The sequence below is a fragment of the Oryzias latipes genome, chromosome 3, assembly GCF_053564925.1.
Source record: "Oryzias latipes strain Hd-rR chromosome 3, Olatipes_Hd-rR_3.1".
In the NCBI taxonomy this organism is placed as follows: domain Eukaryota; kingdom Metazoa; phylum Chordata; class Actinopteri; order Beloniformes; family Adrianichthyidae; genus Oryzias; species Oryzias latipes.
In genome coordinates this window covers 36,006,989-36,127,013 of record NC_136239.1, presented here as the reverse complement: position 1 = coordinate 36,127,013, position 120,025 = coordinate 36,006,989, and the positions used below count along the sequence as shown (strand labels likewise).

The following is a 120,025-nucleotide window of genomic DNA, read 5'->3' as shown; positions in this document are numbered from 1 at the left end:
ACAAGTTTTAATTTTTTGATAAAAATGGCTTAATGATACTTAAAAGACCACTGGAAACACTTTCAAAATGGATCTAGAGATAATTTGAGTGGGTTCTTGGAATGGTTTTATTTTGAAAAGGCCAACAGGATGTTTATACACCTTGTTAGCTTACTTTGGGAAAAACTTCCAGCCTGTATCGAAAAGTAATTTTAAAAATAATCTTTTATACATCAGAATTTTTTTTTTCTTGTTCTTTTTTTCTCCTTAATTTTTTTTAAATGTAAGGGATCACAGATGGGTTGCAGTACCACAGTTTGAACGTTAGTTGTCACTGTTCCGCTCTGTTTCGTTGAAAGTGAACGAAAATCCCAGGAGTCCTAGCGGAGACTCCTCCCACTGAGTTGTCCTGGGAAACACTAACAACTAAGAAAGTCTTGCGCGAGCGCCGCGGCTCCTCAGCGACAAGGACGGAAAAGCCCAGCGCCGGTCGTCTGTTTAACTTCTCCAAAACAAAGTTTTCTTTGAGAGAACAGGGCAGCTCGGCGTAGCTCCAAGCACAGCAGGCTGACTCTGGGAAGGATTATTATGTGTCTTAAAGGCGCTGCGCCTTCACGCTGAGCTTCTTCAGCTGCTTTAGGTAAGAAAGAGGACTCGTTTCTCTCGCTTCGCCAGTTTTTGGAGTAAAACGCACGCGGGACGTGTCGCAGTTCTGGCGTGGTTCTGCGTGTTTTTCGTGGAGAGAAAGTTGTGTTTTATAACTTGTTGCTCGGTAGCCATGACATCCTCGGTCGGAGCCTGTCCTGCAGGGCCCGTGTGGGAACTTCTCACGTTTCTGTGAGCTGAAAGGGGCGAGCAGCTACTCATCCGTCCTTAAAAGTATAAAGTGACCCCCCCACACAAAAGACTCTAAGAAACATTTTGAAGCTTATCTCAACATTTTTACATTTTGAGGTCGTTCACAACTTTTTTTTCTGCCATAATGAGATGTATAGACTTATAATTATAGGCCGTACAGTTGTGAAGATAATGACCATGCCAGTAGGGATATAATGGTTTTTGACTGGTCATACTTGAATTTATTGTTATTTTTCTAATGCATCTTGAATTAAACCACGATATATTTGCAAATATATATTTTTATTTAAAAATAAAAAAAACTTGTTATTTTTTTTCCTTTAGAGGTAAAAATCTGTGCCTAAGAGTAAATATTTAGTCTGAAAAAAATACTTGAGTATACTCAACAGACAGTGTCTTCAATCAGAGGCTTCTTCAGCCACACTACAACAACAGGCTGGAGTTTTTCCTGCCAACACTTTTCTCTCTAATAACTTCAGGCTGTGCCTCTCCTGCTATTATGTCTTTATGTTTTTAATACTGCATCACTTAAAAATTCCCTCAGGGGCTGCGGTCTCTCCATACATAGTTTACATGATGTACTCTTGCCTGGAATTAAGCCAACATTTTTGCTGCGTTGTCACTTTTTGGTTTCTGTCTCTATAAATGCCGTTCTGACATAGCAAAGCTCCTAGCAAACCAGTGCTACTGTAGATGAGAGTATATGGGCAAAGCTGTAACAATGCTTTCAAAGAGAGTTGACGAGAGGATAGGACTGAGTCTTTACTCCCCATGCAGGCAGCTATCAGAGTCACAGTGAAGATAGTGACACTGATTAAAATTGTGTTTGTTTTGTATCCATGTGACAGCTGGATCCAAAGTATGTCACATGACACTGCAGTGTCTGAGGAAATGATGTCAACTTCTAACGAAAAGGGAAAGGCCACAGTGCGTGTTTTTTAAAGTTCCACTCCACTAGGACATGGTTTTTGCAGAGTGGCTGTAGTTCATTAGAAATTTGTCTCTGAGTTGTGGACTGGACTGTTGGCAAATAGCAACCCCCCCTCCTCGCTAGCTTACAACCCCTCATGCCCCCAACCTAATATTATCGGTGCAGCAAAAATGGCGAGCAATATTGGAGATATCCAGTCATACAGACAGATACATGGTCAGACGAGGAAAACAAAGACGTACATGGGTCGAATGCAATCTTTTTCAAACTGCATTTTTTTTGTCTGCTTCTGATTCACAGTGATTTGAACAGAGAAAAACTCAGAAAAGCGATTTAAAGCTTTATCTTCTTGATATAAGTCTGACATCATTAGAAAAACCGCCACAAGAACACGCTAAAACACAATTTTAATCAGAGGGGGTCTTTAAGGAAGTTCATCTGGACGAGTTTTATAACCCGTCCTTCCTATTAGAGCTCCTGGACACACGTCAGGAAAAACAGGGGCCTGCTAATTCATTTACACCAGTTTGAGTCATCCCTTTGCAGACACTCAAAAGACCAGACACATGACACGGCGGGTTTCTGCCTTCTCATGACAGACCTCTTCCTCCTTGGCCAGTGGGCCTGTTTGGTGTGAGCCTCGTGTCAACTGTGGACTGCTCACACTGAGTCAGTCAGTCCAGGAAAAGAAGGGTCTTACATGTTTCTTGTGTCTGTGTCCCATCACTCAAATATTTATCAAAAGATTCTGTTTTTTTATTAGATCATTTTTGCCCCCAAAAGAGCGGAAGAAGGGCTAAATCTGACTGTTAGGCCAGCAGAACTGATTCTTGTGGGTTTTGTATTCATCCTTTAACAGACTCTAAAAAGCCGATGAAGTGAAAGCAGAAACTGGTCCGTTCTGACTACATCCTGAAACTTTTATTTTGCACCACGGGTGTGTTGTATTTGCAGTACCACTTCATCATCTGGGCTAAAATTGAACTTTTATGTGTCAAAGGGAAGTTTGCCTCAGTGACCTGTGATTCAATCTGGGGGCTTTACAGCCGACTCACAGGAAACGTGCGAGCTTTTAGCGGTTTGGTCGTTAGTATTTGTCAGTTAGCAGTGCGGCACTGTTTTACCTACACCCTTCCTTTTTGCAGATGGCCTGATTTATTTAAGAGAATTTGTGGGCTGCAAAACATTTCAACTGTTACCGGTCTAAACTTGTAGGATTGGTAATATCTAAACTTTCAAATTCAATTCATCCAGTTCATTTTAGTACTGAGAAATGCTACGAAGTTGAATAATTTCTCCTCTCAGATCATTTTCTCTTGTTACTTCAGCTGATTCCATTAATCAAGTGTCAGAGAGTGAGTGCAAGGCTGAGCCCCTGATCCAACTGAGGCGCAGCTCCTGGCACTGAAGCCTTTCAAAACTACAGCAGAGGTTTGGCGTTTTTATTCTCCAAACTAAAGCATCAGAAGACAAAGCTCCATCACCAGCATTTTTCACCAAAACATCAGGTCACCAGTGAGGCCGTCAAGGCAGAAATATGTATTTAGCTCCCGTCTGAGAGGCGAATGGAAAAGGACCTGGCCTCCCATTTTGAGTCCTGTAAATTTTCAAGAGGATTCTTCCGGCTCCAAGCTCAACCCCGTCCATTTCTCATCGTCCCAAACCCCCTAATTTAATGATGATGGTGGATACACTGAGTGTCGGCCTTGTAATTATGCTGTATTTACTATAGAATGGGAGCATTACAGCGAGTCTTCCAGGTACTAGTTCATCAGGTAGCGCTGTCTAATGGGTAGGTTTTGGTTTGCATTGGAGGTTAACTGCTAGATCATTTTCTGTCTACTATAAATCAAGAACTTGGTTTAGTTTGAGCTGGAATCGTTTCAATCCTTTCAACCCGCCAAGAAGCAACCGTTACCAGAACTTCGTCCAACTTTCCTATCAGAAGGAATTTTTCTTTTTATGCTGGATATGATTGATTTTATGCTGTTAATTTCCTTGTGGTGAAAAACCAACAACCAACAAGCAGCTACTGCCTGGATTTTGCTAAATGGCATCATTCTTTTAACTCTTTGCAGATGTAAAGAGAAGAGCTGATGACGCAGCGTGTTCATGATAGAAATTGTGTAAGCCGTCTTATTATGAACCAGTACAAGTGTTTACTTTAGAATTCAAAGGCATCTGGTGGCAGCCTTCTTTCAGATGTGTGTTGTTCTTGTCTGTGAATTTTGAGCAGCTGTATGCAATATGGATGCAAGCATAAGCAGTATGAAGAGGGGAAGTGAGACAGAGGCGGGACTGGAGCCTTATCTTTTTGGAGGCCAGATCACTGAGAGCTCTGTTGTGTGCGTCTCTCACCGTTGTGTTGCGTTCGTGGTCTTTCTTGTTGAATTCCACATCTGTGCGTCTGCTCAGTGTTGAGAACACTCATGTCCGTTTGGATTTCAGACTTTCTCTAGTTCACGGTGACATAAGAACTTTTCTTTTTTTAACATCAAACTCGTCTGTGGTTCTTGCGTTTCTTTAAGTGGACAAAAGACAGTAATGGAGGTGAACAATGGTTCCTTTTCTGCTGTAATTCCCTCTAGAGATGCTGCTTTTCTTAACCACCATTTTAGCCTGAAACAGGCAGAGAAGTCTCAGTGGAACATCCTTAACAAAACATGATTCCTGTTATCTACTTAAAGCTCCAATGTTTCCATTAAATGAACCCGATACTCCCATTCCCAGTTGGATGGAACAATATTAGGAAAAACTGCAACAAACAGCACCAGTGCTAAATACTGTGCTGACAAGAAATACTTACTTAGATATGATGTAAATATCCTTGTGTTGTGGATTTGGTGCTGATGTGGATCTCAGATGGTAAACTGAAGTAAAATTGGATCATTTATTTCCCAAAAAAAGGTTTTATATAAGCAAATTGAAAAGGGTAAAACAAACTTAATGGTTCTGGTTGCTGTTTTCAGTAAACTAACATGCAAGAGAAAGATTCATTTGAGTCAAAAACCAGTAAACCTTAAGGAAATCATCACAAGTAACTGAAAATCAAAATGGGAAGTTGAATTTGGCCCCTACTTTCACCATAGTTACTGCTTCATAAAAAGGGAAGTCCTCCATTGTTTCCTCTTGATTCTCCTGAAAATGTCCTATTCATGCAAAAAAGCAGATTTTTGTCTTTGCACAAGTAAAATTTATAACCTATTAGTCAAATTTTAGTCAACGTCTACTAAATTTGGACTTAAACTGATAAATAAAAGTTTTAATTGATTATTTTCACTTTAAAATTGGGGAACTTACTCTTTAAGTCATAAATCGGCTTTCTTTCATCTGGTTTTGATTTTTCTTTTTACTTTAAAAAGTCTAAAAAAAACATTAGAGCCTCTGTTCTGAGCATCATCATCATCTGTTGCATGAAACAAAGCAGGCTTCTTTTTCACAAAGTGCTTCATGATTGTGAAGTTCAAACAGTCTTGACATTAAAGTCCCACTCTGATCATCTTTTCATTTATTGCCAGAGCGTTCCCTGTTGTCTTTTAATTGTGATTGTGCCGTTTTTAGGCAAAATAAAAAAAAACCTGTCAATTTCTTGGCCATAGTTTCTGCAGAGCTGCAGGAGTTCACTAGAAATTGACCTCTAAGTTGTGGGCGGGACCGTTGGTGTGGGGCAACCCCACCCTCCTTCCCCTTTCCTGTTGCTGAGCGCTCAGACCAGGAAGCTTGTGCATATTTTCTACATAAAATACTTTTTTTTCCTAAAACGGCTTGTTTTGTCTGCTCCTGATTCACAACAATTTAAATAAATAAAACTCAGAAATCCAATGTTGTGTTTGATGTTCTTAATGTATGTCCTCCATCGTCAGAAAAATGCCACAAGATGATGTTAAACAACAAAAATACAATTTTACTGGAGTGTGTCTTTCATAAGACTTTTTATCAGCAACTTTTTCTAACTAAAAGAAAAGCTTAGACAAAAATAAAAAATAGTGGTCGAATATTTTAACGGCTGAGCTTCACTTTGGGTACTTCAAAGCTCATCCTTACAGAAATATTGCATGAGGAGGCAAAAGCTTGATATGTGTGGGGACACAGCACAGTGTGCGGCGCTGCTAAGGCCTGTAAGCTCCGCCTCTGCGCTCTGACATCAGGGCTTTAACTGTGTGTGTTAGCACAAAGCCATATTTAGATCAGTGTAATCAGGGGCGGTAAGAGCTCACATGCCTTCTTATGAGGATACCATAAACACACCTGTTCTCTGATGGACCTGGAGCAGCCTTAACGTTCACCTGAAGGAGACTGCACACACACTGTGGGTAAGGTCTGCTTTGATGCTGTCATGCGAGGCTCAGTTAAAGGCGCTCTGTCGCTGGTGTTTTCAGGATAAAAGGCCCTTAAACAAGTGGAATCCTCTGTGAGACAACATGCTGGTGTTTAAGGAGTTTATCAGTATTAACTTTTGCAAGCACACTTCTTTATATTTATTCAAAATTCATAAAACTATTAACATTCTGTAGAGTAAACAAAAAAAGGCACACTCGTCTTTTTGAGCCTTCCTTCTTGCCGTGCGTTCACTAATTAGGACAATCAGGCTAAATCATAAGATGATTAAAATCAAATCAAAGCAGTGGTTCCTCTCTTGTCTTTGTTTACAACGAAATGACAAAACAAAAGTGTATTCCTTCTCACAAAATTGTCAGAAAACGGTAACCATTAGTGCAAATATAGTTCACGACAAAAGCTATTTATTGCCGTTTCTCTGAGTCGTTTTTTTAAGCTGCTGTGGAAAGGTGGAGGCTAGTGGAACATGTGAGTGTCACTTGGTTTTGGTGAAACTCGTCTTGACCCGTGTGGGAGGTCAGGAGTTTATCACAGAGTAAACACTCACACATTACACAGAGTTTCTGACGGATTCAACACGTCGCTCCAAGCCCGCCGGCAGTACGTGGCGGCCGTCACAGAGCTTGGTTGCACCATTGCTTACTTAGGTTTGTTATCAAAACAAACACCTAGTCCAGCGTTTACCCAAGAATCCACATCAGTCAGGGCAGTAATAATCTGATCAGGCCTGCCGTCTGTGAGGCTCAGGTTGGCCTTCTTTCATCAAACCTCTTACGACCAAATGGAAGCCAAAGACACTTCCGTTCCCTAAAATTCCAGCACTTTTTAAAAAAAATTTAGCCAAACACCATGTCTGAGGGAGCAGGTGAAGAAGTTGGATTTTTATTAGGAGAATTTGGCCACATTTTGAACTCTTTGCCTTGTCTCATATATTTCTCATAGAGACGGGTTCACCAGCATTGAAAAATTGTTACACCACAGATAACTTCCCTTTTATGCAGCTTTTGTTCAGGATTTTTTCATTTTGAGCTGTTAGAACTAAGGCTTTCAGTATAGATTATTTTGGTTGTTGACTGTTCTATTGTTTTTTTTGTTTAGTTTTTTGCTTTGATTAGTCCCAGTTACTTTAAAAGCATCTGTTTCTCCTCATTTCATGACATCAGTTTCAGTGTTGCAGCAGAACAGACCTCTATGAAACTGTTTTCTTAACCAAAAATCTCTTCTACAAAGTGGAAAGACTGGATAAAAGTAGGAAAATTAAGGACCAGAGGGCATCATCCCAGCACTAATTTGCTTTTTTTATCTTTCTTCCATTGAAATGTGTGTACTCGTTATGCTCCTGCATCGTCTTCTCTATTAAAATGAACTTATTTGTGTTTTTTACATTTAAATAGACTCACAGAGTTATCATTCAGACTCTAAGAGCCTTGCCATATTGTGCTAAAATGTAAGCAAAGCTTTTATGATTACCACCTTTGTTTATGAACTTATGCTGAGCTGCCATCTCTATTAACGGTTCTGCAGAGATGTGTTGCAGGCAAAGAAAACAAGCATTTTAAGGAAAGCAAAAATCAAGTTCAGCTCTAGACTCTCGTCTATTTTTCTGCCTTTCATTGTCGACAGTAGAGACGTAGCGATTCATTTTAACGATTTGATTCATATCACAAGTTATGGTTGTTGAACCATTTGTTGAACCAGTTGCTCTTGGTTTATTTTAAACGATCAGATTTACTCACCTAAAATGGATCCAGGACATCTTTAGCCAAATCTTCAACCAGTGTGACTCGGAGAGTGTACAAACAAATGAGGAAACCCGAATTCATGTCAAATCCAGTCACATTCCCCCCCCCAAAGTTTTGCCCACCGTTGTTTTCCGCATCAAAATAATCCAAAGGGAACATTATTGGAACATTCTAGCACACAGTATGGTCTCATATCTTTGATAAATTCAAAGTCTTTCCACATATTTGACTGGAATGATGGACTGATCAGTTTTTGCTGACATCACGTGTGCAAGCACACATGTGTCGTTTTTATGTTGGAGTAAAATAAACCTTCCCTTCCTCAATCCAACTGGTATTTCTCAATATTGATATCAATTTATTTTATTTTGAAAAAAATTCACAACGGTATAGGACTTGCCTCAGACTGATTGATTAAGTTGGATTGGAGGAATTCAACGATTAAGTTGATTAATCACTACATCCATAGTCGACGTGTAACACATTTAATCCTATAACAATGACATCTAACTCTTCAACCGTTGATACGATCAACTTAAATGCGAAAATTGTGACGCAGCACAAACACTTCACTACTGTGAGGTGGTGCATATCAGCACAAATCTGCTTTTCTCAGCTAAAGCTCCAGTGTTAAAGGGTTAAAAGATAATCTGTATCACTGATGGTAATAGTGTGTGAATAGATAGATAGATAGATATACCAGATCTTGCAGTTCCCTCAAAGACCACTAGAGGCAGAAGGGCTTAAATTGATTTCTGTGTTTATAAAGTAGAATTTTACACAAAATAATGCCCATATATACTGTGGTTTCAGAATCTTTATTGATTCATTTCCTGGTGTTGACAGCTCTGGGTAGGCTTGGGATGAATTTAGGTTAAAATCTGTCGTCTCCAGGTTTCAGTTTTACTCCGCAGACTCAAATAGATAGCATCAGAGATGATGTGTTTAAGGATTAATGTCTTCGCTTCTTGTCTGTTTTTTTTTTTTAAATTTTATATTTATAGCCAGACACAAGAGTTTAAACGAAGCAATCGAAATGTTAAGTACGTTTGAATATGAAAATGATCACTATTAATTTAAAATTGTTTTGAAAACAGATGATCTGTGAGAGCACAATAGTGTTTGCTGGATTTTTATTGAGTACATTTAAAATTTTAATAAGGTTCAAAGTGTCTCAAATATTTGTTCATTTATTGTTATGTTTATATTTACCTTTTTTTTTTAAATAAAAGGTTTTTTTGTGTACTACCCAGCACAGTTGAGAAAATGAGCATTTTTTTTCTGTAATACGACCTTAGTAAGATGGTCTCGTGTGAAACTTTATGTATTAAATGACATCAATTTAGGAACAATTTAACACTCAGAGTTTGTAGTTTTTGCAACATTTCCATTTTGATGACTGTGAATAGGTGGAGTTTGTCAATGCCGCCGTTAGTTTTAGGTCTGTCAGTACTACTGTAAATCCTTTCCCTTTGTTGTGTAAACCCATCACCAGAGGGAAAACTCTTTTGTGTTTTCAGATAAAACATTTCCTTTTAAAGGTTTTTTTTTCTCTGCTAATCAGTTTTATTTTACCTCCGTCTTGAACAGCAGCAAAGGAACAGCAGACGAGTTAAACGGTAAAACAAAGATAAAACTGCGGCGTGACTTTCTCCGTCCCCAGTCGAGCGCCTGAGCTGCGCCGTTGGTTGCTGTGTTGCAGGATTCCAGGAATAGATGTTCCCTCATTTTTATCAAATTGACTTTTAAGCAACCGTGACAGCTCTCAAACATTCTTTTAAACATTTATCGTCTTCCCAGAGTTTGGAAGTAGCCTTTGAAGGCTTTGTGGTGTGAAAACAGAGGAGGAGGGCTCGGCGTCAAATCTGGGGCAGAGCTGATCAAGGCCCAGGCCGTGATTACAGGCTGGGCCCCCAGCGTGCCTCAGAATAAGATAATGCTATCTAGGCGCACAGGTATTTGGTTTCATTGGAGAGGGTAATAACTGTCACCAAACACTAAGGAGACCTTTCATCCGCGGGCCTGCTGTTGTCAGCCAGCGTTTGTGTGCAGTCCAGGCACAGAGGCAGCTTTTGTGTGTCAAGGTAGGGTCACGTCACCGCTGCAGCCTCCTATCGGTGCACACGGACAATAGGCAGGTTTGATGAAATCAAACATCCGTGACTATCTTAATGGTAGTCAACATGGTGCGTTTGAGTTACGGTAGTGGTGGTGGTGTCGTTGAGGAGGTGATGTAGCTCTGGCTAGTTCAGCTGCTCCCCCCGAGGAGAAGAGGTGATGGTGGAGCGTGAAAAGATTCAGACAAGACTTCAACACAAAGCAAACACACCTTCCGCTCCTTCTGCTCCTTTGGTTTTGTCTTGTTGTGCAGAGTCTGAACAGAATGAACCGGTTTCAAGCCAGTTTCAAACCAGAGTGCGAGATGTGAAACAAATGGTTGAGTTTAACATCAAACTTTTCTTAAACTTTGGTGTCTCAGTCCTCTTGATGTGTGGCTCTATGTGTCCAATGTTTAACAGTCAGCTAAAAATATACCTCGTCCTTTTTCTGGCTTTTAGATAAATAAATGGAAAAAACCAAAAGCATGTGATCATTTCTTTAAAAATTGAAAATCAGATAGTTAGTTGAAATTATAGAAATTGAAGCACAGATTTAGCATTTTTGTAAGACGGAAGAAAATAGCTGATTGTCTCTGCCGAACAAAAAGATTTTCATTCATAAATTTACAGTTGGATTAATATCCGATTTCACTAGATTTCTAAAGTCTATTAGTTCTTAAATACCATTTATTCTCTGCATTGGACCCATCCTTGGGGGGCGTTGAGGTGGAGACACAGTCGTGCTCGGAAACCATTTGGTGGTTAAACCCGCCAATCCAACCCCCTTCATGCCGAGTGTCAAGCAGGGGGATATTGGCATTTCTGGTCTTCGGTGTGACTCAACTGTGGATTTAAACTCACGACCTTTCAGTCTCAGGGGCGGACACTCTACCACAAAGCTACTTGTGGTATTGAGTGTTTATCGAGGAAGTGATTTAAACTGAACAATGATTAAACTTTAGGAAAAAGGTTATGAATTTTTGTATTTAAAACTTTTTTTGCGTTACTTGAATTTTTGAATTATTTAGATTGATTTTGCTTAGTTAAATTTCTTAAACTCCTAATTCAGAGAGGAAGAAATATAAAATAATAAACATAATTGTGTTAAAATGTTAGACCAGTGTTTTTCAACCTTTTTTGAGCCACGGCACACTTTAACCTTGACAAAAATCCCGCGGCACACCAGCATCCAAAAAAATAGATAAATAAAAAAAAAAGAAAAAGCTCAGTCTGTATTGATTTCCAGCCGCTCTGCAATCTCACATGCATTTTTGTGATAAATGTTGCAGAAAACGCTGGAAGCTGCAGCTGTTTTTTCTAAAAGATGTATTAAAAATTAAGTCAAAAGATTCAAAAACTGTTTGATGTGTGTTCGTTGTTTTAAGACGTTAAGAGGAGAGACTCATTGTGCGCTAAAACAGTCACTTTACTGCATCATGGGAGATGTAGTGCCCGTAATCCGCCGACCGCGGAAAGACCAGCGTCTTTGAGCTTCATTGTTTTGTTCACTTGTTCCAGTCTGATACCGGACTCTGTGGAAAGCTACACCGCTAAAGACGAGCTTTAGCTGGTATTTTTGTTAGAACAGAGAGACTTTTTTGCGCTAAATCGAAACAAGGAAGTGAATACTTTAACCACTTCTGATTGGTCAGACTGATGACATGTGATTAAGCCTTCAAGAATGATTGGTGGAGACAGTTAAAGGAGCGGGACTTTTCCCTACACAGTTATAGCTGCAGCTAAATCGCGGTATCCCGTTATTGTTATCAAAATGTCTTTATTAGAATCATATAAACACAAAGAAAAAATAATTTTATTATATTTCATATTCTTAACTTCTCAGTGTTTTATCAGGGCCTGTTTGGATGAACAAAGAGCTGATTTCCTGGAGATGGTAATTGCTTTTAGATCAGTTAATGAGGGCAATTTCTTACGGCACACTTGACCATCTCCCACACTGGTTGAAAAACACTGTGTTAGACTATATTGTATCAGGCCTTTTCTTCCAGCAATACCTCCACTGTTGGTTTTAGATGTAACTGTTTATATATATATATATTAACACTAGGGCTGCACGATATGAGGAAAACTTGCGATATGCGATATTAGAGATTAATATTGCGATAACGATATAATTTGCGGTATATAAAAAAATAGAAAAATGCCAAAAACATCATTCCCATTTCATTGCAACAGTTTAAAATTATACTCCAAATGACCCTCATCGACATAAGTGACAAACATCTAACATAATAGGCCTCCATCTGATTGGTAAACAATGGGAAGGCGTCCATCTGATTGGTCAAAGCATAAAGGGATTTATTTGATTCGTTAAAAGCATCAAGCTGCCATAAGATTGTTTTAACACATTTTGGGTTTACAATTTATTGCGATATTCGCAGTCTTTTGCGATATGCCTATTGCAGAGCTGGATATTGCGATAACGATAAATTTGCGGTATATTGTGCAGGCCTAATTAACACCATTTCACTGCAACATTTTAATTTAAATAAGAGTCAACATAACTTAAATTATACTCCAAATGACCCTAGACTGTGTAGGAGGCGAGCATCTAACATAAAAGGGCTCCATCCGATTGGTCAACAACATGAAGGGATCTATCTAATTGGTCATATGCTGAATGAATTTATTTGATTCAATAAATACTTCAAGCTGCCATAAGATTTTTTTAGCACATTTAAGGAACCATTTATTGCAATTTTCGCCATCTTTTGTGAAATGCGTATTGCACAGCTTGATATTGCTATAACGATAAATTTTCTTTTTATTGTGCAGGCATAGAGACGAGTGCTTTTATACTGGGGTGAAACATTTAGTGCAGTAGTAATCCTTCTCAATAGTTTGCAACTCTACAGCTTCTGACTGGTAAAGTGAAATGGTGCATGACTTGGAGTAACATGTCAGGACGTTCAGTCCTCAGGTTACCGTTCAAAAATCAAAGTTGAAGACATTAGATCACCTGGCTTTGAGCCGAGTTCTTGCAGAAAGACTGTTCGGCTCACGCGACTGTGTATGTCAACAAACCACAAGGCTGTTGAAACACTTCTCCTTGGATAAACAGTGGAGCTCTAATGCTCTAACTGCACTCAGCATGTCAGCATCAGAGATGAAAAATATCTCTCAGGCACTATAGCAAGTGGATGATTTGACCGTTTTGTTGCCACCAAACCTGTTTCGCGTGCAATCACTGAGTCATCAATGAACAATTTTGTCTTGAAGTCGAGTCAGGGCATCTTGAAACATTTCACTGCTCATCCATGTGGCTTCATCAGTCTGATGAGGGAGAACCTTCATCATTGATGGAAAGGTTTGCTCGTGTGAAATGTGAGACCATCTGCCCGACTATTAAAGTTTCTTGTACAACAGAACAATAATGTGATGTACAGCATCAGAACGAACAGAAGAACATGGTGCTGCAGGGGCCAGCCTAAAGTTCAGGCCTCCTCCGAATGAAATGGGACATGCGGCTAAAGAAAGAGACATGAAAAAAAAAATGAGAGGAGACCTTGATGAACTGAAGCATTTGTATAGAGAAGAGTGGGCTGCAAGTTCTCTACAATGATCTGAGTGACTCAGCCATTCCAGAGCCGATGACTTCAAGGTGATTCATGCCAAAAATACTAAAAACAGAGAATACTTTACTCACTGCTTCTGCAAGTTTTTTTCTTCATTTTTTTATCATTATCGATGATGACCCTCTAATGTGTCATTCATCTTCGTTTAGCAGAACTTCTCTTAAGAAGTCTAAAAGGTCTGGTATGGACCAGAAAGCTTCTTTCTATTTTAAGGCCGTGTCACACAGCTACTACGTACATTTGGCACATTTTCCTCGTATGAAATTTTGGGCTTTCATGATACATGCGTGATATATTTTTTTAATTTATTTTATGTTTTAAATGTTAACATTTTTATTGTAAATGTAATGTATTGTTTCCTCCTAGCCAGGACTCCCTTGAAAAAGAGATGCAAATTGCATACACGAATTTGTGGCTTTCTACGTCCGTTCCACCGCCTTCAGTGACCCAGAAGGAACCAGTACAGAGGTGTCCAAGCCTAATCCTTGAAGATCCATGTCAGTCTTTTCCGTCTACCTCTGTCTTTGACTGTTCCTAATAGTGACTCACCTGATTCAGGTAATCAGGCTTTAGTGAGGCAGGAATACCTGAAAGTACCGCCCCTTAAAGACTGGCATTGGAAACCCCTGGTATAGCAAAATACTGGTTCACTGTTATGGAGCTTAATGTTGGACTTTCAAACCTTAAATAAATTATTTACAAAATGATTTCTTATATAAAACAAGAAAAACTTGAATTGAAACAGAGAATGAAACCCTGTAGCTTTCGTAATACTCTTATTTAGGAACTCAAATAAAAGTTGTATATAATTACACTATACAAATAGAAATTTCACAACGTTTTAAATTGTTTTGGAGGCTAATGTTTTCAGAAGTTAACATCTCAACAGCAGTCAAAAGGTTCCAACTTACCAAATTTCTTTTACTTTTCAATAACTCTAAGACTGCCACAACAAATTGAGCCTTCTGTGTATCTAGTAGAGTTTCTCGATTTTAAAGCCAGAAAGACTTTTGCTGGGGGAAAAGCTGTTTCTTTAGTTTTTATGTACTCTAAATGAGCGTAACATATCAAGGGCAAGTACTGGGACATTCTGAGGCAATAACACTTTGGCATTACCAAGTCTTTATCAAATTTCACTGCGGCTACGGCAGATCGTTCACTACAAACGGAGGAACAATAGGTTATGTTTGCTATGAAATGTTTGTGCTGGTGTTTTAAAGCAAGTTTGTCTTGTTCATTAAAGTTTGACCAAATCATTTAGGTGAAACAGGTTATAGTTCAGCTTGTTGAACCGTCTTATACCTTGAACGATGCCCGTATGATGCATTGTTAAAATTGAGGGATTTTCGTCCTGATCTATGCATGTGCTTGCAATGCATGTGTCTTTAGGATGTGTTTGATTCTGCAGGAATGGTCAGCCAATACACACTTTCTTTACAAGGTTGTCCTTGCTTGGTTAATATTAGAGAGAATCCACAGATACACAAGTGAGACAAAGTCAGTGTTGATCTTCTCGGAGTCTGGCTTGTTTTGTTATCATTGAGCACAGGGGTGAAATGGCAGCTCTGGTCCATTTGTGGCTTCTTTCACTATTTATATGTCTTCTGAGCCCTTAAGGTTTATTGGATGCAGGGGCTAAATTCAAAACGCTTCAGCATGAAGTAGCCCCAGGTGACTGTTGTCCCTATAACACTTTGACATTCCTAAAGTTAATTAGTGGCCAGTTTTGACCTAGAAAGACCGCAGTAATAAGGCTTTGGGGTTATTGAACTGTTTTGTCAAATTTTTGCCATACCTTTTTTAAATATTAACCATAAATTATGCAAAAAATGGAAAAATCCATCAACAAAGAAAAAAACAATTGTTTTTATTTAATATTCTTGTACGTTAATCTACTTTCCAAAGGCAGAAAGAGGAAATCAGACTTAAGTTGATCTATAGAATGATTTGATATATCCGGGTGAATAAAAATGGAATTTTTGTTTTTTCATATTTTCTTAAACTCCCAGAGTTTTGTAAAGCTCAGGCCTTCTTGGCAGGTATGAGGAAAGTTAATCACTCCTTATTTAAATAAAGCCTTTTTTTTTTTTGCTTTAACCTCTTAAGACATGGCGTCCACATGCCTGGACATCACATTTTGTGTTCTATTACCACAGTAGTTAATTCTGCTTAACTGGGGACCTGTGACTACCTGTGTTGAGGGTTAGATTAAATATTAGCTCAGGTCTAAAGGGGTTAATGAAGGATTATACGTTTTGAGAAAGAATAGTCTGAAATACGAGTTTAATTTAAATAAATTTAGAACAGTTTTGAACATGCCAGACTTTTAGAAAAATATTTAAAAGAATATTCATTCGTTCAATTTATTTCACATTTAAAAAAAAAATGCAGTTTTTATGTAAAGGAGCGAAAGCTACAAGAAGTCAAAATGGGTTGTGTGTAACACTTTCCAGCCATCTTTTATGGATAGTGGCACCAGTTTGTTGCTCATACAAATTTTTGTATCAGGCAACACTTTAAAATAGTTAAACTATGTACATCTTTCTTTTGCATTAGCTCTTATTACCTTACAGCTTCAAAGTGTCCAATCATAAATTACATAATCATATATTTTTATGTTAATTCAAATATATACTTCCTGTCAACAACACAAGGACTTTTGGATGATTGTCCCAACTAAACGCAGGCTGGGCCTCCTCCGATTGTCAACACAACCACTACCTAAATGTTTAGATTTGCTTTTAAGCATTCTTTTAGAAAAGTAACACTAAATTGATGTTCTTTGAAGCCAAGTTGGTGTTTTCATGTAAACTATCTCCTCCTTGACAAAGTTATTGTGTTGTTGAGGTGGTAGAATAACTTGTTCTCAGATGTCTTACTACCTGCAACAAACTTTGAAATAATTTAACATTTGTGTGACCAGCTGTTGGTGCCGTGTGGCTGTATTTGGGAATCCTTAGCCAATATTGTTAAGGGTGTCAGTGACAGGGTGATAATCGCTCTCGTGACTTTTATGGTTCTTTTTTTGATAATCAAGAGGCTTGTGGAAGCCATTACAGGTCCATTCCCAGGCCTGACTCAGCACATCACACTGGTCCATTTGTGCCAGCTGAATGTGGCTGCCGCCCTGTGCCTTTGCAGCCTTCCTGCATCAGAGGGCAGAAATTCTAGCAGCAGTTCAAAGACACTCTCTGCCATTATCAAGCCTCTGAAGAAGTTTTAGATGGTGTTAATGGATCGTGTAATCTCTGTAAGCAGGTGTTGGGTGGCCGTAGGGTAAGCGTTAAGGAATTTATTTCTTAAAGTTCCTTAGCAAAATAAAACATTTGACATTTTTTATAATACACCTAATGGATGGATTTGTTGTCAGCTGCGTATTCCCTTTAGTTCACTTATTTAACCAGGCGGCTCCTAAATAAACCACAAGTTTATAGCATATGGGGAAATTATGGAAATGATGAAGGTTACAAATTTATTAAAACTGTTTCAATTATAAAAAAATATTATCTGACACGCAAGTTACTAATTACCTCCCGATATTATGCTGCAGTATATTTTGGCATAAAATTACCTCCAACTATTTCCCCTCTTGGTGGTTTTACATTCTAAAGAAATGCTTTCAGCACAAATTTTTTAGCAGTTTCCTACTACCAGAGCTCAGAAAATACACAGCAAAGTGTTGTTATTTTAAAATGCCCCTGTGTAATCTCTGGATGATTGTTGCTGCTCAACAGGAACTGTTTGACCGAACCGACCGTCACACCTACTGAACTGCATGACCATGGGGTCAGAGGACAAAGAGATATCAAAGAAGCTGTTGAGAATATTTTTACATCCCATTAACATGTAATTGAGCTGAAGGGAGTCTGCTGCGTTCAAGGATCCACTGAGGTTTCCATTTCTCAGCATTTTCTTCTGTGGTCAGTGTCTGAATTTGCTTGTAGCTTACCAACGCACGAAGGAAACGCACTATAAACCTTTTTGTAGAGAATCCTCTGACACCCCAACACGTGCTGAGGTGAAGCAGAGGACAGCAAAACATGAGCCAGAGTGGACTGATAGTCGGGGAGGGAAAAAGTAAAACGTTTTTGTTTGTCTTTGAACCAAACAGCTGAAATCTGAAATGTGTCCCTTTCAAATTACAGGTCACTGGACTCGACTGTTTTGAAGCTGTTTTGCTGTTTAATTAGCCAGATTAGCTTTGTTAGCCGGTGTGTACTTTCATCAGCTCACTCTGGAGTCTTTCTGGCTCTTTCTTAAGACAATAATCCCTTTTTCAACAGGTATAATTGCTGCACATAATCGACTTTTTTTTTCTCTTTAAAAAAAAAAAAAATCAAGCAAACAGATTAATAATCAGTTCAAAGAGTAGTACTTTTGTCTGTGTTGCACAAGGCCATTTAGTGACGTTCTTCCTCTGTTGCTTTGCAGGAAGAGAATCTGAAGTTGCAGTGAGTCGTTTTAGAATTTACCCTGACAGAGAACTTATCCATAAACTGCTGGGCTGTTGTAAAAATCCCTATAAATACTGTTGTAACATGTTTTTCTGTGAAGTCTTTTCCTGTTGGATTTGTAGAATATTGGGATTATGTTCTGTCCCACACACTCCCAGTTATACAAACATAGTTAAGCTAGTTGTTGGTAATTGAAAAGTATGTATTGCACTCAGCTTTACTGTTCTTTCCCTGAGTAACACCTTGTCACACTCTGCATTTTGAAAAGAAAAAAAGTCTATTGTTGAACACATGCTAGATGATGGTGATCAGTTCAGATGGCGGTACACATTTGTTACTTGGGAGCTTGGCTTGATGGTAACACCACTGGGAGGAAGTTGAGAAATTATTTTGCAATACAAGTCCTCGCATTCTGATGTCCAAAATAGCTAGTAGTGGAGGACTTGTGTCCTGACTTGATGCCATAAAAATTAGTCCGCTTCCTCTTAATGCTATCAGCAGCTTCAGAAGCAGCATTGAAACACAGCCGGGTGGTCACATGACCCTCAGTGATTGATATGGAAAGGGAAGTATTGAAAGGCCTTCAGTAAAAACTTTTATAACTTTAGTGTGTTGAATTTATGACAAGACACTCATACCTGAACACCTCTATTTATGTCCTCTATCATGTCCATATTTCTCAGCTGCACTCAGTTACTAAAGCACCCAGTTCTTCTGTCTAAATGAACTATCGTGCTGCTTATTCTTTATTAGTGACCAAATAATACAGTTTCTTGTAGAGAGTACATCAAAAAAACATTGTTTACGCTTTTGCTGGTTGGCAAATTAGAATGTTGCAGGTTTTTTTTTTTTAACTGGGCCTCACCGTTATGGAGTGACTACAACAGTTCATGCTGTAAACAGGGTTATATTCTGCAAGAATAACCAAGACATGTTCTTGCTCTCACAGCTAAGGCTGGTAGTGGTCTTTACTGATCTTAACATCCTAGAACCTCCTGACAGCGCATCATCTGAACCAAACTGCGCCGGAAATGAAACGGGGTTGATTGCTTGTCGCCTCTGGTTGGACTCCAATGCCAGTACATGGGCATGGACTTTTCTATGTCACCAAAATGTGTCTATTTATGGCAACCACCTATTTTCAAAGTCAGAATAGTCTTTGCTTATAAATTTCACTAAAAGGCTGCAGGTCATAATTCATAATGTATTGTTGCACAATTGGCATTATTGTATCATTCGTCACCTTTTATGCTTACAGTACTTTTTTTTAAATTGTCTTTGAATCTAGGTAAGTACATCTCTGCAAGCAGAACAAGCATTTTGTTCTTGAAAATGGAACACAAGCAATCACGGCAACCAAACGAACCGCTCTATGGGGTCAAATGTCCTCTAGCATAGAGTAAATAGTGTGAGGGGTCATTAAGAAGCTCAGAACAAATGTCTTAAAATGCACAACATAAGTGTCACAGTCTACACACTTCCTTATGAAATGTTTGTCTGACATTCGTTCTCTTGATCGGTAGACTTAAGTAGTAGTCACATGCACCTGTATGGGGGACGTCATTAATATGGATTGTACAATTGTATTTGTAACGCTATGTTGATACCATCCTCTGCAATGGGTGTTCAAGCAGTCACATCCAATGAAAAGTCCATGAAAACGCGCGTAAATGCGTGTTTTTAGGCATCCACGTCCAAAACTCGCGTTAACAGCCTGTTTACAGGCTCTATGCACAAAACGCGTGGCCATTGAATGCGCGTTCAAAGTTAAACCAGTTGAACTTTAACAAATCAGAGACTTGGATTTGGTAGGTGTGTATGGGTAGCGTCCTTTTCGAAACATGGAAGTACCAGCCGTTTCAAAATTGATCATGGTGGAGATATTAATAATTGCAGTTATATAACACTAAGTCTTTTATATATTGAATTAGAGCTGTGAAAGAAAAAGCCTGGACCAAGAGTCGCAAGATTTGTACCGTTTTAACATTTGCACTGACCTCTTCCAACTGAGAATACATCTGCTACGATTGGGTAGCGACAGTCCAGTGTGAACACAGCATGCTAAAACTGCATTGACATTGTAAAAGAATAACCAGCATTGGCCAAAACATGGAAGTACACATGAATCTACAGAAACCTGTGAGAGTCACATAAGTCAAAGTTGTGTGTGTGTGTGTGTGTGTGTGTGTGTTAGGAAGCTGGTCCTCGGCCCAGAGCACTTAAGGCAAGAGGATTAAACTCCAGAGTATTATTAGAGCTACTGATTATCCCCTTACCTGATCCGACTAATTCTAACTCTAGACTATTTATTTAACGAAAAAAGTGGAAAAATGTTTCGATTGGGTTGCAGAGAGGGAATTGGCTGTGCTGTGCTTCAGCGCTCTGTCGAGTCCAGCATTGACTCTCCAGGAGCATTCTGCTGAACTCATTAGGTCCCGGCCTTTTGTCGTTGCCTCCCCCGCTGTGGGGTTTATGTGATTAATGCACTGCTGACCACTGAGGCTAGAAGCAAGGACTTGTTTTAGTGCCAGGGAACAGCAAACAAAAGAAAATTGTCTCCGCGAATAGCAGAGGAGAGCACAGCCCCTGAAGCCGACTTGTCCCTTGACTCATTGATGAATGAGAGCAGGACCATGTCTCCTTAAGAAAGTTCAGCAGCACGGTTTTTTAATCCATTTGTCCCCAAGTACCTGGCTGTAATGTATTTGTTTGGAGGCAATTAGACCCATTACCTTTGACCCAATGTCCAGAAAATGGATTTTAGGCCTGCGACCCAGAATGGGAGTGTTGAATCAAATGTGAGCCTTTAAATCTTTTAAATCTCCCCAGTTGATCCTACAGGCATTTAAACCTTTAAGGAGGTGCTACGGAGCAGTTTGTGAGGGATTGCTCTCCTAATTATTTCAGTGATAGTTATTTCAAAAGCAGTTATGCATGCAGGAATCCAAATTTTTTTACGCTGTGTACATCAGCTGTCTGAACAAACATAAGTCAAGATTTGGTTGGGTTGGATGGGTGTCCCCCCTCCCCCATTTACTCAATGATTGAATGGGGGAGGGGGACTTGCAACAGCGAGTTCAAATGCCACCAAAGCTAGGGCATGTCCACATATTTTTTCTCCCCAACGTCTTTGCCATTGGTGTCCTTAACCAATCTAGCTGATCATTTGTGCTAATAAATAACAAAAATAGGAGCTAATGCTTGATTGTCAGGGGGATTTTGCAGCTAAAAAGACTGAGCACTTCCTGGATGGATCCGAATAAGCAGCCATGACCGACACAAGTGTCCTGGCACCCAGGCAGGGAGTTAATATGCTTAAAAGATATGGGGCAGAAAGTTAGAGGTGACGATTAGTTTGTGGGTCAGACAACGTTTGTGAGATTAGCATCTCTCTCATGAACAACTTTTGTGTTTTGTATTTGTGTACCATTTTTAAAAAATCTCACAAAGCATTCTGGAAAGGATAATCGAGTAAAAGTAAGACAATAAGGTTAATGTTATTTATGCAAACAATTTCAAATAGACTTTTTTTTTCAATGTGGAGGTTGGCCTTCTTCAGATGTTTCCTTTGCAGGAGAATCTGTTGTTTTGGTGTCAACTGAAGGCTGTACACAGCTGTTTTATACCCAAATATGCAGCTCTTTGTAAATAAATACCACATGCAGGATTTTGCCTTAACATAAGTTAACTATTATGTTTGTTGTTTAAATATTTTGTTATAAATTAAAATTAAGTAGTCATTTACAATATAAAAACTTTGGTGTTCCTAAAAGTTGATTCACCTGAAAGTGTTTGCTTATTTTATCTGGAACAATTATGACAGTGAGCATGTTTACATAGTTATAACAATTTGATAACTGGTAATATTGAGATTACTAGAATAATCCGATTTAAGGCGTTCACATGAACCATACAGCTGTAAAAATCCAAATACCGATATTGTCCAATATTAACTGTCCAATCTGCCAGTTAGATTCTAGTCTTCTTCATATAAATCACATTGAGAGAAAACAATGTTTGGGTCTTATACATCTGCCTTTGATTTTTGTTTATTTTTTTACTACACAGTGTCACAGTGTCACTGCCTTTTTATGAATATTTCTCGAAACAGTAAAAAAAATTCACATAAAATGGGTTTACTGAAGAAGGGTTTTAAATAGTCTTTAAGTTTTTCTATTCCTGCCATTGACTCATAAGGAATTCCAGCTTACGGTGTTTACACAAGTACTCAGTCTGGTTCCATTTTTGGTGTGCATGAAAACAAGACTAATATTTTCATCGATTTAAACAAAAAAAAAAGAAGAAGCTGAAATTAAAAAAAACTTTTCTTTGCAGCAGAATATTGTAATCATAATAACACACACCACAGACCATAACCTATTTGTTCTTGTCTTTCAGCATCCAGGGACATGAAACTCAATCCACAGCAGGCTCCATTGTATGTAAGTGTTGCTAATCACACACTCTCACACAGCAGTTCTCTGTTGCAAAGGTGTGGAGTTTGGATGGTGACGGCTGTAGAACCTGTTGGGGCACTTGACAGTCTTAACCTTTATTGGTAATTCCAGTAAATGCAAAGACGTGAACTCATAAAATTCCTGGAATAGCTGCACGTTTATCTAAACCTTATGATTAAAAACAAGACTTCTCTCTGGGATGGTTGCAAGGGCAGGACTCTCGGGATGTAAGACGTCCGGTAAATCATCTTAGTTTGTAATTCCTCCTGACTGTAAATGTTTATTGTGGTTTGCTGTGTTCTTGTGTTGCATGATGACATTTCAAATCTGAGTTTATGACTGAAGGTTGTGCAGAGCTGCATGTATCTGTACTTCAAACATCTATGTAAATCTTGCGTTCATGTATCATATGGCAAGTTTTTAGAGCATGGGTTTTTTATGTAGAGCCCTAAAACAGTTTATCGGAGATCCACTGGAAGTTTTACCAGTTGAACTTTGACCTATCAGGGACTCCGATTTGGCAGTGATGCATTGGTAGCATCCATTTTAAATCATCGAAGTGCCAACAGTTTTAAAATTGATCGCAAAGGACAAATTAATAACTGCGGCTTGTGCCTTGCCAGAATTATATGACACTAAGTCTTACATATATAAGAAATAAAAGACATATAAGAAAGCTGTGAAAGAAAAAGTCAGAGTAAGATTCAGTAGATTGGCACGCCTTCAATATTTTGCACCACGCCTCTTCCAACTGCAGGTACATGTGCTAGTATCCGGCAGCGTACAGTTCAGTGCCAACACCACATGCTAAAAGCATGTTCAAGGAGGCTGTTTAGTGTTCTTGAATGCGCATCACATGCCCACTGAGTACGTAGCATAACATTTAGTGAAGCTGTGAACATATAGAATTTCTAATCAGATTTCTGTTTAGTTGGATTTTGTTTTAAACTGTATCTCTTTTAAATTTGAGACTTTTTCTGCCTTCCCTCAGAATTTACAATGGCCATTTCATCCTTGGTAGAAATTTGAGAGATTGAGAGCACATTTTTTGTTTTTCTCTTTGTATCCACAAATCTTCAGAAAAACTTTTAAGCACAACATAAGCAATTTATTTAAAAAAACTCTAAAGGTAAGGTTTCAGTTTCCAAAAACTGCATAACAAGTTGGTTCTTCAGCTCCATTGACTTCAATATTATTTGAGATGAAAACAGTTTTTGATGAAATCAAATCCAAACAGATTTTTTACTGTTGTGTAAATGTTATTCAAAGAACAACATAAAAGCTTACATACAGTAAGTTTGTGTTTAATAAAAGTCTTTATTTATCAGCTCTATTAAAACTCAGCTCATTATGGAAGAGTCAAGGAAAAACAAAGAGGCAGAATGATTCTGCTAAAGCTGCTTTAGTCACACAACTCTACAGGGTTTATCTCGATTTTAGCTGTCAACTAGAATTTTATCAGAGTTGGGAAGGGAAAGGCTTTTTAAAACATAATTTCAACTTTTTCTCATCTGTCTTACACGATCTATGCCACTTTATTTGAGTTCTTTACCACTCTATGCTGGCCATCACCCCTTTGAACGGCTAATTTGGTTCAAAGCCGTGTTTCATCAGCAGGAATGTCTTGCAGCAACATTTCCTTTATGTTCCAATCAAACAGCAGTTGCATGCTGGTATGGTGATCTGGGAAAACAAGGTTGAGGGTGAGAAAGCCGTCCCCCTCAGTGCTGGGGAATCCCCAGGCTCTCTGGTGTCAAACGCAGGGAGGCTCGCCTTTCACGAAGACTCGGATCATTTTTCAAGATGCCGTGCCACTCAGCTGTAGTGGGAGGGCCTTTGTGTGAAAGCACAAAAAGATCCATGTCTCAAAGCAGTTTCACTAGTTTAATACTCTGGACTGAAAAACAGCACCTGCAGGGGCACATTTTTGAATTTTCAGTCATGAAATAAACTTTCTCATAAGTCCTATTATGCAAGTCGCGCCTTAAGATTTTCCATTTAGGTTTAGGTCAAATCTCAAGTCCTAACATTCCTGGGGATAAAAATTAGGAATAGATAAATAAACATGTTCACAGGTCCCAAACACCCAATCAAACCTCAAGGCTCTGCTTTAAGACTGAAGTGTGACTTAAAAACCTACTCTGGAACGTTTTTAACACAAATCACTGTGAATTAGAAACAGGAAAAAATGCAGTTGGAAGAAGAGCCACAAGCTCCCGGCTCCAATCTCCCTCCTGACCCGCTCATGCTCTGGGGTCTGGGGGAGATGTTGGAGAATCAGGACCCATGAGCTGTGGAGGGTTGCATTTTTAAGAAGAGACATAAAGATGCTGGCATCTGGCTCAAAACTGGATGGCTCCAATATCGCTCACCATTGTTGCTGTATCGGTAATGTTACGCTGGGGATGTGAGAGGCTGTAAGCTAGCAGGAGAGCACGTAAACAGAAAGCTCTCAACAGGGATTAGAATGAGGGATGGGGTTGCTCCACTCCAAAGGTCCTGCCCAAAACCTAGAGGAGAATTTCTAATGAACTATTACTTCTCTGCAGAAACCGTGACCTAGAAAAACGACACAGGTTTTTGGACTTGGGCTATAAACGGTTATTTCCTAGTTAAAAGACCACTGGGAACGCTTTGAAAATTGATCAAAAGATGAACAGAGAGGGTCTTAAAGTCCCTAGTCACAAGTCCATCTCAGGTGTGAGTTGGTAAACTGGAATGTTGGAATGAATGCTGGTTCTTTAATTTTTAAACTACCTGAAAGGTGGCACTCACCTGATTTTTCTATGATAAATAAATAAGTCCAGGTTGTCAATTAGAATGTGCGAACAGAGTTATATAACCAGCATCCATAGCTTCTTTTTAGCTCCTAATTGCTGTTAAACTACAGCTGAGTGCCTTTGCTAACCCTAAAAGAAAAGGAAGATTTATTTTTGTCTTGCAGGGTTTCTTGAAATAATTTTATAACATACTCAGGTGATCTCCCAGCTGCTGAATCGTTTGATTTATATTTAATGATGCATGTATACCGGGGATCTTCCTAGGCGAGCGCCTCTGTGAATTCCAACAGTCCCATTTCGCCAGCAGGTGTGGAAGGCACACAGCACAGAAGATAAGCCGTGGAAGTGTGTGTGTGCGAGTCTAAACGCAAGACTGGCTCACACATTAACCACCCAGATAACCTTATCAGTGATTTACAGTCAGACTCATCAATTGAAGCATGCAGGCCCCATTAGACACCAGTTTTTAAAAGACTTATCACTGCAGTCCCGTTTAGCTGGGGTCTTGTAGTCGTTCTGTAATTATAATTGAAAGAAATAAATAATCTTTAAAAAAACAAAACACAGTTAGTCCATTCTCCAGAGGGGGATTAAATGTGGGAGCTCCAGTGGTGTTTCTAGATCAATAGTAGGAGAAATGGCCAGTTACAAGGCAAGCAGAGGTCATGGCCTACATGCTCTTCCAATAGTACTTACCAAGGCTGAAAAGACGCTTTGAAAGGGCAAGTTTTGGTGAAAATAAGTGGAGGAAGGAAAGAGTTTTTATGGGATTTGTTGGGCTGAAGATGACTTATGGGGTTACTTTAAAAACAGCAGAAGATGCCATTATTCTGCAAGGAGTAAACATGCTATTTACATTCTTGGCATTTAGAAGGCAATGCTTTCCAGAGAGCTTACCATAAAATGAGCAGGTAGGGGTTCAGCCTTTTGCACAGGATGCAGGACCGACCGCAGGCATGCTAGCATTTATTAGGAATCAACCTGTGAAGTCTCTGCAAGACAATTGTGGACCAGCCTCACTTGTACCAGGAAGAAAGATAGGATTTCTAAAGGTTTGCAATGTTTTGTATTTTCATTAATGCATTCATTAGCCAAACAGTTACCCAAACCATACATTGCAACTTTAATACATTTCATTGTTCTTTAAGACAGGGAGGTCACCTCTGAATTATTATCCTAATTTTTCATACTTTCTAGATGAGATTTCTCTTAATTTCCTGTCTTACAACTGTAGCTTTTATTAATCAGTCATTACGAGGTTATATGTGTCACTGTTTTACCATCTTTATTAAGAATACCTTAACAAACACCAGGCCACCTAAGTAAAAAAAAAAAAAAAAGAAGAAAACTTTCAAAATGAAGCTTCCTACAATATCAACTGGGTCAGCGTCTTATGCTACATTAACACCGGACATTTGACGTTTTTGGTGTTTACACTGGACGGTTGATTTCTGATACCAACACATGTCCGCCACCTCCAGTTGGAAGAGGCTTGGTGCGAAATGTTGAAGTGGAATCTTTTTCTTTCTCAGCTATATTCTGCTATATTAAAGACTTGCTGTCATATAATTCTGGCCGTGCAAAAACCAGAACTATTACTTTCTTCTCCATTAACAATTTTGCAAAGGGCTGACACTTTCATGAATCCAAAGGGACGCCATCCGCGTATAAAATTTAGGCTTTCATGATACATGCATCATAATTCACAAGTGTTTTTTGCGTTTGTCATTCATCGATGTGCGCACATCTCAGTTGAGGGTTTTGGCCGCGGGGCGGGGTCTTTATGTGACTTTTGTGATGCTCAAAGTTTTTGGCCGCTTGAGAATTGCGCAGTCTATGCGTATTGTACATACTTTATACGCAATTAATACGTAAATCTTACGCAATTATACGTGATTTTTGGGATACGCATAAGCAAATTTGTGACTGTCCTCAACCGTTCCACGCATGTCCACGTATGTCTAACGCATGAACCACGGAGGTATTACTTTTACTTGCGTCTACGGTGCGCATATCACGTTACGATTATGAAATTGGCGCACAGATTGCTTACATATAAATAGTATAATGCACGGTTAATGCACAATTTGTGTGTTGTGTGGCTTATACATTGATTTACGTGTTTTTGCGTGGTATTTTCGTACTTCCTCTGTTGTTTTAAAGTGGGTTATTTGTGATATTTTTGTAAAAAATTCATCTAAAGATCACAACTTTTCTCACCTTTTTCATGCATATTCATGGATGACAGGTTTTTATCTGAACAATATGCGCAAAATTTACATAGTGGCTGTCTGACACATGATGTAAACTTATAGAAAATATTAAAAATTTCACAAATTAAATTGTAGGAGGGATTATACAGCGGTGCAAACAACAGACACGGTTTTGGAGCGGAAATGACATCACCATAACCTCTTTCACCCAATGTCAATCATATCCTGGTAGCCAATGGGCTCAAGCCCCACCCCCACGTAAAATTAAGATGAACTCCAAAAAGGAAAAGTCTTAAATGAAACTGCAAATTGGGGACTGAAGGTACAGAGTGAGAAAAAAAAGTAAAAAAAGTAAAAAAAAATAGAAAAAGCAGCTCTCACAAATAAACATTGTTTTTATTTAGTAACAGTTTTTTTTTAAATTAAAATCTTCAGTTTTTTTTCTAATTTAAAATATTTATTTTTCAGATTCTTTTATTTTTGTCAGATAGATATGTGGAAATGTAACTTCACAATAAAAAAATGAAAAAAATCAGATATCATTAAGCATCAACATTTTCATATATATATATAGATCTCTTTTTACACCTACTGTTGCTGTCATAAGCGGCGGCGCTGCTGGGCGTGAAAAGGACCACACTCGCTTAATGCAAACTCACAAAGGAGGTTCGGTTCATAGCCTCCAGCTGTGCTTTTCGCGTTGCTAAAAAGATGCCTGTTCCTCGTTGAAGCTCCATGATTAGCAGGTCAATACCTCAGCGGGCCACTTTGTTAAGTACTTGGAACCAGCAGCGAGCACAGCCATGGAGACGTTAAGGCATCACGCAGCTTAAAGGCCCGTACACACCGGGACGAATATTCGCCAGGCGTTATTCGCCAGCGTTTTTCGCCACGTTTTTTGTGTTCACACCCAGGCGATTTTCGCTGACGATGAGTGGAGTGAACATGCAATTTCATTCCCTGACATTAGATGGCGCTTAATGTAAAACAGAAATACTCCTGTACACAAGGTGGCGCTGCGCAACTTTACGCTTCTTAAAGTCGCTTTTCACTCAGAAGAAGAGAGCAAGTTTTTACACGCTTGTCAGAATCAAACAAAGAAAACATGAATATTTCAAGCACCAGTAGCTCCAACTGGTGCTTGGTTCGGGGATGTTTTAGAATGTCCGTCATTATTGCTTCGCGGCTGTGTAGACGCTACTTGGCGTCTATCTTCTTCGCTGGTATGTGTGCTCAGCAAGGCAGTTTTGTGTTTGAGCGCCCCCAAGTTGTGTTTTACTGTAACTTCAGAAGCTCCAGACACGTGAGCAAAAGCGCCGTTCTCATTGGTCGAGTAGATTTCGACGCGACGCGTCGAAAAAAAAAAACGAACCCGAGGCGTTTTTTTTTTTTGACGCTTTAACGCCTGGCGTTTTTTCGCGTCGGTGTGCACACTCTCATTGGGGCCCTTTGTTTAGTCACGAGGCGTTAAACGTCGGCGAAAATCGCCGGCGAAATTCGTCCCGGTGTGAACAGGCCTTAAAACATACCTTCTATTTGATTTGGGTTGGACAAACAAGAGATTCTGAGAGTAACCTTTATCGGTTATTGTGTTATTAACTTTAGCAGGTTTACAGTCTGTGCCTGTTTGCATGTTTTGCAAAGGTTGGTGTGTGCAGCTCTGTTTCCTGCCGACTCCAACAGATGTTTCACATCTCTGTTTCTCCACCCACACCAGCCGCCAACACATTTGCCTATACAAAGAGCTTACTTATTCATCTAATTTCAGTTTCTGTCCCCTTTTGGTTGACTAAGGCTGTCTCTGAGTACCGCTTTTTTAAAATCTTTTATAATCAAGAATGGGTTTGATGAATTCAGTTTATTTGATTAACTTGACTGTCTCAGGTGTTGTCCTGTCAAAGAACATGACTGGTAATGTTATTTTTCATGGACTGGAAGGTATTTCTGTACCATGAAAAGACTGCAAGAAATCGGAGCAGCCATCAAAATGCAGCGAGTTAAGATTCTGTCTGAAGTGATTTGCCGTTCACCTCCAGCACTAGAGAAAAAAGAGAGGATTTCTCTTTTTGCCTCTCTTTTGTTCGTTGCGGAAATGTGGAAGCTATTTCACACTAATACCTTTTCATTTTCCAATGAAGCCCAAACTGCCAAATCCACTGAGGTACCAATCCGTTCAGCGGCAAGCCCTAATTTCCAATTGGGTCTCAGGATAAAGTATGAGTTTTTAATGGAAAGAATGTCATGCCTGCTGGCTCCCAAACGCCCACATCTTATTTACTCCAGTTCCTCTGCTCTGTCTGCTATAGTCGATGCACTCTGAATATCTCTAAGCGTCCACGCTGCAAGTCTGCATGTAAGCTACATCTGTGGCTGAAGAGTCAACTGGAAACACCTCCTTTTTCTACAGAACCATCAATGACTTGTCATGCAGAAGCCCACTCTGCTGTCTGTTGAACCATCTCCCAGAGGCAGTGGTGGGTTTTTCCTATGGGCAATGTGGGCGGTCGCCCAGGGCGCAATCTTGTAGTGGGGTCTTGAGTGCCAGATTTTTCTTCCTCTGCAGTTTTCCCAGTCTAAAAACGCCAATTTCCACGTAAGTTTAATAACATTTGCGCTAGGGCACCCCTACCATCATCTCAATTTGCTGCCATAATGACAGGCGGTGTCCAAAAAGAACTCTCACTAGGCGCCAAGTACAACCAATTTTACTTTTTAATGACTAAAACTTTGAGCAACAATTGCGACATGGCTAATGAAGGTTCACATTTATTTAGACTAATCTTGTGATTTAGCTTATTGGTAGATGTACTGTAAGCTCTGCCGTTCTCATAGATGGTCAATGCTTCAGATGCAATGTACACAATTGTTTGTCTTTTTTCTGTTCAGTTTTATGTTACACTTAAGCACAAAAAACCAGAAGAAAATGTTCCTTAATTTCCATTGATGTTCATTCATGAAGAAAATGGAAATGACCAGAATTAATTCATTCATAATTCGTGTCAGGGTTGTATTCAGCTCATGAAAAAAAAAAAAAACCCAGAAACATTTGGTAATTTTTACCTGAACCAGTGTGAACTAACCTACAAACTAGATCTTAATTGTGACTTTAACTATAAAACATATATTTTTAATTATGTGATTAATAAAGTTAAAAAAAAGGATATATTTTGTTATTGTGTTTGTATGTATACAGTCGGGGGCGGGGCTGGAATTGGGGTTGAGGGTGGGGTGAGGTTGGGGTCCAGTGTTTCGCACAGGGCGTCAAACTAGCCAGGACCGGCTCTGCCCAGAGGCCGTCTCTGCAGGGCAGAAAAAGGAAGCACCTTTAACCCTGTTAGGCCTAATCCACCACATCAGGCTGCGCACGTTGATTCGAGTTGGTGGGACGCCTGCGACCCCGGTCACATTAAGTGGGATGAAATGTGCCATTGTCTTCCCTCGAAGCCAACAATCTCCATTCCCTCAGTGGAAAACCACTTACACGAACAATATTCCTGTTTTCCTCCTCCTCTTCTTCTTCCTCGGTCTGTCCTCGCATGACACCACAGCATTCCCAGCAATTTGTAGCCACAACACGTCCCATTTATCAAAAATATCAGACTGCCCAGTAATTGAATAATTATGTTCTGAACATTTTCATTTAGTCTGTTTGCATAGTTAGTACAAATCAACTGAGAGAAAATGTCGGCAGATTTAAAAAAGATTGAGGATTTAATGGGATTTAAAGACCCACTATTGAAAATCGTCTTTTCTAACATGTTCTCTTGGCATTTTTTCTCACGATGGAGGACATGTATGCAGAAAATTAAGCTTTAAATTACATTTCTGAGTATTTCTGTATTCAACTTCTTGTGAATCAGGAGCAGACAAAAAATTGCGGTTTGAAAAAGCTTGAAGTTGTTGAGGAGAAACTACATTCAGCACGCCACAAGCTCCCCGCTCTGCTCCATTCTGATGCTTCCACTTGCAGACAAATAGATCCATGAACGTCTTCGTTTTCCTTTGTTGCACCACTAATGTTAACTGGGGTTGTGAGGGGCTAGAGAGAGCTTAAGCAAAGGAATCATTGGAAATGAGCGAAGGCAAACTTCTGCATCAGAATTCTTGGCAACGACTCAAAGGCGAACTAGAAATGTCCTAGAAAACATCACAGGTTTTATGATTTTGCCTAAAAATGGCATCATCATAACTGAAAGAACACTGGATGATTGGAAGGGGACTTTAAAATAGTCTTTTGCACAAACTCGCCCACTGGATTGCTGTTATGTAGTCTTGATTCGATTTAGCATTTCCTTGATTCCTCTGAATTCCTCAAACAAAATGTTACAGAGACTGAATCAGATCTGGTTCAGTGCTGGGTGGGGTTGTTTGGGTTCATCCAGTCTTCTGCTGCTAGACTCCTAATCGACATCCTGTACGCAGAAACTTTTCTGAAAAATCACACTTTTAGTTCAGCTGAAGCTCAGCCCTATGAGATGCTGTGTGCTCCTCCTGGATCTTCTTGTCTGCATAAGGTTATTGCAAAATTAAATCAGTAAATAATCTAAATAAATAAAGGTTTTTCCATTTTTGGTTAAAGAAAAATCTAAAATTAAACGTTAAGTAAAGCTAAGCAGGGGCTTTCAAGCAATTTATTAAATGCTTTTGACGATCTAAATATCTTAACGTTTGATTGTGTCATGAACTACATGCAAAAGAGCTAATATGTTTATTTATGACTAAGAGAAATAAATAAATTATGTACTAGTGTGTTGGAAAATGCGTGATTTTCCATCACAATTTTATGACTAATTATCCTAAGTTTGTCCTTGCATAGATAAAAATGTCTGTTGTTTGCCTTGTTTTTGATTTATTCTTGCTTTGATTGCTTGAAATAAAACATATCCAATCTAATGTTGAGACGCTTTTACGTTTTCAACTGCATGGTTTTCTGTATTTTGAGGTCCGAAATTCTTCAATCATGTCGGGTTTAGGAAAACAACATTTGTTTGAGTCTATGCTACTTTTTAGTGCTTTTTTTATTGTTTTTTTTTATTTCTCTGCAGTATTTCTCTCCAATTAAGGATTACAGCTTTGATACGTTTATTCTCTTTCTCGGTTTTCTTTTTCTGAACCTTTGTTTTTCATATAAAGTGCGTTTCACTGATATTTTATTTCTTTCAATGTATATATTCATGTTTTGTTATCACACTCAAAGTAGATGTACTTTGGTCCTTCGCTGGTTGAATTTTGCCTTATTTTATTTTTATTTTTATCATAATGTCAATGGCTTTAGGGAACCACTTGTAATTATTTAAACATTTTCTGGGCACTCGTGACCTTTTAATCATCAGTGATGAGGATGGAATAACCTGCATATTGCAGCTATTTAACCAGCAAAACTAACCAGCTAAAGGTCAACCACGCACGTGCAATCAAAGGCTCATGTTTTCCATTTTATTATTTTATGTAGAAATGAGATTGGTTTTAAACTCAAACTGTGTTTCCTAAATCCTCATAATCTATACAGTAGTGAAGAACCACCACACAGTACGCAGCGGGGCTACATGGTATTTATCTATAATGTATGTTTAATAATATAAAGCACAACATTGCAAATTATAATAAAGTTAAGCTCCACTAATTGTGTGAGATAGAAAAAAAAATGTGATTAGTAAAATAATTGGATTTATACTTGGGATGACCCTAAACACTAGTATGCCAGCCTCTAGTGGTCTTTTGAGGAACTGCAACATTTGATACTTAATGTTTTGTGGTAAAATTTGAAACTGAGTGAAGGCTGTAAATGTAGTAAAAATAGGTTTCTCTGCTTTATTGCCTTTGTCTAATAGATCAGTGCATTTTGGGGCAATAGCGCTCTCAAAGGAGCAGCTGTTGGAACTGCGTGGCAGGAAATGTATTCTGCTAAAGGAGGACTGCATCCATTTGAACTGCTCATAAGTCAAGCTGTCATGATGCAAACAGTTTTTTTTTTTACTTTTTAAAGGCTTCATTTTAGCTGCTGTTGATCCTAAAGTGAGCCGTGCAGAGGAACTTGCTGAACCTCTCATGTTTGGATCTTAAAAGAGACCGACTGATTGAATTTTCAGGTCTTGATTACATTTGTTATCTGTGTTTGATACATTTGTGTAACTTCAAAACATTTGGTCTCAGCTTTGAATTTCTAGACCTGACTGTGACTATGTCCGAATTCCCTCACTACACTCCCTAACCCCTAAAATACTATAAATTGTGGGATTATCCAGTGCCTTGGATTTTATCATAATTCGGAAACATGCTCATTACTTTTTTGTTGTTTTTTTAAAACGGCAAATATGATGTCACCGATTTCCTGAAGTAAAAACCTTATAAATCTAAACATTTCACAAAGAATTCTCTGTGTTTTGAGGATGAGACATCTATTTAAAAAAAAACAACATTTTTTCAAAGGACAAATTGTTTAAATGCAATGCATTGTGGTCTATATTGGCCAATCCTGTGTGCTTTGATGCACACTGTTTTCTGGGAAGTTTCCAGGGCACTGGATTTTGAAATGTTAGATTCGGAAACAAGGAACAAATGTCGAATAACTTATATACACATTAACCAGGAAGTAGTGAGTAGTTGGGTCCGAATCCCCTCTTTACTCACTGACCCTGAAAATACTATACAGCGTGGGACTATCCAGCGCCCTGGATTTGATTAGAATTCAGACACTTGATCACAAATATGGTGTCACTCATTTGCCAAAATAAAAACCTAATAAGTACATTTTATGAAGATTGTTTATGAATACACTGTGTTCTAATGATAAAAAAACTGTTTCCATACAGGTTTTCTCAAGTGGCAAACTGTTTAAACACATTGCAGCGGATCTATGTTCGCCAATCCAATCAGCATTTATGCACACCGGTTTTTGGGATTTTAGAATTTTATATTTGCACAGACCGTAAAACTAGCAATTTCTGCTGTAGTTGGTGCACTAAGAGGCGAGTAGCCTGTGAATTCAGAGAGGCTATTGACGGCAAGCTTGACTTTGATGGTGCAAGAGTTTCATTTTGATGAGCAAAGACTCACCCTAAATAAACTCCATTATGAATCCACAGCTATGGGCTGATCACCTTCACTTCTCTGAGTCACCACTTGATCTAAATAAATGTGTAACCTAATGTTTATAGAACTGCATACATTTTCTAGTTATCGTATTTCGATCGTTTGAATCATTTGTGATGAAAATAAATGTGTAACATCTGCGGCTTTCATAATCTGAGCGTTCCTTCCTCTTTGTGTTGATCTCCGCCTGCAGGGTCACTGCGTTGTCACGGTGCAGCTCGCCGACGAAGAGCTGCCTGCAGATGATGAAGAGGATGTGGATTATTTCCTGCTGTTTGCTGGCAGCACACAGAGGCACCTGACCTCCACCCTAAAGAGCAGTCATGACACCTTGCAGGCGATGTGTCCCGGTAAGACGCCCCGACCGCCATCCCCTGCTGCTCCCTTTTAGCCTCACATGGGTGCATAGCTCCACCTTCAGTACTCAGTTAATTTACTGTGATGTTACATTTGAAAGGGTATGTATCATTTGAATACACTAAAGCATCCGAGCAGTCATGTGGGGGAATATCAGAGCCGCTTTATAGCATAATGCAAGCATGTTTCATCACCTGTGACCTCTGCAAACCATCATTCCGATAAACCAAATTTTATGGCCTAGCCATAAATCAGCCAAGTCTTCACACGCTGTAAGAGAAAACAAATAATCAGTCATTAAAAAAGCTCATCAATATTATGAAGGCATCTATTGCTTCCTCAGATTAGTTTACTATTTTGATTTGCTGTTGCCTTTGAGTATCATGGTGCAATATCCATTTTTAACAAGTGTGATGTGTCCGTCCTCACGTAAGAGACAACGTATTCTGGAGTTATTATTATTGCTGGAAAAAGACATTCAAATTAGAAAAAAAACAACCTAATCTTCTGACGTGGTTTTTAAATTAATGAAGTTCTGCTTTTTCATCTGTTCTTGTTTCTGCCAATTCTATTTGGAAAATGAGTGAGCAGCCTGCGAGTCTCACTCATTGCAGAGCCGATGAATGAGTAACCAGTGAAAGCGCAGAGAGCAAGGGTCACGCTGAACTGTGCACAGGAAACGCTCATTTGTTCATTTTGTTTTATTAAAGGTGGATTCCTAATATTTAGAAAATAGAGATTAACTGCAGGTCTTTCTTTGGAGGCTCTTTGATTTTTCTTCTTAGAGCTTAAACATATTGAGATAATGTTCACTTCTAACAGCATTTGTACTTGTTAGAGCCCCACTCCGATCATCTTTTGGTCTGTTTTAAAAGCGAGGTCTTGTATTTATCATGATACAGCCAAAATCAAAAAACCTGTGTCGTTTTTATAGGACGTAGTGTCTGCAGAGCGGCAGGAGTGACAAGATTACAGCCCCTCACACTCCCAACTTAACAGTGCAATAAAAATGGCGGGCAATGTTGACGCTATCTCGACGTACGGTTTTTAAGCCGGATGCCAGTTCAGACGAGGAAAGCAAAGACGTACATCTAGTCGTGTACAAGGATGCATCGGAATGGAGCGGAGCAGGGAACTCGTGTCCCGCCCATCAGATGTTTTTCCAACATCAATTTTTCGTCTGATTCACAACAATTAGAATAAAGAACAGTCCAATATGCAATTGTAAGATTAATTCTCCTAGAACCTGTCCTCCATTATTAGAAAAATGCCACAAGAACATGTTAAAAACACAATTTTCATCGAAGCGAGTCTTCAAGACCAGTTCTTGCTGCCCTTTGACCTTAATGTCGTGCAGAGCTAGTTGAGAGGGTTTATTTAAAGGAATTATTCAGACAAAGCTTGAAATAGGTTTTCTCATTGATAAAGGTGTTTCAGCCAGACTGTCCTCCACTGCATGTGAGGTGATTCCGCCGCATCACCCAGCAAAGGTGTTGGATTAACAGGAAAAAGCGCTCTAAAACAGAGTGTGTTTGGATGCCGGTACCTGTTGTTGCGTGTGAAACACGCGACGCCACAAACCGCCTTATCTCATTAAGGGCTCGGCTGAATTAGGCGTGCCTGCTGGGGGATGAGAGGAGGCGTTCCATTCTGCGAACAGATTAGCCGCGCCTCATTCCTCCTCCATCCGGCTGCTCTGAACCTCGAAGAGCTGCTTCTTTACAACCTCTACAAACGTTTGGGGAGTCGGGCAGTTGCAACTACACCTAGACCTTTTTTATTTTTATTTTAATAATTTAATTTATAAATTTATAAAGCTGGATGACAAATTATTTATTCTCTGCAAGACAGCTTTTGAGTTTGGCCATGCATGCAGGCCTCAGTCATCCGTGGCTGAATTATGTGTTTTAAAAAAACGTTGATGGTTTGGCAAAAAAAATGTTCCGACCCAATGCATTGTGGTCTATATTCGGCGTTCTAGTGAGCATTGATGCACACTGGTTTTTCACAGGGCCTTCTGGGAAATTTCTAGGCCACTGGATTTTGGAATTGTACATTCGGACAGCACTACAAAATGGAGAACGCACAATATAGTGAGGAGGGAAGGAATTCTGACACAACCCTGGGTTATTCTCTGACTTGCATATATGTGCATTAGGGACGGGGTGGTGTTTTTAAATTTTCTGCTCGTCATGTTTTGCTTGAGGCTGGAGGGTGGGGTGGAGGGGCGGGTGTGCGGTTAGATGGAGAAAATGTCTGATTAGGTTCAGTAAAAATCTATTTTATTTGAACAAACCAGCATTTGCATCAGCGGAGCAACTTTGCACCCTGTCCTCACAATTTATTGTGCAAAATTAAGCTAAAATGAGCTCGCTATTTGACAGAGGCATTTTGTGAGCTGCAAAATAGATAGTTAATTGAACAGTTTAGGTTAATTGGATTGGCCCCGGCTGAAGGCTTTCTGGGTGGAATTGGCATATTTCCCTTGCGTCTGTGTGGTTTTCCTTCGGGTGCTGAGGCTTCCTCCCACGTTCCAAACACAAGTGGATTAATTGGTAATTCCTGACAGCATTGATTTGGTAAAACTGCATAATGAACTGAGGTGTGTCGATGGGAAAATCACAGGTGTTTGTAGGAAAATTAACATTTTACTTGTTGGAGAGCCGTGACATCTGCTACAAAGAGCACCAAAACACTGCACCAGGGCAGATATGTTTGGAAGAAAAATCCTCTCAGAGTGACAACATATGTCATGAAAGTGCCGTGTTTTGCTTTTATGCAATTAGGTTCCCTGCATTCATTTGGGATCAAATGAATCGAGTAAATCAGTTATTTTCAACGAGTCCTTAAGATAAAGCAAACAAAGAATAATATAACTGTTCTCTGATGCTTTTAAAGACTTAAACTTTTAGTGAAGCTGCTATAGTTGCATTCAAACAAAAGAAGCTCCTGTTAGAAAAAGACTTTTCACCTCTTTAAATCTTTTGTTTTTAGCTGTTTTTTGTTGTATTAAAACCATATTGTTTATTTTTTTTAGATATTTTCTGAACAAAGACTAAATATTGAAAGTGAAATAGGTGAAAATAAGAATAAGAAATAATTAGTGATGCGGCTTCTGTGGATTAAATTATGAGTCAAAATATATTAAAAAGATTTTCTGTGCAGAAAAAGTGCCCTTTTTTCTAACTTACTTTTTATTTCATGTACGCTTTTTGTAATAATTATAAACGCATAAGCAGCCACTAAAACAAAAACAAAAGTTCTGCATAGTGATATTTAACACACAGAAAGGTTTTTTTTTAACAAAACATTTAATTCTATAAAATACAACTTATTGAAACAAAAGCGCGGACATGAGAACGCTGCAAAACACCACCATTTATTCTAACGTAGCTAAAACATGGAAGCCTCTGTGGGTCAAAAAACATTTCCTCACAAACTAAGCTTTAAAAGAAATAAATGATTTAGAATAAGTAAAGTGTAATTTGGGGATTCTTGTTGTACATGAAAAGACTTGTCCTGTAATGAAGATTTCCCAACAAACCAGGTACAAACTTCAGTAAAGCATGGTGGTGGAAGTAGCATGCTGAGGGAAGTTTTTCCTGAATTGTTAGAGGCTGAAATGTTAAATGAATGCTAAAGTAAAATATTTCAGTTTTTCTTGCAATCAAGAGTAACATTTTTGTGTATTAGGGAAACCTTTTTGAAAATGGTTGACAACCTGTTCCAGTCCAAGACCGTCAACCGAAAAGACAATCTGTAACTTTTAAGACCTTCAGGGACTTAAGTGTCACTTAAGATATTTCCATTTTTTTATTATTTTTTATTTTATTTTCTCTCTCCATTTTTAATAGTTGCAGACAGAATTACCTCCAAATTGATGAATTCACATTTGCTTGTTTTTACCCATAAAACATCTTCTATTTTTAAAGTCACGACTTATTGATGATTAATAAGTGACTGCATTTTATTCCAATAGCTGTTTAACATGGCTTCAGGGTACCAAAGTGCTTTGAAGAGAAATAAAAAGAGACTGAAGAGGAGTCAATAAATGAAAAAAACCAAACTGTGTCTTAAGTTTGTTCAGGTCTGGAGGGACATTATCCACAGCTGGGGTCCGGCTGCGGAAAAGGACGGTTGTCCTACATCTAACTGCAAATATGTCCATTTATGATGCACTGTCAAGAGAATCATCTGTGTTTATTATTATAAGTATTGCTTCATAACTGAAATGGGTTTAGTATAGTTGGGCTTCACATAAAAAAAGTTGTTATTGTATTTTTCCATAAGTTCCACACTCTTGACCTGGACATATCTGACCAATACTGGTCGGCAGACGGCAAAACTCTAGAATGGCTCCAAAGCTTTGTCCGTTAAGCTCAGGGAAGAGTATGAACAGCTTTAAAGACAAACAGGAAAAGTTCAAAAGACAGTCTAGATTAGACGGGGAGCCGGTGAAGTGACCTGAGTACTGTAGTGATGACACAACAATACCAAGATTCAATGTTCCCTAAAATAAACAGCACAAATGTCAACAGCAGGTTTGTTCATGTACCTAAGAGTGAAATCCGTGGAACGTGATGCAGTTTGTTTTCTGCGTTTCTCTCTGCTGTCCTTCTGTCTTGACATATATTGTTTCTGTGTCCCTGCTTGTCTCGTAGCTCATAACTGCTGCGAGGTGGTGTCGGTCACGTTGTGCTCAGCCACCCGGGACATTTGCGGGGGCTCGGGGGACCTGCAGGGCCGCCCCGTTCGTGTTGCTCCATTGGCGGAGAATCGATTCGGCTTTGTCCAGGATTTGGCTTTTGACATGGCCCAGTTCCTGGTAAGCATCCGCTTTTCCAGCACAACGTCCAAAAGAAAACCCCTAGTGGTCCACGATGACGAACAGAACACATTTTTAAACTTAAAGGCTTTAAAATATGATTGTCATGATGTATTTGTTGTTTTTTCTCTTCATCCTTTTTTGCCCATAAGCAGCAAGTTAAGGTTCCTGTCAGATTTTTTTCCCTAGGTCTTCCAGTTTGACTTTTGTCTTTATTCTTCTTAAAATGTGCCTTCTGTCATGCAGGTGAGCACAGCAGGCAGAGCGGATGGTCTGGATGGAGTTCTGCTGCTGGATGAGTGTCAGATTCCCCTGGAGGAGTGCGAGCGTTTGGATGAGAGCTTGGCGCTGGCCCTTCATCACCTTGTACTCCCTCCAGGTTGGAGCTTACTGGGAAGCAAGCGGACCAACAGCAGCGGTGAGGCTGCAGGCCAGTGAACAGTCTGGATTATATCCAGAACACATAAGGAGTTCTGGGCTACGGGTTCCCCCAAAATTTAAGCAACTTTATTTTTTGCAGTTTTGCTCCCTGAGAGCCATTTTCCAAAAGCTGTTTTGAACAGAGCTGCAGAAATTTCGGTTAGGCGGGGGCTTTTCTGCTGAGATCTGATATGAGACGTACATACCTCAATAAATCGAGGTAAAGAGGGTTTAATTTGTCAACTTTAACATTTGGAAAACATAATTTGAGAGTACAAGAAGTGGAAATTAAGTACAAGGACGAGGCAAAACCACAAGCAGCGAGCGCCGTTGCATTTCTAAAATACTTCCTTGCAAAAATGTGGCTGCCAGACAAGGCCTGAGTGGAAACACAGGAAGTGATTCACTAAGCGGCGAGGGATGCTGGCTGCAAACGCTTAGAAATCTTTAATTGGGCTGGATTTGACGAGTTTGTTGTTGTTTCCTCCCATCAAGCAGCCGTCTCAAATCTGACAGGGGACGGGCTGGGAGCTGAACCGACGGCTCTGCAGCAGGAGGAATGCTATCAAAGGAAAGCTGGAAAATTCTGCGTGTTTAGAAGAACAAGGAGGAGGAGAAACCCTCTGGGAATGAACTGGAAGGCAGCAGGGAGGGAGGACGTTAGGTGGAGCTCCCAGGCGGGTTGGGCAGAGGTTTGACCTCCTGTGTTGATCCATAAACAGCAGGGTTATGCATTGAAGGGTTATGACATCCTCAGATGCAGCTCATAAAACATCCTTCAGCCGTATGAGTTATGGCTCATGTCAGGGCAGGTTGGAGCCTATATTCACATTTTCCAAAGCACATTTCCTGATGGATCTACATCAGACTGTGAGTCCGCGTGGAGCCCCGTGCTGGCAGCTGTTTGAATTGTGAAAAATCGCCTAATCAGTGCAAACAAACACACATTTTTATTGAAATTAAAATGGCAGCCTCTTCCAGCACTCGACTCAGATGACTATAATCAGTTAAAGGAAGCTAAATGAGCTGATATGGATGATGAACTCTGCGAGGTAATTGCTCTCTGTGAAGCAGAATAAATAAGACTTCTGGGAGTAGTTAGAGCTCTGCCTCTGCCTCCGGCTATTGCTCAGATAATGGCTTATGGTTTCATTCGGAATTTGGAAATCAAACCAAACCACTTATAAGCCAAAACTTATGAACCAAAAATAGAGCTAAAAAAATGCAGAAAGATGAGCTAAAAGAAAGAAGAAAAAATAAATAAATATGGCTCTCAGTAGTGATCTCTGTTAGATCTATTCACTGTATATGAGAACTGGACCGAGTGATCCATGCCATCTGGCGTTCCAAACAGGAAGTACCTGCTAGCTGCATAGAGAAAGAAACAGCTACTACTCAGTCATTCCACTTGTCAGAATAACCATTCTAGCTCTGGTACATTTTTATAACATTGCTCTTTTCACGCTATTTTTTCACAATTTTTTTTTCTGAAGTGCAAATTATTCAAGTTATAAACTGACCAATCAGAGCCGTCAATAGATAGTTCTTGCTGCCCCCATGTCCAGCATTCGAAACAATTTATTGGCGGATTCTCCCACTTTCCGGTGGTAGGGGTGTTGACTTCCAACAAGCTCACTTTCAATTGGTGAGAGTGGTTGCCATAGAGACCAGACCTACTCGCACTAATTACCGCTCGTCGACCACACGGCGGTGTCCGTATCGTGATAAAATGGCGACTGAGTTGACTTCATTTGGTTGGAGCTGGAAGGTGATGTCACACTCGCTCGGTCCAGTTTCCATTTACAGTCAATGGTTGAACTTGTTAAAAAAAAGTACCAGCTTTTAGAAAGCTGGACACACGGCAGCTCGGTTGTGTTGAATTGTCACAACGCTGATGGATGAGGCAGACAGCAGCTGCGGTGACTGATTTGTGCTCTAATAGACTCCGCTCCCCGATATGTCACCCCTTCAGTGCGGCGCACGAGCAGCCCTGAACTGTGGGGAGGGAAGAGGAGCAGCACTGAGTTCCCCCTCCATCAGATCTGTCAGATGAAGGGTCGCAGCAGAGTATTGGCGGAGAGGATGGCGGTTTATCTCGGTCATTCCTCACGTCATTCTTGGACGCGCAGCCGACGCCGATCTCCCTGCAGCCATTTTCGTTCGTCTGCTGAGAATTCAAAATGTTTTTATTATCATAGGTTATCTGAGCAGGAGATTTTTTTTATATTAGGGTTAACAATAACAAAGTTTTTTCATATTTTTTCAAAAGTTCTACATATTTTAAGGCTGTAAAACCCCTCGCTACACAATTTCTACACTCTCAGACAGACGTGAACATTTTCACTCTTTTCTCTTGTTTAAATTCTCAAAGATTAAACCTTTGTAGAGAAAAAGTCCAGTGTTGAAGTACGGAAATAAAGATCTGATCGCGATAAAAGATTTACGTGAATTTGGCAAACTGAATATATTTTGTACTGGAGACAATGCATGAAGACAGTTGATTGACAATAGTTTACAGCCAATCAGAAAGCAGAGCATAATTCTAACCAGAAGTTACACCCTGTGGAACGTTGGTGTTTAAAGTCCATATTCAAGAATCAATGGTGCACGTGCGAATGTTTGTTCACGCAGAATGGTGCATGACGCTGCGTCCTGCAGAGCAAATGTCATACTCCACCTCAGTTGATCTCTGGTTGGGCTACATTTCTTTTATCCTTGACAGGTTTTCTGCTCCAAATCTTTCCTCCTAACCTGTTTGGCAGATTTGTGTTTTTGCTTTAAGCCCTCACTTTATTCATTATGGTGAGTAATTATGGCGATTGAAAGACGTTTCTGTTTAAAAGCAGCTGATTGAGTCTCTCAGTGGAGAAGAATGTGAACATGAGGCTAAATGAGTCAAAGAGGAGATGTTAGAGAAGCAAAGAGGCTTTTCTTTAAACGCTATGGAAACAAATCTGCTGAAAGAGGGGAGCCGCTCTGCATTTACAGCAGTTTTTACCTGCGTTTGGATGCTGTGCTACAGGTGAGCAAATGGTTGCTGATCAACAAAATAGAGCATCATGAGGATCTTTAGCTCTGGAGAACCTAGGGGGAATTTTTTTTCTGGGCATATAAAAATTAGTTTAACTTTTTGTTGTTGTTTTATTTTGGGTTTTAGCAATAAATAGAAAGCCAAAAATATAGAGCAAAAAAAAAAAAAGAATGAAAAGGAACAAAACTGTTGCCAGTTTCCCTGACAACCTTTGGGTTGAATCCTCTTCTCTGCTTTCTTTATAAAATGAAAACATTACTAATCTTTTCGTTAAATGTGCTTTTATTTTATTTATAGAGATTCTACATGTTTCCCTAGAGTCATCTAGCAAAATGAGCATCAGAAGTTCTGCCCTGACTCAACAAAGAAAATGCCCTTCTTCTGTTTTTTTTATGGATTTCATTAGATTATGGGGCAGAAAACAAAAGCAGAGGACGGTTTTTGGCTCATATGTTACCAAGCAACTGTAAAACCTTTTCAAAAAAGGTTGAAACTACCATGTCTGCAAAGATTCAGAATTTGCATCCCTTTAGCTGATCTTCAGCTCTGGTCATAAAATCCTATTTATTACAACAATTTCCCCTTCTTTAGTCTGAATGTCTTCCTTTTTTTCTCTCTCTCACCGCTTGTACTTCCATGCTGACTGTGTCCGTGTCAGAGTGCTGGAATGGCAGCCAGTTTTCAGGAACCCAACAACAAACCGAGCGGCAGAGCATTTCCTGCTGATGTTTGGCATCTCGCATTCCTGCCCAGCACCACTTGGCAGCTGGATCATTCCATTCAACCGGCGAGCTTGAAGTTTGTCGGTTGATCCGACTGGCTTTCAGTAAATGGACTGTAACCTCTCATCAGCAGACGGAACCGGCGAAATAAATGTTGCCTGATGATTTTTCCGATAAGACAAAAGAGAAACATGATTTTAGGGTCTGCCAGGGCTCTGTTTGAGATCTTTACCAGCATGGTTTCAAGTCTTTGGATGGTCAGAAGTATTTTTATACAACATGGAGGCACAAATTGTTTTTGAAACTGCTTAAAGAACAAACTTCTAATGTTTTTATAATTAAAACAAATGTATTCAGTATCCACAAACTAAAGGATTAACTAATGTTCCACATTTGTTTTAATATAAGTTTCTTTTTAAATATCAGATGTTTATTATAAATATTTATTGAGAAAACAGAATTTGGTGAAGCTAATATTTGCAGACAATTTTCCCCAGTGATGACTGCAGGCTGAGAATGAAGCCACTTCTGTGGTTTCACACCATAGTTGTCTTAAAATGAACAAAAAAAGGGCTACTGTGTGGTCAGGACTGAGCCCAGGACTCCAGATACAACTTTTACTGCTGTATCCTAAAGAATATAGTGTATTATAAGTTTATTCAAAAATATACAATACACAGAGAAACACAAATAACACAAATTATAAAAATGACTCCTTTTTACTCTTTTTTTTGTTTGTTTGTTTACAAAACAGAAACGAAAACAACAGATAATGGTTTGTTTCCCCATTTCTGCGCATGCGCTTCAATCTAAAATCACAAAACGGCCAAGAAGCCCTCAGACACAATCTGTGTATCATGCGTTCATACATGGTTCACACATGGATTCTAAAGAATGAAACAACCTTCACTATGGAAGGAGATTCCCCATTAACCTAAAAAAAAACTGCATTCAAATTCAGCATCTGCAGGCTTTACTCTCAATGCTGACGCAACATCTGCTCCAATGAGCTCAAAGCCTTAAAGACATGTTTGAATTTTCTCCTGCAATTCTAAACTGGAGCTTTTTTGAGTCTTTGAATCAGGAGGAACGTCTTACCTGATTTCACAGCTCCTCCAGTTGGGCCCATGGACTGTATCTGACAACTGGACGAGTGAGTGTGATGTCACCCATAGAAAATGGCTTTCTTCCAGCTCCAAGTCAATTCAGTCCCAAATATTTCCTGCAGCATCCACACCTCTATCTACCACATAAAAACAGGCTCTGTGGAATGTGTCAATCAAACGTTTTAAATGTTAAAAGTGAGACAACATACTTGCACTGAAGCATTCTGATTGGTCGGCTTATAAAAAAGCATCATACAAAATAAATTAACAAGATACATGTAAAAAAAATGGGAATTGGAGGAAAAACTGTGTTTCTGACAAATAGAAGGACCGAGTAAAAGCTGTTGATGTCTCTGTAGAAGTCTATGGGATTTTAGTTTCTTGGAGTCAGCGAGTACTTCCTGTTTGCAATGCCAGGTCCAACCATTGACTCATTTACAGATAATGGTTGGACTTCTTCAAAACACTGTTTATTTATTTAATGAAGGCCTTTGCTGCAAAGTCAATTTGAGGCCATCTTACTTCTTTGCTCAAAAATGATTTTATAAGTTGTCTGCAGCAAACCACAACAACAAGTTGGACTATTTAGTTCCAGAGGTAAAGTCATTAAAAGTTGTGTTTTTGGTCAACTTCTCCTTTTTGATTAAACAAAAGAATGAAACGTCTGAGAATTTTGCCCATTTCTCCCTGCAGTCTCTAATGCTTAAATATTTTTACGTGCCATGTCTGTTCTCATCTATTGGCCCTTTAAAGATTGCTTTGTTATCTCCCGTTATATTTTGGGAACGTGACATGTTTACGACCCCTAATAACTGTTACGGCATGTAAATTTTCCCGCTGAACCTTTGACTTTGTGCTCTTTTGAACTGTGCCAGTGGTGTGGCAGTCGAAGGGCAGGATAATATTAACAGAGGGGATGTAACAGCTGATTGGTCAATAGAAATGTTCTCATCTTCTCTCCCAGGAATCACAGCCTTGTTTATTTAATCCGAGTCTGATCTTTAGAGCAGCCCGACTTCAGGATTCCTCCGGCAACCTGTTGTTCTGACAGAAAGACTGTGGCTGGTGTTCTCATGAATCTCCGTTATTGTCTTAGTGTGTGTTTATTAGCCAGAGATTCTGTGTTTTATTGTGTTATTAGTTGCCTGGTTGATATATTAAGTCAATAATGGACTAAATGAAGAGTGGGAGTCTGCTGTGCTTCCGTTTGGCTCACCTCTGCTGAAACTGTGCGATATGATTTAGCTGCTGCATTATTGTTTTCATTTGCTTGTTTCATTAGAACAGCCACTGCAGATGCCAAAAGTCAGGGAGTATTTTCTAATTGCAACCGCCAAGAGGCAGTTTAAACGATGGCTGTAATCCAGAGTGTGCACTCTAAGAACACAAATGAGTGCGTCTTTTCTGGACCACAGTCAGTCGGTCACATGCCGGATTCTCATACCGCAGTGCTGCCAAGTGGTGTCATGTTGGCTCCTCCACCATCAGTCTGTCTGTTTGGATCTGCGTGTTTCCCTCTTTGAGCTCTGCCGTTGTGTCTCTCGCCCTCAGACTTGACTCCTCAGGAGACCTTGCTGCATTTCTCGGCGCGGCGAGGCCTCGTCCGGGTGATGCGGTACTTGCTGCAGCAGCCTGGAGCCAGAGAAGCCCTCCGCCTGCCCAACAAAGAAGGCCTCACTCCCTCTGATATTGCGGCGTCTCGAGGCCACGAAAGCCTCGTTGAGCTTCTGGCAAAGTGAGTGAACAGATTTTTGTTTTACTTCACGTAGGCTGGAGGAGTCAGTTTGATATATTTTGATAAACTTTGACTTTTTAAAATGTAATTGCTTAAAGACTCAGTGCAATAAAAGTACGTTTATGGTGTTTTTAGCATGTTCTTGAGGCATTTTTCTGATGATGGAGGACATCTATTACCCTCTTGAGACCCGAGCTCTTGTTTGATATGACTTTTTTTATTTTGCAGTCACATCGCCCGAGGTAATCAAAGTTACTTACAGTGGTAATAAAACCCGCAAAGTGATGTCCTCATATGTGGACGCCAGGTCTGAAGAAGTTAAGAAAATTGAGCTTAAAATTGCATTTCTGAATATTTCTTTATTCAAATTGATGTAAATCAGTCAGATGATGTCCTCCATAATCACAAAAAAGGCTACAACATGCTGGAACATGTTAAAAACACCATTTACACCAGAGTGGGTCTTTAATATGTCACTGCATACAAAAAATCTCATTTGTGTATTGTAGTTCCATTTGAAGAAAAAGAAAAAACATGGAAAGACTCCTGTTTATGCAGTTTATCACAGCTTAAGATCTATATTATCTCGCTTTCTTGTCTATTGCAAATAATAATGTAACATAATTAAATAAATAAAAAGCTTATTTGTGACGTTAAAAATAAGCTGGACAGGCCAAACCAAAGCCTGTCCAGCTTATTTTTAACGTCACAAATAAGCTCTAAGAAATAAATACGCTAATAAAAAATACTTAGTTATTAGCTAATAAATATACTTCTTAGCTAATAACTAAGACAATAAATAAGCTCTAAGCAATGGCGTAATGGGTAAGAGGGGAAGGGAGCGGAAGGGGGGTTGCTCCGCGCCACTGCCGCTCTGCAGAAACTATGTCCTGGAAAACGACACGGCTTTTTTGACTTTGGCGAAAAACCGGCATCATCATAATCAAAAGACCACTGGGAACACTGAGAATGGATCAAAACATGATTAGATTGGAACTTTAACATTGCCTTGCATACATTTATTACATAACTTTTCTAAGCTTTGTTATCATGTTTGTTTATTGATGGACACAGAGGACAGTAGGCGTGTCGTTTGTGCGGCGTTATTGGACGCACAAACGACATCTGTCTCCATGCTTTCATGGAGACAGATGCGAAGATGATGGAGGGGTGCTGGGTGGAGGACTTCGCTCCTACACAGACACCTGAGTAGCAACACTTTCCTTTATATACAAGCCTAACTTTCTTTTTCTCTGCAAAAATGACGGCATCATTCAAACAAAGCATGTGTTTTCATCATCCAAGCACAGATTTGGTCCTCCCTTCATTGATTGCAGTGTCTTTTGTCTCTACAAACAATGGAAGTGTTCAGAGAACCTCACCATGAAGCCCTGCTACTTCCCCGCTCGGCTCTCTCATAGTTGAGGGCAAATAGAAATGTTGTGGGCTTGGCAGTATTGTTCCAGAGGAATCCAGGCGGATAGGGAGGCTGCACTGCAGCACAAAAGCTTCCGTCGTACGTCTCCTAACCTTAGGGTGCATCTCGTTTGGCACAGTCTTACTCCAGTCCCAACACTTTTAAAACTGGTCGAGCACTCAAACGTGCTCTGTTTGACGTTTTGAAGTGTCAGGCACAATACTGTCTTCCTTCCAGAGACAAATGAGGTCAAATCCCCTCATTCCTTTGTAGTGAAACATTACATTTCAAAGGGAAAGCTGCATTTTTAGTACATGAAAGGAGATGCAGCTTAAAGTCCCCATTTATGTGGTGAAGGCTTCCTCTCTGTGTGTTTTTGTTGCAGACTCGTTCGGACTTAAATGACCATTTTGGGAGCTTCTTCATTTCCAAGTGTTGCTTTAAAGCTTCCAGCTCCTTCTTTATGTGTTTATAATTTCATTTAGCTCATGAGAAGTGAAGTCACTCTCTGCTGGCGGGTGACCTCAGCCCTCCAGGCTTCAGCGCTGAAGCAATCCGCCCAGGATTACGCAAACGGATCTGCTTCACTGGGAGCTGCGAGCCCTCACTGTACCATCTCCTTCAGAGAAAGGACTGTACATACTGTAACTTTTGATGCTCCAAGCTCGCCAAAAAGGAGTTTCCTGCAGGTTCCTTATCGGCGGATGTGTTTTATCGTGTTTTTGTCCGACCGGCTGCAACATCTGGATCTTTTTTCTCATGTTTACTTCACGGCAGGCCTGAGGCGCTCACCGGGACGGACCGGGAGGCTGAGGCCGTCCAGCTGCTATCCGCAGACGCTCGGGTGGTTTGCCACCTCCCTGCGCTGAACACGCACACTCTGACGGTGAACTCCACCTGCGCTGCCCCCACCCTGCAGACCAGCACGGAGCAGCTGCTTCACCTCATATCCCATCTCCATGCGGAGGTGAGTTCTGGGCTATCTGCTCCTTTTCTAGGCAGGCTCCTTCATCTGCTGCTCCTGTGGATTGTTTGCCTTGTCACTGCCCTCAGTTTTTTTAACCTTTCAGCTGGGTTTGTGTAACCAGTGGAACACCTTATGCAATCACAGCACTGGTTCTTGATAAGAGCAAGTTCTCTGCAGAAAGACTAACACGTGTGTCCCTCTCTTGTTATTCTGTGCAGGGACTGTGTGTACTGGAGCTCCGTTTGGGCTCTCTGCACACGGCTGCAGAATGTTGTGAGGGCGTGGAAGCAGCCTGTCAGGAACGTCTGCGGCCGCCCGCCTCGGCTTTAGAGGGCCCGAAGGCCGAGGAGAGCGGGGGAGCGGACTGCACAGCCGACAGCAGCGGCACTGTACCCGGGAATGCAGGGACAGACTGTAGTGTGCCTCCGGCTTCAGACGATCTCGACCCCCAGGAGGACAGGGCGGGTCTCAGTTTGAACTCTGAGGGAGAGCCTTGCCAAACAGAGGAGGAGGAGGTGGAGGACAGGGAGCAGCCTGCGGTCTCCAGCCAGAGCTTGGGTGACGACAGCAAAGGAACAGTGGGTGAGGCTGAAAAGGAAAGAGGCTCTGCTGGAATCCCAGCACCAGCGGCAGCAGTGGGCTGTGGTAAACAGGCAGAGGAAGCTGATACAGGGGAGGCTGAGAGTCGGCAAGATCTGGGAAAAGAGCAGGAAGCTGACGAAGGAGCAGAGAGGAACTCCACTGACCTAACTGAGACCAGTGGGGAAGAAAAGTCTCCAATCATGGGGTTGTCACATTCGTCAGAGGACTCTGAGGTTCCAGACACGCCTGACTCTGAGATGACAGAAAGACAAGATGTTGACAAAAAAGAAACAGAACTCCTCCCAGATGTTTGTGACACACGCCCACCAGAGGAGGAGGCGAAGAACACAGAATCAGTCCCAAGTGGCCTCCCTAACGCGACACTCGCAGACTGTGGTGACGTAATCGAGGATTCTGAATCTGCTCCTCCTCGTGTCTTGATAGAAGGCCTCCACGAGGGGGAACCTCCACCAGACATAAACAGCCAAGAACAAAAGCAGGAAACAGCTGGCAGGGATTACTCAGCGCAGCAGGAGTGGCCTCTGGCTTCAGAACCTGATTGTCATTCTGGGAATTGTTCTGGAACACAGAGCAGCAGAAAGCTGGACGAGGATTTACTCCTCCAGCTCCTCATCACCCAAAGTCCTCCTTTGGGGGAACCTGAAAGCGTAGATTTACGGACTTCCAGGGACTTCCCACAGGAAACTCAGAGCGATCCGTGTGATCTATCCACAGAAGAAATGCCGTCTAAAAGACAGACGGGACAGGACCACGGCCTCTCCAGCGACGACGAAGACAGTTTTAGGTCGTTTGGAAGCTCCTCAACCGAACTGTTTCATCCCAGTCAGGACGGCGTCTCTGTGGAGGACGGTGGCGTTCCTTTAAGCACGGAAGAGCTCGAAGAAGGCAAGTCCGAGGACTCGAATGATCTGCAACCCAACAAAAGCGGTGAACATCTGGATGTCTGTGCAGAGGCAGCTGCAGACGGCAGTCAGGATGGCGTGGAGACTGCACCGCAGCTGTCAGACAGCCTTCAGACTTCAGAGGATTTGGGTCCTAAGAGCGCAGAGGAGCTGGACCCAGAAGCTCTCCAAAAGGATCCAAGTTCAGATCTAGTGTGCGAGGAAGGCCCAGGAGCCCCGGGCGACTTGAATGTAGAGGAATCAGAGGAGATTCTGTCTGAACAAAATCCATGCGTTAGTGAAGGGACGAAAGACACAACTGCCACTGAGGGAGATGATCAACAGACGGGTGAGGAACCTGTGGTCCCCCCACTAGTGGAGTCGGCCTCAGAGCGCCCCGACCTGATCGAGACGGAGGCGACCGCAGATGTGGAGCCTCCTGAGGATCCGGCGCAGGGTGCAGAGGAACCCTCTTGTGCCGTCGATCATTTGGAAGTGGAGCCGCCAGCTCTCACCTGTGAGGCGCCAACAGAACCTCAGACCCAGAACCAGACGTCTGATAACAGGAGCGTGACAGGAGGACCAGAGAGCTGCAGCAGTGCGACCCACGGTGGGTAAACTGTGTTTACAGCCAGATTCTACAGAGACATGCATCCCAGAGCCATGTGCTTAACAAGGTCTCCTTTTTAAAGACCCACTCCAATGAAAATCATGTTTTTGGTGTTTTGAACACGTTCTCGTGGCATTTTTCCTACAATGGAGGACATTTGTTTGATTGATCGAACTTTAATTGATCCAACTGATTAGTTACCATAGCTCAAATTATGTAAAAAAAACGGATAACTAGTTCTAAAATACAGTGAACAACACAATGAAGTGTTTTTATAAGGTGTTGTAGAGTCTAATACAAAGGTCTGTTGTTTCTGTTTCTCACTGACCAAAACCCACCAAGAGCCACAAAGTCCCACCTAACCTTTTAAAACAATACACTTTATTTATGTTTATTTGACCATCAGACCATTCATTAAATATGTACAATAATTGATTTATGACATGGCTATATTTGTCTGTTAATAACAACAGTAACTTTACTTTTCACAGCAGCTCGTGCAAGATCCTTTCAAAATAAAGAACTAACCGTCTAATGAGATCCTCTTGCTGCAACAGATTTAGTTGAATCAAAAATGCAAGACAACACAAGTGACACGTTGTTTTCTATCACTATGACAACAACTAGGTGCTATTGTGCAGCTTAGATTAGAATATGTGCTTAACCCAATTAATTTATTATTTATTTAGAATTTTAGGACTTTTTCTTAAAGCCATAGAGCCACAATGGAGGTATTAAAGAGCCGCGTGAGGCTCCGGAGCCTCAGGTTGCAGACGCCGACCAGGTCTAATAGCAGATGGGATGAAGGATCTGGGAAAATGCTCCTTCCTGCAGCAGCGTTGTTTCTCTCTCAGGTCTCATGCAGAGAGCGATCAGGATTGTGCATGACGGATTTCAGTTTCCGTTGCATCCTCCTCTCACCAACCACAGTCACAGACTTTAGGGAACAGTCCAGAACAGGGCCGGATCTCTGCACCGGTTAGTGGATCCTCTTCCTGTTCCTGTTGGTGCATCCGTAGAAGAGGGCGGATGCAACAACGCCAACATAAAAACTCAGCTCCAGCCCCTCTGGTGCAGGACGTCTGTTTTAGTCGTTCAGTCCAGTCTGTCATGGAGGTGAAAACCCATATATATAAAACAAATAAGGGTCAAAATTGTATTTTTTTTGAGTGTTTCTGTATTCACATTGTTGTGAATCAGGAAATGACTAAAAAAATGAAGTAATGTAGAAAATACGCTGGCCGGACCACAAGCTCCCTGCTCTGAGCTCTCAGCAACGGGAAGGGTAGCAGGGGGCGGAGTCACTCTGTACCAACGGTCCTGCCCACAACTCAGAGGCACATTTCTAATAAACCGCTGCCGCTCTGCAGAAACTATGTCCTAGAAAATGACACAGATAAAGAGATGATCGGAGTTGGACTTTAAAGGCTGATCCAAAGACAAATTTTCCCCTTTCCCCTATTATTTGTCAGACTAATCTTCATAACTAGGGAATGGTTTATTTTTTAAAAGAGAAGGTTGTTTGGAAAGTAGTTGATCTGTTTCTTGTGGACACACTACTGTTCATGCCGACCTGCTGGAAAAATCCAAAAAGGAGACTGTGAGCTCCTTAGTGTCTCTAATGGCTCAATCTGTCAGGCAGCCGTTCGCTTTGTATTTACACGTTTACCGGTCTCTCTTGCATCTTGTAATACAGAATATCACATCAGCAAACATGGTCCGTTAGCAGTGCATGTTAGCAGGTCTCAGATGCTCGGCTTGGCAAAACAAACACAAACGGCAGCGGCAGGAGCGTGTGCAGGGCAGGAAGTGAGACTCAGGGGGGCTTCTCATCCTTAGGCGACCACACAGGATTCCTCTGTCTGCAATTTTCACTCATCTGAAATGATTGCGCTGCACCCAAGTCCAATAAAGGGAGGTCGGGGGGGCAAGGTTGGTGCTGCGCGTCACTCAAAGTGGCGTGTCACCGTGAATCAGAGGATGTATTTACAGCACGACGGCAGCCGAGCACAGACAAAAACCCTATGTTGTTTCCTTTCCCCCTGTGTACGGTGTGAAGATCTGACTTCATTCCTGTTCTTTTTCAGCTTTTTTTAAAAAAAAAAAAGCTTTTAATATCTTTAGGTGACATTCGCTTTCAGTTTAGCTGTTTCTGGGCTGTTGAAGCAGATTATTTACGGAACACAAAAAGCTTTATTGCTAAATAGGGAGACGTTTATGTGAAGTGGGGATACATTTTTATTTAATTTGATTGAATATAAAGACATTTACAGAACACATAGACGAGTGCATCCAAAACAAAACAATGTCCATAAAATCTTGCTGGAGTGCTGGAATGTGGGTTTTTGTTCTGACTTTGGGGACCAGCAGACCTGCACCTCAGAACTCTATGAGGGTCAGAAACTGAAATAAGTTCTGATAAAAATGAAGGTCCAGCGCCTTTTATAAACTAATTGGATTCAGGAGAGAGCCATTGTAGAAGCTACAGTCATTATCAATATGTGAAAAATGTGGCTTTGCACATAATTGTTAGATAAACAGAATGAAATTGTTTGTGTTTCTTTGACTTTGTCATTAATGCAAAATCTTTCTGGCAATAACCAGGCTTTATCCCAGCTGACATTACTCTGGTAAACGGTTGGTGTAAATCCTTGCTGGTTCTGACTGCATCGTGTTGTGTGCATGTCTTCAGACAATGGTGAGTCTGGAAGGGCTGGAAGCGCGGCGGGAGAGGAGGAAAACGCCGCAGAGGAAGCAGACGTCTCAGAGGTAGGACGAGTGTCTCCGTTTGGCCTGTTAGCTGGCAGCTTTTGCTTTAATAATAATGCATCCAAAAACCATCCCTGTTTGCTAAAGCTTTGAAAAAAAAATCCTCCCGCAACCAACGTCAAAACGACTGCAGCTGTCTTTGGTGTTAAAGACCCACTCAGATGTAAATAGTGTTGCTGTTTTTTTTTCCAACACATTTTTGTGTTTTTTTTCTGATGATAGAAGACATATATATCTATATATATATATATATATATATATAGATAGATATATATATCTATCTATATATATAAAGAAAATTAGCTTTAAATTAGTATTTCTGAGTATTTATACATACAAATAGTTTTGAATCTGTTAGAAAACACGCTGGGCGGGGCCACAAGCTCTACAATGGACAGTGGGCAGAGGGGGCGGGGTTGCTCTGCGCCAACAGTCCCGCCCACAACTCAGAGGCGATTATCTGATGAACTACTGCTACTCTGTAGAAACTATGTCCTAGAAAACAAGTTTTTTTTAAAATTTCAAGCAATCTCGCTTCAATTTAAAAGAAATCAAAATCGGAGTGGGACTTTAAAAAACAAAGAAAAAAGAAGTAGAATGTTCTTAATGTTCAATGTTTTTTTATATATTTATCTATTTGTGAACTTGTCCTGTTCAACAGCTGGGCAAACAGATGAAAGCTGAAGCTGTTCAATCTTTTTTTAAATCTGCAACGTTTTGCTCTTATTTTGAAATGTACGGACACTACAGTTCAAAGCAAAGCTCTGCTGAAACAGAAGCAGCAGGTTAATTAAAATGAAAGGTTCCTGTTCAGTAAAAGCTCATTCAGGCTCTTTGTGTTTGTAGCTAAAGTTCTGATTGCGAAGAGCCCAAAAGTTTAAAGGCTAGCAGCGTTTCCTTCTTCTTTTAGAAATGATGAGAGAAAAATCCAGTTTCCAAAGAATGTGGTGTAATTTAGAAGAGAAAGTACGCCATAAACTGTGAGGCTAACTTGGCTGAAGGTTTTCTTACAAGCAGATGGTGTGCCAAGTTGCATACATAGAAAAAAACAACCTGAATGATCAGACTACTCCAAGACAAATCTGAAATCTTCCCATGAAGTTCTATCAGCTCCGTCTGCCAACACATGGGTGCAAATTCAGCAGACGAGGCTTCGCTCTGAAATGTTGCTGACTGACAGATTCCTTTGCAACCAGAGCCTGGAGTGGTTCTGCTTCTTCCTGGGCTGTGGTCTGGGTCAGTGGCTTGTTCTGAATACCAGATGTTGGACTTGCCGCTGGAGGAACGCAGTGGGTGTAGGGTACCGGGGTCACCAGCAGAGGGAGACGTAACTTCAGTGGAACTTCTGCTGGTGGAGTTGATGATCCTCTAATTTCTGAGCGCAGCTGCAAATGTGAGGGACTTGTGAAGCGGTTTGGACAAAGAGAGGCTGGATTTAAACCAAAGACACGTTTGTTTGCGTACTTTAAGATGCAAACTCTTCTGTGGGAAATGAACCGACTTCAAAAAAGACTTGACTGGGCTTTAAAAATCTTGAGCAGGAGCTTCTGCCCTAAGCAGGAAGTCCTACATCGTTTCTCATGTGACCACATGTAGGCAGCAGTTTCAAAGAAGAAGCTTAAAGATCCTGCTCTTTACATGATCAGAAGATTCAGCATTTATCCTGCATTAGGAACGCTTTTATTTTGTCAAATTGGAGATTCTTATTAATGATGGTGATTATCTGTAATAATAGACCGCAGGTGGGATTCAGTCTGTGGCTGTTCAGGATGATGGAGAAATATTTCACTGACTTCACACAGAGCAGCTGCCATTGTGTGTTGGTACCTCCGACAAACTATCATATTTATGCACATTTTAACCTCTGAAAGCTAATGTAATGATAAGAAGAAGAAGTGGACAAGTTTAAAGAAAGCTGAAACAGATTTTCATGTAATAATCATCTGGAAAAAATCAAATCCATAAAGTTTTTACCGATAAATATGTTCTGCATTTCACCTCATTGTTTGGTGAGAACAGTCACCAAATTGCTCAACTGGACCCACCGGGTCCCCTTCTGGTAAAGCTGGACCTATGTGGCATGAAAGGAACCACACAAACAAAGGAGGAAGCATGTTGTGGTTCCTGTCATTCACAACTTTGTTAGTAGAAAGTCCGTAAGTCTTTATGTTGTGATGGAGGCTGTGTAGGATCAATATCCAACTTTTCAGGATTTAATTGGAAAGAGACATTTGTGGGAAAACGATTTTCTTTTTTTAATGTCGCCTGGTTTTTATTTAAATACACAATAATAGTTTTTATTCTTTAAGGCGCTTTGTGCTGCTTGTGTAAAAAAAATAAAAAAAATAAGCACATTATAAATAAAGTTTGGTTTATGGACTGCCATAAAAGTAAAAAATAACATTATTATTGACCAGATCTTCAATTATTTGCTGTTTTTATTTAAAACGTATGTAAAATGTGGCACAGAATAATTTTTAAGATCATAAAACACTATCTTTAAAATGCAAAAAAACAAAATAACAGAAGCAAGTTCTCCTGCAGAAGGAACTCTATGGTAGGTGGAATTGCTGTAAAGCTGGTGTAACAAAGATTTAACAATCATTTTGAAAATATATATATTTTTTAAAATTTACTCTCGTCCTAGTTCAGGGGTCATTTGGTCCTTTTTCTGAGCGAGAGCCGCACAGCTTTACTTTGTGCTTTAAAACAATTAATATATAGTTTTGTGTTGTTCCTTACATTTATGCAATGTAGCATTCAATTATTTACAAAAATCTAATTATAACGGTGTTATATTTTTCTATATAAAACACATTTTGATTAGTTTTCTATTGAAAAGCAGCACAGACAAGTCCCTTTCAAAATAAAACACACCCTGTGTCAAATAAGATCCTCCTGCTGCAGCAGATTTGTTAGATTTAAAAGTCAAATATCACATTTTCTATCAATATGACTTTAGTAGACCTTCATCCCTTTTCTTCCTTTTACTATTGAATATAAACAAGACATCAATGGTGTAGAAAACAACATCCATTCAAGTGAATGCAATTATGTCTTTTAGGAACTTTGAACAGTAACACATTACTGTTGTTCAGCAGGAGATAATATTCCCTATAAATCTATTCTAATAATGAACTGCTCTACCTGAAGATTAAACCTTTTATCATCACGTTTGAATTCGTGAGCAGTGGTATGGAAAACAAACAAACCCAAAAACCTTTATTTTTATATTTATTTTTACTGATATATGGTATCATTTCAGTTTTAAGATCCACTCAAATTAATAATAATTATAACAATGGTGTTTTGAAAATGTTCTTGATGGAAGACATTTACAAAAAAGAAAAAAAATAGGCTTAAGATTGCATTTCGGAGAATTTTTCTATTCGAGCAGACAAAAAAAATGCAGTTGGAAAAAGTTTATAGATGTGATACAACTTTTATTGGCAAGTCACAAGCTCCCCTTCATTCTGATGCATCGTCCACATGTAGACGACTAGATCCATGCGCGGGGGTGTAAGCTAGTGGGAGAGACTGGAAACAGATGGATGATGGGACATGAGGGAAATATCTAACAAACTCCTGCCCCTCTGCAGAAACAATGCATTTGATTCTGGCTAAAAAATGCATTATAATTATTCAAATACCACTGGGAACGCTTTGAAAATGGACCAAAAGAGGATCTTAGTAGGATTTAAAATTTTTAAACATAAATGACAAAACTTAATAATCTAATATTTATTCAATCTAATATCTAATATTAGCATTTTTCTTTATAACCAAAGAAATAAAGGGAAAAAGAGCCACATGTGGCCCCAGAGCCTCAGGTTGTTGACCTCTGTTCTAGGTCATGACTACAGATCGTCTCTATATTATTATTGTTGTTTTTTGTTTAGTTGAGGCAGGTTGGAGTTTGCTGGGAAAACGGGGAAACAGAAGTATGCCGATGGAGTCACTGTAAGCAGTAATTCTCCTCTGTCATGTGTAGAACAGTAGAGGACTTCTGAAGACTAGTTCACATGATGGCAGAGAGACACTCAATAGCTCATTGAGAGAGAGGGAGAGCGCGAAGGCATGAGTCAGACAGAGAAGTTGAGACGACAAGAAGAAGAAGAAGAAGAAGAAGAAGGAGGGGAGGGAAGAAAAGAAGGGTGGGAGCAGAGCTGGAGTCTGGTTGAGGGCTGCTCCTGTGGCCAGATGTGAGGCTCAGCGGACTCCTTCAGCAGGGTTCTGCCTGGATCTGTACCTTCTCAGCGGAGACGCTTTGGATTTATACACACAGGTGAAATGTACGAGCGGCACAAGAGGAGGTACAGTCTGTGTGCCAAAGAGGAGAGGGCTGTAGATGTGGTTTTGATCAAGGTAGGCTACTTTTTCTGCACTTTGGAAGCAACGACGCAAAGTTGTTTGGTGTGATAATACAGCCAGCACCACAGTAATAACAGTTATTGAGCGGAGGCTGGGAAAACAGACTCCAGACAGATAAAATGTAATGTCAGAAGCAATAAAAGAAAGATTAGAAATACGGGAACAGGACTTCACCCATAAACATAAACCATCATGGGGAGTCAAAGATCATTATGGCATTATTTCATGAAATTAGGTCCATTAAATGGAGGGTCGTAAAGTGATTTAGCAGCTTTAGTTCCTCAGACTTATCCATAAAAGCTCTTCAATGAACTTGCTTTTTTTTTAAAAATGCTAATTTTTCAGAAGGGTCACAAATCTGCTTGAGCGTCCGAGTGGCTCCTCGGGTTTGTTTCCTCGGCTCTCGCTGTGTAACGCCCCGGGGGATGATTGCACGGTTGTTGATAGCGGCCCTCCAGGCAGAGTGCTGATTAGTTCGGGGTGGAGTGTGGTTTCCTGAATGTCCACGGCTGCATGGGTATGCGCTCTGTCACGCCGCCACACATGCCCGCCATCTGTCCAGCTCTGCGGAGCTGCTGTATATCAAAGTTAATGAGGCTCGCTCTGTTAAAGGTCTTCCTGGGGTTATTTGGTCAGCGTGTTTGGAAACTCTACAAGTGATTCCCAATGATCTGAATATGTCTGATCACAACGCCGACTTTATAACCCCAAAGAGAGAATGTTGAGAAACCATTGGACGTCTGCGCTCTTTGGATTGGTCCTAAATGGGATCTTTGTAGCACCCCAAAGTGACGCTATTTTAAGATCAAGTGCCACTTTCCCCCGTTTCTGCTCATATAGAGCCCTTTATAACATTTTTCCACTGAGTTCCGTCTGGCTGCCGTGCAGCTGCTGCTCCCATTCACCGCTGATTGAAAAGTCCGCCATCACTCGGGATTAATAATAGCTCAATTTCACTCCGTAAAGACAGTAATTAAAGCCGGGCAGCTAGTTGGACGACTTGTTACTGACGATCAAGCCAGACTCAAACAGCAATCAGTTCTGACTCACAATCCGCTTTCTTTTTATTCACAAGTGGGTGAACAGAACCGGTTTTTGTTTGTTTGTGTCCAAACAGTGGCGGCTGGCCTCGACTCAAACTTTTGTGGTCCCTGATGTCACCGGTGGGTCTGCCAATCACATCAGCTGTTTGCAATCATGTAGGAATGGCGTCATTCAGGATTTAACATGCAAGTTTCAAAAGGGTTCTTTGAGATTTTTGGTTTAAACAAACCAAACAAGAATTATGACACTTTATTGTGAAATGACTTGTAATAAATCTTTGAGCATTGTATTTAGTTTAGTGGAACTTTGACAAATTTTTAAAACGTTTTTCATTGTTTTTGCCATTAAATTAAAATTATACATTTTTAATTAGTCTTTCCAAGTTTAACTCCTGTTATAAAACATCACCAACAAAAATCGATCTAAAAAAAAGCGGCAAAATTTACTTCTCAGAATTGAGTTTTTGCGATTTTTGCCGAATTATTGTTTAAAATAAGGAAAAAATATCTGTAAAAGAAATGTAGCTGGGATAGTACCAAAAAAGATGGATATCAAGCATTGCAACAAAAAAAAAATTCAAAGGTAAATGATTACAGCAAATTGTAAAGTATTAAAAAAATAGATCAAAATAACAAACCAAAGAGTTTATCTGAAGTAAGGCAAAAAGAAGAAGAATACCTGTGTTAAAGTCATTAGTCGCTTCCTGCAGCAGTTCAAACGTCAGATCCGCTTTACTTCAGAGAAATGATAAGGACGAGTGTGAGAAGAGGAGAGCCAGAGGACAAAATGAGAGAGATGCAGTGGTGTGGGAAAAGGCAGAGCCGGCCTAACGGTTTCCTTAGGCCCCAGATGGAAACGGGCATCGGGCCAAATGACTTCATTCCAACCAGTGTTTCACATCCCAGCGTCTCTCCTGGCCTGGAGTCATAAAACACTTCATCACCGCGCTCGGAGTGAAAACGCTGCGACTATTTTAGCCAACATCATCGTGTAAATGTGTGCAAACCGTCCCAGTCAAGAGTCCTGCTCTCATCTTGGGGGAGAACCTAAACCAAAGTCAACCATTCAAGCAGGAATCCATGAATAACCTTGTTAAAACATAATTGTAGGCCACACTGATGTTTCAAACTGCTTAAATAAAAGAGATGTCCCACAATCTAGTTATTGACCAGAGCCGGAGCACTCAAAAGTCTCATGAGCTCATAAATTGCATTTTCTTCAGCTGTGGTATAATGAGATTTCTCCATGTCAGCTGATGGGTGAAATGTTACCGCTGTGCTCTGCGCCAGCTACAAATCAGGAAGGAGAAATTATCTGTCCGCTCAGACTTCCACTGTAGTCTGGGTCATCTGATGAAGACCAACGTTCATCACCAATTCATTGATTAGGCCAAGTCAGCAGTGGGTTTCTGCCATTTTTACCAGAACCCACCAATCTGGATGGAATTACTGCTGGCATCAATGCGCACAAGAGACTGAATGGAAACCACGAAATTTGACATCATTCATGACTTTATTTCAGTTAGTGCTCCTCTGAAATCTGGATCCACTCCTAACGTCTTTGGACCTGTTTTCAAAGCATTTCCAGTCGTCTTTTAACAATGATTATACCATGGTCCGGGTGAATACTCGATTCTGATTGGCTGCTGGGTGTACATTAAAAAGTAATAAACCACAGTGATAACCGCACGGTGAAAAAAGAAGTTCCGGTCAGCTAGCTTAAATGTTTCGTATCACTGCGCTGGCTTCTTTAAAACAACCTTTTGCTTCATTGGACAAAAACAAGCGGTAAGACGTGAACTCTCTCTCTGAACTGATGCTTTATTGAACCCATCGGAAAGATCAGCATATATATATCGCTGAATCTTGACTTCAGCGGTGGTGCGTCGCGGACCCGCTTTTTGTGAGAAAAGCGATCCAAATCGGAAAAAAAGAAAAGAATTAAGGACTAAAAACTGGTTAATATTTATTTGTTTTGTAAGTGATCGTGGTATAAGCGGAAGCTTCACGTCGAACGGTTCAGGCTTCCACGGCGTGCGTTAAAAAGTAATAATGCACACTTCGAAGGCCATTAACCCTTACTTATACAGTTTACAGCCAAAATAAATATATAAATAAAAAGGACATAGTTTCTGCAGAGCGGCAGTAGTTGATTAGAAATTCACCCCTGACTGTGGGCGAGACTGTTAGTGTGGAGTAACCCCGCCCCCCTTCCCCTCCTCATTGATGAGAGCTCTCTGTTAACTAACTCTCATGCTAGCTTGCAGCCCCTCACACCCCTAAGCTAACATTACCGGTGCCACAAAACTGGTGAGCAATGTTGGAGCCATCCAGCCCTACAGTTATGAGCCAGCTCGGACGAGAAAAACCGAAAACGGACACAGATCTAGTCTCAGAGCAGGGGGCATTTTCTACATTACAAATACGAACGGTATTTACTCATCTGCTCCTGATTCAGAACAATTTGAATGAAGAAATATTTAGAAATGGTATTTTAAGATTAATTTTCTTGTATATCCTCCATCTTCAGAAAATTACCACAAGAACATGTTAAAAACACCCCAAAAAACACAATTTTCATCAGAGTGGGCCTTAAAGATGTTTAAATATTTTGTTACATTTTCCCACAGAATTAAACTGAAGCACTGCGCAAACATGGGACATTTTCTTTAAGCAAATTCACTTTTTGAAAGAAAGAAACAAATTTTTTAAATTAATTTATGTAGTTCACTACATTTAAAAGTTGCTCTCAGAAGAGCATCTTCTCCTTTGAGCACATGTTTTATGCAGGATTCTTAATCAGTTTAGGTTTGCACGAGTAGTTGCTGCACGTGTGAGCCAGCCTACAGAGTCTCCACCCGTTTTGTTATAGTTCATCTCTTTTTTCCCCTTTTTAAACTTTAAATCAAGTTGTTTTGAGCAGTTTGGCCCTTTTACAGCAGAGGAGCATTTTAGGGGCTCACTAAAAGCCGCTTCATCTGCACGCCTGTAGTCTCAGGCGCAGACACGTGTGCAGTTTTGATGCCTGGCTGGAAACAGTCATTCTGTCAGCCATAGCATCCTTCAAGCTGCAGAGGCTCGATGGCTGCATGCCTGTTCAGAGACAAGGCTGCAGTCCAAGGCCCGCACGCCCCACTCCAGCACACACACTCACACACACACTCACTAGAGTGACTTTTATTTTTAAACCAGAAGTGTTTTTTGTGAGGTACAGTTTAAAATCCCCCGACACTGCAAAGATGCACCAGGCTGCACTGAATCCGCACTGCCAGTTTTCAGAAGTGGTGAGTGTGCTGCAGGCCTCATCGTTTCACACCTAGAGACTTTTTTCTTTGAACTCAACATACCAACCTCTGAAATTAAAAGAAAAAAAAAAAGTCCTGTCTGTCTCTGGGTTTGTGGTGTAAAAAAGGAAAAAAGTTGACGGAAAGTTCTGCAACTTTCACAGCATTTATGTCAGAATCACCGACTGCATCTGAGAACTGGACTGAGTGAGTGTGACATCATCCAAAGACAAAGGGTTGCTTCAGGCTACAGCCAAATGAAGTCAATTCAGTCACCAATACTGACGTCGCCATGTTGGGACCAGAAATTGACAGCGGGTCATGATTTGTCGAAGTTGGTCTGAGTCATCGTTTCTATGGCAACCACTCTCCCCGGTCAGGGGTGAGGTTGTTGAGGTAACTATCTGGCTGTTTTATAACTTGAACCACAGAAAAAATATAAGAATAAAAAAAGGAGGATTAGAATGGTTATTCTGACCAATAGAAAGCTGAAGGTTTCTCTATAAAAGTCTATGAGATTTTGGCTTCTTGGGTTAACTAAGTCCAGCTCTCATACAGTCAATGTTTAGAATCACATAGATGATCCCCAGCCCCACGTAATTGAGACGATATTAATTCAAATGTATTTAAATTCTCTCAATCTTCATTTGTTTAGCTGCTGCCATCCTTAACTTCCATAATAATTGCCGTTTTCACCGCGACTTCCTCTTTCTCGCTTCAACCTGCCTTGCTGTTTATTCAACAGCAGAGATCTCGACCTGATGGTTACACGCACCATTAAAACTCATCAAACCACTTTGGCTCCTTTTTTTGGGGGCTTTAATTTCCAATTTATTCACAGTCCTTTGTTTCCCAGGTTCTGCTGTCACTCTTTTGCTCCGAGGTCGGCGAATGAAGCTTTTTGTAATTTGTAACAATCAGTGGCAGCTGCTTTACCCTTCAGCAGAGCGCGTGCGTGTGCGTCCACGGCCCCCATGTGTGTGTCTTGTGCGCGCTGGCGCCCTCTGCGACCAGCTAATCTTTCCTCGTCAGCGTGTTTGTTCTCTCTCAGTGGGCCCTGTTTGATATCTGAACACAGCTGTGAGAAAAGAAGAAGTATGTTGTGTGTGTTAGTGTGTGTGTGTGTGGGGGGGTTGTTGTGTGCGTGCGAGACTTGATGAGGGAGAAAATGCAACACAAGTGTTTGTCCTGTGGGTTCATGCACGGCGCTCTGTTGGCTGGATCGCCGTGCCTGGACTGGGAGCCAGTTGGTGTGCGAGGATTTGTTGGTGTTTTTGCAGGAACTTGAAAAGATGGCGACACTGAGTCACTGGGCGCTCCCGGGCCTGGACAACAGAGCTCTGTGTTTCTGTGGATCAGTGCTGGGGGAGCGCAGGGTTAGTTTCCTAAAAACCCCTCATGAGATGATCATTCCTCTGGTTTGGACTCTCTCATTCGGCCCCTGATGCTGCATTTTATTAGGTTAGGCCTGGACAATGATTCACAAATCTATCGTGATTGCAATATTGAGCTGTGCAATACGTACCAGTATATTGCAAAAGTTGACGAAAATTGCAAAAAGTGGTTACTTTAAATGTACTAAAACAGTCTTATGGCCGCTTGAAGTATTTATGGAATCAATCCCTTTATGCGTTTGACCAATCAGATGAAGCCATTATATGTTAGATGCTCGCCTCCTATGTAGACTCATTTGGAGGATAATTTAAGTTATGTTGACTTATTTAAAAAAAACTTTTGCATTAAAATGGAAATTATGTATTTAGTTGTTTTGCTATTTGTTCATGTATCGCAGGTTATATCGTTATCGCAATATTAATATTAATAATATTAATAATAATTTTTACTTATTTAATATGAATGTCATTTGTGATGTCCTTTTTTAATTTTAAAATATATAGATTATTTCTGAATTTCGTTTTGGCTTCCACAGATAAATGAAATTTCCCCATTGTGGGATTAATAAAGTCATCTATCGATCACTAACGTCGCAAATCCTGAGTTTTCCTCATATTGTGCGGCTCTATATTAAGTTATACGTTTCATAATTGGTTGTAAATATCTGCTCTCTTACAAGCAGATATTTGATCTTTTTTTGCTCTTTTTACCGGTGGCTCTTTTTCCTTTATTTTCTTGAAATTATTGTTGAGATGCACTTGCAGAATGTGAAAAGTCTTTATAAAACGTTACCTTAAGTCTTGGCAGCTGAAATGTCAAACAATGCAGTTATTTTTACAAAAAATTTACAGCTAAAAGCCCTAAAAATGAGTTTTTTAGCAAAGGAGACTTTTTATGTTTCTTTTTTTTTTTTAGACACAAGCTGAGCTCACATTTCCTTGATCTGATAGAAAACATTCAAGTCAAAGGTGGCTTCAGAAATGCTTTACAAATCCTCACAAGGTTTTATTTTGTTGTTTTTTTTTTTGCGTTGGCTGCTTCCGGTGCTGCATGCAATTAAATGTTGGAACCTGGACTTCAGTCAAATCAAAGGAGACCTCAAAAGGATTTTAGATGTTCCTGTGAGGAAAGGTAACATTAGACCGCAAAAATTGGATAAAAAGTACAAAACATCAGAGAAAAAGAGTTTAGATGTGCCTCCTAAGATGACGTTAATTCACAATTATTTTAAACTGGCTTGGATAAACTTGGATAAGCTGGATAACTTCACTCTGAAGCAATTTTCTGTAAATGTTAGCAGCAGAAATTATTCTATGAATACTCCCATTTTTACGCAGTGATTTTCCTATATCTATGTTTCACATCGTCTTAAATAAAATCAATGCATTGACTGTTTTAATATAGTAAATATGGAGGTTTGTTTTCTACTTAACTGCTTTCATCTTTATTTCCAATAATCTTATCATTTCTATAAGAAATAAAGAGGCACCACATGGACATGCCATTCTGTTTTTGCGCAACAGATTAATTACATTTAAAGGACAATTTGTTTCATGTATAATTTATATGGTTGTCCACTTTTTGACAGCTTGTTGAGCTTGGAGATGTTTTTTAACTATGGGGTAAAACAAGTTTTAATTGCATTAATCAGTTTCTATAAAGTCACAAGCAAAGACATAAATTATATTTCCTATTTCCAAAGTAAAAGCACATAAAAAAGTGTTTGCAGCCTTGTTTTCTTCCATCTCTGAATTGCTTTAGTCGCTGTGATGCTCTCTTGGACTGGTTTGTAGTTTCTGCAAGACAGAAAGCAACTTTAAACTTACTATATCTCAACTAGTAAGTTTCAAGTTCTGGTGGAAACAAGCTTTGAATCACAGATTACTCATTTGTTTATTCATCTTAGACCTCTTATTGAAAGTTTTACAGTTGAAAGGGTAACTCGGAAACTTTCTGTACTTAGTCGGCTTTTAATCTGAGCTTACTGAGTAGAACTGAGAAGGAAAGGTACGGGGGAACGTCTGGAATGGAGTACAAAGGAATACAGATCATGTCTACTGCAAGGAAGGACCTGTTTGCTCAGCATTTATCAGATTTACAGCCCTACTTTTAGAACCTGTAATGCCTGTTTTTGTTTGTTTGTGCTCAAAAAGATGGCGTTTTACACAAACAAGCTGCTTTTGCTGTTTAAGTCGTATATATTCTATCTGTTCAAAAGTCAGAGAACGTCGTCGTTATCTGCAAATGAGGTTCTTGTGGGAAAACTGTCTAACTTCTTCGGCTTTTTTTTACCAAACTGTCCAGGTTTTGTCTGTGAGGAGGGACTGCCGGTGGCTTAGTGACACACAGCTGTTGTATAGACACGCAGACCACAGACGAAGCTAAGCCACAATGTTGTGTATTCACAACTAACCACAGATCTCTGACAGGCGGTGTGTTTGAGTTAGCGTCAGTGTGACTGCTGAGGGGCTCAGAGAAGACAAAAGTAAGGTCTTTCCAAGCACTTCCTCTGGGGGCCAGATAGAGCCCGGCTGCAGTGACTAAATCCTGCCAATAGCCTTTAAGACTGGCGTTACGAAGGGTGTCTTTTTGTCGCCTCCCATCCTGTGTACAGGCGCAGCACTTCCTTGCAGACACGCTGGTCGGCACCATCATTTCTTTGCGGTGGCGATCACATGTCGGTGAGACTGATTCAGTGTCTTCCTGTTTCTCTGCAGATTCACCGAGACAGAGAGGCGTCATTCCAGCAGCCCTGGACCACTCAACACTCAGGTAGAACCCCAACTGACCTCTATCTTTGGGATTTGGAAAACTGATTTTGATCCCATCCGAGTGTTTGTAGTGCATGTTATTGAAGTTTCTGGACTGTGACATTACTTCCTTGCTGGTCATTTCTGTCACAGCTTTTCTTCTCGTGTTCTTGGTCGCCTGAAAGCCATTTAGCCCTAATGACAGTGAACTCATCCTTGGCCTTGTGCGTTCTTAGTCTGTTTTCTTTGGCGCAAAGGAAAGTCACTCGCACTGTTTATGCTCCAGCACTCGAGCAGTGGTTTTGAGTTGTTGGATCTCGGCCTGTAAATTAGCTGTCAAGCTTCTGGAGGAAACAGTTTGTTTAACGGCACCTTTTGGGGCCTTTTTGACGTCAACGATTGTCGGATATTCAGTTGTATACAGAAGTGCTGATGAAAAGTGGTCTGTGGTTCTCATTTATCCTAAGATGTTCAGACCCTCATTAGCTCAAAAGCCTTACTTATACGTTAGAAGTAGATGGTTGATAAACATTTTTCCTCCCACTTTATTTCAGTGAAAGATTGCGAACTTCACAAAACTATGAAATAGTACGTGGATGAAAGCTCAAACATCGTTTTACATAAAAGAGTGTATTGTTTGAATTTTAACTTACAAATAGGTACAGCAATTTTTATTGAGGGATGCATGGTGGTGTAGGGGTTACATACGGCTTCCCCAGTCCAAAAGCATGCATTATAAGTTCATCTGGATCTCTAAATGTGTGCATGACAGTGTGTGTGGCCCTGCAATGGACTGGTGACCTGTCTGGTTGTACCCCACCTTTTCCCAGCAGCTGGGGCAGGCTCCAGCAACCCTGTGACCCCAAAATGGATTCTGAAAATGGATAGATGGAAGTTTGACGAATGAAAGATATCTTAAAAATACAAATATTGATAAGCAGTTGACCGCACCTATCCACAGCATAGGTCAGTGTTTGTCAAGATCTATATGTTTTGTTTTGGACATGCAGACGTGGATAAGGATGGAATTATGGTGATTACAATGAGTCTGCAGAGCTGGGATGCTAACGCAGCAGGAGCCAAAGCAGCGGCTTGGGTAAAATCAGGATGCTAATCTTTAGACGTGTCTGCACTGTGGGTTGACTTTTAAATGAACTGATGAATAAACGGCAGCAAAACAAAATACGAATGAATCCCATTAGCCTGATTCCAGCCTCATTGAACGTCATTGCCTTGTGTTCCTCCCTCTGTGACACAGGCATTGTGTATGGAATATTCTCCAAGCGTTTCTCAATCTGCTGTTGTCGTAAAGTTTGGAAAGATGCTTTTTGTCCAACTTTACCTCAATTTTAACTGTTAGAGGTTTTAATGTCTTTAAAAATCTTATAATCAAAGTGGATTTTACTTTATTTTTTACTACATGTGTATTTCAAAGAGTCCCACCGCTTGGCAAAAAAAAAAAGAGATTGATCATGACAAAATGCATATGATTGAATATTAAAAAATAAGTAATTAAAGTTACCACAGCCCAATGAAGCTTGGGACTAACTACTTTTTACCTGTGCCGGAACACAAAGGACACGAGAGTCTTTCTGTAAGAGAGAAAAATGATTCTGAATGGATGACAAGAAGAAAGACGTTTGGAAAGAAAGAACAATGGAGGAAAAAGGAAAGGGGTGTCAAATGGAGGTGAAATGGAAGGGAGGGAATAGGTGGGATTTCCTCTATATGGTAGCAGCTGGCTGATATCACTTCCTTTCTGGTTAGATATCTCTTCCTCTGCCTTATTTTTGCTTTGTGTTTGGTGGGTTTCCACCTGCAAGTTTCACATGAATCTTATCTATCACCACTGAATCAGAATGGGATTCACTCCAGTTACGTATAAAACAAAGAAAACACGAGTTTTTTCTGATTATTATCGATGTACCTTTTGGAAATGATACTCTAATGTATAAAATAATCTACCAAAATCGTAAGTGTGCACTTTCATAGAGGCTGGTTTGAAAAGTAGGAATTTGAAAATTGAAGCTATGACAGTTCACCGGGTAACCACTACATTCAAACCTATTTGCTCTAATTGAAAATAAAAACTTACTCATAGTTTGGTTTCAAACCTTTTTCAGTACACTTCACCTTGGAACCACTAGGCGACTGGTTACTATATCAAATCTAGGCCCAAACCAACCACTGGGTCAAAAGACCAAAGGGTTTGTTCACCACTCAACTCCTCAGCTTCTTCAAAGTAGTCTTTGACATCGTTCTTAAGCTACTTGTTTATGCAGTGAAGCGAAACTCTAAATGACCTCTTACCCACTTTATATCTCCTGTCTAAGGGGATTTCCATTCGCCTATATTAGATCAAAGACTTCCTGTTATGGCAATCAGATTATTACATACAGATTTTTGTTTACTTGCTTTGGTTCATCAGAAACATATTGGCTACTAATCATGCCTCAAATACCACAGTTAACTAACAGTCTTTTCTCCTGTCATCTCTCTTTAGTCTAGAATGCTTTAAGAAATGTTACTTAAAAACTAACTATAAAAGAAAACAGGACTGAGTATCTCCTCCCTCCTTTTGTTTCAAACAGGAAGTACCCGCTCGTCCCAAAAAGCCCAAACTCCATATCAGTTATTACTCAGTCAATATATTCTTGCTCTGCTACCTTTTTTTTTCTCTACAATCCTCTTTTGAAAAAAAGAAAAAATTCTGTAGTGCAAGTTATTGAAGTTATAAACTGACCAATCAGATGCCTCAGTAAAAGCAGGTGGTTAAACGTTTGAAGCGTTTGATTGACAGATCAGTCAATAGTAAAAACAAACATATTGCTCAAAACTGTAAATCTGCAGGGCTGCTATGATTAAATGTAAAAAGTTGTCAAGTTCTAGACTGTGTCCTTAGTTTTAATTTGAAAATCAGTTTTGTCTCTGTTGTCTTAATGTAAGGCCTTTGGTTTCTGTTACCAAAGATCATATTTTCAGCTTTTTTTATAAATCTAAATTACAGCTGATCATCTGGCAATTACAAACATTTAAAAAGCGATTTCACACTAAAACTGCTCTTAGAACCACCTCAGCCTAGGTCAAGTCATTGACCAATCATCTGCACCCTGCTGGGTGAGGGTGTAAATTTAAATTTCATTTTTCTTTCTAAATTCAAGCCACAGATCATCAAAAGGAAATTCTCGATCAGACAGCTCTGCGTTTAGCAAACAGGCCGCATTGCAATTCACCTTCTTTTGCCCAATAATAAAACAGGAAAGAAACATTTCTCTCAATTTTCAACCTCTGAGAAACCTCAAGGTAGAAGTTAAAAAGACCCATTCTGATGGGGAAATAAAGAAAAGGGCTTTGTTTTGTCTGTGTCATATGGTCAAACTCAGCACAGCCAAGTAAATGTTTATGGGAAACTTCTATGATTCGTAAGGCTGACACCACTGTTGGCTGAGAATGACCATTAGGGCCTGAGGCAGTGCGGCATGAAACCGCTATGCCAGTGTGCTGATGTAATAGCCTCAGGAATACCTGTGTACACGAGGATTATTCCACCTGAACCTTATACCGGACAATGTTTTACACAAGAAAACCCAGATACCTTCTGACCACAAACTGTTTTGGTTAAGTGTATCTTTAATCGACAAAACAGATTTCAGATGTCCAATGTGTTCATCAGACCCTGGATCAGTGTGAAAGCACTCAAACGGGGGGTTGACCCATAAGGATGCTGGGAGTTTTAGGGTTGTCTGGGGCCGTGGAGGGTTGTGGACAGGGGTACCCGCATCCTAAGGGGAGTAAATTAGTTTTGTAGTTCCCTTGAGGCTCATACGGCCACCTCAAGGGATGTCATGTAAATGGAATGTACCATTAAAGTGCAAGTGGTTGATGGATCCTGAAGTATTGGTAAGGATATTAGAAGTTCCATTCATTTATGATGCACAGGTGATGCTGTCGTACAGTGCCCTTTTACGCCACTCTGTAGTTGTCAGTAAGGCGTGCATACTGGCTCCTTACTGAATTCCATACATGCTAACTGTGCATTGTGCACCGTACACCCTGATTGTCAATCAGGCTTCACGCAAGGACGCAACACGGAGCCTACACTTATCATGTCAACAACATTCACTAGCCCCTTGTGCAGTCCCCAGTCTGTTGGCTTAGCCAACATAAAAAAGACAAATCTGTCTACATGCCTGCGTCTCGTCTACTTAACCCTGACTTATCCTGGCGTCTCGTATAATTGTCCGTTAAAACCTGCCGCCTGCAGCATGCCCTTAAAAATGTACATAAACATTTGGCAATCTCTTGCTATTTACCTACAGGTTTACCCATTTCTTGCCCCAGACAGCTGGTATCTATCCATAAGGGCGCTTCTGACTAAGGATTTAGTTCCTAACAAGCTTTAGCTGATCGGTGACTCTACTGATTAGACACACAGTTTTAAACCGTCAGACACTGTTCAGAGACCACTGACTATTTTTCCAGAATAGATTTGTCAAGCTTGACATCTCAGCAAAGGCAATAACGGAAAAAGTTTGCTCAAAATGGAAGAACATGTACATATTTAAGTCCTCACTACAAACAAAACAAACTAAAAGAACACTATGATACCACCACAGCTTTTCTTGTGTGTGCAAAACACGTTTTTAGACTTTAGGACAAACCTGAACAAGCAGCGTTACACCCCATTATTCTTTTTCATGACCAAAATTGATAGTTTGGGAGTTTTCTATGGTTTTTTTTAGGTCTATGTTTACAAGGCTGACTCGGATGTTCTTTCCTTTTTGGCCCAGTTTAGTCCAGTTACCCTCTTATGAACTCTTTAAACAGAGTCTATCATGTTGAAAATCTTGAAGTAATGACTGGAGGCTTTTTAAGCAAGTTTAATGCACAATTTATTAATCCATTCGTCTAACAGTTTGCAATAGTTGGTTGAATCTGTCAATGGGTGTGTATTCCAGAAAATTGACTGCAGATGGCTGACCTATGGCTGATTATGAAATGATTTTGCTCTTTTACAGTTGTCACAGCAACTGAAAATAAACAAAATAAAACACAAGATGTGCTCTGTATACTTACCGTCACTCAGTGCGTTCAGCATAAGTGTGGTTTCTCAGCTTTAGTGTTCAGGGGAAACCTTTTAGGGAGCAGGTTACATAACTGGGGAAATTGGGTTAGAAGAAAAACAACAACTGGCTCTGTTGTTTTTTCTCTATAGTTTTCAGCCAAAAAAAGGTGGTTTATTGCAGATAAAATTCTGTTAGAACAGGTAAAACTGAAAGTAAAACATCCATCAGTTCTCAGAATATAGCCATTGGTACGCTAGGATTAAAATTATTTTTGAAATGTATTATTATTTTTAAACAAATCTAGGGCAAAATGATAATGATGATTTATTCTTAAAAACTAAATGGGTGAAAATATAAATAAATAAATGGAAATTTGTTTAGGATTTAGGAATGTCCTCTTAATTTAGAGAGCTTTCACACCACATGTTAAAATCCCATTGGCTGTCACGCACCTAGGTGTGTGACATTTGTTCTTGACCCATCCCCTGAGGAAGCAGTGAGCTGCAGACACAGCCGCGCTCTGGTGGTTTAACCCCCCAATCCAACCCTTTTATGCTGAGTGTCAAGCGGGGAGGCATTTTTTAGAGTCTTTGGCTATGATTCAGCCTGGATTTGAACTCACAACCTTCCAGTTCAGGGCGGACACTCTACCAAAAGGCCACTTAGCGGGTCATGTGATATTCGCCTGAACTCTGGTGTGGAGCAGCAGTGAAACTGATAAAAAACAAGGAGCTTGGTTCATGTGTAGGTAAATCCTTGTGCCGTTCAGCCCCAGTGTGAATGTGCAGGACTAGACCAGGAGGGAACAAAAAAAAGAGGAGATTTAAGTGCCGTGCATTTTGAAGAAGGATCTAAACAGCCCACGTCTTATTTTAGTTTAAAAAGTTGACTGGTTAAAGTAACAAAAGAAGGCAAATTAGTGGCATTTTTATTTAGTGTCATGCTGAATTGCACTGTATAATTTCAAATGTTGCCCAGACTTCTTAAGTAAAAGGGATTGACAAAATGTCTAAATTGTCTGTTGTTGGTTGTGAGTTTAGTAGAAATTTGTCTCACATTTCCTAAACTTTCTCTTCCACTTTATCAAGATTAAGAAAAACAAAAGATTTCCCACAGATTTTTTTAAAGCATGTTTGAAATTCCTGCAAGACACACACATTTAAAGAACTTTTGTCATTGAAAGCAGTTGCGTGTGACGGTTTTGCAGCATCACAACATCTGAGAGAAGATTAGTCCATCCAAAAATTGTCATGTAAGGTGACTGGATGGCTCGTTTGAGTCTACAGTTTATACGGGTGTGGAGTCACTTCATCTAAACTGCTTCTAATTTAATGCAACAGCTGGTGAGAGCTCAGCGACCCACTAATTCATCAGAGGCTCTTCCACCTGTTTGCCGGTCGGGTTCTGTGTGCGTCTCTGTTTGTGGGTGTGTTGAAGGGGGTCTGTTTATAACTGAGGGAGGAAGACAGCTGTTAAAGCTCACAGCCCCCTGTTAGGTTTAGTGGACAGGTGCGAGTGTGTGACAAACACGCAGCATCCTCTTGTGTCACCGCCACCAGAGGAAAAGTCGAAAGGCCTTTTTTTACACATCTGCAGAGTCCAGTTTCCCCTTGTCTCGTCACAGGCTGTGGTCGGATGTTCTTCTTAGGCAGAAATACGGCTAATTCCTGCTAACTTTGTGGCTCCTTTCCAGATAGATAACAAGTTTTGGTCTGAATTTTTTTTAATATAAATGTTTATATGTGGTGTCCTGTTTTTGTCCCCCTGAAGTTCTGTTGTTTTCACATTAAATGCTGTCTGTCCACCGAAGTGTGTGCTCATTTCCTTCGAATAAAAGCAAAACTCAGGAAGCAGAAAATAACCCTGTGAAGGTGCTATGCATGCTGCAGCAGTGAAGAAGAAGAACGTGTCTTAAGTGTGCATCTTCTCCTGAGCTGTTCAGGAAGAAAAAAATGAGGTTTCTTTTTCTTCATCGTAGGATATGTTTGTGCCTCATTTTCAGCAGTTTCTCATCATTTGTGTCTTTGCAGGATAAACGCACAAAAGAAAATGCTTACAAAAGCTACTTCCTCTTGCTCTCATGAGAGCAATGAGTAAAAATTATTCCTCTGAGAAAAAAAATAACATCCGCTTTTTTTTTTTTGGTCCAGAAATAGTCTTCCTCGTCCATGCACAAAAACAAACTTGCAGGCTGATCTCATCCAGTTGTTTCTGGCAGATGGCTATAGAAAGCACTTTGGTACAGGCTCCGTCTTTTCATCATCCTGAAATTAAATCTCCTTACATGTACAAAAATCGTGACCTAACTTTTCAGCAGATTGTTTATTTAAAAAAAAACCAGGGAGATGAAAAACGTTGGGCGGAAACTTAAAACCTGCATCCAGTGGGCTGCTGGTAAACACCTAAAGTGATTGAAGAGTGCTGGGAGTCGATGATAGGACTCCAAAGGGTTTGGAGTGTGAGGGATGTTTTGAAGTTGTCTGCATGTCTGTGATTCACTGGGGAAGTGGTGACTCAGGAACACAGCAGTGGGCTTGAAAACGGCCTGCTTTTCCTGCACCAGATAACTGTAGGCTGGAGTGGGAAACACAGAAAACTTCACAAAGTCCTGTTAGTGTGCCTCAAAGGGAGCGCCCAGACCGCATTTTCTGTTATTTTGTTCAAATGAAGTTCTTCCCTTGGAGCTTTTAAAATCACACACACATGAGCGGTTTTCTCTAAAACACAGACAGCTCCTTTTAGGATGGTTAGCCATTGATCTGCCAGGCTTTTCACACCTTCCAAGATTCCCAACAGCCTTTTCACAGATGTCTAACCCAGCTGCTTATACTGGGAGAGAGCGGTTTTGTCAAAGTGGCAGGTTTCAATTAAACAGCTAAAGGCTCTGCCTGAAATTATTTTCATATTAATTACCTGTCACCTGGATATATTTTTTTAATGAAAATGTCAGGAATCTGTTCCTGCTGCTGCAGGAGAAAATTCCTTTTCTGTCCCACAACACTCTCAGGGTGAACTTTGGCTGTTTGTGTGTCTTTCAGGATGCTCACCGGCTTCAGTGTTTCCCTGTTTGACCAGTAGAGCCAGCAGCTCCACCAGCTGTCCGTCCTCTGCTCACAGAGACTCCGGCAGTGACATAGAAAGCCTGCTGAACGCAGAGCCTGGATACGACAGCCTCTTCAGAAAGGTCAGTACGCCAGCTCGGCTTTAAACCGGATCATTCAATTCCAAACAAGCTGCCGATATGACATGTTCAAGTCTGTGTGATTCTTTAAAAAAAGTGTTAACATTTATGACCAAAAATCCCCCCTGAGCTTCCACGTGTGACTTCATGCAGCTTCCTGCTGAGCGGAGCTGCAGAGCGATCAATAAATGCATTTTAAATCAGACCAAATCTGTTCACGTTGACTTAGCAGCAGATCCCATGTTGATGCAGGTTCTGCCTGAGGTCAAGCGTCAGGTTTACCCACTAGCAGGAATCGTTTGTTTGCAACCTTCCAAAGATTATACACAGGTTAAGAGTTACTGATTTTTTTTTTCTCAGACTGAAATGTTATTTTAAAAACAGTATCCCTGATTAAGAAAACATCAGAATATGAGCTAAAGCCTTAAGCTACATTCACGCGTACGAAACTGGCGTGTTCACACGTCACTACTAAGTTTCTTTGACTGTTTTTGGGCTCTACATACCATTGAACATGCGTTGCTAGTTAAGTACATATACCAGGAGTCTTCAAATAAAATTTAAAGAAGTTCAGTTAGAAAACACTTCTTGAAGTTGAGGTCAGAAAAAAAACTATGTCTAAATATTCAGTGTAATATATTTTAAGTAGTCGAGAATTGGTGGCTAATCTGCATGTAATTCAGTACAATTTAAAATGTTTTGACAGTATGTATTGTCACATAATATAAAACACAGAACTGTGTGCCACACACACACACACACACACACACACACACACACACACACCCACACACACACACACACACACACACACACACACACACAGACACAAAAGGAACACAACTAGGAGATCTACTAGCCCATCTTCATTCTCTGTGAAATGTTTGAGGCTGGTTTAAACTTAGACTTTGTGATGAAAATGGTCCCTTTCCCTTTAAGTGGGTGCTAACAACAGGACACTAATTTCAGTTGCGTCCGACTTTTAAGTTGTGACGGATAAATATCTGTCTGCATCTTTATTATTGTGAGATTATGTGAAACGTTTAAGAGTCAGTGGATGCGCATATTATATTCTTGGTACGTAGAAACAACTGTCTTTATAAATGCATACATACGTCAATGAAATCTCCTGGTTTTCCTGTAAACAGCAGCTTTATGTTTCTTTGAAGGTGAAGACTCTTCTTCAGCTTCTCACTGGATTTTTTCTCCCCAAAGAAACTTTCCAAACACTTGTTTTTGTTTTTTGGCTTTTGTTAACTTTTAACTTTGGGCTTATAACTCAGCCAGCCCTCCGAACGAGCAGCCGCTTTATGTCATGTGGCTCAGCAAGACAGGTGGATGTGATGAACAGAATCCGGTAGTTTTCCAAAATAAAACTTCTTTCTGAATCGGCAAATAAAAAAAGCAGAACGAATAAAAGTTAGCATATGCATTTTTTTTCTGTCTGCAGCCCTGTTCCAAGTGGCCCTCGGACCGCGGACCGGTACTGGTTCACGGCCCAGGGGTTGGGGACGCCTGGTTTAATGGGAACATGCAGCACGTAGAAGAAATACGAAGCGGAAAATATTTCCATATATGACGAGTTGGGAGTGAGAATGTGTTGGTTGCAATAACAAGACCTGCAGCATTTAAAATAGAGGCGCTCATCGTTTTAGTTTTGCACCAAGTTCGAATCCGGGTCCTGGTCTTGGTCCGCCTGACCCACGTTCATAGCTTTAGTCACATGTACCAGAATAAGGTTGATGGAAACGCGTACTGCAGGTTTTTGTCATGAAAGAAAGTAGCCCCAGTGACCCTCTTCTGGGACAGGAAACATAAAGCATAGCCCTGGGGACCCTCGTCAGGAACAGCCACATGAAGAGGAACTGTCCCAGTTACCATCCTCAGGAACAGACACATGAAGAGGACCAGCCCCAAAAAACCCTCCATAGGAACGTCTCCAGTAAACTCTCCTCACAACAGGCACATGAAGGGGAGCAGTCCCGGTGACCCTCCTCAGGAACAAACGCATGAAGAGGAATGCCTCCTCATGAACGGGACAGGGAACAAGAAGGAGATGTCCCGGTGACAATCATCTTGAACAGGAGACTTAAAATATATTCCTGGCAATCCCCTTCAAAAACGGATTGGCTGAAGGTGGTATGGCGGAGCTCAAAAATGGCTTCAGAAAAACCTTCAATCCATGTGGCATGAACTGCAGTGGTGACAGAGCCGCTGCAATACAATTCTCCTGTTGGTCCCAAGGTGGTCAGGTCATACTGTCAGGAACTGATGGTTAGGAAAACGGCTGCAGATGAATGCGAGGTGAGACTTCACCCAGCTCATGCAGAGGGACCAACACACATGTTGTTCTAATCGTTCATTATGATCCCGTGTTCGCATAAACTCAAAATCCCCCCAAAAATGTGCATGAACATTTTTTTGCTCTACGGCCTCACCGGGCAGTCTACGATCTTTAAATTTTGTACGGGCCACCTGCGTGCCCCATAGATATTTTCCCATATCCATCTGTAAGGGCAGTTGTGACTTAAACTTTAGCATGTTTGAAAATTGGCAGCTTCACTCTGCTATGTTCCTTCTGTCAATATGATGATGATGAAATCCTCAAATCTCTCTGCATTAAAACCCCTGCTGTGTTAAACACTTGGAAAATTTCCATTGTCCTTTGAAGGACGTGTCCTTTATTGGTATAAACAGCTCTGAACATGTCATCTGTGCTGTCTGAAACTGCCCAGTGCGAGGCTAAGGGTCCGGACCCTGCAGACAGAAAAAATGGGTCATGAAGCTCACAGCCTTCGTTTAAAACAAAGAGCACAGAAACTGAATTCTGAAGGAATGGATTAATGCTCTCGAAAGAGAAAAAAAAGCCTTTCTTCTGTGTGAGAAGCTGTTTCATAGCTGTAAAGGTTACTGCATTGATCCCACTAAGACTTGAGCCAAACATGCACGTGCCTTTTGGAGAGAAATATTATATATTTTGGTGTACGAGATGAGCAAAATCCCCAAAACTAAATGATAAGGAGTTTTAAAACTCCTCAGCTCCATGCTTTCCCCTGACTGAACTCGAACATTGACTGCAGTGGGTGTGAACCCTCCTCACACACAGGCAAGCTCGGGCGTCCTCTCGCTCCCAGAGGAAGTTGTGTCCGCAGCATAAAGCAGATCTTTCTTTCCCAGCTCTCCAACAGAGGCTGCTCTATGCTCGGCGCTCACGCTGCAGCTGCTTGCACAATAGGCCCAGTTAAAGCTCACACCTATGAATTAGCTCTGAATGCACTTTTACAAAACTGTGTGTGTCTGTTCAGGAGCTTATTCCCACCAGTTCAGGCCAGAGGGGATTTTTGTCACCCATATTCTTTGTTTTCACAGCTTTCATTCGGCGCTCATATCGGTGTCAAAAAATCTCTTTTTGCGTTTCCCACCAAACACTAAACACTGTTCTAATTATTTAAAGAAATCCTTTGTAGTTTGTGCATATAATACACGCACAAATACAGTGTGTTCAGCAGCCCTGCCATCACGACTGTCAGTAAATAGACTTTGAAACGACTCCATGACTCAAACATCTGCCAGAGCATTGTTTCTCCCCAGCGTTTATTGGTGTTGGTTATAATGCCAGCGCTGCTGTAAAGTGGCTTTGGCTCGTTATCCTTAAGCTCTGCCATTTGGTCCTCATTATGTGCCATTCCTGTGGGTTAGGCGGCTCTGCCCTTCTTCTCTGAATTCATCTCATGCTTCGTTGAGGAAACGCTGATGTGATCGGCCAAGCCGTTAAAAGAGAAACGAAGGATGTTTGTGTCTTTGTAGCTTTCCTTCTTGCACTGTTGTAAATGTTAATTATCTGACGAAATAGAGAATCTGGGCTTTGTAGTTTTTTTGTGTGTATGCTTTTATTTGTAAAATGTCATATACTTATATAACGCTTTACAACCTTCCTTGAAGGCCCAAAACTCTGTTCAGTTACAGTCCCATTCGTCCATCCACACACATTCTAACACTGATGCCGAACATTGGCGCCAACCTACAACCACCAGGAGTAAGGGGGTTTAGTGTCTTACCCAAGGACACGTCAACACGATGGTGGGAAAGGTGGGAAAACAAACCCGATCAGTGGTTGACCGCTCTACCTCTGCACCAGAAAAAGTTGAGAAAGGTGCTTGGACACATCCCTGCTGTTTAAAATCCCCCTCCGATCATCATTTGAGCTATTTTAAAAGCGTCCCCAGTTGGGCTTGGTGATAAATCGATTTTTAGCGATTAATTGGAATTAGCTGTTTGAGAAGATTTATTTTTGAGATTATGTGGATTTCCAAAGGAGATGCTCAAAAATACTGAGCCTGGAGCAGAGGAGCTTGTGACCTACCCAGTGTAATTTCTATGTCATAAAAATGAAGTTTTTCAAATTTTTCATGTGCTTCTCATTCACAGTGATTTGAATAAAGAAATACTTTTCTTTATAATTTCCTCCATCATGAGAAAAATTCCACATTGACCAAAAAAAACATTGTTCATCAGTGTTCGATGTTCTGATGCACTGTTTTTGAATGTCTGCAGAATGATGAAGCAGTGACAGTTGGAGACAGTGCCAGCGAGGTCTCCGTCTCTTGCTCCTCCACGGACGACACCACCAGCGTCGGCCCGTCCAGCTCCAGTCCGGAGGGCAGCCAGGGCCTGAGCTGCAGCTGGAGCCCAGAAGAGGCCGCCCAGACAGGGGCTTCCACCGCCGCAGGCTTTGAGTGTTGTGGAAATATCGGAGGAGCCGGAGACCCCGAAGAGGAGGCGAAAGACCGGGTGACGGAGGTCCCGCGGCGCTCCTCTCTGTTGAGAAACAGCATCCGATCACTGTCACCTCTTCGCCGCCACAGCTGGGGTCCAGGAAAGAACAACGGAGGAGAAGCGGAGATGAACCAGAGGAGGTTAGTGGGATGACTTCCTATACGCTCTCTATTGAACAAAGGATTTTCCAAGTTATTGTAGACTAAAAAGCTGCTAACTAATGTTCCTGCCAGCTGCCAGTGAGAGCTTGTAGAATCGGATGATATGATCATACATCAGTGTTATTACAGCTTTCCTCTTTGTTCCCTGCACACCATGTTGGACGCTTCATCCTCCTGCTGTAAGCAGCTGTGTCACCATTTGTCTGGTGGCTTCAGGGAGGGACCACGATTGAGCTTACTGATGCGGGGGACCATCAACATATGGACCACACGTGCACACTCGAATGCGCAGCAGTAGCCATCACTGCCAAAGAGCCAGACTAATAAGGGTTTAACTCCAGTTTTTCTTTCTTAGTGATATAAGTAAACAAAATAGTCCTCCCTAAATAATTAAAAAAGTAAATAAAAAAAAAAGAATATTTAAAAACTGTTTTAGACTTTAAACTGCACATGAAAGAAATTTAGAAAATGCAAAAACTACAAAATACAATTTATGTTTTAAACTTAAAGCTCTGTTTTAATATCTGACTGATTTGTTGTTATTTACTCTGGTCGGGCACAACCTGCTATAATTAATTTGTCCTCTACGATTAATTTTCAAACGATTAGCACTTACCTAAAAATAAAAGGGACGCCATCCGAACGTCACGACCTAATACAAGTCTCTGATTGTTTAAAGTTCGACTTGGTTTAACCTTTTAATGTGCATTCTGTACTTAAACTCAAAAAGTTTCAAGAATGTGCATACCTACGCCCGAGTTTTGATTATGGAAACTTGTAACTTGAATCCGCGTTGCCAGGGGCGGAGTGAACGTAGTTTCACATTTCAAGTGCACCTCCTGCCCCCTCTGCACCACTGAGGCTGCAGTCGGGTTTAAGCTGAGGCCGGAAGGATATGAGCCGTTTTTCCGGCAGTTCAGAGTTCGATGCCGTTTGCAGCTGGCTGACCTCACTGCCGCCCCGAAATGCTTCTGAATGGAAAGAGAAAAGGCGGGTTTAGAGATGGAGACTTTGACTCTGAAATTCAAGACAAAGCGACGTTGCAGTTCATAAACATGACAAACATACCTGTAATGTTTAACAAATAGGTTATTGATGCCAGCTGAGGTTTCTTTTAACCCAGAAAATGAATCAAAATGTCACAGATATAACGATTCTTATTTTAAGCATGTCAAGTAAAAACAGAAATAAAGGAAAAACTGATCATAAAATGTTAAATAATCAGCGAAATCTCAGTATGCAAAAAAAAAAAAAAACCTGTCTTATGTGATGCTGTAAATAAAAATAGTATGAAAAGTGAGATAAATGCACAGTGAGCATCCCCATCCACCATTTGACAATTTTTAAAATAGAATGCTTTTAGAACAAGATTCTCCGGGAATCCCCTCCTTATGTGACGTCTTAGGTCTCCAGAGTGTGACTGAAGCTGTTTTTTTTATCTGCATCCTCCGCTCCGCACAGAGATCTTCTGAGGCAGCCGTCTGTCCGCCTGCACACAGACCTGCAGTGATGCTGGAATTTTAGCAGCAAAGACTCTCAAAATTGTCGTTTTTCAAATGGTGACCATGATGCAGATGGAAGACATAATAATAGAAAGGCTCGTCTGTTTTCAGCCGCTTGTAGAGGCATGTCTGGCTGTTTTAAACCAGGAACATCGAAAGAAAAACACCTCTCTGTACATTCCAACGATTCCTAATGATATGAGACACATTCTGCTTGTTTGTCAAACGTTGATTCAATTAAGTGTCTTTTGAAGAAAGGTTGTGCCCTGCTCTGGTCTTAAACTACTGAAGATAAAATGCCAAAAGCTCATTTTTCAGCCACACGATTTTCCTGCTAATTTTCTCTTATGAAATCACACCAAATTCTAATGACCACATTATTAGCCTTCAAGGTTGTCCTGGATAGAGGTGGATCCCCAAACTATGAAAAATGTAGATAACGTACACTTTCCGTTCAGATGAGAGAGAAAAATAAACTGTTCTATAGAAGTTATGTTAAAGGTTAAATAAATGCAAAATACCTGTTCAGGAGTGATCACTAACATCCGGTTTGAAAATACTTAGTGGAGAAAAAATGTAGTCATCCCCCAATTGTGTCAGTTCTCCCACTTGAAAAGATGAAAGAGGTCTGTTTTTTCCTCATAGGTATACCTCAACTGTTAGAGACGAAATAAAAAAGAAATCCAGAAAATCACTGTTTTAAAGAATTTATTTGGTGGAAAATAAACATTTGATCACCTATAAACAAGAAACATTTCTGGCTCTCACAGACCTGTATAACTTCTTTTGTAAGAGGATCCTCTTTCCTCCACCGGTTACCTGTATTAATGACGCCTGTTTGAACTGGTTATCTATAGAAAAGACACCTGTCCACAACCTCAAACAGTCAAAGCGGCTCAGTGTGAAGAAATCAACTGTGGGAGCAATTACTGGGAAATATAAGACAGTACACTGATAATCTCCCTCTATTTGGGGCTTCCCACAAGATCTCACCCCGTGGGGCCAAAATTACCACAAGAACGGTGAGTTAAAATCCCAGAACCACACGGGGGACCCAGTGAATGACCTGCAGAGAGCTGGGACCAAAGTAGCAACGGCTGCCATCAGTAACACACTACGCCACCAGGGACTCAAACCCTGCAGTGCCAGACGTGTCCCCCTGCTAAAGCCAGTACATGTGCAGGCCCGTCTAAAGTTTGCTAGGAAGCATTTGGATGATCCAGAAGAGGATTGGGAGAATGTCTTATGGTCAGATGAAACGAGAATAGCCTTTTTGGTAAGAACTCTACTCTAAGAATGAATGGGGCCATGTACCGTCAGATTTTGAGTGAAAACCTTCTTCCATCTGCAAGGGCATTGAAAATGAAACGTGGCTGGGTCTTTCAGCATGACAACAATCCCAAACACACTGTCTGGGTTACCATGGAGTGGCTTTGTAAAAAGCATTTCAAGGTCCACTCTCCAGATCTCAACCCCATAGAAAATCTTTGGAGGGAGTTTAAAGTCTATGTTGTCCAGCGACATCCCCAAAACATCACCGCTCTAGAGGAGATCTGCATGGAGGAATGGGCCAAAATACCAGCAAAAGTTTGTGAAAACCTTGAGAAGACTTACAGAAAACGTTTGACTGCTGTCATTGCCAACAAAGGGTATAAAACACAGTAATGAGTTGAACTTTTGTTTTTGCCAAAATACTCATTTTCCACCATCAGTTTCAAATAAATTCTTTAGAAATCCGACAATGTGATTTTCTCGATTGTTCCCCCTCATTTAGTCTCTCATAGTTGAGGTTTATCTATGATGAAAATTACAGGCCTCTGTCATCTTTTTCAGCGGGAGAACTTGCACAACTGGTGGCTTACTAAATGCGTTTTTGCCCCACTGTATTTTCAGTGGTTACATTTAATATAAAGAAATGGACTTGCATGTAAATCCAGCAACATTGGTTTGAAGTTTTTTTAATAATCGATATTTTCTTTATCCTTACAATCCTTTCTCCTTATAAATAGTTTGAAATTAGGAAGGCAGTTTATTTATCTTTAAAGTTTGCTACATAACGACAAGAAAAAGCTGCTGCTATGAAAGTGAAGGACAAGGAATAGTTTTTATCTAATCATAGATAACATTTTATTCTTTTTTTTAGGAATTGTTTTGAAGATGACTTGTGTTTTTGGTGCAATGGCTTGTAAGTGGATTAAACAGACAGACAGATAATTACTTTATACAGAAACCTTCTTTCCTACATTAACTGTGTCTTCATGTTCTGATCTGCTAAAAGAGCTCAAGGCTCCTTCATTTTTGGCAGAGTTCATCCATATATTATTTTCTTTCTCACCTTAACTCCTCTCAAATCTCCACTCACATCACCCATCATCCTCCACTTCCTGTCTCTCTTTCATCACCTCCAGTTCCATTCGTTGCCATGGTGAGAGGAGGCCGGCCTTTCACAGGAGAAGGTACAAATGAATCACATTCATCATCAGTCCGTGTGCTGTTAATGCTCTCTTTCTCCGTGACGTGCGGTGCCTGATGCAGGCCGGTGTGGGCCATAAAGCTCCTGCTTTTTAACATCCGCTTGCTGCTCTGTTCCCGCTTTCTGCTGCATCCCTGCAGGCGATTACTCTGAAAAATGATCCTCTCTTTTCCCCCCACTGCTGGAATGTGCATAAAGCACTGTGGCAAATGGACGCTTGAGTCCGCCGCTGTTTTGTGTTGCAGTGGTAATAGCAAGCAGGCGCTTTTGAAAGAGGGTTCGGCTCAAGAGACTCAGCTGTACTGCCTCACCGAGTCCTGTAGGGATTTTTTCAGACTGTGAAGCTGTCAAATGAGTTCAGAGTCGGTGTTGAAGGAAAAGCCGCTGTGATACTGCACTGAAACAAAGGTGGAAGCAGTTCCAACTGTAGATTGGTGCTTGTGACTGTCTAAAATACCCTTTGAACAGGAAAGAGGAGGGAGGAAGCTTTAGGTGGACCCTGCACTCATTGTGTACTCAAGAATTTGGCTGATTTTGAGGCAGTTCTGCAGTTCCTACCAGACTTCCCACTTTTAGGTAAACTAGACAATTTCTGTCAGGAGACGCAGCTACAGTTTAGAGATCTTCTGAGATATTTTAGTTGACTTGATCAAAAAGCTGATGAAAGGGTTCAAGATGGTTTTTATAGTTGTCAGAATAGCAGTATTGCCAGTTTTTCTGAGAAAAGGGACAATATTTTGTTTAGTATAAATGTTTTTAACCCAGCTGCCCCCAAACTTCTTCAGGCCACAGACCTGTTAAATGTCAGACAATATTTTCAAAGACCAGCCTGCGAAAGGCCGAAGTGTGCGTCCATTTTTGTAGCTTTCATTTTTGCTTAACTTTTGAATGAAAAATGTATCTTTATCCTCTATAAAATATCTGCAGCTGGTTGGTTTATACTTTATTTGTAAAATAGGTTTCATGTAGGAACAGTTAAAATGTAATCTAGATTTTCCTTGTCAAAGCAGAAGATAAAAAAGTTGGAGGCAGACTTCAGTCTTGTCTGTCTTTTAAGGTGTGATGATTAAATACTGAAGAAAATGGGTCCCTAAAACTGGGATATTCTAAACATAATGATAAACATGAATCCCCCGTTTGAGTAACTTTATTAGCAGCATCTATGTAACATTGACAGCCGGTTGCTGAATATTATGCCAGCTACTTGACATGCGTCAAGAATGAGTCTGGTGAGGTGCAGAGAATCCAGTAGATTTTCAAAATAAAACTGTCTTTCATAATCAGATTATAAATAAAATGGGAAAAAAATTGGTTAGTGGTTTTTTTTTTTACTCTGCGCCCCGATACCGCTTGTCCCACCGGAACGGTCCGGAGATATCTACTACTTAGGCCTCAGGTGACAAAATAATAATTCATGTCTATATATTGTATTGTTTTACTTTTATTGTCCAGCAGTTAAGCAAACAAGCTGATTTTTAAAAAGGTTTTTCTGCTACAGTAGGGGGGTTGTGTAGCTTTAGATACAGGGGGTGTATATTTGTATAAACCCCCCTTGAGGCTACTTGAAAAGATAAGTCTTTTGTGCATCAGCATAGAATAAAATCCAGATTCTAAAGGCAGATTTGATTTAGGAAAGCTTGCTCTTTAGTTATAGTCATTAGCCTTTTGAACATCTGTCTGGCTTTAATTGAGATATGTTTTGTATTGTGGAAAGCCACAGCTGGAACCATCTGGCCACATCTGTCACTTTGAGGACGACAGCAGCTCCTCTCACTTTCTGCAGTCTCAGAACTGTTCTGCTGCTGCTGCAGCGCAGTTTGATTTCCTGATATGACTGCAGGCTGCAGCAGGAAGTAAACTCTATCCAGTGTTTGTGTTTCACTTTGGTGTGTATTGTCTTTCCAGTTATTCCGGAAATGCACAACTGCCCCTTACTTTCAGGCGTTTCCATTTCCTGCTCCTCCACCTTCATCATTTGCTTCATCATTGTGTGTGTGTCCTTCTTTTCTTCTTCAAGCTCTATCAGCTGGTGTCTTCCTGATGCAACCCCCCCCAGCAGCAGTGGGTGTTTTGCTGCTTCCTTTTTTGCACATAGCACATGCCCTTCTTTGAATGTGGCCTATTTACGCGCATTTATTTGCATTTGTCGTTGTTGTGGGTGTGCAGGCTTGTTTTGTCTCTTCTACAATGCCCTGCCCTATCAGGCAGACGCACATCGGCTTCAAACAGCCACGAGCTGCAATAACTGCAGCTCCTATTCAGTATGGACGACCTTGCGACTCTGCAGGATAAGTATATATTAACACTACCAGGAAGGAGACTTTAATATGGCAAATATAGCCATTTTCATTCACGGCCCTGAGGATTGGTAAGTGCTGCTCTGCACTGGTCACTGATGATTCTTTTAGGCGGGTCTTAGTTAGTGATGCTTGAAAGTGTTGGACTGAGGAGGGTTTGCTGGATAATGGAGTGCCATACGAGCGCACAAGGACTGAAAAGAGAGATTTACTGCTGGAGATTCAAGCGTCACATAACCTGTCCTGAAGCAGATAAAGCTGCTGTCCGCCAGCATCGCTCATCCTGAAATGTAGCTGTAATTTTCCTCCTCATAATCATTGCATTGGATTTTTCAAGGCCTCTTATTCCCAGTCATAGATCGATTTAATTGGGTTGGTAAATCACAGCTGCTGAGCTCTGTGTCCTGATGCTGGTGTTGGAAGTCATTTGCGGTGGTTTCAGCTGTAAATCTGCTCCGGAGCTCGGCGATAACTCAGCTGACTAAACACTGTGCAGCACTGGCTCTGTGCATGTATCAACAGGTGCATGCTTGTGTTGGTGTGTTTGTGTGTGTGTGTGTGTGGGTGTGTGTGTGTGTGTGTGTGTGTGTGTGTGTGTGTGTGCGTGCGTGTGGTGCAGCAGAACACGACCAGTAATGAATATTTCACAGGATTGTTTGCAGTGTGAACACAAAAGTCGGTTTTTGACCAGGTGACATTTGCTTGTTGTTTGCCTGCGCAGCTACAGCCTCGAGGGACTCAGCGGAGGCCGCGACGAGCTGAGGGGCTCCTCCACCCGGGGCCCCCAAATGGTGGAGCCCTCCAGGCTGCCCAGGCAGGACAGCGAAGACAAGGGCTCGCTGGTTTCTCTGACGGAGGAGCAGGAGGAGCAGGAGGATGTCGGAGGAGTGCATGACCTGGTCAGCTGATGCACACACCCACCCACAAAGTCTTCAGGAGTCAGATCCTCTTAGCTATCAGATGGAGGAATTCTCAGGAAATCCCAGGCCTAATGCTAAGAAGAGAAATGGATTTGCAAATCTTGCAGATAAACTCGCCTCGTGCACGGTCAGGGCTTGTCAGTTTGTGGATTAACTAGGATTATCAATCATCCACGTCTTCACGTCTTCACGTGGATTTATTTCTCTTCAAAACAGTTTAAAGACTAACTAAAAATGCTGCTTTCTTCTTCTTTTTGAGAATTGGTTTATTTGAAGTCCCACTCCGATCACCTCTTTATCTATTTTTAAAAGCGTTCCCAGTAATCTTTTAATTATGATTGTCATTTTTATCCAAAATCAAAAACCCTGTGTAGTTTTCCAGGACATAGTTTCTTCAGAGCGGCAGGAGTTCATTAGGAGTTGTGGGCTAGACCACTTTCATGGAGCAACCCCGCCCCCCTTCCCCCTTCTGCTACTGAGAGTTTGGACCAGGGAGTTTGTGGCCCGCTCAGCGGAATTTTAACGAGACAAATACGATTTTTTTCAATGGCATTTTTTTGTCTGCTCTTGATTCACAATGATTTCAATAAAAATAAAACAATTTTAAGCTTAATTCTTGTTATATATGTCCTCCATCGTCAGAAAAATGCCAAAAGAACATTTTAAAAATACCATTTTCATCGGAGTGGGTCTTTAACTGTTTTTTTTCTTTACATAGTTGCAATAACCCGATTCTGACCTTTTCTTTAGAGTCATTTATTCTTACATAATGCTTTTCTGACTTGATTTTTTTTTTTAACTTTTCGTTCCAAATTACTTCAACCCATTTTTGCCTCCTTTTGGTTTAACCGTGTTTCTTGTTGCAGAAATCAAGGCGTTATCTTCCTCTGCGAAGCAGCTGCCATCCAGGGACTCTGCCCCTCACCAAGTCTGTGTCCATGTTGGCCATCAGCCACAAAGACATCGACAGTAAGGAGCTTTTTTCATGCCACACCCAATACACACAGACTCCTGAACATGTGTTTTGACTGCAAATGAACAAAGTTCCGTTTGAAGCACAGAAAAACCTGAATGTCCTCCAAATGGAAAGTTTAAACCAATGATCTCAATAAAGAAAAACCCAGAGATGCACGTTTAAGCTTAATTCTTGTTATATATGTCCTCCATCGTCAAAAAATGCCATCGAGTTCTCAAAAGGCTTCATAAATTTACTAACTTTTCATCTTTTTTATGCTTTTGCATTTTGATTTGTAAGTTTAGTCATAGTTATCCAAGCTCCCGTCTCACTACATTATTATTTTTGGACCTTAATTTCCTGTTTCAACAGGTGTTTCCTTTCTTCATCAGTTTGGCATCATTGTTGTCATGTTTCTGAATAAATCATCCATTCCTGTTGTGGTTCTTTCCTCCCTGGTCCCCCCCCCAGCGGTGGTACGCCTCAGGCGACAGAGGCGCATCTCCTTCTCTTTCAACCTTTCCCCGATCCTTACCAAATCTAAGTCTCAGTTCATTTTCGGAGACTCTTCCTCGAGCGATGATGAGGATGACTTGAGTAAGTACAGACCTGCGAAGCTGAAGTAGGAAGTAGATGTTGCTTCAGCACCAGAGCTGTAGATTTTCCCTGTAGAGCCCTGAATTTTGCAGCCACGTTGACAGCTCGGTGAAGAGAGTCAGGAGCTGGAGACGGGCGTCCCCACCTGTGAGTCGCTCCTCTTCTCTGGAGGAGCCATAAAACCCGTCGGATTAAAGCTCACTGTCGGTCTTTAGATTTTTTACAGCTTTGCAGTGAATTGGTGCTCCACTCTAGTGCCGCCACAGCTAAGCACCGCTTAACGCTGAAGGCCAGTGGAGCCTGAATGTTCTGCTGTCATTAACTTGCCATAAGGAGCCCACTAATTGCTGGTGATATTAAGCTATTGTCAGAATGAAAAAAAAAAACCCTGAAGTAAAGCTGCTGTTGCAGAAAACCCACTCCCGCCTCAGCCAGCAGGCACGCTGCTAATCATTTCTTTTGTGCTTCGCTTAGTGAGACCATGACTGTTCAGTATGTCAGTGACCTTTACCTAAAATAGTCTGTGCGAAGTTCTGTTGCAACGAATTGAGTCAGGATCAGGAGAGAAAGAGGAATAGAGCCGTCATGAGCGCTGCAGGTAATCTGAGGAAGCTCTTTCTTCCGCTCTGATAATACTGTCACTTCTTGGCAAAGAAACCCAGTCTTTCTTTTTGTTCTCCTACCCATGATGTGTTTCCGCTTGTGTTCACCATCGATTTAAATATGTAACAGCAACACAGGCGGGTTGATCAACAGAATTGGCACACAAAGCTGAGCGGATCTTTTTCGTTAGAATTGATGTTAAAAGTTGGGTCTTTTTGGTTAACGTTTGGTGGGATTTGAGTCCATTTTTCTGACTTTAGCTGTAGAAAACTGAATATTGGAGGTGGAAAATCGGAATAACTAATAAATCAGAGGGTTAAGAGACCCTTAACACCCCAGTTTCAACTACTTTGACTTTCTTTAATGAGCTCATTTGAGCCTGCATGAAAAAACATAAAATGTATATGACTTTTAGAACTGAGGTCATCTATTCATCCAGCTCTGGATGGAAAGTCAGAAACTACCTCCAGCCTCTGTTTTCCAACAGAGTCACTTGGTAGCCTGCCTGTAAGGGTACCTAAAGGCCACATTTTCATGGGCATTGTATGAAGCATTTGCCAAATCCTTGAAGCTAGACCGTGCAGTGACGTGTCCCTCGACTTAGTGATTGGTGTTTTAGCCCCTCACAGAGATGAAGAAAAGCTCTACTCACTTCCTTTCTTGTTTCTTTTCAGGCATGAGGTCCATTTCCAGCACTTCTGGGTCACTAGCGTACAGGTCAGTTCAGCTGTGCTCATCTAAGAAAGTGTTTCTCTGGACTCTCAGTGCTGCCAGGACCTTTATAGTCCAATAAAGAACCAGAGAAGCTATCAAATGCTTCCAGAGGACAATGGATGCATGATGGAAACCATGAGGTGTGGATGCAGCTGTTGGGGAACAACATCTGTGTTTGTGTGTGTTTTTTAACCCAGTATATCAGAGGAGGAGCCCGGCCCTTTGAGGAGCGACAACGAGGGAAAGAGTGTGACCAAAGTGGGCCGGACCTTCAGCTACCTCAAGAGTAAGATGTACAAGAAAACCAGGGTGAGCGTTCAGAACCTTCTGCTCTGCGGCTGTAGAACGCTCCTCGGGCTCTTCCTGCTCCACTGTTGCTCAGATAGTTTGAGAACCTGGCATTTGCTTTGTTTTTTTAAGCCCTGACCACTTTATTTGACAGGAATGGATTCATTTTACCACCACTCACTATACTGAACGATATTTGAACTTCTAAACTGAGGAAATCTGCTGAGCCTTTACAGTAAAAAAAACTTTCAACAACATTTCATCAACTTTTAACTGCTTAAAACGTCATTAATTAGCTTCATGGTCAGTGAGCTTAGTTATATATTTCGATTTTAGGTTGAGTAATGGGCTGTCAGGAGAGGTTACGTGTCTATTAACTGGGTGGGACAGAAGATTCTACCGCAGGAGACTCTTCAAACTTTTAAAGGATGCTCGGAAAGAACCTGTAGAAAATGCATGTTTTATTCAAACCATTCCTGATCAGAAAGTGCTTACAAAGGCCGATTGCATTAGTCAGTTTCATCATGAGGAACTGGGCCTGCTCATGCCTGGAATGAATTCAAAGAAATATGATGTAATAATAAAAATTTCCCGTCTGTGCCCATCTATTGGTCATCCAACTCTTCTATTAAACAATATCTAAAGTCCCACTCCGATCGTATTTCGATCTATTTTAAAACTGTTCCCAGAGGTATTTAACTATGACGTTTTTAGCCAAAATGTAAAACCTGTGTTGTTTTCTAGGACATAGTTTCTGCAGAGCAGCAGGAATTCATGAGAATTTTTCCTGTGAGCAACCCCGCCCCCACTTCCCATCACCCAGCTGTTTACACATTCACACCCCCAACGTAGCATTAGTGGTGCCACAGAAATCAGAGCAATCCAGCCGTACAGGTTTGAGCCAAAACTCGAATGAGTAAATCGGATCTACAAGTGGATGCATCAGAACGGGGCAGGGCATGGAACCTGTGGCTTGCCGTAGTAACTCGCACATCACAAATATTTGCATTTTACTGATTTACTATAATTTAAGTAAAATAAATACTCAGACATGCAAATTAGAGCTTAATTATCCTAATACATGTCTCTTCATCATCAAAAAAAATTCCACAAGCACACGTTAAAAACACCCAAAACACAATTTCCCCTAAGGTGGGTCTTTACATGGATTTTCATATCAAAGGGGCTCAAGTTTAACTCAACAATGTTGTTTTTTTTTTTTTAAGTCAGGCGTTTGTATTCAGAAACTGCTTGTGAAACACGTAGCTTTTGCAAAGAGACACTGAGGGTTGAACAGGAAGCCGAACAGGAAGGCCGGGTAAGCTGTGGTTTTCTAATCTTTTCGGTGAAACGAGTCTTCGTTTTGCTTTTAAAGTGACAGGAGAGTGAAGATGATGACCGTAGCTGCAGGCTAGTCGGCTTCTATTAAAAGGTCCAGATTCTCGGTAGAATTGTGCCTTTTGAGATGATTTATTTTATGCTGCGAACACCTTTTTATTTATATCTTTCTATCAAACTCTTGAGTTTAAGCAGAAGTGAGGAAGTCTGTATAAATTCAGCTTCTTTTCCCCAACTCTCAAGCTTTAATTATTCATTAGTCACTCTTTGCACAAAGCAACAGTGTGAGCCTGAAATCTCTGGAAGAGGATCTTTGCTGTGTTTTTTTGTTTTTTTACAGCATCCGTACCAGACTGCGGGGTCATTGCAGAAATAGCATGTCCTGTGGCGAGGCAGTCACTTCCTCTTTGCAGGGTTCCTCATGGAGCCTCTGTGGTAGCCGGAGCTTTAGCCGCTCAGCCGCAGCCAGCGATGGTATGCAGGAGATTCACAGGAGGCCATGTTCTTCTCGGTGAAATGGAAAGGTTGGCTGGAGGTAGGCGGAGAGCGAGCTCGGCTTTCCCTGTCGCCTTGCGGTAGAGGTTCAGCAGCTGTCATGGGATCCTGCCTGACGTGCTGCTGAATGAGCTGAGATGTTTTTCCAGTGAAGTCATTGCCTGATAGAGAGCGCTTGACAGGGTTTCTGCTTTGTTTAAGTCTTTGGGTGAGGTGTCAGAAGTGGTTACATCCACTGTGTAAAAAAACAAAAACAGAATAATCTGCACTTTCTTTGACTTTTCCATTGAGTTGAATTGTTTGTTTTCTTTGGTACGAAAAATCGAGAAAGAATTGAAAAGTTTGAGGCAGACATGTTTGTTGGTTCGTCGGAGGAAGTGAGAATAAAAACAGTTGTAATGACTTTCTAACGCGCTGCGGTCCGGTCTGTCTGAAAACAGAATTGAGCGGGTTCTAGTGTGTCGGGGCTCTTTGGTTCTCACAAACCGAGATGCCCACGCTGGCCATTAAAACTCTGGAAAACTCCCTTTTGCCCATTTCCTCTGGCTTTGGGTGGAGGCTGTGATGTAATAGAATAGAATAGAAACTCTGTTCTTCTCTGGATCACTTTATGGGAATGGGACTCTGCTCACTGTGTTAGCGAATGATGATGATGATGATAATGACGAGTTAATGCAGAGGCAGAGCAGACAGAGAGTTCTGTTTTGAGAAGGTCAGACATGTGATTTCCAGAGAGCGCATCCTGCAGATGTGTCTCACTCATCACACCGTCTGGCTGCGAGAATCCATCTGGACCGCATGAATGTGTGTTTGTCACTGCTGTGTTAGTGGTGGTTTCAGTCTGTGAGCCCTACCAAGCATCAAACACGGGCCTCGTGATCAAACCCGAAGACAAAAAGCAGTTCATTAACGTCCCTCCTTTAACAAATTACTATGCTGTCAGCATAAATAATGTGTCAAACCCCCTGCTGCTGCTACATCAGAGTAATAATGGGACTCTGCGGGGTTCAGACTGGAGTTGAGCACATGCAGCTCGTGGAACGGAGAAGCATTTTGTCAGAGCCCGGTGTGTTTGTCCACCTAACGTGTCACCAGGCTTCACCTGGAGCCTCTGCTTCCTCAACCTGCAGCAGTTTGGTAGAGGAGTCTGAATGGACATTTCCAAAAAGAGGCTTGAGGGTGACTGTAGATGAGAGAACTTCTAAAACTATGGCAGCATTAAAAATTCATCAGAATGCTGATAATAAACTCTCAATGAAACACTTGAATGTGGGAATTAAGGAAAGTTTGACCCAAACTCCACAAACTGAAAAATCCTCGAAAAGGAAAGTGAAACTCTCAAAAGAGATCTGCCAGTATCCCATAGACTTCTATAGATAAAGAAACAGCTAATATTCTGTCATTCTGTTCGTCAAAATAACAATTTTTGCTATGATACCTTTTTTTTTTTAACATGTTTTTGCTAATCCTATATGTGTGTATATACATGTGTGTGTGTGTGTGTGTGTGTTTATATATATATATTTTCTTTTTTCCTTTTTTCCTTTTTCTAAGTCATTTAAGTTATAAACTGGCCAATCAGATGTCTCAATAAAAGTGGGAGGTGCCTGCTGACCCCCATGTACAAAAACCTGTATGTTTGATGGACAGATTTTGTGTATGCCATTTTAATTTTGGTAAGGGTGTTGACTTCCAACAGATTCACACCCGATTGGTAAAAGTGGTTACCATAGAAACAATAACTCAAACCGTCTCGTACCAATCACTGCCTATTACTGACGTCATCTGGCTCCAACATGTCGGTGTCTGCATCGTGAAAAAAAATTGGCGACTGCATTGATTTTTACATGGTTGGAGCTATTTTCTATGGGTGACGTCACACTCACTGTGTCCAGTTCTCAAATACAGTATTGTCTCCGGGGGTTAGGGACCAGAGACACCTGCAAATATGCTGATACAAATACAGAGAACCAACCCCCACCGCGAAGAATGTCCGTTACCGTTCCTTACACATCAAAACCCATCTGAAACATTTCTGATACTTTGTTAAACATTTTTGAAAGAACATTGGAATATTGCTCAACATAAAGAGATTTTTTTATTTTATTTAGAGCAATAGACTGAACTGTAGCGTACTTTATAACGCACATTAGGAGTGTCTCTCTGTCACTTTGCCTTAAAAGCAGGATCCTGTGTTCTCTCCTTCATCATTTCAGTGTGAAAGAGCATCTTCTTCCAGAACCAACCTATTTATGCAACAAACCCCACTGGTGGTTTATTTTTTTATATGCAAATGTAGAGTTAACGCAGTGAACGTAGCATCAGTGCTCTGAACTTTAGGAAGTATAACACAAATGCCACCATGCAAATTGGAAGAATCGAGAAGTTCAAAAGGTATTTGAAGGGAAAACGCGAAGTGACAGGTTAGCTGAGTTGAATGAACTGTTCTAATCCTCTATTGTACTAGGCTAATGCTTTGTTCTTCCCTCCTGGTGAGTGCTTGTGTTATATAGCTCAAAGTAGCAGCTGTTGGGGAAAAAAAACAATGCCCAGGCGGTTTGGTTTGCTCTCAAAGGTGCAGTGTGAAAGACAAACAAACCAAAGGATTTCTAGTCCTACTTGAATGAAGCCTGCTGGACAGTTGTTGCAGTGTAACAGCACCTTAAACTCCAGGCTCAGAGAGGCTCAGAGTTTGAGTCTCCATGTCTTTCCCTGCACTGACCTTACGGGCTGTCGGTGGGCAAAAAATAGGAAAATGGTGACAACACGCAAGGGTGAGACGCTGGCATGTCGAATGAATTTTTCTTGATATTTTAGCCCACTCGAACCCCGTGCGCTGAACAAGGGGGCAGCTAGCGGTGTTTAAGTGATAAATGCTCGCTCCCTGCATGCACTTATCACTTGAACAGAACTAACTGACTCCTTGAACGCCGGTTCTGCGCTCCGTGCATGCAACCTGACTAATAGAAAGCCAGTTTGAGTGGGCGTCCTACGGGCCCTTACCCCCCATGCCTGCAGCATTTGTGCACGGCCAAACCTTTAATCTAAACTTGCCCAAAATGTCTTTTAACTTTGAGAAGATGCTGTGCATTTCCACCACGTCATCATGATCAGCAGAGTTGTTCGTTTGACGCTGCATTTTCTCCCACGCAGGAAAAAGATCGAGATAAAAAAGAGAAAGAGAGCAAGGAGAAGGAAAAGAAGACGTTGAACGGTCATCATTTCACTCCCTCCAGCCAGGCGGCACAATGCTTCCAGTGCAACAAGGCTGTCAACAGCAAGGATGCTTTCTTTTGTTCTTGTGAGTTCTTTTTTTTTTTTCTCTTTTCAAAATTTGTATTTTGTTTCATTTTTTTTTCTTATCTAACTGCACATCAGAGTCATGTTTCATGAGTCATTCTGAGCAGATGATTAGTTTAATGAAAAGGCTCAGTCACCATTTATTGCACACATCATTTCATTTGGAGGACATATTCATTTTAATAATAATAATAATGATACGGAGGACGGCAGTGGCTCAGGAGGTTGAGAGGTCGTCTGATGATTGAAGGGTGGGCGGTTCGATCGCCGCTCCGCCCAGTCAACTGTCGTGTCGTTGGGCTAGACACTTCACCCCCCCTGCCTCCAGTGTGGCTCCTCTGGTGTATGAATGTCCAGGTGATGGTCAGAGGGAGCTTAGGCCACGCCTCTACCATCACCAAGTATACATAAGGACACATTGTAAGCGCTTTGAGCGTCTGGAAAAGCGCAGATAAATCTAATCCATTATTATAGTCATTGAGATAGTAGGATTGGTAATATTGGCAGATTAACATTTTTGCGCATGGGTGTATTATTACCCGAGTGAAGCTGTGATGCTTCCTGAAGCACAAAGACAAAGCAGTCGGCTGTAATGTCGACAGGGCGCTTTTTGAGGCAGTTTCTGTCTGGAGCAGCAGCTGCAGCTCTAAAGAGGATGTAGTTTGTTGCTCAAGTCTTTAGGTGCAACTCCTCCTCTAGGGAGAAAACTCAAAAAGCAGAAATGGGTTTCGCCACGGACTCCCGCGGATCTCACATCCCAGATCCTCGGCACAAACAAGAACCAGCTCTTTTTGCGTTTTCAGGAGGTTTGTGCTCACAGATGTCTGGCTGGTGTCCATTCTACAGACGCACACAGCAAATGCTTTCAGTCAGATTTGCTGGAATTAGTTAAAAGTAAGAAAAAAAAGCATTGAAACATGAAAACTTGGGGAGACTGATGTGAAAATCGTAGATATTTTCAGGCCACAAGTGAAAGCGTCTCATGCCGAGCTCCTTTCTTAAGCCAGACTGCTTAGAGAGTGGGCGCGTCTATGGAAATTCAGGAGTGGGAATTGTTGCTGCAGGTCAGTTTGAAATAGTACACACAGGCGTTGGGTTGCTGGTTTAACTCCATGATTGCTTGAGGTGGAAGTGAAGAAAAAAAGTTGATATGAAAACGAGTTTGTGTAATCTGCTCCAAGCATAAACAGATCTTCCTTTTCTTGGCACTTCCTGTTTGAGCTTGGAGTTGATTTGCTCTTTTCCTTTTTGCACTAATGCACAGAGACTGCTTACAGGTCAAAAATTGTTCATGAATTCCACACACTGGGGCAGTTGCAGTTCTGACTTTTGTTTACCGACGAGGACTTGGGAAGGTTCGGCGAGCGTGAATGTTCCCACGCAGAGCAGCGTAGATAGATGTGCATGCGTCACTCTGGGCATGACTCGTTTTTCCACTTCACCGGCGAGCTGTGTTGCCCCTCGATTGCATCACGCGTCCTGCCCCAGTCTGGCTTTCATTAGCGGTCTGCAGGAGTTTCCTGGCCGGCCATGAAAACCAGTCAGGGTTTCTGGCCCCCACCCCTCCACGCACCCTCACTGGCCTCAACACCACCTTCCAAACTCTCAGCCTTCACTGCTCTTTCTTTTTCCAGACTGCAATGCTTCCGTCCACAAGGGCTGCAGGGACAGCCTGCCAGCCTGTGCCAAGGTGAAGATGAAGGTAAGCAGCGTCACGCCCGCTCCATGCAGACTTGTTGGACTGTTCCTCTGCAGCCGGTATTGATTTATATTTTCATTTCTTCTCTGCTTTTCTATTTAGCTGCCCAAACAGCAGTTTACGGTTCCAGACTCAAGCACTTTGCCTGCAGTTACAATGAGGAACAAAAGTAAGTTTCAAGCTTTTGTGAGGCCCAAAAAAACCCCCCGACCCATCTGCAAACCAACCGTTTTGATGCAGGAGCTTGAAGAAGAGCTTAAAGCTGCAGAAACCTTGATATCACATTATCTCACCAGAAAACGCCTGTTCTGCTTCATTCGGGGAGCAAACCATATTTGTGTCGTATTTCTCTTGTCTGCTGTTTCATTTCTTTTTCATGGCACCATCTTTAAATACCAGCTCAAAGCCGTAAAATGATCCGACTTGACTCTTGGACTGTGGTGGTCAAAGCCGGATGAGCGTTTACCTTCATCCAGTATTCATCGGGCATCTGGAAAACCAAATTCAGTCGAGCGTTTTGTGCCAAACAGCAGACTGAATTCAAAAAAGGTTTCCACCGGTAACCTCCGAGCCAAGTCTAACTAGAGCGTCTGCTCTCAGCATGTCCTGTGGGTGCTGTTACTTTTCCAAAGGATTAATGTGACATCCTCTCAATCTGGAGTCTCTGTCTTTGTAAAGACTTGTGATCGGTTCTTCCCACTCCTGTCCTAATCCTGTATTTGTTTAGTATGAGGCAGACGCCGCATGTTCAGAACAGCAGAAAGACATAAAGACAACCAGATGTCATCTGCGTAGTGTAATTTTATTTTTTCTTTCCATACACCTAGGTACTAATAGATCCCAACAGGAATGATTTTGTGTTTTTGTTGGGAAAAAAAACTTAGTTTTATGGCTATTCTCTTTAGTCATAAAACTATTTACTCCTAAAGACGACGTGAGCGGCAGCCTTCTCTCTCATCCGCTCAGAAAGAATTAAGTTTGAGCATCGTTTCGAGGTGAATTTGCAGGCTTTACCTGTTGCTGATGTGAGCGCTCTCTGCCACAGCTGGAGGGACACGGGAGCGCCCCTGGTCCGCCATCCTTTCCCCTGAGGAGACGTCCTCCCTGATGATCCCACAGGCGAGGAGGCACACCAGCATCATGACGTTCCAGGGAAACAACCTCTCCAAGAGTCTCTCCATTAGCAACATTGCTGGGTGAGTTAAAGACTCACCCACTCCCATCATCTTATTGATCTATTTTCAAAGCTTTTTATGGACATAGTTTCCAGGAGTTCATTAGAAATTCACCTCTGAGTTGTGGGCGGGACTGTTGGTGCGAATCCTCTCACTTTACCCTGAGCTCTCTGTTTACATGCTCTCCCGCTAGCTTACAGCCCCTCACACCTCTAACAAAACATTACTGATGCAGCAGACGAGGAAAGCTCGAACGAGGAAAACGAAGATGCACATGCGGTGGTGGAGCTAGAACATTTTAAATTGGGGGTGCGGGAGGGGAGCAGAGGATTTTAGAAGGGTGGGAAATGGGAACAGCAGCATCAAAGATCATTACAAATGAAAAGATAAAAAAAATGATAAACAACTAAAAAGGCTTAAGATTAAGAATAAAAACATGTCTTTAGTTATTTTTGCAATGCTAAAGAAGCTTGTATTTTCAAAAATGATTCTAAAAATGACTCCGAAATTGGGGGGCAAAGCTTTTTGATGGAGGGCAGCTAGCCCCCCTTGCTCTGCTGTAGCTCCGCCCCTGCGTCCATGGATCTAGTCTTCTGCCAGTGGATGCATCAGAATGGAGCGGAGCAGGGAACTCGTGGCCCGACCAGCGTATTTTCTGTCACTAATTAGCTCTTTTTCAAACTACGCTTTCTTGTCTGCTCCCGATTCATAACAGGTAGAATAAAGAAAGAGAGGCACAAATACACTGAAAGTGGAATAAATGGACCCTGTGCAACAAATAGACCCATGAAGCACCTAGAATAGACCTATGTTTTGGTTTGTGTTTTGTTGTCATGTAACAAAAACTAATAAAAATAATGTAAAAAAAAAGGGTTACGGAAAATGTCTAGTTGGGTGAATTGTAGGGCAAATAAATGCATATATCTTATTATAATAGTTGCAAAAACTATTGCCTTTTGGATAAGAGGTGAAACGTCTTCAACTTTTAAAAACCAAGTCCAGATGACAACCTTACTACTATATTTTTTTCCTCTAAATGAGTTTAAAACTTTTTGTTTTTATTAAAATTGTTTTCACGTTTGAAGCTGAAAAGACTTTGTCCTATTCCTGTTTTGACTTTTATGCTTCGTCCTTGCAGCCCGGTGTTTGACGAGATGCCCATCAAAACTCTGCGGTATCTCTCTCAGTCCACCGACTCGCTCAACAGAACCAACCAGGTGACGGAGTCCATGGAGTCCCTCACAGATGAAGGTCAGCATAGACAAAATACCGCTCTCCTCTGTCCACACTGGAATGGTTTTATCCTGCCAGCGTGGGAGACATGGCTGTAAAATGTGAGCTGTGCTGCTGCTTCAGGAACCGAGATGATGGATGGGCAGCTGATGGGGGAGTTTGACGCTGAGGCCAAAGAGCTGGAGGCAGACTCCTGGAGTTTGGGGGTGGAGCAGCAGTACCTGCAGCAGCTGGATAAGGAGCTGGTCAAGAGACAGGATGTCATCTATGGTAAATGCCTAAAACTTCTCATTGTAAATTCTATTCTGTTCATTTATGAAGCATCACAAAAAAGTACAAATGACTGGGGATTTAAAAAAATAGTCCAGATAGTTCCAGTAAGTTTAATTTGAATTATCTGTATTTTTGTTATGGCCTGTAAGTGACTGACTGTTGTGACTGAAGTGTTAATGTAATATACATAAATATGTTCAGTGTGATATATTTAGCTGTGGTGCCTCGCTATATCGTGGTTCACCTTTCTTTTTTTTCTTTTTTTGGGTGCCATTTTGCATCCTTTTGTTGTTTTGTTTTTTTCTCAGCATTTTGTGTTCTGCGTCCTGATTGGCTGTAGACCATTGTCAGTTAATCTCCTCTATGCCATGTCTTCTGTACAGAATGCGTTCATTTTGCTTTATTTAAAAAAAAATAAAATGATGTCCAACAAAAGAGGCTTTCAGCTCTTATCTGTTAGCTCAGCTGTTGGACAGGACAAGTAAAAAAATAATAATAGATTTTTGTTTTCGTTTTATAATTATGGACTTATTATTCTATAAAGTGACTTATTTGTAGATTTCAGCTATCGCGGGTTATTTATCACTGTACATTTGAACAGGAAAGAAGCTTCAAGCAGACTTAGTAAGAGACCAAAACACTGGAACATTTGTTATTAGACAAAAGAGGAAAACTGACACAATCACAAAGCCATTTATGGAGGAGAAAGGAACAGTGAGGAAGATGGAGATTGCATTCAAAAACAAAGCTATATAGCAGCAGAGCTCATGGTCCAGACTTAACCATGAGCTTCATCTGAAATCTGAACTTATGGAAAACATCAAAGACCTCTGAAGGAATCGGATTCTGCTGTGACAGATAAATGTGAACGTGATGAACCCAGCAGCTCTGTAAAAGTCGGCTTTGCTTCCTTCCTCGTGTGTCTGCAGAACTGATGCAAACGGAGATGCACCACATACGAACTCTTCGCATCATGTCGGAAGTGTACAGCAAAGGACTGCAGAAGGAGGTGCAGCTGGAGCCGCAGACGCTGGAGAAGCTCTTTCCAGTCCTAGACGAGCTTCTGGAGCTCCACACGCAGCACCTCCTTCGCCTCGTAGAGCGCAAAAAGGAAAACCAACTGAATGGGGGCAGTTTGGAGGGCAGCTTTATCATCAACAGGATAGGAGACATCCTGATCAATCAGGTCAGAGCAGAGTAGACTGCTGTTTGTCTTCATAGATGTTATGAAAATTTTTGTTTGCTTTCCCCCCTTTTTTTGTTTTGTTTTAAAAATTGTCGCGTCCTCTTGCAGTTCTCAGGATCAAACGGTGAAAGTATGAAGAAGGTTTATGGGAAATTTTGCAGTCGCCACAATGAAGCTGTAAGCCTCTACAAAGACCTCCTGACCAAAGACAGACGCTTCAAAGCCTTTATCAAAGTAAGAGGCTGCCTTCTCCTATGTATTTTTACTCCTGCAGGCCTGCTTTCACTTAGACATATCTCTGTCAATGTACTTTTGTCAAAAATCTCTTTTTTCACGAGGACTTTATGCTTTCAGAGACACGGTAAGATATGTTGAATCAAGTTCTAACGGATCATCTCTGGAGTGCTTTCTGCATCACTTTGATCTCATTATTTTCCCTCTGTGCTTTATTGTAGCCGGTACATTTATTCGTATGTTCCCGTCATAAAATGTTGTAATGTTTTACTTTGCAGAACATGCGGGTTTAACGTTGATGCTGCTCCTTAGAAACATGTGTTGCCTTAAAGCCTTCAGAGTACTGACAAACGGATCAAGCAGAGATTAATTACACAAATTACTTTTTGGACACAATGATGATAACTGTGCCCAACTTTATCATGACAGGCTTAAAAGTGTAGGGCTCCAAATGCGTGAATGATGTCTAATGCATGCTGGGATTCTGTACGCTGTAAGGAGGAGAGGTCTGCAGGAAAACCTCGCCCGGCTGTAATGTAAAAGATGGCACACATCTGCAGGCCCGTTCACCAGATGTGAGAGGTACCGGGGTTTCTAGACAAACTGTTCACAACCGACTCCACCACTTTAACTTGAATGCAAGACTCAAGACCACATGTCCTGGATAATGCAGCAATGGTCTACCATCTAGTTCACCGATGCGTGTCGGGTCAGTTTGCACAGAAATGATGGAGGAGGCGATGTGAGCGGTACGCCGAGGGTTTGCTCCGGAGGAGGAGGTGCAAAACCCATTTGGTCATTGTAGATGACCCAGTCAACCGCGAGTTCTTACCCCAGAGACTTCACAGAACCCATCATCAGCGCCCAAGTCCACCAGCACACGGTAGCGGAATCCTCACTGCTGAACTTCAGGAAGTGAGAGTCCGTCATCTGGTTTGACCCCTGACCTGAACCCCATAGAGCACGTCTGGGACTAGCTGAAGCAGAGACTGGATGATCGGACCCTCAAGCGACCTGTCAGAACTCCATGTAGAACTTGTGGGAGAGTGGAACACATTCCTTCAGAACAACATCATGAGGCCAGCGAGGAGCATGAGAAGTTGCTGTCAAGCTGTCATTGCAGCAAATGGTGGAAATAGCCACTATTGACATGGTCAATTGTAATTATTTTGTTCTGTCTTTCTTATTGTTTTAATTTCTGAGGTAATAAATATCAAACAAAAAAAGTGTCTTCTCAATCATAGTTGTATCAAAGGGAACATTTATGTGTTTTATTAAAACTCAGACCAAGTAGGAGAAGCACTCTTTGTGTGTGTGTTTTACAGAAATGTATTGGTGCTGAAGTTTCTGGATAATAATTAGTGCCTAAAGCTTTTAAACACCTCTTGTTGTTTAAATGATCCACTGTTTAAAAATATGCTTTTTGCTCATCTGAGGTTCAGTTTCCCAGCTGACCCACCTGTTGGGTGAACACGTTTCACCGACGCACATTTTGTTCATGTTCTTCCAGAAAAAGATGAGCAGCAGTATTGTGCGGCGGCTCGGGATCCCAGAATGCATCTTGCTGGTGACCCAGAGGATAACAAAGTACCCTGTGCTGATTCAGAGGATGCTGCAGCACACCAAAGGTCGGCTTTCTCTCTTTTCTTCTACGCTCACAGGTAGAACTCACAGCGTTTGGACTGCACAGGGGGTTGAGAAAAGGCATCGTTAACTGCAGAATCAGTAGTTTCAGCTTCCAGAGTAGATGAGTAAAAGAAATCTCACATAATTAACAGGTAGAATTACTTTAGTTGAACCCATGAAACCACTTGTGGACAATTCAAAACCACAAAGTGGTTTAAGGTTTTTTTTTTTTTTTAAATATGTCACCACCAAATCAACTTAAATGTTTCAAAAGCTCTGTCATAAAAGTTTTAAGATCTCCGCAGCGTAGAACATCATGAGCCCAGCACCATCCGCAGTGATTCTTGACAAAAAAAACCACACAAAATAAGCCTTTTTAAAAACAAAAACGTATTTCATTCGCCGGTGTGTTCCTGGAAGCTTCCTCAAAGGCAGATTTTCTCTCACACGCCACTTCATATATTTAGAGGAAGCTGGAAAAAGGTGTTTTTCTGAATAAAAGATTAAGCAGAATTTAGGAAGCTGAAATATTTCACAGCATATTTATATCTGATTTGAAGCCGCTCTCATCAGCTGGCTTCCCGTAGCGCACCTTCTCCGTAATCCTTCCCAGGAGCCTCTTTATGGATCCATGTGGGATGAGGGACTTAATCCCCAGTGTACTTTCAGAAAACTCTTTCCTGCCAACTGTCATATACACCCAAAAGAAACAAACACGATACACCGAGTTGGATAGACTGTTTTGCTGATGTGAAGTGTTGAAGCACAAGAAGCTTAGAAGGAGAATCTCATATTTGGAGGGAGTGTCATTCACTCCGTTTTTCGTCCTGCAGACCTTCAAACCCGCTTTGTGTTTCTCTCTGCTGCTGCATTTTAAGACCAATACACCAGTGCTAGAATGATGGATGCTGGGGGATCAGGGGATCAGTTCTCCCTTCAGTGACCTTAAATCAGGGTCGACCCACAAGTATAAAACATTCAAAAAGTCATGAATATTTACTGACTATTATATTTACAGTTTATTTTTTCATTCCCAAATTAATACAAGCTTTGACAACCTGAATAAGTTATCAGTTAAAAAACAGCTTGGCTTTTAGAAAAAGAAAGATATTCAATTTTTTTGGGGGTGAAATTTAAAATATAAGAGTGAACAGAGCAGTGATTTTGCACAATTTTAGTTTGACAGCAACATTTGTTGAATATCAAACCCTGAAGGACGCTTTAGAGGCGTCAGTGGGTCAAAATGCGAAGCAACATTTGATCAGCTATCTTACTAGATGTTAAGTCAGAAAAGGGATTGTTTGTTGCCATAACAACCACCACTGCTTGATGAAAGCAGTGCTGTTAACGGTTTTGGACTCAAACACTCTTGTGGGGACGTTTGTTCATTTGGTAACCAAAAGAAAATGTACCTAATTCATTTCCTGTTAGATCTGTTTTTAAAAAAAAAATATATTCATTCATGTAAATACATTATTTTTAGTAGGAATATTTTTCCTGATGGGAATGCAAAACTTTCCTGCTTCGACGCAACAAGAACACTGATTGGTTTCTGCGGATGAGCAGGATCTGTCGCGGTTGTATCTGTAAAATTATCCAGGAAAATTGTGAATATTATAAGAAATCTTTTTGCTGACATAAATATTTGAATTTTCTTTTTAACTTGATCATAAACATTTGAGAATATTTGAATATCAAAGTCAATATTCATTATTGCATGTATATTTTGTATGTGTATAAGTTTGTATGTATATATATATTGGAGTTTTTCTTCCCTGTATATTTCGGATTTATTTTATTTTGCTGCTACTACAACTGAAATTCCCTACGGGAATTAATAAAGTTGATCTTAATGTTAATCTCTCACTGGAGGTTGAAGTGAACTCATGGGTTTTCTCTCGAACGGGATCGATCGATTATTACTGAAGGGAAACATCCAAACCAAAATGTTGGTTTTGAGTGGGTCTTTATTATTTTCATGTAAAACTGCTGCCCTTTCTCCCGCTCTTCATCTCAGAGAGCGACGAAGACTTCGAAGACCTGAACGAGTCCATCCGGCTGGTGAAGGAGGTGATCGCGGCGGTGGACAACAAGGTGAACGAGCACGAGAAGAGGCAGCGTCTGAAGGAGTTTCACAGCCGCATGGACAGCAAGTCCATCATGACCATGAAGAACAAGCAGATGTTTGCCAGGGAGGACCTGCTGAGGAGAAGGCTGATCCATGACGGAGCGCTGCAGCTCAAGAACGCGCAGGGAAGGCTAAAGGGTGAGGGGGCGCTCACTCTGTTCGTTCTTCTCTTTGCAAATATGAATACCAACTCACCTGCTGGTTCTTGACCTTCCAGACGTCCACGCTCTGCTGCTGTCAGACGTCTTGGTCTTCCTCCAAGAGAAAGATCAGAAATACGTCTTTGCCATGCTGGTACGTCTCTGCCCTCCTCTTCTCCTTCCCTTACTCTGTCTGCTTTTTCATCAGGGAAGAAATCTGGGAGAAGTGCCGCTAGAAGGAATATTGTGGGATTGTAGGACCAGCAGCCTCTTAGCTTAATAAACTCCTCCTGTTTCACATTAACAGGGATGGAAGCAGAGGCCGAGGCCCCACAATCACATCCATCATTTAAAGGCATTTTTTGACATGTTTTAGTCGATGAGAGCAGATCTGTAAAACTTAAGACCCACTCATGTGAAAAGTTGTCTTCTTGTTGGATTTTTTCTGATGATGTAGCAAAAATATGAAGAAAATTAGGTTTAAAATTGCATTTCTGAGTATCTCAGCAGAAAAAAAACGATGTTTGAAAAAGACGTCTGGCATCTGGTTCAATACTGTTAGGCTGGATAGCTCTAATGTTGCTCGCCATTTTTGTTGCGCCACTAATATTAACTTGTGAGGGGCTGTAAGTTAGCATGTAAATCGAAAACTCTCAGCAACAGGGAGGGGTGTGGCTTTGCACCAATGGTCCCGCCCCCGTAACTTAAAGTGATTTTCTAATAAATTACTGCCACTCTGCAAGAACTATGTCCAAGAAAACAACACAAGTTTTTGTTGTTTTTTTGGCCTAAAAACTGCGGAATCATACTTAAAGGATCTTTGAAAATGGATCAAAAGATGATCTGAATGGGTCTGAATAACTACCCAAATCTATAAAGTCTAATGACCATTTGCTGTTAGAAATCCAGCTTTTCTCTTCTGGATGATGCTTGAAAATGGGTTCACAAGTTTGACCTAAACGTTGGCAGGCTGGTTCAGAATTTGGTCTGACTTCTTTGCGGTTTATCTTGACTCACTTTGCAGAAAGGATGTTGGGATGTGGTCACAGCTGAGCTGTCTGACTTGATGCAACAGAAAACCGATTATGGTTAAGCTGCAAGCTTTCAGCATCGTCATTTGTCCTCCTTGCTCTTCACTAAATATCTTTTTCCACATCTTATCATCTCGTCATTGTTTCTTCCCTCCTCTTCCCCCTCATCACCCCCCCCTTCTGTTTCCCTCCTCTGCAACCCTCCATTCCTCCTGTTTTTCCATCCTCTCCTCCCTCTCGACCCTCCCACTTTCTTTTTTTTCCCCTGTCCTCTTCTCCCGTGCCCTCCCCCTCCTCAAACCCCCCCTTTCTCCCTCGCAGGACCAGCGCTCCACCGTCCTCTCCCTCCAAAAGCTGATCGTCCGTGAGGTCGCCAACAAGGAGCGCGGCCTCTTCCTCATCACGGCGGGCACCGACAAGCCCGAGATGATGGAGGTCCTGGCCAGCTCCAAGGAGGAACGCAACACTTGGATGCAGCTCATCCAGGGAAGCATGCAGTCCATGTGAGTTTAGAAGATTCTTTCCTTCTGTTCCGTCTGAACGCCTGTGCGGTAAACGGGATCCCGTCCGGATCTTAGGATGGCAACACTCAGGACTGTGCTGTCAGGAGGATTAGCCAGACTCTACCTGGGGATGGAATGCACTCAGCGACGGCTTCAAGGGCCGCTCACTTTTAAGATGAGGGTTATGTGAATGCAGCCAGTAGGAAGGAGAAAGGTTTAGTTTATGTGTCTCGCTTCCCCAGGTCCCCCATTTCTCTCAGAGATACTGATTCCAGTTTAAACAACTGGCTGAAATGACAATGAAAACAGTCTGTCCTCGTGAAAAAAACCCACATTTTTTAATCTGAACTCGTCCAAAAAGCTCCAAATGAAAGAATAGAAGAGATAATCTGAACGTTTTTATATTTCTCACAGTTAAAGACCCACTCTGATCATCTTTTGATTATGATCACGTCGTTTTTACCAAAAATAAAAAATTGTGTGTCTTCTTCTAGGATATAGTTCCTGCAGAGTGGCAGTATTTCATAAGCCCCGCCCCTTTTCCCCATCCCCATTGGTCAGAGCTTGTAGCAAGGAGGTTTTGGCCCGCCCAGAGTATTGTCTGCATCACAAATACATTTAAGCTTTATTTTAAATAATAGATGAGAAAAAGGCCACAAGAATTCATGAAGAACACCATTTTCATTGGATTGGATCTTTAAATCCTTTATGAGATCTGTTTAGACGTTTGTTGAATTGTAAATTCTGTAAAGATTTTCTTGATTTTGGCTACTGACCTTATTCTCTTTGTGTTGGCAGGGATAAGGACGAGGATGAAGGGATTCCCAGTGAGACAGAAGACGACAAGAGACAACTGGAGAGCAAAGCCAGAGAGATGAGGGGTGAGGCAAAAATGAGGCATTTGCCTATGTGAAGGCAAAACCCGGTTACTATTCCTCTCACCGTCTCCACGCACTCCGTGTCTCACTGGACAGAAATGTTGAAGCAGAAGGACACGGAGATCATGTCTCTGCTGGAGGAGAAAGTGCGGCTCTTCAGGGGGATGTGGGAAGGCTTGAACCCGAGCGAAGAGGCCTCGCGGCAGGTCGAGCCTTTCTTCAGGTCAGCCTGCAGCCAGGAGCCGCCCCGGGGGGCTTCCATCATGAAAGATGCTCTGCAGGAAGGTAAGACTGAGCAAAGACGGATCAATTATGCATGTGATGGAGGAATATTTAAAGAATTCACAACAGTGAACACACCAGCAAGAACACCAATCCACTTCTCTTAGCACTCATACTTCCATTTTATTGAAAATGTCATCATTTAGATTTTGTTTCTTAGCCGCCGCTTAGTGCCACTGCAGATATTTGACATCCCGCCTCCTTCTACCGTATAATTTTCTCTGACACGGGACTGATTTGTATGTCAAGAAAATCCATTACAACCCTTGACATGAGAGATCGTCCTATTTCAGGTGTAATTGGCCCGGCGGCCTTGTGTCATCAGAGCTGAGAGGTCCAAAGTGTTTGTGTTCAGAAAAACCTTTAAGGGTTTCAGGTGTGAGCTGAGACTTTATTGGAGCTCTGCCTCTGCTGCTCTGTTCATAAAGTGTACATAAAAAAAACGGCAACAATCGCCATCCAATAAAGCCTTGTTATATATGAAGCGCTGATGTGTTTCTGCAGATAAAACTTAGTCAGTTTCACTCCCTTTAAAACCCACTCTGATGTTTTTGGTGTTTTTAACATGTAACAATATATTAAGGAACAGAAGCTTAAAGTCGCACTCCAGTCATCTTCTGATTTGTAGTAAAATTGTTTCCTTTTCATTATATTAATGCCGGTTTTAGGCAAAATAAAAAATACAAACCTGTAGGTTTACAGTACATAGTTTCTGCAGAGCGGCAGGAGTTCATTAGAAATTTACCTCTGAGTTGTTGTGGAAGTAAGCCTCCACTCATATCCCATTGTTCCTTTGTTTACACTCACTCCTGCTAGTTCACAACCCCTCTCAACCCGAGCTAACATTAATGGTGCAGCAAAATGGCGAGCAGCATTGGGACAGAGCAGGGAGACCCGCCCATTTCCGTTCATGAGGCATTTTTCTCATCAGCTCCTGATTCAAATACTAGTTTTAATCTTAAATTATTTGATATGTTTCCATTATCAAAAGAAAACAATTCTACAAGAACATGTTAAAAACACAAAAACAAGATTTTCATAGAAGTGGGTCTTTGAAATTGCATTGTGTGTTTCTTTATTCAAATTGTCGGCAGACGAAACAAAGTCGTTTGAAAAGGAAGTAGTTGTGATGTAGAAAATATGCTGTATGGGCCACAAGCTCCCTGCTCTGCTCCATTCTGATGCATCCACCTGGAGACAAATACATTTATGAACGAACGTCTTTGTTTTCTTCGTCTGAGCTGGAATCTGGATCAAAACTGTACGGCTGGATAGATCCAATATTGCTCGCCATTTTTGTCCCACGGTGATATCAAGTCGAAGGTGTACTGGGCTGTAAGCTGGCAGAAGAGAGCATGTAAACAGAGACCTCTCACCAACAGGGAGGTAAATCGAGGGTGATGGGATTTTTAATTTTGGCTAAAAATGGCATCATAATTAAAAGACCTCTGGGAATGCTTTTAGAATAGATCAAAAAATGATCAGAGTGGGTCTTCAAACTATTTACCCTTTCAGGTTATAAAAATTGGACTAGTGATGAAAGTGATGCTTCTTTTCTTTAATGATAGTTCTTTAGTGAACCACAATCACTCCTGGACAATACAGCTCTTGTTTAGAATCAACCGAATGACAGGAGAGTTGTTTTTTTTTTAAGTAGTTGTGAGGCTTCAGGCAACTGTTTTCTACAAAAGCACAAAGTCTGTGATTATCGTAGTCATTTGTTAAGCATTTTTCCAGGTTTGATGACTTCACATTAAAAGAATTATGGGTCTGTTCTGAGTGTTTTTGGCTGTAATTCCTTCCCGCCTTCCTGAGACGCCTGAAGCAGGAACCATCTTTGATGTCTTTCTCTTCCTGTTCTTTCCCTGGAAAAACCTTCAGTGCTGCTCATGCCTTCTCTGAGTCTGAATAAATTTGAGATTGCTAATATATTTAAACTTGGGACAAAGTAGCCTGTGTCTCCAACAGGTTGTCAATGGTTGCCTAGCAACAGGAGCCAGAGCAGAAGCGCCTGGCAGGATTCATGCGTGCAGAGATGAGCCGTAACACAGTTAGCCAGGCTAATTCACTTAGGGGAGCTGCGCATTAATGTCGCCCTCTGTGTGTTTGTGCGCATGCTGCAGTGGAGACGTTACAGGCGCTGGTGAACGGCAGCCTCGGGGGGGCGATGGCCAGCGTCCACGAGGGAGGAGGCGCCGGGCCGGTGTGTCTGCCTCGCCGCGCCGAGACCTTCGGAGGCTTCGACAGTCACCAGATGCACATCAGCAAAAGTAAGGACCACCGCTCTGTCGACCCTGCTGCCCCTCACCGGCTGCCCTGCACCGACTGCAAATGAGCAGATGCTGAAAGCCCGCTTCCACTTTAAATGCCTTTTATTTTATTTATTTTTTTCATCTTCAAACAAAGTTTTGGTGCAGACATAGCTGCAGGCTTCACAGCCAGCACTTCCCACAATGCCCCTGTTCTCTACGGTGAGCAAAGCGTTTCAGACGGGAGCTTGGACAGCAGAGCGGGAGGCTTCCTGGGGGAAATGTGGCCTGAGGCGCTACCTCTGAACTGACTGCCTTCAAGCTGATAGTTTAACAGACTGAACTCCAAAATTCACATATACATAACTGCAGAAAAACATTTTCATTAAAAAGAATATGAGCACAGATTTTTTTGAGGCAGTCAACAGATGATGTGATACGTTTTTACTAAGAGAAATGTGAAATATTTAAACATTAATGGAGATACTTAGCAGTTTTTGATTAAATATGTGCAAACAGGGACACAAAAAAGAAAGTCTGACATGAATTTTAGATATGAACGCTAAAAAAACAGCAAAAAACTAAAGTCAAAATCTCCCAGCCTCCACAGAGGAGCACAAGCAGCTCTCTTTTTCCCACCATAGAAATAATTCACATAAATCTGGCAGATAGCCGTGGACGAGTCCCTTCCATCACAGGAAGTGGGTGACGGCATCAACCGGTCACTTGTCAGTCATTAGGAACTGAACACTGAGCTGTGGTTTTCCACTGTGTTCGTCATGCATGACTCCATTTCCGTTTGTCACACAGACTTTTAAAGAAAAGTTAGCCGTCAATAAGGAACGAACACTGATGAAATGATGGCTGCTCTCACACTGGGCTGATTGTGTCTTTTGGAAATTCCCCTCTGAAAAGCAGAACACGCACATAACTCGGTACTTGTAAGTGAACCCTGAGCAGTTTACTACAGTGTGATTGCACACAGACGTTCTAGCAGATTGGAAGCGGCGTGCGTCACGATTTCTTCCTGGTGCTTACTTTTGGTCAGAGCGGGTTTAGGGAAATGGCTCCACCAAACGCGTAGTTGTTGTGATGTGATATTTAGTCTGCTTGGTTCATCCCTATGAATCTACATGAGTACTGGACTGAGTGGCCCCTCCCCCCTGGCATTCCAAACAGGAAATACCCTCTGGTTCCAAGAAACCAAGTTTCAAACGTGTAATTGGCAGACTTTGTGTAGCCCGCTTTCAAGAAGTTGGGGTGTGGACTTCCAACAAACTCACTCCTGATTGCAGAGACTCGTCGCCATCGAAATATTGACTCATGCCGACTCGGACCAATTACTGTTTACTGATGTCATCTGGCTCCAACGTGGCCTATCGCAGAAAAATGGCGACTGAATTGACTTAATTCGGTTGGAGCTGGAAGCAAGTCATTTTCTGTAGGTGACGGCACTCTCCCTTGCTACAGTTCTCATATACAGTCAGTGGTCCACCCTCAAAAGTGCAGTGTGAAAGAACACCAAAGGAAGGTGTTTCTTTTTTTAATTGAATCAGGTAAAATTGTATCTGCCTTATAACATTAAATGCGGGGAAAGACACAAAAAAAATTCAAAAGAATTCATTACATAAAAGGTACAAAGCATGTAGATGTCATTCAGAACAATAAGAAAACCATACCAGAATGTTTTTTTTATTAATTTATTCTTTGAAATGTTTAGTGAAGGCTCCTTTTTTAAGACATTTTTTTGTTTTAAGTTTTCTCTGCAGGAACAGAAGTTATTTTAATTCTTTAATAAAGCATTTTTTTTGTTCAGTTTTTGCATTTTTTTCCCCTTTTTGGTGTTTTGATTTAATTGTTTTATGATAAATGTTCATAATGCAAATTTTGATAACTATTAGGTTAAATTTACTTAAAAGAAATAAAAAAATTTGTTTGAACAAACCTGGGTCTTCTTAAGGGAAGGTACACGAAAAAAAACTGCAGATCAGGCTCTGTGGGCAGAGCAGAAATGATGGAGAGCTGCTTTGCTCCTCGTCCTTACATAAACTCCTCCCCTCTTTTATTGATGGCCCTGGAAACTATGAATCTATATTCTGCTGAACACTGAGCTCAACTGAAGTCAGCTTCTCTTCTCTGTTGATGCCTAATTTCCGCGCTTTCTTTACTATTCAGGTGGCGACCGAGACGAGAGTGAAGACGTGACGGGAGATCTGCGCAGGACGGAGTCTGACAGCGTTCTGAAGAAGGTCAGTGCAGGTTAAGACGAGTTTTTCTGGTGCAGCCACTGTCCGCCTTTTGGAGGACCATGCTGGATGCTCTCGTCTTTAGCCGCTTCTCCTGGATGCATGCATGCTGCTTGAACTCTGCAGGACAACTGTGTGAGAGGAAGAAGTGTGAGAGTCGTTCTCACTGTGTGTTTGTGTGCAGGGAGGGAACGCCAACCTGCTGCAGCTGCTCAAAAGGAACAGTGAGGTAACGCCCACTTCCCTTTCTTTAATGCACTTAGGCCGAATCCGAATTGCTTCCTTACCCCTACATTTATCCCTATGGTTATGGAAAAAATTGTGTCTTCAAATTTGGACATTACTACGACTCGATGATGCTTGAAAACATAAAACATCAGTCGTACGACTTCAAAAACTCCTGCAGGAACAAAATCTTTATACTTGCAATTAAATGTAGAAGTCCCTGCTCAGTGCACATCCAAGAAATCCTTCATGCCAGAGCGCAACATGGATCCCCCTACTGATGGAGGGATAACCAGTCGCTACGGCTCCTCCTTTAAAAAAACAAGCAGTAAAGCTTGAAATGCCCCTACAATTGGAGCAGTAGGGGGGAGCCATAGACGTAGGGAAGCAATTCGGATTCGGCCTCTGAGTCGCTGTTGGCAGAAAACAGACAAAACTCAGACCCAACATCACCTGACACTGCAGCAAAACTCTTGGTTGTGCATTTGCTGCATTCTCCCGTGAACTTCTAAAAAACACAACAAAAAAAGTAGACAGGAAGAAAAGTAAAGTTCACATCAACGCCGCTTGAATTTCCGACAGGGCGCTTCCTGATTCTTTAATCCAGAATTGTTCACATACACGAGTTGCAGGAGGAACCGGGAACGGCTCTCCCTGAGTCTGCTCCCGTCATCTTTGCAGCAGACAGGCCGTGTAATCTGAGTGAATTCACTGCGACGCTTCCAGACACACTGTTGTGTAACGGTTGTATGTGGGAACGGCGTGCTGGTAAACACCCACAGCACAGTAAAGGTCGAGTTTCTGGGCTCTCCTGAGAGGCGAAAATGTCAAATTCATGAACTAGAGTCACTGTTTTTCAAGCCACTCTTACATGAAAACTCAATAGAATAACTAAAGAAAGATGTCTCTGCATTCGTGTGAGATGCTGTCATCTTCTGTCCAACAGCAGCTCCTCCACAGCGTCTCCAACCTGCACCTCCTGCTCAGCAGTCTGCAGGTACGGCAGCCGCCTCGCATCACATCCATTCAGAGTGTTTGTGAGTGTAACCCTCTCCGCCTGGCCGTCGTTCCAGGCCGTGGTGGTCCAGCAGGACAGTTACATCGAGGAGCAGCGGCAGGCCCTGAGCGAGCGCTCCTCCTCCTCCTCCTCCTGCTCCGCCCTGTCCCGGCAGTCCTCGCGGCCCAGCTCGCTGGTGGAGCAGGAGAAGCAGCGCAGCCTGGAGAAGCAGCGCCAGGAGCTGGCCTCCCTGCAGAGACAACAGGCGGCTCACGCTGAGGAGAAGAGGAGGAAGGAGAGGGAGTGGGAGGTCCGGGAGCAGCAGCTTTCTGAGAAGGAGCTGCTGGTGCACTTACAGGTGACTGCAGATCCTCCTCATTGGTCTCTGATCAGCAGTTTTCCTCGCAAGGATTTCTTTTTTGCTCTCAAAAAAAGATTTTTTCGTTTGCGACACAAATGTTTTCACATCTCTCCCTATCTTTGATTTTACCTTCTGAGTTTAATTTTATCGTGAAATATCTGCCATCAAACAAACGAACGCATGTAAAATAAAAACATTTGTGTTGTAGACGCAAAAACATTTTTTAGAAGGAAAAAAAAAGTTTGTGAAAGAAAAAAAATAGTTTTTGAAAGCAAAAAACTAATTTTGAAGGAAAATATTTAATATTTTCATTCAGTTATGTTTGCAATGTCTTGACATAAATATCACTTTACGCACTTACGGTTTCATTTCACCGTACAGAATCTAATTTGTGATGTCAAAGTTTATCCATCAGATGTATCAGATAAAAAATGGCTCAAACTGTTTTCTGACCTTCAGAAATGAATAATTCTGATCTGAAAAAGTCTGTTTTTCCATTTCACGTTTCTATTACAGCCAGGGTCCTTCCTCTCACAGGTTTACTGATTTCTTACTGGTTTCTAGGAATAGTTTTAGAAAGTTTTAAAACACATTTAATTTTACTCGTTCAAATATATCTTCCCGGTGAGGCCAGCTAAAAGATGTGATGTTGGTTGGCTGGGATTTTATAGCATTGCCTCCAGCAGGCCACAGATTCTGCTCCACTGCTCTAGATATTCTGTTCCTGAGGTTGTGAAAACCCCCTGAGCTGGTGGAGGAGGAGTCTGCTTCACTTGGATGTCCACTTGTCTTCTGTCAAGCTTTCGTTTTCTCCCACTCATCTCCAACATGGCTTTCCTCTCCAAGCATGAATTAAAAATGTCCTTGGACTGAGAATTTGGAGGACTCTTGTAAACTCACCTGAGACCGGGGAGGTTTCTTTGAGCTGATCGGTAGGGACCAAAAGAAAACAAAGGTGCTTCAGGTGTTTTTGTGGGGCCAGATCTTCTCCAGCTGCACCACTTCAGCTCAATCACAGCCTGCGAAGGGGAAAGTTATTAAAGATGAAAAGTAAAAGTTGAGGAGGAAAAACTTCTCTGACTGCAAAATTTAAAACACAAGACACTGGAAATACTCCAGCGAAGCACAAGTTCCTTAAATCTAATATTTATTTAAACAGACACACGAGAAGAGTCTGAATAATTTAGTCTGCAGCAGTGAAGTCTTGACTTCCAGCTTTCTTCTTTCCTGCAGTCAACACCGGCATTAAGGCGGAACTACAGAACTTCAGAAGAACTTTTTACTTTTTGGCTTTTGGACTGACTTATTGCCAACGTCCTCTGCTTTCTTCTGAGTCATTTCAATAAATCGACGGATATGCATCTTCCACCCACTGCAGGAGGAGGAGGTGGAGAAGCAACACAAGGCGCTGGAGGCCGAAAAGCAGGAGCTGCAGATCCGGAAGGAGGAGTACCAGAAAGACCTGGAGCGGCTGAGAGACGCGCAGAGGAAGCTGGAGAGGGACAAGGAGGCTGTGCGGCGGCAGCTGGACAAGATGGAGGAGCTGCGACTGTCTGAGGTGAGCGGCGTGGATGAGCTTGTTCTGCTCAGCGGCACTACGGCAGGGCTAAGCAGAGGGGGTTCGAAAATTCCTCTTAATATTTGTCTGTTGAAGGAGTATCTGGAGTTGTTTGCATTTTCTACAAAAATCCACTGCATAAAAACATGTTTCTGATGACAAATCTGTTGGTTTAGCAGGCCGCTGGCTCTGTTAGAAGAAGTTTAATATTAAACCACAAAAATTTATTTGTTTGTCAAACAGAAAAAGACGGAAACCTAAACATTTTGTCTTGAAAAATGAGACTAAACAAGGAGAAAAATTGTAATTGAGACATGAAAAAAGATTTTTGATTTAGCACAAAGAGAAGATGGATTCCTTAAGACATGTAAGTCGGTCCTCTCCTGCCGGGTTGGTGATGATAACCAGGAGACTTCCGAGAAATCTGCAGCTCTCAGATGCTCTCAGACCCATGTTTTTAGCCTGATTCTGCCCCACAGGTGATACAAACTCTTCCGATGTTTGGGGTAGAAAGGTTTGTCGTCATGGTCACATGGACAGACAGAAAACCAAATCCATGCAGTCACCTGTCAGGAGCTGAAAATCCTCCCCTTCCTGTCCTCAGTGGAGCCTCTAAAGCCGTTAAAGTAAGCGTTCAGCTGCTGCTCGTGTCTGACTCTCCCCCCTCGCTCCTCCAGAGGACGCCCTCTACGACGTCCGACGAGTTCCTGTTCCCCGGCAGCTCCCAGTCTCTGGAGCTGGACCCGCTGGAGCTCTCCCCGTGCTCCTCCTCCTCCCTGCCGAGGATGCTGCCGCCGAGGTCGAAGCCCAAAGCGAAAGGCCTCAACCCCTTCACCTCCTCCGGCCTGAAGAGCAGCGACGCCAACAACCAGATCTCCAAGAGCTTCCTGCAGCTGACCAAGAGCAAGAGCAAAGACGGGAAGAAGAAGAAAAAGAGCAAAGGAGGCGGGGCCGCCGCTGCAGGTAAGAACTGTGGCCACAACTGAAAACACAGAGAGGAAAAGACGTCCAGAGTTACCAAACTCTGTTCTGGAAAATACTGAGAGCTGCCGAAAAAGATCAGCCTCCTCCCTGATGGAAGTTTCCATTTGGACTCACGCTGATCTGGTTTAGCAGGAATGTTCACAGTGGTCCAGCTGCAGAAATGCTCAGGAAAACGATTTTTTAGAGAAAAGAGGCTTTTTAGACTTTTGTAAACCCTTTTTTTTTTAAACTTTTGAAAACTGATCAAAAAATGAATAGAGTGTGACTTTATGAACCGGATCTTACTCATGTGAGGCTCGTGGCTTTTGGCCCCTCTGATCTGCGTTTTGTGAGCAGATGAGCAACAGAAGATCAGAAATGTCTCTGAAGTTTTATGTACAGGGAAACACGGATCGTATGTCACAGCAGAGTTGTTGTTCTTCTTCTTTCAGACTCTCAGCATGTCTCAGAGCCCCCTATGGACGGAGAGATCTTCTTCTGCTGAGGCACACCCCCACCTGTGCAGTGCAGCATGTTTAAAAGCTTTTATCTGTAAAGTAGAAAACCTGACATTTCCTGCATTTGTTTGGACGTTTAGATCCTTCCACGCAGCTCCGGACGTCAGAAATTCCCTAAAGAAGTGCTCCGGATCACTTTCAGGTGATCTGCCTCTCAATTTTGACCAAGTATTTGGACAGCGCGAGCCCCCCACCCCCACCCCACCCAGCAGCGTTGTTATTTTTATCCTGTCGTGGACGGAGGGTCGATCCACACAGATCTGAGTTTCAGCTGACTCCACAAGGCATGGGACGGTAGGCGATAACTAGAAAACGGAAACCACCGGAAGGGTTCTGCGTTTCCGCGGCAACATTTGTTCACCAGAATAGCCCATTTTTAGTGTCTCTGCTTCCACCGCAGCCAAGTGTGGGTTCAGCTCTGCAGACATGCTTCCTTCACCCAACTAAAAACTCCTCCTCTGCGTGTCGGATGACCAAGACTGTCCGGTTATTTCATGTTACTTTGGCACTTTTGGTGCTGAAACTTTAGTTTGTCCTTTTCTAGCTGTGTTTTTAATCCGGACTAACGAGTCGATGCGGAGCTGACTCTGCGATGTCGCAGCCGCCTGCTGGCCGGGTGGTTTTTTCTGCAGCGTCTCTCATCTCTGTACGCTCGTTTTTTTTTTCTTTTGTTTTTTTTTTTCTTCAGGACACCACATCCGGCCCGGTCTGCTATGAAGCGCGCGAGTCCAGGAAGCTGCTTCCGCGCCTTTTTATTTCAAGGTTTTGGTGGGATCCCTTTAAAGACAGTCAGAGAAATGAGCTTCTCATTGTTGCTTTTGGTGTATTTTATCCACCAGGGAGCGCTGCACCTAAGTTGTCTTTCGCCGGCGTCCATAGATTATATGACGAGCGTGGGCTGTCACGCATTCTGACAGTTTCCTCAAGGCGTTCATAATTGACTGAAGAGACAAATAAGTTGTCAGATTGTAGTTTCTTACTCCGTGAACGCTTCAGCTTTAACAAATGGGAAGGGAGGGGGGGAGGCGGCAGGGACAATCAGGAAAATGAAAGTGATGATCAGCCTGTAGCCTTAAACTTATCGATGAATGCACTCGAAGTAGAAGCCAGCGTCTCCTCAGGAGGAAGAGGAGGGTCTGCTTCATGCCGAAGGAAATGTTTGTACTAGGCACCTGGTACACACCCATTCTACACCATGTACAAAGAAGGGCAAACCTGTAAATAGGAATAATGTATAAAACAAATCCAATGTAAAAAAATAAAATAAACCCATTTGTCGTTTTATTCCAGCATTTTGTAAGAACGTTTTATTTATGTATCCTGCTCGCCTGCAGGTGGCAACGATGTAAAGCTCTATTTCTCTCACAATTAAAGAAGTAAGAAACACGCTGTGCTCTGGGAATTTGTCATCCGTTATCTGATCAAAAGTGATTTCAGTGCAACAATATTTCAGAAAAACAAGGCACTCATTAGGGTTTTTAGTTCACAGGTGTCGATGCAACAGAAACGCCGGAGTTGTATTTCTGTCATCTAAAAATCCATATTTTTTAGAAAAACAATCATAGGAGAAAATGCTTTAGGTGCATGACGTAAAGTGAAAGGATTTTGCATCAGTCATATGTGTACAAGGACAAAAACAGATGAATTAAAGGTACATCTGTAAGATTTATTTTTTAAGTGAACAATTGAATAATTAGGTAATCTGTTAAAAAGTTATCTTGAACGTTTTCATAATTAATGCTTCTTTACCAGAAAAGATCTTAAAATAAAGCTTTCAACAGAGACGTCTTCACAGAACTGTAAATCATCTTCATCACTTTGTTTAAATACATTTGTGTTTGTAACCAATCGTTTGACAATTTTTTTATTAAAAAATGTGAATCTTTTTTTCTTACCAACCTTCCTATTATGCATTTTTAACATTTTAATAAGATTGTTCAGAACAGGTGATAATTACAAATCTGATTATCATAGGAAAGTGTGTGAGGCCTGGGTGAACAATGAGGAGCAGCTTAGAGTTCACGCCGGATTCTCACATTTCCAAATTCTCGGTAACAGATGAGATAAACCGGCATTGTGGAGCTAATTACTGCTGCGTGATAAGTGTCTTAATGCCGTATGTCTAATTGATAGTTTGAAAGCAGCTTTGACTGGAGCTCAGATAAAAAACAGAAATCTGAGCAAAGCATCGGAGTTTTCCGGGAGAGGGATCGGTTTCAGGAGGAGGAGCGCTCTCTCTGCTGCTCCGTCGGGGAGTTGAGCGATCTGAGGGAACATCAGCCGCTAAGACCTTCAGAGGTCACAGGTAAAACTTCTCTGTTACTTCTTTCTTTTTAAAGAAATGTTCCTAAACTTCCAGTTGACCTGTGTTTACAGAGAAGTATTGAGAAAAAGTTTAATTCTTTTTGTTAGTCAATTCAACAAGTGAAACTCGTTCTATTGAGAATATTACACCCCTGTTGAACTATTTCAAAGCCTTTTATCTCAAAACTTTGATCTTTTTGGCCTAAAATAAGCCAAAAATAAGCCACATTTTCAGAGGATTGTCAAACAAAACCTAGAAGATCATGTTTTTGGTGTTTTTAACATTTTTATAAAGAATGAAGCTGCATTTCAGAGTATTTTTTTACCCAAATTGTTATAAATCAGGGGCAGACGGAAAAAAGGCAGCTGGAAATGGCTTGTAGCTCTGATTTATGACCTGCAATGACGAGCAACAAGCTCAACGCTCCATTCAGATACATTTGTAGACAAATAGATCCATGGATGTCTTTGTTTTTCCTGTCATCTGGCTCAGAACTTTACAGTTGGATAGCTCTATGTTGCTCGCCATTTTTGTTGCACCGGTAATGTTGGGTTGAGATGATGGGAAATGGGGCAGGCTTACTTCGTGCCAGCAGTCAACAACATCTGTAAGAATTACACGCATAGAGAGCCACCAACACAGACAAATCCATGAGCTAAAAATGTCCCAAAGCAGACATAACTTCAGAAGTCCTACCTGAGCTGAGACAAGGCCATTTCCCATC

General features: G+C 41.3%; 1 protein-coding gene across 13 annotated transcripts; it reads left to right on the top strand.

Annotated features, from left to right (window-relative positions):
* Positions 1-364: 364 nt before the first annotated feature.
* Positions 365-118,382, top strand: akap13a (A-kinase anchoring protein 13a). 13 transcript variants are annotated; one of them, XM_078944660.1, is made up of 40 exons: positions 365-619; positions 22,396-22,439; positions 34,733-34,889; positions 39,558-39,721; positions 39,968-40,139; positions 46,552-46,735; positions 48,930-49,119; positions 49,338-51,213; positions 53,906-53,982; positions 66,793-66,847; positions 74,930-75,075; positions 79,627-79,988; positions 83,920-83,967; positions 87,003-87,180; positions 88,068-88,170; positions 88,628-88,753; positions 90,031-90,073; positions 90,268-90,379; positions 95,345-95,492; positions 97,126-97,193; positions 97,293-97,359; positions 98,236-98,386; positions 99,504-99,616; positions 99,722-99,868; positions 100,801-101,057; positions 101,166-101,291; positions 102,802-102,919; positions 104,935-105,183; positions 105,263-105,339; positions 106,538-106,719; positions 107,518-107,600; positions 107,694-107,882; positions 110,003-110,149; positions 112,304-112,377; positions 112,559-112,603; positions 113,549-113,596; positions 113,673-113,954; positions 115,336-115,515; positions 116,193-116,478; positions 116,931-118,382. In XM_078944660.1, the coding sequence occupies exons 2-40, from the start codon at positions 22,407-22,409 to the stop codon at positions 116,981-116,983; spliced, it is 7,116 nt and encodes a 2,371-aa protein (XP_078800786.1). In that variant the 5' UTR covers positions 365-619; positions 22,396-22,406; the 3' UTR covers positions 116,984-118,382. The 13 variants fall into 13 exon arrangements, with proteins under 13 accessions (XP_078800786.1, XP_078800785.1, XP_078800782.1 ...); XM_078944659.1 differs by having other exon boundaries at positions 115,333-115,515; XM_078944656.1 differs by having other exon boundaries at positions 113,546-113,596.
* The last annotated feature ends 1,643 nt before the right edge of the window (positions 118,383-120,025 follow it).

Bases quoted from the DNA above. Each gene is read 5' to 3' on its own strand.
- akap13a (XM_078944654.1), top strand. From the start codon at position 22,407: ATGAAACTCAATCCACAGCAGGCTCCATTGTAT. The intron at 40,140-46,551 runs GTGAGGCTGCAG...TCTCGCCCTCAG, and splicing joins CAAGCGGACCAACAGCAGCG to ACTTGACTCCTCAGGAGACC. The intron at 102,920-104,934 runs GTCGGCTTTCTC...TCTTCATCTCAG, and splicing joins GATGCTGCAGCACACCAAAG to AGAGCGACGAAGACTTCGAA.